Here is a 144179-nt window from a genome sequence, read left to right on the forward strand (position 1 = left end):
GTTAGACTCTCTCGTTGGAGATGGTCTTTGCCTGGCACTTGTCTGGAGCGAATGTTACTTGCCACTTATGAGCCCAAGCCTGAATGTTGTCCAGGTCTTGCTGCATGCGGGCTCGGACTGCTTCATTATCTGAGGGGTTGCGAATGGAACTGAACACTGTGCAATCATTAGCGAACATCCCCATTTCTGACCTTATGATGGAGGGAAGGTCATTGATGAAGCAGCTGAAGATGGTTGGGACTAGGACACTGCCCTGAGGAACTCCTGCAGCAATGCCCTGGGGCTGAGATGATTGGCCTCAAACAACCACTACCATCTTCCTTTGTGCTAGGTATGACTCCAGCCACTGGAGAGTTTTTCCCCTGATTCCCATTGACTTCAATTTTACTAGGGCTCCTTGGTGCCACACTCGGTCAAAGGCTGCCTTGATGTTAAGGGCAGTCATTCTCACCTCACCTCTGGAATTCAGCTCTTTTGTCCATGTTTGGACCAAGGCTGTAATGAGGTCTGGAGCCGAGTGGTCCTGGCAGAACCCAAACTGAGCATTGGTGAGCAGGTTATTGGTAAGTAAGTGCCGCTTGATAGCACTGTCGACGACACCTTCCATCACTTTGCTGATGATTGAGAGTAGACTGATGGGGCGGTAATTGGACAGATTGGATTTGTCCTGCTTTTTGTGGACAGGACATACCTGGGCAATTTTCCACATTGTCGGGTAGATGCCAGTGTTGTAGCTGTACTGGAACAGCTTGGCTAGAGGCGCAGCTAGTTCTGGAGCAGAAGTCTTCAGCACTACAGCCGGGACGTTGTCGGGGCCCATAGCCTTTGCTGTATCCAGTGCACTCAGCTGTTTTTTGATATCACGTGGAGTGAATCGAATTGGCCGAAGACTGGCTTCCGTGATGGTGGGGATATCGGGAGCAGGCCAAGATGGATCATCCACTCGGCACTTCTGGCTGAAGATGGTTGCAAACGCTTCAGCCTTGTTTTTTGCACTCACGTGCTGGACTCCACCATCATTGAGGATGGGGTTGTTTGCAGAGCCTCCTCCTCCCGTTAGTTGTTTAATTGTCCACCACCATTCACGACTGGATGTGGCAGGACTGCAGAGCTTTGATCTGAACCGTTGGTTGTGGAATCGCTTAGTCCTGACTGTTGCATGTTGCTTCCGCTGTTTAGCATGCATGTAGTCCTGTGTTGTAGCTTCACCAGGTTGGCACCTCATTTTTAGGTACGCCTGATGCTGCTCCTGGCGTGCTCTTCTACACTCCTCATTGAACCAGGGTTGATCCCCTGGCTTGTTGGTAATGGTAGAGTGAGGAATATGCCGGGGTTACATGAGGTTACAGATTGCGGTGGAATACAATTCTGCTGCTGCTGATGGCCCACAGTGCCTCGTGGATGCCCAGTTTTGAGCTGCTAGATCTGTTCTGAATCTATCCCATTTAGCACGGTGGTAGTGCCACACAACACGTTGGATGGTGTCCTCAGTGCGAAGAAGGGACTTCATCTCCACGAGGACTGTGCGGTGGTCACTCCTACCAATACTGTCATGGACAGATGCATTTGCGACAGGTAGATTGGTGAGGACGAGGTCAAGTAAGTTTTTCCCTCGTGTTGGTTCGCTCACCACCTGCCGCAGGCTCAGTCTGGCAGCTATGTCCTTCAGGACTCGGCTAGCTCGGTCAGTAGTGGTGCTACCGAGCCACTCTTGGTGATGGACGTTGAAGTCCCCCACCCAGAATACATTCTGTGCCCTTGCTACCCTCAGTGCTTCCTCCAAGTGGTGTTCAACATGGAGGAGGACTGATTCATCAGCCGAGGGAGGGCAGTCGGTGGTAATCAGCAGGAGGTTTCCTTGCCCATGTTTCACCTGATGCCATGAGATTTCATGGGGTCTAGAGTCAATGTTGAGGACTCCCAGGGCCACTCCCTCCTGACAGTATATCACTGTACCGCCACCTCTGGTCGGTCTGTCCTGCTGGTGGGACAGAACATACCCAGGGATGGTGATGGAAGAGTCTGGGATATTGGCTGAAAGGTATGATTCTGTGAGTATGGCTATGTCAGGCTGTTGCTTGACTAGTCTGTGGGGCAGGTCTCCCAATTTTGGCACAAGTCCCCAGATGTTAGGGAGGAAGATTTTGCAGGGTCGACTGGGCTTGGTTTGCCTTTGTCGTGTCCATGTGCCGGGTGGTCTGTCCGGTTTTATTCTTATTGTGACTTTTCGTGGCGAGATTTTACAACTGAGTGGCTTGCTGGGCCATTTCAGTGTGTAATTAAGAATCAACCACATTGCTGTGGGTCTGGAGTCACATATAGGCCAGACCAGGTAAGGACGGCAGGTTTCCTTCCCTAAAGGGCATTAGTAAACCAGATGGGTTTCATAGCCACCATTACCAATACTCGTATTTTAATTCCAGATTTTTATTTAATTAATTGAATTTAAATTCCCCAGCTGCCGTGGCAGGATTTGAACTCATGACTCTGGATTACTAATCCAGTAACATAACCACTATGCTACCGTACTCAATATATATTATATATATATATATATATGCATCTCATGTTATTTATATGTTTTATCTTAGTACCCCTTTAACCCCTATTATTTCTTTATTTAATATTTATGCATACCAGATTCTTATTTAATACATTTTCGGATCCCTTTATTGTTACTATTCCCTACTAAGTTTATTTTGTCCCCGTAGAAACTTGTCCTAAATACTTAAACTAAATGCTTATCATAAATACTTACTTGTTTATTAGTTCGTAATACTTTATTTTTAGAATAGAATCACTAGAAGTCTAGATTATAATTCATAATTATAATTAGATTGAGTTTGATTTCAAATCAGTTAATATTTAATTAATTTCTCTGACTATTACTTAATTATTTCTTCAATTATTTACCCTTTTTAAAGATAGTTATTTCTCAATCAATGTGCTGATTGATGTGATGTTAAACCAAGGCCCCATCTCCCTGCTCAGGTGGACGTTAAAGATACTATGGCACTATTTGAAGAAAAGTGGAGTTCTCCTGGTGTCAATTGAAGCTTTCAAGACTGAGAACAATAAATGTTTGTTGTGTAAGGATATCAAGGGACATGGGTCAAAGGCGGGTAAATAGGGTTGAGGTACATATCAGCCATGATCTAATTCAATGACAGAACAGGCTCAAGGGACAGAATGGCCTGCTCCTATTTCTATGTTTCTATGTCCTGGCCAACATTTATCCCTCAAATGACATCACCTAAACAGTTTAATTGATCATTTATCTCATTGTTGTTTGTGGGCTCTTACTGTGTGCAAATTGGCTGCCACTTTTCCCTACATTCTAACAGTGACTACACTTCAAAAATAATTAATTGACTCTGAATTATTTTGGGAAGTCCTGAAGTCGTGAATGGCGCTATATAAATGCAAGTTCTTTCATTTTTTTTATTTAAAGAAAACTTAATAATCTCCAGCTAAAAGCTTTTTTTCACTTGTTAAGTTTGTAATTATTTCAGGCACTGCATGTCATGAAAAATACATTTTGATCTTATGCTACACATAGGAACACAGGAACCTAGGAACAGGAGTAGGCCATTTAGCCCCTCGAGCCTGTTCCACCATTCAATGAAATCATGGCTGATATGTGAGCAAATTCCATATGCCCGCCCAAGCATCCCTTTTGGTTAACAAAAATCTATCAATCTCAGATTTTAAATTAACAACTGAGCTAGCATCAACTGCCATTTGCGGAAGAGAGTTCCAAATTTCTACCACCCTTTGTGTGTAGAAATGTTTCCTAACTTCACTCCTGAAAGTCCTGGCTCTAATTTTTAGGCTATGTCCCCTAGTCCTAGACTCTCCAACCTGCGGAAACAGTTTCTCTCTATCTACCCCATCAGTTCCCCTTAATATCTTGAAAATTCAATTAAATCACCCCTTAATCTTCTAAATTCCAGGGAATACAACCCTAGTTTGTGTAATCTCTCCTCGTAATTTAACCCTTAGAATCGAGGTATCATTCTAGTAAATCTACATTACACTCCATCCAAGGCCAATACATCCTTCCTAAGGTGCGGTGCCCAGAACTGAACACAGTACTCCAGGTGTGGTCTAACCAGAGTTTTGTATAGCTGTAGCATAACTTCTACCCTCTTGTATTCTAGTCCTCTAGATATAAAGGCCAGCATTCCATTAGTTTTTTTGATTATTTTCTGTACCTGTCCATGACATTTCAATGATCTATGTACATGGACCCATAAGTCTCTTTGGACCTCCACTGTTTCGAGCTTTTCAGTATCTAGAACTACTCTGATCTATCCTTTTTAGGTCCAAAGTGGATGACTTCACACTTGCCTACGTTGAAATCCATTAGCCACAGTTTTGCCCATTCACTTAATCTATTAATATCTCTGTAATTTTATGCTTCCATCTACACTGCTTACAATGCTGCCTATCTTTGTGTCATCGGCAAACTTGGATAGGTGACTCTCTATCCCATCATCTAAGTCATTAATAAATACAGTGAATAGTTGAGGCCCCAACACAGATCTCTGTGGGGCACCACTAGTCACACCCTGCCAATTTGAGTACCTGCCCATTATCCCTACTCTCTGCTCTCTGTCTCCTGCCGCTCAGCCAATTTTCTAACCAGGTCAATAATTTGCCCTCATTTTCCATGAGCGTCAACTTTAGCTAACAGTCTCTTATGAGGGACTTTGCCGAATGCTTCCTGAAGTCCATGTAAACAACATCCATAGACATTCCCCTACTTTAGTCACCTCTTCAAAAAATTCAATCAGGTTCGTCAGGCATGACTACCTTTTACAAATTCATACTGGCTCTCTCTGATCAGCTGAAAATTTTCAAGGTGTTCAGTCACTCTATCCTTAATTAGTAATTTCCTGACAATAGATGTTAGGCTAACTGGTCTGTAATTCCCTGGTTTCCCTCTCTCACCATTCTTAAATAGCGGAGTGACATGTGCAATTTTCCAATCTAAAGGAACAGTTCATGAATTGAGAGAACTTTGGAAGATTATAGTTCAGGCAACTGTAATGTTCTCACCTACTTCCTTTAAACCCTGGGATAGAAACCATTTGGTACTGGGGATTTGTAATTCTTTAGTGCCACAATTTTCTTCATTACTGTTAATTTGCTTACGTTAATTATGGTGAGACCCTGTCCCTGGTTCAAAATTCATTTCCTTGGGATGTCCAGCATGCTATCCTCTTCCTCTACTGTAAATACTAACACAAAGTAATTATTTAACATGTCTGCCATTTCCTTACTTTCATTTACAATATCACCATTATCAGTTTTTAAGGGGTCCACATTGCTCTTGACCACCCTCTATTTCCTAATATAATTGTAAAAAATTTTTGTGTTGATTTTGATATCCCTTGCAAGTTTTTTTCATACTCCCTTTTTGTAGCTCTTACTATCTTTTGTCATCCTTTGCTGTTCTTTGTATCTCTCACAGTCTCCAGGATCTGTGGTACTTTTTGCATTCTTTTTCTTTGAGTTTTATGTTGTCCCTTACCTCTTTTGTTGTCCATGACATTTTTTTTGGCAAGTAGAGTTCTTGCTCCTTAGGGTTTAAACTGGTTCTGTGTCACGTTAAATTCTTTTTTGAACACCTCCCAGTGATCTTCTGTCATTTTACCCATTAACAGATTTGCCCAGTTTACTGTGGACAGTCTCTGTCTCATCCCGTTGAAGTCGGCCTTACCTAAATTTAGAATCTTAGTAGCTGTTATGGGTTTCTCCCTTTCAAACACGACGTTGAACTTGATCATATTATGATCGCTATTAGATAAATGTTCACGTACCATTAACTAAATCTGGCTTGTTACTCATTATTAAATCTAATATGGCCTGCCCCCTTGTTGGTTCTAGGACATATTGTTGCAGAAAGCTGTCCTGAACACACTCAAGAAATTCGTTACCTTTTTGATATAAGCTTGTCTGTTTATCCCAATCTATATGAAAGTTAAAATCCCCCATGAAAACCACTCTGCTTTTGCTACATGCTTGTCTAATCTCTGCATTTATACATTCTGCCACTTCACAGCTGCTACCAGGGGGCTCAAACACAATCCCCACTGCAGTCTTAAATCCTTTTCTTTTTCTTAATTCTACCCATAAAGTCTCCACTGCCTGCTTACGTCTTGTTATATCCTTTCTTATCATTGAAGTCATTTCATTCTTAATCACTAACTCCTCCCCCTCTACCAGTTTCCCTATCCTTCCTGTAGACCTTATAACCTGGTATATTCATTTCCCAGTCCTGACCATCTTGCAGCCATGTCTCAGTAATGGCTACCATGTCGTACCCTCTAAGTTGAATTTTTGCCTGTAATTCATTCAATTTGTTCCTTATACTCCGTCTGTTTGTATAAAGAATGCTTATTTGGGTCACACACCCATGCTTGTCCTTTTGCTCCAATGTTTTTTCTCTCACATTTCTTATTTCTCTCTCCTGATTTAATTACTTTTAGTTTTCCCTTTGCTAGTAGTGTTTAAAGCATAATTTCTGATTATTGCTCTACTCTCTTCGTTTTCATTTGTTTTAGAATTATTACTTATACTACTTTTTCCACCTGAACCCTCCCCCCATTTATTATTTAAAATCCCTGTGACCGCCCTATTTATCCTTTCCACTAGGACCCTGGTCCCGGCCGGGTTCAGGTGAGCCCGTCCCAACAGTACCGTTCCTTCCTGTCCCAATACTGGTCCCAGTGTCCCATGCAATGGAACCTCTCTTTTCCACACCACTCCTTCAGCCACGTGTTCACCTCCCTAATCTGCTTATCCCTATGCCAATTTGCACGTGGCTCCAGTAATAATCCAGAGATTATAACCTTTGAGCTTCTGTTTTTTAATTTAGCTCTTAGCTCTTGGTACTCTCTGAACAGGACCTCTTGCCTACTCTTTCCTATGTTGTTGGTCCCAACATGGACCACAATGACAGGATCCTCCTCCTATCTCTCCATTGTGCTCTAGGCTGAATCTTTGAGAGCTGGAGTGGTATTTTTATGTAATTTGTATCTTTTTTGCATTATACCCTGTGCTGGAATAGCCAATATTAGGAACATCATATGAAAAATTGTGGATGATTTTTCTGTCTATGGTGATTATCCTCCTTTTTTTTTATTCGTTCATGGGATGTGACGTCACTGGCGAGGCTGGCATTTATTGCCCATCCCTAATTGCCCTTGTGAAGGTGGTGGTGAGCTGCCTTCTTGAACCGCTGCAGTCCGTGTGGTGAAGGTTCTCCTACAGTGCTGTTAGGAAGGGAGTTCCAGGATTTTGACCCAGCGACAATGAAGGAACGGCGGTATATTTCCAAGTCGGGACGGTGTGTGACTTGGAGGGGAACGTGCAGGTGTGTTGTTCCCATGTGCCTGCTGCCCTTGTCCTTCTAGGTGGTAGAGGTCGCGGGTTTGGGAGGTGCTGTCGAAGAAGCCTTGGCGAGTTGCTGCAGTACATCCTGTGGATGGTGCACACTGCAGCCACAGTGCGCCGGTGGCGAAGGGAGTGAATGTTTAGGGTGGTGGATGGGGTGCCAATCAAGCGGGCTGCTTTGTCCTGGATGGTGTCGAGCTTCTTGAGTGTTGTTGGAGCTGCACTCATCCAGGCAAGTGGAGAGCATCCCATCACACTCCTGACTTGTGCCTTGTAGATGTTGGAAAGGCTTTGGGGAGTCAGGAGGTGAGTCACTCGCCGCAGAATACCCAGCCTCTGACCTGCTCTTGTAGCCACAGTATTTATATGGCTGGTCCAGTTAAGTTTCTGGTCAATGGTGACCCCCAGGATGTTGATGGTGGGGGATTCAGCGATGGTAATGCTGTTGAATGTCAAGGGGAAGTGGTTAGACTCTCTCTTGTTGGAGATGGTCATTGCCTGGCACGAATGTTACTTGCCACTTATCAGCCCAAGCCTGGATGTTGTCCAGGTCTTGCTGCATGCGGGCTCGGACTGCTTCATTATTTGAGGGGTGCGAATGGAACTGAACACTGTGCAATCATCAGGGAACATCCCCATTTCTGACCTTATGATGGAGGGAAGGTCATTGATGAAGCAGCTGAGGATAGTTGGGCCTAGGACACTGCCCTGAGGAACTCCAGCAGCAATGTCCTGGGGCTGTGATGATTGGCCTCCAACAACCACTGCCATCTTCCTTTGTGCTAGGTATGACTCCAGCCACTGGAAAGTTTTCCCCCTGCTTCCCATTGACTTCAATTTTACAAGGGCTCCTTGGTACCACACTCAGTCAAATGCTGCCTTGATGTCAAGGGCAGTCACTCTCACCTCACCTCTGGAATTCAGCTCTTTTGTCCATGTTTGGACCAAGGCTGTAATGAGGTATGGAACTGAGTGGCCCTGGCGGAACCCAAACTGGAGCCTCCTTGGAGGAAGAGAGATAAACAGGCTGTTTTTGGGGTCAAGTTAACTCAAAGGTGACATTCGAGGTGATGGAAGATTGGAATCAAGTTGATTCTCTGTGGTCGGCTCAGTAATTTGATTTCTGAGCCAGGCAGGTCTATTATGTTAAAGTTGCTATTGCTGTTTGACCAGCCAGCCTGGCTCCTTGGTGAGATGTGAAAAGGTACACCTGTCAACTGGGGCTAGGAGTCTTCCCACTTAGTTCTTTATAAGCATGCACATCAGTGCTATAATGGCTCAGGTAGTCCTAGTTGGAAAAACAGTGGAAAGCTTACCAGTGTTCAGTGCTGGATATATTAATACCTCTGTGGACACTTTTCCCAACCTGTGTGCTAAAGTTCTCTGTTTAGGTAAGTGGGGTGCGTTGATGCAGAGAAAGAAAGTACACTCCATATTATATTACAACAGTGACTACACTTTAAAAATTCTTCATTGGCTGTAAAACACTTTTTCTTTCACATTGGGCAAACAGACACTCCACTCAAGTGGATTTCGCATAAGAATACTACACTGTTGGAGGTGCCATCTTTTGGAGGAGACGTTACACTGAGGCCCTATCTGCCCTCTTTTGTGGTCGTAAAAGATCCTCAGGACACTATTTTGAAGAAAAGCATAGGAGTTCTCCCTGGTCAATATTTATCCTTCAACCAACACCTAAAAACAGATTATCTGGTCATTATCATATTGCTGTGTGTTGGACCTTGCCATGCACAAATTGGCTGCCAGGTTTCTTGCATTACAACAGTGATGACACTTCCAAAGTACTTAATTGGCTGTAAAGCACTTTGGGACGTCCTAAGGTTGTCAAAGGTGCTACATAAATGCAAGTCTTTTTTCTTTGATTCAGAGATACCTAAACATATTGATTGGTATTGCCTGAGCCTCAGCTGTCTACAATCTATATCAAAGGCTTAGACAAGGGGACAGAGTGTAATATATCCAAGTTTGCTGATGATACAAAGCTAGGTGGGAAAGCAACCTGTGAGGAGGATGTAAAGGGATATAGAGAGGTTAAGTGAGTGGGTAAAAAGGTAGCAGATGGAGTATAGTGTGGGGAAATGTGAAATTATCTACTTTGGTAGTAAGAATAGAAAAGCAGAATATTTTTTAAAAGGTGAGAGACTAAGAAATAACTGTTGGTAGTCAGAGGGATTTGGGGGGTGTGGGGTTCTTGTACACACATCATGGAAAGTTAACATTACAGGTACAGCAAGCAATTAGGAAGGCAACTGGTATGTTGGCTTTATTGCAAGGGGGGTTGGAGTATAAAAAAAAGAGGCCTTGCTGTAATTATATAGGGCTCTGGTGAGACCAAACCTGAAGTACTATGTACAGTTTTAGTCTGCTTACCTAAGGAAGGATATACTATATGAATTCCAGGGATGAGAGGGTTGTCCTATGAGGAGAGATTGAATAGAATGGGCCTATATTCTCTGGTGTTAGAAGAATGAGAGGTGATCTCATTGAAATGTATAAAATTCTTAGAGGGTTTGACAGGGTCAATGCTGAGAGGCTGTTTCCCCTGGCTGGAGTGTCTAGTTCTAGAGGTCATAGTGTCAAGATAAGGGAACAAGATGAGGAAAAATGTCCTCAGAGAGTTGTGAATCTTTGGAATTCTCTACCCCAGAGGGCTGTGGATGCTGAGTCATTGAATGTATTCGAGACTGGGATCGATGAATATTTGGACACTAAGGGACACGTGGATGATCAGGAGAGAAAAAAAAAGTTTTATGTGACATTATGCATTGCAGCAATAACAGCACCTTTTTTTAAAAAAAAAATCAAGTATTTCAAATCTAATCCTAACCCTAATAACACATTTAAAAGTTCTGTTAATATTACTTTTTTTTAAAGAAAAAACTAGGGAAAAGAAAGAGTCATTCAGAAAATGAAGGCTGGAAAAAATGAAAGCAATCCAGTTGGCGTAGGGACGATGAAGAGGCGTGGTTCCGGCGGGCGCTAGGACCGCACGGAGGACGGACGGACGGACGGGGTGACTGACTGGCGGGTGGGCGAGAAGTCGGAAGAGAAGGAAGTGAATGTTGAGCAGCGAGCCCGGGAGGAGGCGATGCACAATCCATCCATCCATCAATCAGAGCGGGCGTGTGCACACAGCAGCAGCAGCAAGCAGCGGCGGGAGCAGGAGGCAGAGGGACAACTTCCTCACAACCAGCAGTTGTTATAAACAGTATTGAAACCGGAGAGCATGTCAGTGCTGGCGCTACAGGAATATGAATTCGAGAGACAGTTCAACGAGAGAGAAGCCATTCAATGGATGCAGGAAAACTGGTGAGCGATGCTTTTATGTAAGACCGCCTGCAGAAAAGATTTTTTTTTTTTTGCATTTTGCATTCTCCACCCCCCCCCCCCATTGTGGTATTTCTAGATAACGCTAGAGCTGTTTTTTAATGTATTTTTTTACATTTTAAAAACGGTGCATGTGCTGCTAATTTTACCCCATCCCCATCCCCATCGTTTTCCCCTTCCCTTCTAATGCAAGGGGGCCACCTACTACTGCAGAGTACGAGAAGGACTTGTGTCGGCTACTTCATCGTCTTGGGTTTCATCAGTTATTTTTCCAGCTTTCTGGATCTCTTCCCATCCTTTCATGCACAGCCAGGCAGTTGTATCAGGGTTTCCACCCACATCGGATCATTCCGGCTACCTTGTGTTTAGATAATAAAAGGCCAGGTCTTCTTGAAACGAGCCTTCGTTCGGCAGTGTTTTTATTAGTCCAAATCTGACGGAGCGTTCTTGTTCCACTGTACAAAATTGAAGAAAATCCTTCAGCAGACATTGAAACACGTGCAGACAGCCCGGCGCGAACCGCCCCCTACCTGCTGAAGCAGGCAGTCACGTCAGATCCATTTTATGCAGGAACGGTGCAAAAATGAATCAAATGCATTATTTTTATATTAAACAGATGCAATTAAGTAATCGACACTTAAATGTTTGTAATAGGTCGGCGAGTCTATTAGAAATATTGACTTTCCATGTGTCAGTCGAGTATTTGTATCCAAAGTGTTTGTGTGGAGGGATGTAGACTTATTAATTGAAATATCAAACCCACTGCTGATGGTGTTGGGCTTATGTCTAAGTTCTTCACTTCTGTACCCAATGTGAACTGTTCATTTGTGCTTTTGTTCCAGATATACATTTCACGATTGATCCAGTTTATATGAACTGCATCCCAGTCCCAAAGAAAGGGTTCCACTAGCTGAGGCAGCAAAAATTACTTAATACTATGATGTAAAATTTCAGTCTGCTTGATGAGCAGTGCCAACATGTTCGAAGAGTTGTAGATAACCTTTTATCTATTAATTTTATATTTATGTAAAGTGTAACTGCATTGCAGACTAGTTCCACTGAAATTGGTGTTAAGCAATTTTCTAGTGTAATGGATTATGTCTAGGTATAAATATGACCCTGTTGGCAAAATCATCTAAGCAAAATTGTTTCCACAGCATTATGATATTACTATGCCTGTTTGCTGGGAGGTAGAACACACATTTGTTTCCCTTTGTATACTGTAGATGCATGATGTTTTATAATAAAAGTGAAGCTTATGGCTTCAGAAGCAGAGCCTTCCCCCTCCACGCCTCACCTGAATTCTGCATTTATGTTTCTTCCCCACAGACTTTAAAAGGGGCACTGTCCTCATTAGGGTGACTGTTTGGGAAAGTGTTTCTATTTATAAATTAAACACACATGCATAAATTGTATTGATGCATCATAGTGTGATTTGAAAATCATGTAAAATGGCTCCTCCTCCCTCTAACAAGATAGATTGCTTAACACTCTTTCACAAAAACAGCAGCCTTCTAAGTATGGAGAGTTTTCATGTGTGGCCATTCATTAATCTGTGCATGTTTATCTTTTTGTGCAGTATCATCAATTGCTTGCATAAGTAAACTGAGTTTAGAGCAAGAAGCTGCCAATTTTGTCTGAATTTTGCTTTGCAAGCAGAATAAAATCATGTTTGGTTGCATAATAGCCTCTGACCAGCAGGAACCACCATGTCTTTGAATAATACTTGCCCCTGGTATGTGTAAAAAGATATTGCTAACAATGTAGGTGAGAGTTGGAATGGTTTAAGTATGAAGTGGTGTAGGAGAGAACTTAGCATGCATTAGGGGAGGTTTGGAAGATGCTGCCATCTGACGTGACTAGGATCAGCTGTTTTTTCTTCCTCCTAGTTTATGGGAGTAGACATTATTTCTGCTGCCATACAAGTCCTGAGAGAGAATTATTTAAAAAAAATGATAGGTCTGTCCCAAATCAAATACAAGATAGCAAAATTAATGAAGACACCACCCATCAGTTTCGTAATCTCATGATTATGATTCAGACCCAGACAGTGACGTGAAGGTCAGGTTCTGTGTTTGCTTTGCAACCTGATGCTAACCTGTAATAAACTCAGTTACTGCAGTGATTATGACTGTTAAGCTATTATTCCTTTGTGAAAACCGTGATCTCGGCATATGATTGTAACATTCTCCTGAATGATAAAGGGGGATAATATGACCATGAATTGTTTTTAGCCTGTGTGAGGAAAGTGGTTTCTGTTGTACACCAGTGCTTTCCTAGCACTTTAATCTTTCCTGCACTTGTCGCATTCACTGAATACAAACCTGTTGTTCCTGTGCCATGCCTGAAACTATAGCTGCAGTGAATTCTAGGGGATCTTTTGTTCATGAAAAACACCTTAGTTTAAGATTTTTTTAAAAATCCGTAGCTGAGTGCTTTTGAAATTAGCAACCAAAACTTGGAACTAAGCATGTCCCTGTACTCGCTGACCTATGTTAGTTCCCGGTCTACCAATGCCTCAAATTTAAAATTCTCATCCTTTTGTTCAACTCCCTCTATGGCCTTGCCCCTCCCTATCTCCATAACTTCCTCCAGCCCTACCACCCTCCAACAACTCTCGTGTTCCTCCAACTCCGGCTGCTTGTTCATCCCTGACTTCCTTTGCCCACCATTGGCGGCCATGCCTTTAGCTGTCTAAGCACTAGAAGCCCCTCCCTAAACCTCTGCCTCTTTCTCCTTTTAAGATGCTCCTTAAAACCTATCTCTTTGACCAAGCTTTTGGTCACCTGTCTTAATTTCTCCTTCTTTGGCTCGGTGTCAATTTTTGTCTGGTTACACTCCTGTGAAGCGCCTTGGGACGTTTTACTATGTTAAAGGAGCTATATGAATGCAAGTTGTTGTAATAGAATCTGACACTGTAATTATCTACTTCATGTACGTCACTGGTGTCGTACAGGGAAGAATACTTCATCTTTTGTGGTTGCCTATAGTTTAGAATATATGTGAAAGTATACAGCATTTAACCTATTTGTTCATAAAGTTGAACTATTCAATGTTGCTGTGTGACTAGGGATAGTTGTAGCAGTAGTTTTAAAAGAACAGCTGTAGCATTCAATCATGAGAAATGTATGTGTGAGGCTAAAACATCCTTGGATATTTTGAAATTAATGAGGAGTAAGAAAGTAACCCAGTAAACTTGAACAATTTTTTTGTGGGTAAACCAGTAGTCAGTGACCAGTTAAAAGACTAACGTTATTTAATATAAATAAACATTTTAATTAAAGCATTCCTATGTGCTTTTTTTTAAGCCAGGCTTTTTATGGTGAAACATGACTAATATAGATAGGATTGACTGAAACAAAAATAAATGCAGCCACTTATTAAAGGGGAGAAATTCTACATGAAAGCAAAGTTCTAGGTTAATTTGTTTTGCAATCCTTTCATTTTATAGCTCTGTCACAGCCATGTGCTTTAAGCACTTAGTGTTACCCAGTTTAACAGAGATCGGCTGACCAATACTGATTATCTTATGATGTCTTCTGACAGAAAACTGGCCAATCAAAAAGCAGAAGGCCTGTTCTGACTGCTCCAAGCTCATCTGCATGAGGTTACATCACATGATCCTCGTCTGATTCCGACAGTTAAATGCCATGTAGTTGTGTACATAAAAGTTTCTGCAGATTGTCTCCCCACAGTTTTACTTGCCTCCAGGTTAACTGCTTCAGTACTGAATGGACTGAGAAACGTCTTTTTAAACTAATTTCTGAAAGGCTAACATTATATAAATGTCACGTGTACAAATGTAAGTAAAGTAATAAAACTACCATGTGATCTGGAAAATTCTAATTATAGCTTTAGTATTTTCCTAATGGTAGAAAAGTAGAGCCATGAGGGATAACTTTACTAGCATTCGCAGTGCGGAAACTTGTCTGCTGGGAATATGAACTTGTAAAATTACCCTTGGTTGTCACCGTCCACACAGCACGCTTTGTTATAGATAAACAATTGTCGGCCATAATTTACTGTGGCACTGCATCTAACGTCATTTTCCGTTAGTTAGACTTGCCCCTTGCACGTTTAGGTTTTAAAATTTTTTTGCGTGGCAAGTTGCTGAAAATGCAAGTTGATAACATCGCAGCAAGGGAAACTGCATCTGGGACCTGAATGAACAGGGCAAGCAACTGTGTATCTCCTTAATCAGATTGGAGGATTGTGAAATAGCGCAAGGACTGAGAAGGAAGTGTAAATTAGAGCGGGTGAATTCAATGTCAAATCAGGTACAGAAAGAGAGAAGCAGAAAGATTGGATTAAGAGGGAGAGAAAAAAGAGACAAAGGAAAAGTAAAAATAACATTTTAAATTTTACATTTTTTAAAATCTCCAACAACAATTGAAATCTGAAGGAATGAGAGTTTACCCTTTGTAATAGTTCATTTTCAGTGCTAGAGGTTGATTGGCACTAATTAACTCATCACATCGTTAAAACGGTATTTAGACTTGAAATGATGAGACTTAACTTTGTGGTGAGTTTAGTTCGTATCAAATACAGCAACTTCACACATTCAATGCGTTTCAATGGTGAGACAGACAGCGAAATGCCGTTTTTGCGAAACTGACAGCAACTTTTGGATTTTTGAGTTTAATCGGGCATCTGCAGCTCACCTGAAGTTGCTGTACCATTTGCGCATAAATAACGGCAAGCGCCATTAGCCTCACTATTAATTTGACAGCAGAATCTGGCCCCTTAAATTTTGAGTGCTTCTGAAGTGCTACATTCCAACCTGCAAAGTTCTTGAGCCAAACAACAATTAAACTCTGAATAACCTCGGGCTATGTTTACCTATAACAATTAGTCTGGCCTTGCATATACACTAGCAGCACTCTCGTGGCATTGCCCACAGTCGGGGGGGATTTACAACTGCTGTCCTGCCTGAAAACCGGGTGACCAGCCATTGAAAATTTTGGGGGGGAAGAGGAGAACACGCTTGCCCCATTAATGCCCAGTGCTAGACTGATGCAATTTTCAGACTAGCCTGTAAATGGGTGAGCATTGCACCAGCCTGGAACAGGTGGGTGGCTGCTGAAATGTGCAAATCAGGGTCCTAAGCTGGTTGGAGGACCCTGATGGCAATTCGATGCAAATGGGTGGAGCAGCTGCGCACAATCCTACCAGTTGTTGAGCGACCTAACCAATAAAAACTACATCTGCGGTAAGTGTCTGCAGCTCGAGGAACTTCAGCTCCAAGTTGAGCGAGAGTCCGAGCTGCAGACATTGCGATGCATCAGGGAGGGAGAAAGTTACCTGGACGCTTTGATCCAGGAGGCAGTCACGCCCCTTAGACTAAATACTGTAGAAATGGCACGTGGTCAGGGTCAGGAGGGTGTGACCGTGAGTGAGGCAGGTACGGGGATTTTTTCTTGATTTTTTATTCGTTCACGGGATGTGGGCATCGCTGGCGAGGCCAGCATTTATTGCCCATCCCTAATTGCCCTTGAGAAGGCGGTGGTGAGCCGCCTTCTTGAACCGCTGCAGTCCGTGTGGTGACGGTTCTCCCACAGTGCTGTTAGGAAGGGAGTTCCAGGATTTTGACCCAGCGACGATGAAGGAACGGCGATATATTTCCAAGTCGGGATGGTGTGTGACTTGGAGGGGAACGTGCAGGTGGTGCTGTTCCCATGCACCTGCTGCACTTGTCCTTCTAGATGGTAGAGGTCATGGGTTTGAGAGGTGCTGTCGAAGAAGCCTTGGCGAGTTGCTGTAGTGCATCCTGTGGATGGTACACACTGCAGCCACAGTGCGCCGGTGGTGAAGGGAGTGAATGTTTAGGGTGGTGGATGAGGTGCTAATCAAGCGGGCTGCTTTATCTTGGATGGTGTCGAGCTTCTTGAGTGTTGTTGGAGCTGCACTCATCCAGGCAATTGGAGAGTATTCCATCACACTCCTGACTTGTGCCTTGTAGATGGTGGAAAGGCTTTGGGGCGTCAGGAGGTGAGTCACTTGCCACAGAATACCCAGCCTCTGACCTGCTCTTGTAGCCACAGTATTTATATGGCTGGTCCAGTTAAGTTTCTGGTCAATGGTGACCCCCAGGATGTTGCTGCTGGGGGATTCGGCGGTGGTAATGCCGTTGAATGTCAAGGGGAGGTGGTTAGACTCTCTCTTGTTGGAGATGGTCATTGCCTGGCACTTGTCTGGCGCGAATGTTACTTGCCACTTATGAGCCCAAGCCTGGATGTTGTCCAGGTCTTGCTGCATGCGGGCTCGGACTGCTTCATTATTTGAGGGGTTGCGAATGGAACTGAACACTGTGCAGTCATCAGCGAACATCCCCATTTCTGACCTTTATGATGGAGGGAAGGTCATTGATGAAGCAGCTGAAGATGGTTGGGCCTCGGACACTGCCCTGAGGAACTCCTGCAGCAATGCCCTGGGGCTGAGATGATTGGCCTCCAACAACCACTACCATCTTCCTTTGTGCTAGGCATGACTCCAGCCACTGGAGAGTATTCCCCCTGATTCCCATTGACTTCAATTTTACTCTGGCTCCTTGGTGCCACACTCGGTCAAATGCTGCCTTGATGTCAAGGGCAGTCACTCTCACCTCACCTCTGGAATTCAGCTCTTTTCTCCATGTTTGGACCAAGGCTGTAATGAGGTCTGGAGCCAAGTGGTCCTGGCGGAACCCAAACTGAGCATCGGTGAGCAGGTTATTGGTAAGTGCCGCTTGATAGCACTGTCGACGACACCTTCCATCACTTTGCTGATGATTGGGAGTAGACTGATGGGGCGGTAATTGGCCGGATTGGATTTGTCCTGCTTTTTGTGGACAGGACATACCTGGGCAATTTTCCACATTGTCGGGTAGATGCCAGTGTTGTAGCTGTACTGGAACAGTTTGGCTAGAGGCGCAGCTAGTTCTGGAGCACAAGTCTTCAGCACTACAGCTGGGATGTTGTCGGGGCCCATAGCCTTTGGGGATCCAGGAGGTAGTATTGCAGGAGCCTCAGGCTCTGCACTTGTCCAATAGATACGAGGCTCTTGCAGCCCTTGTGGACGAGTGCAGGGACTGAAGGGAGGATGAGCAAACTGGCCACGGCACCGTGGTTCAGGGGGCCATTCAAGTGAGGGGAGTAAAAAGAAATATGGTTGTAGTAGGCGACAGTATAGTTCGAGGAATAGATACTGTTCTCTGCAGCCAAGAGCGAGAGTCCCGAAGGCTGTGTTGCCTACCCGGTGCCAGGGTTAAGGACATCTCCTCAGGGCTGGAGAGAAACTTGCAGTGGGAGAGGGAGGATCCAGTTGTCGTAGTCCACGTAGGTACCAACGACATAGGTAAGACCAAGAAATAGGTTCTGCTGAGAGAGTTTGAGCAGCTAGGGAGTAAATTAAAAGTCAGAACCACAAAGGTTATAATCTCTGGAATATTACCTGAGCCATGAGCAAATTGGCACAGGGTAAATCAGATCAGAGAGAAGAATGCATGACTCAAAGATTAGTGTGGGAGAAATGGGTTTTGATTCATGGGGCACTGGCACCAGTACTGGGGAAAGAGGGAGCTGTTCTGTTGGGACGGGCTTCACCTGAACCCTGCTGGGACCAGTGTTCTGGCAAACCGAATAACTAGGGCGATAGAGAAGGCTTTAAACTAAAAGGGGGGAGGGTGTGGTAGAAGGGCTCAGGTGGTGCAAAGTTTAGATTGATAGAGAAAAGACAAGGAAGTAAGTCAGGAAAGTGACTGGGGTAAGGATAACCAGATTGTGTCAGGAAGGGACAGAGTGTACAAACAAAAGAGTGCACTAGCAAATGGGGCCGGGGTAGGAAAGAATGGTAAAAAGACAAAATTAAAGGTTCTTTATCTGAATGCGCGCAGCATTTGTAATAAGATAGATGAATTGACAGCACAAATAGGTATGATCTCGTGGCCATTACAGAGACGTGGTTGCAAGGTGACCAAGCTTGGGAGCTAAATATTCAGGGTTATTTACCTTTTTTCCTATTCTTCCGAAACGTTAAAGGGGTGGGGTAGCTCTGTTAATAAAGGATGAAATTGGTATAATAGTGAGAAATGATCTTGGCTCAGAAGATCAAGATGTCGAATCAGTTGGGTGGAGGTAAGAAATAGCAAGGGAAAGACATCACTGGTCAGCGTAGTATATAGACCCCCTAACAGTAGCTAGCTACACTGTAGGGTGAAATATAAATCAGGAAATAAGGGGGGCTTGTAAAAAAGGTAATGCAATAATCGTGGGCAATTTTAACTCTCTCATAGATTGGACAAATCAAATTGGCAAAAATAACCCTGAGGAAGAGTTCATAGAGTGTATTAGGGACTGTTTCTTAGACCAGTACGTCGGGGAACCAACCAGGGAACAGGCCATTTTGGATCTGGTAATGGGTAACGAAACAGGATTAACTAATGATCTCAAAGTAAAGGATCCCTTGGGAAGCAGTGACCAAAACATGTTAGAATTTCACATTCAGTTTGAGAGCGAGGGTCTTGGGTCTGAAACTACTGTATTAAACTTAAATGAGAGCAATTATAAAGGAATGAGGGTGGAATTGGCTAAAGTGGACTGGGTAAACAGATTAGATGGTATGATGGTGGATAAGCAGTGGCAAACATTTAAAAAGATATTTTATGACTTGCAACAAAAATATATCCGTGAGGAGGAAAGACTACAAAAAGGGTGAACCAACCATGGCTAACTAAGGAAGTAAAGGATGGTATCAGGTTAAAGGAAAAAGCATACAACATTGCAAAGATTACTGGTAAGCCCAAAGATTGGGAAAACTTTAAAAACCAGCAAAGGATGACTAAAAGAATAATAGAGGGAGAAAATAAATTGAGAGTAAACTAGCAAGAAATATAAAAACTGACAGTAAAAGCTTCTACAAGTGTATATAAAAAGGGTAGCTAAAGTAAACTTTGGTCCCTTAGAGGCTGAGACTGGGGAAATAATAATGGAAAACAAGGAAATGGCAGAGGAATTGAACAGGAATTTTGTATTTGTCTTCACAGTAGAAGACACTAATAACATACCAATAATAGAAAATCAAGGGGCAAAGGGGAGGGAGGGAGGAACTAAAAACAATCACTGTCACTAGAGAAATACTATTAGGTAAACTAATGGGTCTAAAGGCTGACGAGTGCCCTGGACCTGATGGCTTGCATCCGAGGGTCTTGAAGGAAGTGGCTGCAGAGATAGTGGATGCATTGGTTGTAATCTTCCAGAATTCACTAGATTTTGGAAAGGTCCCAGTGGATTGGAAAACCGCAAACGTAACACCCCTATTCAAGAAGCAAGAGAGACAGAAAGCAGTAACTATAGACCAGTTAACCTAACATCTGTCATTGGCAAAATGCTAGAATCCATTATTAAGGAAGTAATAGGATATTTGGAGACTCATAATACAATCAAGGACAGTCAGCATGGTTTTATGAAGGGGAAATCATGTCTGACAAATTTATTAGTTCCTTGAGGAAGTAACGGGCAGGGTGGATAAAGGGGAACCAATGGATGCAGTATATTTGGATTTCCAAAAGGCATTCGATAAGGTGCCACATAAAAGATTACTGCATGAGCTCATGGTGTTGGGGGTAATATACTGGCATGGATAGAGGATTGGCTAACTAACAGAAAACAAAGAGTCGGGATAAAAGGGTCACTTTCAAAATGGCAATCTGTAACTAGTGGGATGCCGCAGGGATCAGTGCTGGGGCCTTAACTATTTACAATATATATCAGTGACTTGGATGAAGGAACAGGGAGTGTCTTGTGGCCAAATTTGCAGATGATACAAAGATAGGTGGAAAAGCAAGTTGCGAGGAGGACACAAAGTGTCTGCAAAGGGATATTGACAGGTTAAGCGAATGGGCAAAAGTTTGGCAGATGGAATATAATGTGGGAAAATGTGAAGTCATCAAGAGGAAAAATAAAAAAGCAAAATATTATTTGAATGGAGAAATATTACAAAATGCTGCAGTACAGAGGGATCTGGGTGTCCTTGCACATGAAACACAAAGTCAACATACAGGTGCAGCAGGTAATCCGGAAGGCAAACTGAATATTGGCCTTTTTCTAGGGGGATGGAGTATAAAAGCAGGGAAGTCATGCTACAACTGTACAACTGCTGGTGAGACCACACCTGGAGTACTGTGTACAGTTCTGGTGCCCTTATTTAAGGAAGGACATACTTGCATTGGAGGCAGTTCAGAGAAGGTTCACTAGGTTGATTCCGTGTATGGAAGGGTTGTCTTATGAGGAAAGATTGAGCAGGTTGGGTCTATACTCATTGGAGTTTAGAAGAATGAGAGGAGATCTTATTGAAACATAAAAGATTCAGAGGGGAATCGATAGGGTAGATGCTGAGAGGATGTTACCCCTGATGGGGGAATCTAAAACTAGGGGGCATAGTCTCAGAATAAGGGGTCGTCCATTTAAGACGGAAATGAGGAATTTCTTCTCCCAGAGGGTCGTGAATCTTTGGAATTTTTTTACCCCAAAAAGCTGTGGAAGCTGAGTCATTGAATACATTCAAGGCTGAGTTACACAAATTTTTGATCAGCAAGGGAGTCAAAGGATATGGGGAAAGTGGAGTTGAGGTAAAAATCAGATCAGCCATGATCTCATTAAATGGCGGAGCAGGCTCGAGGTCCGATTGGCCTACTCCTGCTCCTATCTCTTATGGTCTTATCAGTGGTCTTTAAAGTGACTGGAGGCCGCTCAATAAAACAGCCCTGGAAACTTTTTTTTTGTGAGCCCAGGAGGAGACTGTTCGAGGGTCCCGTTCCCCTGCCCGATCTGCCGGCTGGCTCAATATGGCAACAGGCCAATTTCCCACCCTCCTAGAACTGGAGTTGCAGCAGAGCACCCGTGCCTCGGAATGCTAATGAGGATTGGGCCTCGCTGCGATCAATGGGCAGGCTGCTCTGCTGACTTTGTGCTTGTTTTGGGCGCTGCTCGAAAATTGCCCCACTGTTCTCTAACAACGGGGTGTTCCCAATCAAGTGTTGCAGGAAATAAGGGAGAAGCTTATATGCACTATATGGAAGATTTAAAAAATATTAGGTATTTTATTTTGAAGTCCAGCATGTGTCCATTACACTCCAGATGATTTTTAAAAAAGATTGCTTTATATCTTTAATAAAGAAAGCCAGTTATTGACTGGAGTCCAAAGTTATAAACAGTTATAATTCTTGAGCACTGCTGTTAATGGGACGGGCCAGGCTGGCAGCTAATCATCACAGCCATGTTTTTTTTAATTCTTTCATGGGATGTGGGCGTCGCTGGCGAGGCCGGCATTTATTGCCCATCCCTAATTGCCCTTGAGAAGGTGGTGGTGAGCCGCCGCCTTGAACCCCTGCAGTCCATGTGGTGAAGGTTCTCCCACAGTGCGTTTAGGAAGGGAGTTCCAGGATTTTGACCCAGCGACAATGAAGGAACGGCGATATATTTCCAAGTCGGGATGCTGTGTGACTTGGAGGGGAACGTGCAGGTGGTGTTGTTCCCATGTGCCTGCTGCTCTTGTTCCTTCTAGGTGGTAGAGGTTTGGGAGGTGCTGTCGAAGAAGCCTTGGCGAGTTGCTGCAGTGCATCCTGTGGATGGTGCACACTGCAGCCACAGTGCGCCGGTGGCGAAGGGAGTGAATGTTTAGGGTGGTGGATGGGGTACCAATCAAGCGGGCTGCTTTGTCCTGGATGGTGTTGAGCTTCTTGAGTGTTGTTGGAACTGCACTCATCCAGGCAAGTGGAGAGTATTCCATCACACTCCTGACTTGTGCCTTGTAGATGGTGGAAAGGCTTTGGGGAGTCAGGAGGTGAGTCACTCACCACAGAATACCCAACCTCTGACATGCTGTTGTAGCCACAGTGTTGATATGGCTGGTCCAGTTAAGTTTCTGGTCAATGGTGACACCCCAGGATGTTGATGATGGGGGATTCGGTGATGCTAATGCCATTGAATGTCAAGGGGAGGTGGTTAGACTCTCTTGTTGGAGATGGTCCTTGTCTGGCGCGAATGTTACTTGCCACTTATCAGCCCAAGCTTGGGTGTTGTCCAGATCTTGCCCCATTTCTAACCTTATGATGGAGGGAAGGTCATTGATGAAGCAGCTGAAGATGCTTGGGCTGAGATGATTGGCCTCCAACAACCACTTCGAGGATATAACGTATAGGGTGGATAAAGGGGAACCAGTGGACATAGTGTATTTAGACTTCCAGAAGGCATTCGACAAGGTGCCACATAAAAGATTATTACTTAAGATAAAAAATCACGGGATTGGGGGTAATATTCTGGCATGGGTGGAGGATTGGTTATCGAACAGGAAGCAGAGAGTTGGGATAAATGGTTCATTTTCGGACTGGCAACCAGTAACCAGTGGTGTTCCACAGGGGTCGGTGCTGGGTCCCCAACTCTTTACAATCTATATTAACGATTTGGAGGAGGGGACCGAGTGCAACATATCAAAATTTGCAGATGATACAAAGATGGGAGGGAAAGTAGAGAGTGAGGAGGACATAAAAAACCTGCAAGGGGATATAGACAGGCTGGGTGAGTGGGCGGAGATTTGGCAGATGCAATATGATATTGGAAAATGTGAGGTTATGCACTTTGGCAGGAAAAATCAGAGAGCAAGTTATTTTCTTAATGGCGAGAGACTGGAAAGTACTGCAGTACAAAGGGATCTGGGGGTCCTAGTGCAAGAAAATCAAAAAGTTGGTATGCAGGTGCAGCAGGTGATCAAGAAAGCCAACGGAATGTTGGCTTTTATTGCTAGGGGGATAGAATATAAAAACAAGGAGGTATTGCTGCAGTTATATAAGGTATTGGTGAGACCGCACCTGGAATACTGCATACAGTTTTGGTCTCCATACTTAAGAAAAGACATACTTGCTCTCGAGGCAGTACAAAGAAGGTTCACTCGGTTAATCCCGGGGATGAGGGGGCGGACATATGAGGAGAGGTTGAGTAGATTGGGTCTCTACTCATTGGAGTTCAGAAGAATGAGAGGCGATCTTATTGAAACATATAAGATTGTGAAGGGTCTTGATCGGGTGGATGCAGTAAGGATGTTCCCAAAGATGGGTGAAACTAGAACTAGGGGGCATAATCTTAGAATAAGGGGCTGCTCTTTCAAAACTGAGATGAGGAGAAACGTCTTCACTCAGAGGGTGGTAGGTCTGTGGAATTTGCTGCCCCAGGAAGCTGTGGAAGCTACATCATTAGATAAATTTAAAACAGAAATAGACAGTTTCCTAGAAGTAAAGGGAATTAGGGGTTATGGGGAGCGGGCAGGAAATTGGACATGAAGCTGAGTTCGGATCGGTCAATGCCCTGTGGGTGGCGGAGAGGGCCCAGGGGCTATGTGGCCGGGTCCTGCTCCGACTTCTTGTGTTCTTTAGATTTGTGGTTGGGATCAGATCAGCCATGATCTTATTGAATGGCGGAGCAGGCTCGAGGGGCCGATTGGCCTACTCCTGCTCCAATTTCTTATGTTCTTATGTTCTTATGTACCATCTTCCTTTGTGCTAGGTATGACTCCAGCCATTGGAGAGTTTTCCCCCTGATTCCCATCGACTTCAATTTTACTAGGGCTCCTTGGTGCCACACTGTCAAATGCTGCCTTGATGTCAAGGGCAGTCACTCTCACCTCTGGAATTCAGCTCTTTTGTCCATGTTTGGACCAAGGCTGTAATAAGGTCTGGAGCCGAGTGGTCCTGGCGGAACCCAAACTGAGCATCGGTGAGCAGGTTATTGGTGAGTAAGTGCCGCTTGATAGCATTGTCGACGACAACTTCCATCACTTTGCTGATGATTGAGAGTAGACTGATGGGGTGGTAATTGGCCGGATTGGATTTGTCCTGCTTTTTGTGGACAGGACATACCTGGGCAATTTTCCACATTGTTGGGTAGATGCCAGTGTTGTAGCTGTACTGGAACAGCTTGGCTAGAGGCACGGCTAGTTCTGGAGCAGAAGTCTTCAGCACTACAGCCGAGATGTTGTCAGGGCCCATAGCCTTTGCTGTATCCAGTGCACTCAGCTGTTTCTTGATATCACGTGGAGTGAATCGAATTGGCTGAAGACTGGCTTCTGTGATGATGGGGATGTCGGGAGGAGGCTGAGATGGATCGTCCACTCGGCACTTCTGGCTGAAGATGGTTGCAAACGCTTCAACCTTGTCTTTTGCACTCACGTGCTGGACTCTGCCATCATTGAGGATGGGGATGTTTGCAGAGCCCCCCTCCTCCCGTTAGTTGTTTAATTGTCCACCACCATTCATGACTGGATGTGGCAGGACTGCAGCGCTTTGATCTGATCCGTTGGTTGTGGAATCGCTTAGCTCTGTCTATAGCATGTTGCTTCCGCTGTTTAGCATGCATGTAGTCCTGAGTTGTAGCTTCACCAGGTTGGCACCTCATTTTTAGGTACGCCTGGTGCTGCTCCTGGCATGCTCTTCTACACCACTCATTGAACCAGGGTTGATCCCCTGGCTTGTTGGTAATGGTAGAGTGAGGAATATGCCGGGCCATGAGGTTACAGATTGTGCTGGAATACAATTCTGCTGCTGTTGGCCCACAGATGCCCAGTTTTGAACTGCTAGATCTGTTCTGAATCTATCCTATTTAGCATGGTGATTGTGCCACACAACACGTTGGATGGTGTCCTCAGTGCGAAGACGGGACTTCTTCTCCACGAGGATTGTGTGGTGGTCACTCCTACCAGTACTGTCATGGACAGATGCATTTGCGACAGGTAGATTGGTGAGGACGAGGTCAAGTAAGTTTTTCTCTCATGTTGGTTCGCTCACCACCTGCCGCAGGCCCAGTCTGGCACTTATGTCCTTCAGGACTCAGCCAGCTCAGTCGGTCGTGGTGCTACCAAGCCACTCTTGATGGACATTGAAGTCCCCCACCCAGAGTACATTCTGTGCCCTTCCTACCCTCAGTGCTTCCTCCAAGTGGTGTTCAACATGGAGGAGGACGGTACGTGGTAATCAGCCCGAGGTTTCTTTGCCCATGTTTGACCTGATGCCATGAGATTTCATGGGGTCCAGAGTCAATGTTGAGGACTCCCCTCCTGTCTGTATATCACTATACTGCCACCTCTGTTCAGTCTGTCCTGCTGGAGGGACAGGACACACCCAGGGATGGTGATGGAAGAGTCTGGGACGTTGGCTGAAAGATACGATTCTGTGAGTATGGCTATGTCAGGCTGTTGCTTGACTAGCCTGTGGGTCAGCTCTCCCAATTTTGGCACAAATGAATCCAAAACAGAATTAGCTACAGCCACATACCCAACAGTAAATACTTTAATTCTTCTTCTGTCATCTTTTTTCCATAACCTGCCTTTTTCTAAAAGTGGTAATTCTTCCCAGGGTTAGGGCACCCTGTACCTCTTCCCCAAGTGGCCATCTTCATAAGAACATAAGAAATTGGAGCAGGAGTAGGCCAATCGGCCCCTCGAGCCTGCTCCGCCATTCAATAAGATCATGGCTGATCTGATCCCAACCACAAATCTAAAGAACACAAGAAGTCGGAGCAGGACCCGGCCACATAGCCCCTGGGCCCTCTCCGCCACCCACAGGGCATTGACCGATCCGAACTCAGCTTCATGTCCAATTTCCTGCCCGCTCCCCATAACCCCTAATTCCCTTTACTTCTAGGAAACTGTCTATTTCTGTTTTAAATTTATCTAATGATGTAGCTTCCACAGCTTCCTGGGGCAGCAAATTCCACAGACCTACCACCCTCTGAGTGAAGAAGTTTCTCCTCATCTCAGTTTTGAAAGAGCAGCCCCTTATTCTAAGATTATGCCCCCTAGTTCTAGTTTCACCCATCTTTGGGAACATCCTTACTGCATCCACCCGATCAAGACCCTTCACAATCTTATATGTTTCAATAAGATCGCCTCTCATTCTTCTGAACTCCAATGAGTAGAGACCCAATCTACTCAACCTCTCCTCATATGTCCGCCCCCTCATCCCCGGGATTAACCGAGTGAACCTTCTTTGTACTGCCTCGAGAGCAAGTATGTCTTTTCTTAAGTATGGAGACCAAAACTGTATGCAGTATTCCAGGTGCGGTCTCACCAATACCTTATATAACTGCAGCAATACCTCCTTGTTTTTATATTCTATCCCCCTAGCAATAAAAGCCAACATTCCGTTGGCTTTCTTGATCACCTGCTGCACCTGCATACCAACTTTTTGATTTTCTTGCACTAGGACCCCCAGATCCCTTTGTACTGCAGTACTTTCCAGTCTCTCGCCATTAAGAAAATAACTTGCTCTCTGATTTTTCCTGCCAAAGTGCATAACCTCACATTTTCCAATATTATATTGCATCTGCCAAATCTCCGCCCACTCACCCAGCCTGTCTATATCCCCTTGCAGGTTTTTTATGTCCTCCTCACTCTCTACTTTCCCTCCCATCTTTGTATCATCTGCAAATTTTGATATGTTGCACTCGGTCCCCTCCTCCAAATCGTTAATATAGATTGTAAAGAGTTGGGGACCCAGCACCGACCCCTGTGGAACACCACTGGTTACTGGTTGCCAGTCCGAAAATGAACCATTTATCCCAACTCTCTGCTTCCTGTTCGATAACCAATCCTCCACCCATGCCAGAATATTACCCCCAATCCTGTGATTTTTTATCTTAAGTAATAATCTTTTATGTGGCACCTTGTCGAATGCCTTCTGGAAGTCTAAATACACTATGTCCACTGGTTCCCCTTTATCCACCCTATACGTTATATCCTCGAAGAACTCAAGCAAATTTGTCAGACATGACTTCCCCTTCATGTTTGAGCCTGGATCGTGGGTGTTGGGAAATTGTTCTGTTGTTTTGAGCCAATTATGTCCTCAACTGTGCTCTTTCAGAAAGGGTTGCTAGATTGTATTGAACAAAAACCCTGACCGAGAAAGAGGTGCAAGAAGACAGTAACGGGAAAATATGAGCATAGACAAACAGAAGACGGGTGAGAGGGTGGAGTGGGGGAAGGAGTAATAGAGCAAAAAAGAAAGGCAGAGTAACCGGTAAAGGTTAGGAGTAGCAGAGAAAAGCACAAAGGAAAGGAGAGAATGAGACAAACAGGATAGACAAAATAGACATATAAGCCATAGCAATGTTGGAAGTCGTCTTATACCCCCAAATCTTCACTGTCTAGTCGAAACAAAACACTCCTGCCTCAAGTCCAACACCATCCCCAAATGTGGCTGCCCTGGTGGGAAAAATACAGTCCTCGGGAGACAATTGTAAGACCTTGATGAAAAGCAAACCATTGATAGGTCAGTCCAAGTAACATATAAGGAACATCATGATCCATACCCCAAGCTACCCATAAGCAGTGCCATGATACGTCCAGTAGTTCTAAATGCTTTTGTAGTTTTTCACATTTATTCCATAAACATAATTTATGCATTAAATCACAGTTTTAAAAAAAGCTGAGAAATTGTATATCACATTTTTATTACTGTGTATATGCATGAATTGGAGTTTGATATGAATTTGAGTTCTCTTCAGTGATACAAAGCCAAGGGTACATAGAAAGAGAACGTGTACAACTTCTAGTGTGGTATTAGCTATTGAAACTTCTGGTGCAGTCAGTGCACCCTGTGCCATAATCATTGTTTTCTTTAGATTAATGGTTGGTCCAAATTCATCACTAGCTAGCGAAAAGCTATTGCAAAGTTTGTAAGCTCAGCTTCACTGTGCGACAAACAATTCATCGTCGGTGAAAAGAAGTTTATTGACAGATGTTTAATTTTACTTTTTGCTCTTGGGTGTGCAAAGTTAGTTTTACATCTAATCTTGTATGGAGTAATACAGCTTCAGCACTGGATGAGACAGCATGATCAAGCAGCGAGAGAAGAATATAACCAGAGTGTTGGTTCCAAAACTCATCCCTGTTTGACACCACTATGGATTTCAAAACTGTCAGATTGATTACCATCATACTGGATTGTAGTCTTCGCACCATCATGGAAGGATCAAATCAGACTGAGTTGAACTTGGGAGCAATCAACTCTCTCCAGCAATTGGAAATGTCCCTTTCTGCTCATCAGGTCAAAAGCCATGTAAAGAGGCTTTCCCTGCCCATGACACTTTTTTTTCTTGCATTTACCTTGGTGCAAAGACCATGTCAATCATTGATCTACCAGTACGGAAGCCGCATTTACTCTCTGGATAAACATGTTCAGCATGTACTTGCAATCTTTTAAGAATGACCTGTGCGACTGCCTTCCCAGCAACACTAAGGAGAGTAATTCCCTTATTGTTGCAATCGCCCCGATCTCCTTTGTTTTTGTGCAATGGGATGATATTGGCCACCTTCATGTCTTGTGGTATTTAAGCACAATCTGTCCATCTTGCTTTGGTACTTCAGCTGGAGTTTCATCTTTTCTTGCACCCCTTCCTGATGCGAGAGAGGTGATTGCCTTTTCAAGCTCATTTATAGATATACTTTATGGATAACCATCAGTCTCTCCTCTAATTTCACTGCCCTCCTGTCCTCCCTTAACCTCTTCCAGCATATAAACTCTCCTACCAATTTTCATGGTTACTCCTTCAATCTTTCGGTTTCATCTAGCCTCTCTACTATCTTGGTCTTAATCACAGAAAAGGCCATCTCCGACCACTTCATTCACCACCCACATCCCCCTACCCTCTTTCAACCCCACTTCCTCCGCCCCTCGGAAAACAGCATAGTTTTGTTTGCTCTCCAGGATTATCCTGGAGAGCAAACAAAACCCCTGGCTCCATGTTTGAATTTCTCCAAACAGGTTTATACCCCTGCCACAACACTGAAACAGCACTTGTCCAAGTCACATAGGACTGGGTTGCCCGTGCTTCAAGGGCCGGATAGCTTGGTTTTGGGGGTGGGGGTGGGGGGGTGTTCTGTCTGAACAACTTGATACAAGAACAGAAAACATGTTTAGTAAGTCAACAAGCACAGAAATCTAGTGACGTTCTGGACCCTATGGAATCCACTTGCAGTCACTAAAGTGTCCTGAGACCTTAGTTTGAAATGCTATGCTCTGTGAAAGGTGGCAAGGTAAACTGGTATTTTGCATTGTGATTAAATATGCAGACCAAGCACTGTGAAGGAAGCCATCAGGATATTGAGTTGAGGTTCACATCAGAACTACAATTCTGAAGATGCCCAGCAATTGTAATTCTACTAGTGATTGAAATACAAATGATTGACCAATAAATGAGGAACGCTGAAGCCAAGCACAGTGCGTGGGTGAATTGATAAAAGCCTGAGAATGGACAGAAAGGATGTCGGTTAGCTCATGCGAGCTCAAAAGTAATTTTTAAAAGGTCAATTTGGAGAATGCCAACTGAACAATGATAGGCAAGGCTAAAAGAATGTCAGTCTTGGAATATAAAAAGGGGAAAAATTGTAAGACAGATAAGTAATCTAAAAATGGCTCCAACCGTTATACGATAAAATTACTTTTTTCAATTGTGGTACTGCACCTTGTATAAAAACTACTTACGAACTGAACAGTTAGTTTTCAACGTGTGCTTTTCAGAAATAGTATGAATTAATGGGGCTGGCGGGGAAATGTTTTTTTTCTCTCCTGCCCATTTTCTCCCCAGCTCTTGAGTCCTTGCTTTGGTATGGGCCCAAAGGCTTTGATCTCCATCATATACTTCACTGAAGTGGCTGATCTTCATGTGTGTACCTAAAGCTGGGCTTAACAGCCATGGAGTCTGATCCACTCTTCATCTGACATCCACACATGAGCACTGAATAGCAAAGGGAGTAAGAACTGTAGACAATTGTCTCCTCCCCAAACCAGGAACGTATGGTTAATGTGGGAAATGGAAATGTCGCACTGATGCAGCAGGGAATGCTATTCTGAGGTTAGGGGCTGGAACATTTTGTTAAGGTAGAAAAGAGGGAGCTCGGCTTCTGGCCTTACTGTGCTTACTTGGGATTACTTGATGCTGAAACCAGGGCCCCGATATTTGTGGGGGGAGGGAACAGAGGCGCCTGTCAGTGGCCGGGAAATAAGGAGAAGACAGAGGTCCTAACGAATTTGACGGTGGGGTGGGGTGGGGAAGAGAAAGAGATCAGATCGCCGGGGAGAGACAAAAGAGATCAGATTGCCGGGGGTGCGGGGTGGTCTGAAGATCGTGAGGGGAGGGATTGGATCGCGAGGAGGGGGGTGGGGGGGGGTCTGAATATCGCGGCAGGTTTGCTTAAGGGGCTGGGGGGAAGCGCTACTGCTCCTCCTGGCCCACAAACAGTGCTGGAAAAGTACTTGCCTGCTGGATCGGGGAATTTTTGCCTCCCTTTAGCTGCCAGGCTTCCTGAACCCCAGGAAATCCCAGCTGGAGGCATTAATTCCAAATGGCTGACAAAATCAGAGGCATGCAGCCTCATTAACATATTATAATTACTGATCCGCCTCTCGAGGGCGTTACTCACCCAACCCGCCCCGGTTAAACTGGAAGTAGACGCATTGGAGTCGGGTTTCCCATTTTTAACAATTTATCACCGCCACTTTCCCAACTGTTCTCGGGGAGTTAAAATCACCCCCTGGTGTTTCAAAATGGAAATTCTCTAGCATTAACATCCCTTGTCGTAATGAGCACAAAATTCACACAAACAGAAAACAATTTAAAAACTCCTGGCCAGCAGTTCCACAGGAGCTGTAAAATTTTATTAATAGAGCAGATTGAGAAAGTGGCTTATGGGAATTTTTATCTTGCTTTCCCCTTCCTCCCCAGCAATTTTTTTTTATAAATGCCTTCCCTTGTTTGAATCATGGTGATATATAATTTTGTAATAAAACTTTCAAAGCTCAATGGAGTTGTGGATGCTTCCATAACTACTATAAATATATTGCCTGTCCTCCCATCAGCAACCTTATGTCACTCCTCATATCATTACTCACCAATAGCCTACTCAGTGATGCTCCGTTTGCCTTCTGCCAGGACCACTCTGCTCCAGACCTCATTACAGTCTTGTTCCAAAAATGGATAAGAACCGAATTCCAGAGATGAGGTGAGAGTGACTGCCCTTGATATCAAGGCAAGATTCGACAGAGTATGGCACCAAGGAGTCTAAGTAAAACTGAAGTCGGGGGAAAATGCTTCAGTGGCTGGAGTCATACCTGGCACAAAGGAAGATGGTTGTGATTTTTGGAAGCCAGTCATCTCAGCCCCAGGACATCGCTGCAGGAGTTCCTCAGGGCAGTGTCTTAGGCCAAACCATCTTCAGTTGCTTCATCAACGACCTTCCCTCCATCATAAGGTCAGAAATGGGGATGTTTGCTGATTGCACAGTGTTTAGTTCCATTCGCAAATCCTCAGATAATGAAGCAGTCTGTGCTCACATGCAGCAAGACCTGGACAACGTTCAGGCTTGGGCTGATAAGTGGCAAGTAACATTCGTGCCACACAAGTGCCAGGCAATGACCATCTCCAATAAGAGAGCTTAATCACCTCCCCATGACATTCATCGAATCCCCCACCATCAACACCCTAGGTGTCACCATTGACCAGAAACTCTACTAGAGCAGGTCAGAGGCTGGATATTCTGTGGCGAGTGGCTCACTTCTTGACTCCCCAAACCTGTGACCTCCACCACCTGCAAAGGCGCAAGTCAGGAGTGATGAAATACTTTCCATTTGCTTGGATGGGTGCAACTGCAACAACATGAAGCTCAACACCATCCAGGACAAAGCAGTCCGCTTGATCAGCAGCTCAACCACCATCTTAAACATTCATTCCCACCACCACTGGCATATCGTGGCTGCAGTGTGTACTGACTACAGGATGTACTGCAGCAACTCTTAGACAGCACCTCCCAAATCTGCGACCTCTACCACCCCTAGAAGGGCAAGGGCAGTAGGTGTATGGGAACACCATCACTTCCAACTTCCCCTCCAAGTCACACACCATCCTGACTTGGACATATATCTTTGTTGCTTAATCGTCACCGGGTCAAAATCCTGGAACTCCCCACCTAACAGCGCTGTGGGAGTACCATCACCACATGGACTGCAGCGGTTCAAGAAAGCAGCCCACCACCACCTTTTCCAAGGCAACTGAGAGGAAGGGCAATAAATGCTGGCCTTGTGAGTGGCACTCATATCCCAAGAATGAATAAGACAAATGTGGTTTACTTTGACCTTAAATAGGTTGAGAGGAAGCTGTGCTGTAAGTACAGTAACTAAATGTTAAATTTATGAAGAATTTTGATCGAGTAAATAAGGAGATACTGTTTCCACTGGCAGGAGGATCAGTAACCAGAGAAGACAGATTTAAGATAATTGGCAAAAGAACTAGAGCGGAGATGAGAAGAATTTTTTTTGCGCAGCAAGTTATGATCTGGAATGCACTGCATGAAAGGGTGGTGGAAGCAGATTCAGTAGTAACTTTCAAAAGGGAATTGGGTATATACTCGAAAAGGAAAAATTTGCAGGACTATGAGGAATGAGCAGAAGAGTGGGACCAATTGGATAGCTCTTCAAAGAGCCGGCACAGGCACAATGGGCCAAATGACGGTTTCCTGTGCTGTATGATTCTTTGTTGATGTTTGATCACAAACTGGAGAAGAGTAGCTGGTCATAGTAGTTCTAACATGATCCATAATGCAATGATGACAAATTATCAGCAATTGCTTTTCAAACTTGCACTCAAATTTAATAAGGCAGCCTCGTGCTCTCTACTGAAGAACAGTGTTATGGCTGATGACATCAATTCTCATTGTCCTGTGCTCGCTCTCAGGTATTGTATTTCAGAAGATGAGAACTGCGTTGTAGGGTTTGAGAAGCACATTTAATTCCTCTATCTTCAGCTGCAATCTCTGGAGGAATTTAATGGATGGTTGGCAAGTAGCAGTTGAGTTCATATTGTCAGCAAAGCTTAGTGCATTTGTTTGTCAGGGTAATGACATTTGGCTAGTATAGTAACTGCTGGTTAGCTTTTATTATGGTTTAGTGAGTTTGCTATTTCAACAATTATGAGTCATGTAGACCCACTAATGCAACACACAATTAAAAAGAACTTTACGGGGCGAGTTTTTACACTACCACCAATCTGCCTCTTCCTCCCTACCCCTTTAGTGGAAGCAATGTTTGCATATAAGGATTTCTCCAAGTGTAAAACAGGTCTTCTGTCCAATTTTAATTACCCCCTTGCCCATAAGTTTGGTTACAAGTTGGAATTTGAAATCCAATATCAACTATCTGTGCCCTTGGGTTAGAAAGGGGAAAATGAGACAGGGTTTCCCCTCATGATTGTTGTCTACCACCCCTTGGTGGAAGTGCATATGTATATGTCGGATGAAGACCTGATGGCACTTTTCTGGGCTTAGATATGGATTGGCTAGTTGGGTAAAGTATGAAAGGAAGGTCATAGTATCATAGTAGGTACAGCACAGGAGGAAGCCATTTGGCTCATGGTGCCTGTGCCGGCTCTTTGAAAGAGCTATCCAATTAGTCCCATTCCCCTGCTCTTTCCCCATAGCCCTGTAATTTTATTTTCCCCCTTCAAGTAGTTATCTAATTCCCTTTTGAAAGTTCCTATTGAATCTGCTTTCACCACCCTTTCAGGCAGTCCACACCAGATCATTACAACTCGCTGCGTTTATATATAAAAAAATGTTTCTTAATGTCACCTCTGGCTCTTTTGCCGATCACCTTAAATCTGTGTCCTCTGATTACTGATCCTTCTGCCACTGGAAACAGTTTCTCCTTATTTACTTTATCAGAACTGTTCATGATTTTGAACACCTCTCTCAAATTTCCCCTTAACCTTCTCTGTTCTAAGGAGAACAACCCCAGCTTCTCCAATCTCTCCACATAACTGAAGTCCCTCGTTCTTGGTACCATTCTAGTAAATCTCTTCTGCACCCTCTCAAGCCTTGACATCCTTCCTAAAATGTGGTGCCCAGATTTGAACACAATACTCCAGTTGAGGCCTAACCAATGTTTTATATAGGTTTAGCATAACTTCCTTAGTTTTGCACTCTATACCTGTATCAATAAAGCCAAGGATCCAAAATGCCTTTTTAACAACCTTCTCAACTTCTTCTGCAACCTTCAAAGATTTGTGTACGTACACCCCAGGTGTCTCTGTTCCTGCATCCCCTTTAAAATTGAACCATTTAGTTTATATTGCCTCTCCTCATTCTTCCTACCAAAATGTATCACTTCACGCTTCTGTGTTAAATTTCATCTGCCATGTGTCTGCCCATTTCACCAGTCTGTCTATGTTCTCCTGAAGTCTGTTATTATCCTCCACATTGTTTACCACATTTCCGAGTTTCGTATCATTTGCAAACTTTGAAATTATACCCTTTATACCCAAGTCCAGGTCATTAATACATATCAAGAAGAACAGTGGTCCTAATACTTAATCCTAAGGAACACCATTGTACACTTCCCTTTAGTCTGGAAAACAACCTCTACATTCTGCTTTCTGTCCCCTAGCCAATTTTGTATCCACGCTGCCACTGTCCCTTTAATCCCATGGGCTTTAATTTTGCTAATATGTCTATTATGTGGTACTCTATCAAATGCCTTTTGCAAGTCCATATACGCAACATCAACTGCACTACCCACATCAACTGCACTACCCTCATCGCCCCCCTCCGTTACTTCATCAAAGAAGTTAGTCAAACACAATTTGCCATTAACAAATCCATGCTGACTTTCATTTATTAGCCCGTACTTTTCCAAGTGCCAATTAATTTTGTCCCGGATTATTGTGTCTCAAAGCTTCCCCACTACCGACGTTAGGCTGACTGACCTATAATTGCCAAGTTTATTCCCTGCCCCTTTTTTGAACACTGGTGTAACACTTGCAATCCTCCAGTCCTCCGGCACCATCCCCATATCTGAGGAGGATTGGAAGATTTTGGTCAGAGCCTCCACAATTTCTGCCCATACTTCCCTCAGTAATCCAGGATGCATCCCATCTAGACCAGGTGACTTTTCTACTTTGAGAACTGGCTATCTTTTAAGTACCTCCTTTATCTATTTTTACTGATCTAGTATCACTGCTACCTCTTTTACTTCTCTAGTGAAGACGGATGCCAAGTGTTCACTTAGTATCTCAGCCATGCCCTCTGCCTCCACAAGAAGGTCTCCCTTTTTGTCCCTAATCCGTCCCACCCTTTCTTTGACTACCCTTTTCCTATTTATATGTTTCATAAAAGACTTTTGGATTCCATTTTATGTTGGGTTGCCACCCATGGAAGCAGCAACGATTCAGTATTTTAAGCGGAGGAACTGGGGTGGGGAGTAAATTGAGACCGTTCAAATTGTACCTGATCCATTGGGAGGAGTCGACTTCATGAGTCATGTAACATTTTATTGTTGCATAATTCTTGTTTGTTCAAGTTGATTGGATCCTGAGAACAGATTACAGCCTTGAATTTACTCCTAATCAGTGATCATATTTGTTTTATATGGTATTTTTTAAAAAATTCAATATTTGTGCCAGCAGTGGTGGCCATGTCATGCAATGACCTTGATACAGAATGACTAGTGATTGTGGCATCATTACTTCAGACTTTTTTTAATGGTTTCATGGCCACTGTGGTGCACTTCCAGTAGAGAGTGGATGGTTTACCTCGTTATGAGCTTCTACCTTCAAACTTTCTCTTAAGAAACCATGGTATGAGGAAAGGCCATTCCATCCATCAAACCAGTTTCATGCACAAACCCTGCACCATAATATCATATTGTGAATTCCATCAACACATTTAATCTTTGGACCATCTCTTGCCGTATTGACTGAAGAGATTAAAGCAGATTGTGTGCCTTTTAGGTTGTGTTTGTGGCAGATTTGCTATGCTAAGGATTAGGCCTACAATTTAAAACTAGCAACAACAAAAGATACTACACTTGTTGATGGATCTGTACCAAGCTCAGTATCTTGAAACATTTGTTGCAATGTTTCTTCTCGCCCGCAGTGTGATCCCTTTTTCCTGGGTAGTGTGTGATCCAGGGATAAATACAATAGACTCATTGTTCTACTTGTTACTGTACTTGACCTTGAGGTGTGGAGAGATGCAAAAACCAGTTAGTATTAGGTACAATACAATCATCTCTCGCGTGCTCTTTCTTTCCTCCCGCCCTCATCTCTCTGGCGCTCTATTTAGAGTGTATTTTCTCTCTACGAGTACAATAAGCTGTCTGACAGTTATGAGATTACTGTCAATTTTCAGGTGACAAGATTAAATATTACGAGACCTCTGAATTAAGCATTAAACTGGAGGCTGTTGCTTGTCATAGGTACCCTTGCCAGTATTAATCTGAAATTTCTTTATCACTCATTGTATTGTACTTAAGGGGTGCTTCAAGATTCACATTTGCTGACTTCCTTATCCAGGTTAATTTTAGAATATATTTCTTTCACGGCCTTCAAAGGGCTGAACTTTGATGTCTCCATGTTAAAGGCAGTGTCCAAATATATAATTTCTAGGAAACCAAATGTCTTCGGTTTAGAGATCGAATGATTTTTCCATACTGTTGCCTTCTTCCCATTAACGATGTTGGAGGCATTTAGGAACAGGAATAGGCCATTCAGCCCATCGTGCCTGCTCTGTCATTCAATTAAATCATGGATGATCTTGCCTACTATTTTTGAAACTGTGCTTGGAGAAATGATTCTCTAAAATTCGAACCTTGGGACAGTAAGAGACTTGGGGGTCGATTTTAGGATGGCCAAACATTCGTGGCGGGGGGGGGGGGCTTTGAAAATTTGGGATTCCCAGGGGGGGGTCCAGAGCCCGGCTCCAACCCGCCCACTTCCGGGTTCCCCAATGACACGCTTAGATGCGTGCGCAGCCCCCGCATGTGGGACTCCCACCGGCAATTAAAGCCGGCGGGATCCCAATTAAACCAATTATTTTGATACTTCAGGCCATTAGCAGACCTGATTTGGAGGATATTTTAGGAGGGGTGGGATTTTCATCCAAACTGAGCGTGTTTCCTGTACTGGGGGAAACACTCCCTGTTGAAATAGACATATTGCAGCCACCAGCCTGTAGGAGTGGCAAAGGTCCATTTGACAGGTTGGGGGTCGGGGGGAGGGAGTCCCTCACTCATTGCAGGAGGCCACTCGATCACTTTGGACAAAGTTTGGCCTCCACCACTCTCCTCCTAACACAAAAAATCACCAACTTGCAACCTCAACCCCGGTGTGCAGACACATTTACCTACCTTGCGGATCCGTTCAAACGTACATCTTCCAGATGGGGGCCACCATAGCTGCAGTCATGACCTCCTCGGAGGACGAACAGCCTCGCCGGCCACGCCGTCCCCCTCTGACACGTGGAGTTCCGCAACACAGTGCTGTGACACATCCACCTGTACAGCAGGAGGGAGGGCAACCATAGAGAGATGCGTCGCAGAAGGCACTACCCTCGCCACAGGGTCTACAGACAGAGGCTCAGCTTCCTGGACCCCTCTGAGGAGCAGTGCACACGGAGGCTCAGAGTCACTGGACATGTAGTCGTGGACATTTGCAGCCTCCTTGATGCCGAGCTGCTCCCGGCTGGCCCGAGCACCATCTTCTTACCTGTCGCTGTCAAAGTCACCACTGCCCTCAACAACTATTCCCCCGGATCCTTCCAGGGTGCCACCAGGGACGTCGCCGGCGTCTCTCAGTCGTCTGCACAAAAGAGCCCTGCAAATACACCTACACCCACTCTGCAGTGACACAATGGGTGGCATCAGGTGTGGGTCTTCATGGTGATCCTCAGGAAAGGGAATTATTGCACAAGCCAAACAAGAATTGCAAAGACATGGCAGTAGTGGTGATACCAAATTTTAATGTGCTTTGCAAAACAAACGAAAGTAAATTTAAAAAAACATGACATTTTGTCTTGCACCCTTGTGCATCCCCTTTGTGCTCACAAAACCTTCGCCGTACGTTTACGGGAACCCCTACGTGGTGCTACCCCTGTGGCTTCAGCAGAGGTAGTGGCAGGTTGCTCTTGTCCATGCCCTGACCAATGAGATGCTTTGCGCAGACGCCGTCTGGGTTTTGGTGCCTGTGAGGACCCCTCCAAAGACTGTTCCACCTGCACCTGTGCAGGGGCAGACTCGAGTACCTGGAGAGGAGGCAGCATTGTGGGTACTGGTTGAGAGGGGGGCAGCGGTGAGACGTGGAAGCGCTTTGAGTGGCGTCCCCACTTCCATGTCCCCTTTCGCCATCATACCTCCCCTAGGCCTTCTGGCATCTCTTCTCCTATCAAGGCAAAACACAGAGAGGCGTGATTGAGTGATGGTTGCATAGTGACCCGCTGCATGCATTGTTGTGGGTGAGGGTGACCGTGAGGGAGATGCATGGGAGGGTGCGTGTGAGACATAGCCATGCGATTGTATGAGGATTGGATTGTGTGGTAGTGTTCGAATGGGAACTGGGGCGGTGAGTAAGTGCAGGCAAGGTGAGGATGATGGTTGAGTGGATGTGAGGAGTGATGCGAGAGCATTGTGGTGGCATTAATGTGGAAGACGGAGTGTGGGAGAATGTGTAAGTATACTCATTTTGGCTGACCTGGTTAGGTCATTAAAGCGCTTCCTGCACTGGACCCAGGTTCGGGAGATGTTACTGCTGCTGGTGACCTCCTCTGCCACCTCGAGCCAGACCTTCTTGGTGGCAGAGGTAGGCCACTTCCTCCCATCCGCTGGGAAAAACGTTCCCTCCTCCTCCTGATCCCATTGAGCAGCACCTGGAGTGAGGCGTCTGAGAACCTTTGAGCAGCCTTGCCTCTGGGCTGCTCCATGCTGCCAATTTGGTTGTTTGCTGCAGGAGGAGCATGGGAGGACAGCCCCTTTAAATAGAGCTCCTCCTGCTGTGACAGCCTGTGATGCGGGTGCGCAGTGCGCCCGCTGCGCAGGTCTGCAACGGGAAACCCGGAAGCACGCATAAGTGCCTTCAATTAGGCTGCGATCGCGCGCCCAGTCGACCCCCCCGCCGGCTGCCAACCCTCCTAATGTCGGGCCCTTGGATTCTTTCTCTGCTCACTGAATAGTCCACCGCTTCTAACCAAACAAATTGGATTACCCAATGCCGCTGTAGCTTATGAAAAGCATATCTGGTTCATTTCAGTATCTGCAATACAAATCCAGCATTTTGAAGAAAATAATGGCCTGGAATTTATTTGCTCGCAAGAACGGATGGCGCCCTTCACTCATTAGGCTTAAACCTGCTCACAAATGATCCATGGGCTTTAGTGTGGGAACTTCCTGAAATTGTGAGCTGCAAAAAGTGCAGCATCCACTCCTGGACATCTATGAGCTGTGTGAACAGGGAAAGGATATCTCTGCCCTCTCAACCAATCAGATTAAAGCATCCTTGACAAGCGGCACCAAGTCAGAACCAGGAAGTGCAAGCCAGAACGGTAAATTCAATGCAAAATCAGCTAGAGAAAACAAAATAGAGGATGGGGAATATTGAATTAAGAGACAGAAATAAAAAGTTTTTAAAAAAAATTAAAATTTTTCATATCTCCAACAATTAAAATCAGAAAGAATGAGACTCCACATTTTTAAAAGTTAATTTTCAGTGTCAGAGAGGTTGGCATAAAAATTGCTTAAAGAATGATGAGCTCAACAGCACTTACCATTGTTAGTGGCGAAATCAAGGAGCAAGTTCCAGCGTTTGCACATGTGCAGTGTAACACAGAAATCTGGAACTTTCTCCTCCTGGGTTCGCCGGCGATATGTCAGCTTCAAATTAAAGGGATTTCGCTGGCTGCAATCAGTGGACCAGCACAGATTGCTCATCTGCCCAGTTGGAAAGTAACTAATATCGCTACAAAACAGGAACATTTAAAAATACCAGGTCTAAACTAAGTTTTAACAGCGTGGTAATACTTAATACTGCCAAACTACTCAAAATTAACTCCTAAAAATGTGGAGTCTCATTACACCTTATTTTAATAGTTTTTGGTCATTAAAAATGTTTTTAACTTTCCCCTTCTGTCTCTCTTTAATTCGATTTTTTTTCTTACCCTCTTTTCACTGTCAGTAACTTTTTAAAAATGATTTTAGTGTTGTATTCTTCACTTCCTGGATTTCACAGCTTGAAGAAAATATTGCAGCTTGTCAAAAATGCTGTGATCTGATTGGTTGAGGGAGAGAGTGATCCTCTCACTTCTCCCGTAGGTCCTAGCTTCGCTGGAGCTAACGCTGGGCTCTTCTCCACTTCCTACTAGAGGAAGCGCACCCAGTAAGTTAATGGGTTAGTATAAATCTATGGAGCACTGTTGGTTCACTGCTCCGAGCAACTTCTGGGCTGTTGTTTGGCAGTCATTAAGATTTACCACACCGTTAAGTTAGTATAGACCTTTTAATAAAAAAAGAGTGTACCTTTTTGTGTGTCGATTAGTTCATTTCCAGCTGGGCAGGAGAGCAATTTCACGCTGGTCCAGTCATTTCATCGGCGAGCTGTCCTTCCCACGCAGCTTTTAAACGTGCAGGGAATCTCGTAGAGCAACTTCTGGATTTGCGCGTTTGACTGCACATGCGCACTGGCCAGAAGTTCCTCTTCCATTTGCCCTTAAAGCCGAACAGCGCTCACCATTATTTGGTACTTTTGGAGTAAATTCCAGGCCAATATCTACGTATCGAATAGTTTTGATTGTATAAATCTTAATCTATGACGCTGGGCAGCACTGTGAGGATCCTGCCATACTGTTCAGTTCTGTATTCCTCATTAAATGAATTTCACTTCCAGGCTGTCTGAGAACCATTCAGACCTACGTCTTTTAAAGGAGTCCAAAAATATATGACACAAATTGGAGGAAAGAAAGTACAAGCTATTGTTAGATTTTTCTATAAAGGTTCTAACTCTGTCTTTCCTCCAATTTATGTTGTTAATTTTTAATTCTTTTGAAAGCGTAGTGTAAATATTTGAAAACTTGGATTCCTACACATGTCAATAGGTTGCTTCCAATTCCATGAGCTCCCATTTTTGTTAACCGTCTCTTAAGTGGCACCTTATCGAATGCCTTCGAGAAGTCCATATAAATAACGTCCATAGACACTCCCTTATGTACCATGTTCGTTACCTCCTCAAAAGATTTCAGTAGGTTCGTTAGACATGACTTGCCCGTTACACATCCATGCTGGCTCTCACTGATCAACTCATATTTGTCCAAGTGCTCAGTCACTCTGTCCCTACTAACAGATTCTAGTAACATGTCCCTGTGTTAGGAGCACCATGCTAATATTTAAATGAGCTACCTTGCATGACAGCACGAGATCAGGCACTGCATGTGCCTGCATTGAACTGAATTAAAGAGCACTAATTCTGCCACCACTATACTGGGAAGGCATTATTGGCTTTGTGGAGAGCATGGGAAGCAAATAGTTAATATGTAGCCAGCAATTCATTTTGATTAACTTTCTCATTGAGCAATAGACATAATGCCCTTCCGGCAAATGGGATCCTCCTTTATTTGTTTAGTCATTTTGTCAAAGTTCATTTATGCTAGCATGTTTAAGTCTTGAGCAGTAGAAATCACCTGATAAGTTAGACTGTTAGGCTTTCAGCTAACTGTGGTTTGTTTCTGTTTGTGAACAAAACAAAACGTATTTAGGGAATAGGTTTCTGATTAGACTTCTGTTACTTTGTAACTTTGCTTTATGATTGGCCCTGTAAAGGGGAGGCATCCATATCGTGTGCATAAAAGCGTTCCTTACATTTCTGTCTCCACCTACGCGTCCGTTCCAATAATGAGAATCAGCTGTTCCACTACCATTATTAAAAAATCTGGGCTGAAAATGGTCTCCATCTTGAAATAATCTGAAATCAGGCAGTTTGTTCCTCTAGAGACAATACTGACAGAGTACAGAGTCCGTTGTATAGATTTGATCCAGATTTTATACAGGGTACTGAAATGGTGAATGCATGTCAGGTGTCGACTGTTTAGTAAGTGGGATCTGACTGAGTAATGTGTGAGAATGAAGTTTCAACTGTTATGATGTCCAGTCTGCTTATGGGGAAAATGACTGGGTGTGATATTTATCTCAATGCTTCCTTTTTGTGCCATGGGCATAAAGGGAAATGAATACAAACAAATGTTGGCACTTAAGAGTGGATCAGTACATTGTAATAAAGATGGGATGAACCATTGTTGCTTATTGAGGTGATGCAGCCCACATTAAAATCCACCCTCATGTTTTCATAGGAACTGTGCTCAGGACCATAATGATGTGCAGTGCGCCATCACCCTGCACGATAATTCTTGATTATCTGTTGTACATGAGCACCGGCCCACACAGTGGACTATCGCTGAGAGCTTGTACAATGGGAGACAGAATTTTCTGTGCTGCTACTGCTACTCAAAGACCTGCAGCAGTCATTTAAATTGAAGTTTCCATTGTACAGCAAAAAAATACTTGTGCACAAAACTGAGCGCCTGGCCAAGTGATGGAGCAGTGCACCAGAGGAACACTTCACTTCACAGATATACCAATAGAGGTGCTGCTGCAGGAAGTGTGTTAAAGGGTTGCCCTGTTTAGCACTCTAGGGGGACCTTTTTCTTCAATCAGTGTATCATGCCTATGGATGGCAAGAGCATATGCTATTTGTACCACCCAGAGGACATAGTGCAAATGAAGAAGTTGGCAGGGTTGGAAAAAGCTGTTAAGATGTGGGTACCCAACATTTCCCCATACCAAGTAAATTGGCAAAGTATGATGCCACAGAGTATTTCTTCTCAACCTGATGCACAGTGAATGCTTTCCCATGCAAAACACTTATTTAAAAAAAAAACTCATGGTATTTGCTTACCATGCATTGCCAAAATAAAGAAGGGCATACATTCTAGTTGCAATTATAACTGGAACTGTGGCCACACTAACATCTTGAAAAGACTCCACACAAAAATTAATTTTCCACATAGATACGTCCATCCTGGGGGATTTAGGTAGTGAGCGTGAGGAGGAGATACTGGCAGAGGAGCAAGTGGTGGGGGTTGCTTGGAGGAGTAGGAAGCTGCTGCCCAGAGAGGCAACTCATCCTTCCTCAGCTGCACAGCTCAGGGATTTGGACCTCTTGGGGCCTGCTCGTTAAAGAAGGTTGTTGTCTGAGCATGATCGTCTACTGAAGCTGTCCAAAAGTAGGCGTGGCTAGGAGTGTGCTGTTGTACAAAAAATATTCTGTAGGTTACAATCCAGCAATTTTATGAGCATCTGCAGTGGAGACCACAGTCTCTCTGGTCCCAGATACTCAGTTTGCTGCTATAATCAACAGCCTTGGGTTCCAACTGATGACTGGTTCTTTTGTTGGACATGCTGTTGAAGTGGATAGAGTCATGACAGGGCTTCACTGACTGGACATGCAGAGGGAGTGCCCAGCAGCATAGATGAAGTAGGCACTGATGAGGCTGCTGTCAAGGTTAAACCACATCTACCTCGTCCCTTCCCAACCCCTCAGCTCAAATTTCAGCAGATGTGTCAAATACTGAGCAGGCAGTCAGCCACAGCAGCAGTGGATCTGGTAGAATCAGTTGTAGGGCCATCTCATGATCAGACACAGGATTATCTCAACTTCAAAGTACTTACACTGAGACCCAGCAGCCAGTCAGTTCAATTACTCTTTTCACAGGGGAAGCACTTGGAAGAAGTAGTAGAACAGGATTCATAAGGTGTGCACCACATACTAAAACCAAGGGGAAGCACTTGGGCAAGATACAGCCAACTCAGGTATGCGTACTGTAAATAGGGAAGTCAGTTGGTTGGACTTGAAGCTTGTCCAGCGGTTTACTGCTGATGGTGCTAAATAAGTGCTTTTGTCTTCAAATAACAGCGCCACAGAGGATTACCTCAAGATGAAAGCATTGTGATTGTTCCCAGGAGCAACAACAACAACTTGTATTTATATAGGGTCTTTAACATAGTAAAGGTCCCAAGGGCTTCACAGGAGCATTATCAAACAAAAATTGACACCAAAAGAAGGAGACATTAGGATGGGTGGAGGTTGGTTTTAAGCAGCATCTTAAAGGAGGAGAGAGAATTTAGGGAGGGAATTCCAGAGCTTAGGGCCTAGACGGCTGAAGGCATGGCTGCCAATGGTGGGGTGAAGGAAGTAGGGGATGGACAAGAGGCCAGAGTTGGAGGAACGCAAAGATCTTGGACGGCTGGAGGAGGTTACAGAGATGGGAAGGGGCGAGGCCATGGGGGGATTTGAACACTAGGATGCGAATTTTAAAATCGCGGCGTTGGTGGATCGGGAGCCAATGTAGGTCAGCTAGCACAGAGGTGATGGATGAAAGAGACTTGGTGCAAGTTAGAATTCAGCCAGCAGAGTTTTGGATGAGCTCAAGTTTACAGAGGGTGGAAGATGGGAGGCCGGTCAGGAGAGCATTGGAATAGTCGAGTCTGGGGGTAACAAAAGCATAGATTGGGTTTTCAGCAGCAGGGGTGGGAGCTAGCCAGACGTTGACCTACTAGTCACTGATTATCTATGATGATGGAGTGAAAGTCCTTTCTATTCACATAAGCCTGGCGCGTCCACACTTTTTTTCTTCGTGGGCCACATATTGAGTATCGTGGAGCCCCATTTAAAGTTTAAATTCATATTCCCACTAATTTCTATATACCTCAAGATCTTGGTACTCTGATTTGGGATTTACTCCCTAAATCTCCGGGATAAACGAGCAAATAAGGTATATAAGTGCAAATCGGACTGCCTCCCAGCTACAGCTGAGTCTGCAAAGTGAGTTCTCTGTAGCTGTGCCTGAACAGTTCCTTGTGTTATGGCAACTGTGGGCAGTCCACCTCTGGTGCAATTGGCTATCCATATGCGCCATCTTTTTTAGGTTTCTTTCTCTGTCAACAAGTGGGAGAGGAGCACTAAAGTAATTCCAATTGCTTTAAACAGAAAATAAACAGAAAATTCCAGCAGATGCTGGAAATCTGAAACAAAAACAGAAAATGCTGTAAAACACTCAGCACATCCGGCTCCGTCTGTGGAAAGAACAGTTGTGGACCCTTTGTGAGAACTGCACTTCCGACAAAGGGTACAGAGCGGAAACATGAACTCGTCAGTTCTCTCCACAGATGCTGACTTACCTGCTAAGTCTTTCAAGTGTTTTCTGTTTTTGTTACTCATTATTTTACAGTAATCATAAATAGAGCTACATAGCTTTCAGGAAACGCTCCCTAAGAGGTTCCAACATAACTGACCTTTATCGCACATCGTAAATGGATGAACTAAAAGCACTGTGCACACCATCAAAAACAGGATTTCACATGCAGCCTCATTATGCAAATCTTTGCATAAAACAAAGCAATTGTGTGACAGATCATTTATTCTGTGTGAGTTTACTAACTCGTAATTTCCCAGTCATTTCATGCCAACAAAACACTCCCTGTGCGTCGACAAATAGGCTTTTGATGTGTGTTTACAAAGCAGCGCCCAAAAGAATTATTCTTTCCTGGTCATATCTGTGGCTTCTCGGGCCATTTTAATTGGTCAGTTTATGTTTTGTTGATTGGTAGTGTTACGGCCAGGAGAAAGTTTATTTGGCTTGGGACAGGCGAAAGGGAAACAGCTGTTGGAATTTATATTTTGCTAGGCAAACTGGTTCTGGTGTGATGCAATGAGTGAAAGTGAGTGCATAGAACTAGAGAAGTTGCAAGTGTGTTGTCTTGAATTAAACATAGCATAACCTCCTTTAATGTTCCAGTCATAGGATAGTTCATTTTTGAGATTTTAATAATTTTGTAGTTTGAGGATTGCTCACTTGTTCTATAATGGTAGCTTAATGTTGTTGAAAACATCTGATGTGATCCTTTTGATCCATGGAATGCAGACAGTCATCAGCTGCCATTGAAGGAAAGAGACTGACAGCAGAGAAAGATAGCAATTAGGTCAGAAAGAAGCTGAAAAGAAACCAGATCAGGAGGAATCAGGAACATAGGAACAGGAGTAGGCCATTCAGCCCCTCGTGCCTGCTCCGCCAATTGATAAGATCGTGGCTGATCTGTGATCTAACTCCATTTACCTGCCTTTGGCAAGGCAGGTGTGGAGAAAGTAGGAAGGTAAATGAGTAACGAGGAAGCTGGAGAATAAAAAAGCTGAGCAATGGAGAAACAAACTTTGAGGAAAAGTAAAATGAATGAGAACAAGAATGGCCAGAAGTGCACAGTTTTTGCTAATGACTTTTTAGCTTTGCTGTAGGTTTGGTGGTAGTGATTATTTAATAACTAGTGTTTTGGTTTGTTCTCCTGTGGTTGTGCAGCAGATTGGTGCATGAATACCTATTAATGATCTTGTGGGGCATTCGAGGCATGAAAGCAGTGTGGCGAAAGGTGATATTATAGTGTTATTGCATTTCTCAAAAGGCTACAATGTGTGCAGTAAAAATGTTCCAACTTTTTTAAACCCATTGACAGCATTAAGTACTTGCAGGTCAAGTACCTGGGGTAAATGCAGAATAATATTGTTTACAATACCCCCTCCCTCCTGCACAATGGCTCGTTACTCCAACCTCAGGACAGCAATCCATATTTCACTATTAAGATTTCCATATCCCACATCAAAGCATAGATTTTCAGATTGGTGCTATTTTACTGCTGGTGTTAACCTTTTTATTTGAATGCCAATTGGAAAATCTAGGCTCAACGTTAGCTGATGTGGGAAACTTCCAAAACTCTTCTTTTCTGGGCGAAAGAATCGTGGGTCAAATCTCATATAAGCACTTGAGCACTGAATCTAGGTTGATACCCAAGTACAGTACTGATGGAGGTGCCGTCCTTTGGCTGAAATGTTAAACTATGGTCCTGTCTGCCTGTTGAGGTGGATGTTAATGATTCTGTGGTACTTTTTGCAGAGGAGCAAGGAATTCTCTGGAGGAGTGATTCATGGATCCAGCGCTCCCCACTAAGAGCGCCAGATTGTGGAATCAGCTCCCAGATGTTCTGGCTAACATGCCTTCCTCGACCAACACCAGTGTCAAAACGTTAATCATCTCAACGCTGTTTGTCACGTCTTGTTGTGTGCAAAATGGCTAGCATCTTTGCCTACATAAGTCACTGCACTCCAAAAACCGGTTCATTGTGCGTAGCCCTTTGAGATGTTTTGAAGATGTGATAGGCGCTATATAAATGCAAACACTTTCTTTTCTACCAATCATCTTTGAGACCAGTCTGCAAAAGTTGGCATTTCCTTTTCAGTAAGTTTTAACTATAGGATTTTGGGATCATACAAAACTTTGTTGTACAGTGTACTGTGTGTAGTGCCTTATGCTGATTACAGGGCCAATGTCTAGAGTGTTTGTATTACATGTGTCGATTATGTGGTGCTGTGCATTGGGAGAGCAGGTGTGCAGTGAGCCCTAGGGGATTGCAGAATTGAGGGAGCAGTCCCTATGCCCATTTTCTATTGGGCTGAAGATCTGCTGCAGTTTGTGGCAGACTAATTTTACCCATTTCATGCATTGGCCTCATTTAAAGCCTCAGATTTGATTCATATGAACGCCTAGCACAGTTCTGCAGGACTTGCTGAGTTTGCTCTTTTTAAAAAAACTGTGCCCTATAACCATCTCCAGTGCCGTAACCCTCTGAGATCTCTGCGCTCCTCCAATTCTGGCCTCTTGCGCACCCCTGACTTTCATTGTCAGCTGTGCCTTCACTGCCTAGGCCTTTAGCTCTGGAATTCCCTTCTTCCTCTCCTTTTTAAGACACTCCTTAAAACCTGCCTCTTTGACCAAGCTTTTGATCACCTGTCCTAATATCGCCTTCTTTGGCTCAGTGTCAAATTTTGTTTGATAAAGCTCCTGTGAAGCGGCTTAGGACGTTTTACTATGTTAAAGGCGCTATATAAATGCAAGTTGTTGTTGTTGTGCTTCCATTGGGAATGAAAGCAAGGGAAGCTCCATGAGTGAAGCAGTTCCTACATTACCATAAATGTTGTACGTATTTTTATTTTCCAAATGATCTCAGTACCCTTAGCACAGTGAACATTTTTTCCACATTTCTGAATTTATGGTATCTGCTTTTTTTGCTCCTTAAGGTAAGCTGCCCAATGTAACCACGCTGGTGCATTTTCCAAAGTAGAGAGGTTACTGGCTACCATGTGCCCAACTTTGCTGTCAGTAATTGAGATGCATTGTAAAAGCTATAAGGCTGTATGAAGGTTTGGTAAGCAGTAAATGTGGAACTGGTTGACTGACAACATTTTGTGCAACCTTAGTCCATCCACCTGGTACAAGGCATCCGCCTTGATTCCGTGGTAGCACTGTGGTGTAAGCCTCACTCCAGTGACTTGAGCGCATAGTCTAGGTTGACACTTCGGTGCAGTACTGAGGGAGTGCTGTCTTTCGGACCGAGGCCTCATCTGCCTGTTCAGGTGTACGTGTAAGATCCCTCTGCAGTATTCAAAGAGGAGCAGAGGAGTTCTCCCGGGGTCCTGGCCAAAATGTATTCCTTTTCCTTTAGTTGATACTGTTTGGCAGCCTTAGCATGCAGGTTCCTTTTTAAGTACATCACCTTTCCCTCATCTGTTCCCTGGTCCTGCAGGTACGAAACACAGCATTTAGCCTGGCTGCCACCTGATGCTAGGTATGATGCAATGCTGTCTTGTGAGGAAGGTGCCCTGGAGTGCCAACTGGGACAAATCTTTCTCTTATCCACTTCTTGCAGCAACACCTCCTCTCCGCCAGCTATCAAATTGAAAGAAAGAACTTGCATTTCTTTAGTGTCTTTCATGACCCCATGACATCCCAATGCGCTTTACAGCCAACGAATACTTTTGAAGTGCAGTCACTGTTGTAATGTAGGTAAACTTGGCAGCAGTTTGCGCACAGCAAAGTCCCACAAACAGCAATGTGATGATCAGATAATCTGTGTTAGTGTTGGTTGAAGGACTCCCCTGCTCTTCTTCAAATAGTGCTACGGGATCTTTTACATCCACCTGAGAGGGCACATAGGACCTCAGTTTAACATCCCATCCAAAAGACAGCACCTCTAAGAGTGCAGCAGTCTTTCAGTACTGCACTGAGGTGTCAGGCTAGATTATGTGCTCATGTTTCTGGAGTGGGACTTGAACCCACAACTTTCTGACTCCGAGGTGAAAGTGCTACCACTGAGCCACAGCTAACACTCGAGTAATGGGCATGATGCGGAGATGCCGGTGATGGACTGGGGTGGACAAATGTACGGAGTCGTACAACACCAGGTTATAATCCAACAGCTTTATTTGAAATCACAAGCTTTCGGCGCTTTCCTCCTTCGAAGGAGCAAAGCTCCGAAAGCTTGTGATTTGAAATAAAGCTGTTGGACTATAACCTGGTGTTGTACGACTCCGTACATCGAGTAATGGGAGTTAGGGTGCTGCACTACTCCGCCATTTGCCCATAGACACTTTTGTGTCTGTACATTGGGTTTGTTTTCCTTTACTTTTAGCCTGCCATTTATTTCACCCCATACAACCTTTTGGAAAGGCTGACAAATATTTAAAAACTAATTTCAGCCTTTCTGAAGGCTAGAACAATTCCGCCCCCCTCCCCTCCCCTCCCCTGTTTACCTAAGTTTTCCCAGCAGTCTTAAAAGTAGTCTAACCTTGCCATGTTTGTTGAGGGCTGCTCGACTGTGCTGGATATCCCGCCTGCAGTATATTTATGCGCTCTACATCTGGGCCAGTGTGAGCAGGCTGCATGTTCAAATGATTTAAATGGCTTAACCTCATAAACTTGAAGGAGGTCAATTCCCACGGTATTTGTGCACTGTATGAGTGGTCTTCTGGTCCATGTATCAGGACCTTTGAGTGAAATTCTTGCCAGTAGTTTTAGCAAAAATGTCAGCGCAAGTTACTTTTTTGCAAACTCTATTGATTTGAGAGGGGTGGCGGGTAGGGAGGGGAGGAGAGAGAATCTCACTATGTTGCCCCACCCTGTAGTATATTTTTAATATAAGTACTTAATACAGGGAAACAAACCTTCCAAATTACAGAAATGCAAGAGCAAGTTTGACTTGGAGTGAACCTTTTATTCACATTCTTTTCTGTGGCACAGTAAAAGCAAATTGTGCAGGTATTTTTTTTCAGATGCATTCCAATTCACACCCACTTTAATAAACAAGCTCTTTACCAATCCTTCTGTGGCTGTCTCATTCCCTAATTTTACAATTTGCTTCATTATAATGTCGCAATAAAGAATGGAAAACATACATGGTGAGTTGTATTATGTCAGTAATTGTTTACTGCTTGCCTTGTGCTAAAAACAATTGCATACGCAGTAAAAATCTGGATTTATATGTGCATGTTTGAGCTCACTGTTGCCATTAAGGCAGTTCACTGATTTTTATATATAAAGTAAAAAAAAATTCAATGTTTTAAAAGTTAACTTTTTTTTAATATTACCTATACCCCTCACTATGTTTCAGCTTGGGGTATTTTGTTGCTCTAATAATCAGTGCTAGCTAGGGTGCCCAGAAGATCCAGCTAAAATTCTTAAATCAGTGATCTGATTAAAATATTTGCCAAGGATTTTACAATGCCTCGATAGCCAGTCACAGTATTCATACGTATTTCACTGTTCTTTTGAGATGTGCTTTTAATGTATTTATCACAAGTTCCAAAATTCCAAATCACTTGGCAAATTAAAAGATTTGTTTGTTTTGAAAAATTAACCTTTTTCTTGCTACGGTTTTAGGTGAATAGCTAAAGTGTGAAGTATTCTTTCCATTAACTTAACACCCTGTTGTTTCCAACTTGGGAATCTTTTCACTCTTTGTATGAGTCGCTTGGGTAATACCATCTCTTTGTTTTCTTGTTCCTCACACCATCCATGCTGAGAGGGCAGGTAGCTTTCTCCCACACGTGCACTGATGCTGTAAACTTATCACCAGGAGGGTTATATGAATGCCCTGATTATGAAAAGTGAAAAATATGCTGATCAGTTAGCTCTGTGGAAACTGCTGGATGACAAAGCTTACTGCTATTGTTCTTCCAAGTTGGAGACTGAAAATGTCATATCTTTATGGAGTTGCAGGGAGAAGGCTAAAAATCATATTTCTCTGACCTGATTGAAGAGGTCTTAATGTTTGTTGGGAAACTGAATAGGAAACATACTTTATGGATGAGAAGTGGTTTCAATACAATGTAATGCCCTCTTTGAACAGGAGTCTACTGTGAAGAATATTTCACGTTTTTTTATATAAAAAACAAGGCCCACAGGTTCTGACCCTTTTTCCATCTGTTTATTAAATGGAAGGATGTCCTAACCACAGGTCTGTCCTTGGTTCTGGTAGGGGTGTTTACGGTCACTTTGAAATGTATACTTCTGACTTCCATCAGGTGCTGATAACAATATTTATTTTTATACTCACTTCTCTAGGTGGCAACAGTTCCCTCCCATTGAACAAATGATGTCTGTTGGTGTTAAATGAAGCCTGATGTCTTAGGGTGTGGAATACAAACCTACTTAGTGATTAAAGTTACAGTCCCCACCACTTATAGCAGGCACGTTGATGCTGACACAATTTGCCCGCTTTACGCATTGGTCGGTTTAAAGGGGTTGTGCTATTACTGTTGAACAAGACTGTAGCAAATCACTATTGAAGCTATAACCCAGACCATTTAGAGGGCAATAAGTACACATGGTAATTGGACCTTAATGAGATGCTATTTACTTACTGGACATGTCTGTTATTGTAGTAAGTGCTGTAACCTGACATCAGGTAGAGGTGATTAAATATACAACGGAATTGCACCTTAATGAGGTGCGAACTACTGAGTAAACATCTGCCTTTCCGAAATAGAGTGCTTAACCTGCTATAAGCGGAAACTTTGCAATTGACTATAATGGAAATGGGAAAATGGCTAGCGCTTTTGACCAATTTTAAATAATTGCCTGATTTAAACATGGGCGATTTCAGTGGTGGGGACTTATTTAATCCTTGTAATTGTCACATGCAGCATGCAAAATATGACTAATTGTTAAAGAATGGAAGAATTATTAGGAGTAAATATCTTATTCAAGAACTGTACACAAAATGGAGTTCAGTGCAAAAAGCTAAGGATAACTGGAACTTGCTGGCAAATGCCAACACTAAGTATTTTAGATAAAAATATATTCATCTCATGGTGCACATAATCCCCCATACCACTGAATTCCTGATATAAGTCTGGTCACTATGGGGAGGCATCAAGTAAAGCCAGGTGCTTTCCCATGAGGGGATCTTGAGAATCATTCTCCCCTACCCCATAGTCTTGTAAACATACTCGCAGTTACTTCACATTGGTGTTGACAGTGGCATGGAAGTGGATTATGCATGACGTTGAGGGAGAGTTATCCTCGAGGGGTGGGGGGAGGAAGCATTTCATTAAGAAATTATTCTTGTTGAGGCTGTTTACTTCTATATTGCACCCTGTGACATCAGTTTCCAATGTGTATTCAGAAAACTGCGGTCAGTTGGACTCAGCAAAACTGAGATTCAGGAATGAGGACTTCAGAATAATTCTTTTTTAATTGTTTATATTTACCTGAGCGATAATGTGGATATGGGGAATTTCAAGAACAGTACCCTTTGTTTCCAGACTTATTTGTGTTCACTGGTCTCCCTTTGTTAGTCTCCCTGTCTCCAGAATGTCCACCTCAAGACTTCACTGAGGTCACTAACAGTCACTTCCCACCCTCTAATAGTGTTTCCTTGCTTTCTTTCACTGGAGAGTGAGGAAAGAGAAGGAAACTGCACTTCATCTAAACACCAGCGACATCTGTAGTCAAACCGACTTTGAACAGAAATCGAGGAACCTTGCAAGTCTGCAGAGTACCAAAAGTGAGAGAGGCAGGCTTCAAGGGGCATAAGGATCATATTATGAATGGTCACCTCAAGTGCTCAGCATATTGCCTGCAAGGAGCTAACAGGTTGAGAGCAGAACTCTGGTTTGGATTTGCTTCCTTGTGAGAAATGCATAAAGTGTGGAAAAAGACAGGGATTAGAAAAATTGGTAATCTGATATAGGATCAAGTTTTCACTTTTTCTAGGAATTACATAAGAGCTATATATTGACACGGTGACAGCATATTCAGTTCTTGCAAATTGCGAAAGTGGTCTGACGTACTGTAGAAAGGGAATATGTGGAAGTGCAGCTGCAAAATCAATTTTGAATGATTGCAGTATGTAAAACAAGCCAATCTCCATGAGCTTTTCACAGTTGATGGGCAATATGAAGGGTTTGATCAGGGTGGTATCAGAAGCTTGGGAAAATGACTTAGAATCACAGATGCCCAAAAGAATGGCAGCACTCCTGGGATAGGGCACATTACAGGTCCTTGTTAGTCTCCAGTTAATTCAAGTTGCAATATTGTATTGAACTTATTTCTATTTGAGGTTGAACTGGGCCAGTATCTTGTCAAATAGTGAGTGGAGATGATGAAGCAGATCTGCATATTTTGTAATGCTAGTAATAAATTCATGTACTTTTAAAAAAAAATCTCCTGGCAGATTTCTTCTCTATTAACATGGAGTAATTCATTGGCTAGAATGTGTAATAAGTCAGTGACTGGAGGAGTTACATGATATAACCTACATTGCAAATGAAATACAAAGAGTTTGTCAGGGTTCTGTTCTGTAATGTCAGCTCCAAGTTTGGATACATCCACTTACACTAACCAGAACGTATGGAACAGCAAAAGCAGTAAAGTTGGAAAATTATCTGTTTAGAATTGAGATTGAAGATTATCGAAGTATAGACAGAGATGATAAAACGCCCCATGGAACACAATGATTCTGTGCTTCTGGGACCGTGGACGTACAATCTGTGGAAACCAACTGTCTAAATTTGAGTAATGGAGGCGTAATTGAAAATAAATATTGAGCTTTTGCTCCAGTATCTTAGGAGGCCGACAGAAATGTTGCAGAGAGCTTGTAGGAGTGGTTTTATTCCCTTTTGCAAATCTATAATTTGAACTTCCGTTTTGAGTGTAACACCAGATATTGGATCGAAGGATCTGAAACAAATCATGTGATTTGAAGTGACATTACACCATATAATCTGAACTGCAGTGGTAATGGGTTGTATTTTATTGCATGGGACTAGCATAACCTGCTTGTATTGTATATAAGAAATGGCGATTGTGGCCTATGGCATTGGTGTTCCAACTTCCCCCATTCTTTCTCCCCCCTCCCCCTTACTGAGTCTATTCAGTAGGTTCAGACTACAGGATAAGAAATATTCTATAATAGATTTAACTTTTTAGTTTGGCAAGCCTAATTTCTTTCTCCCCTGCAGCACCTCCTTCAAAGAGTTGGTGTCCTGAAAATTACTTGTTAAAAGTTTTTTTTTTCTTTTTTTTCCTACCCTCAGTCACCTTGTGCCACCTCTTGCCCATTCAAGGAGATGGACCTGGTCCCATATATCTGCCAGTGCCATTTCATGACTGGTTGCTAAAAATTGTGAAAGAGCAGCCAAATATTACTGAGCCTCCGACTTATTTTCACCAACATATTGCTCAAAGTAATTCATTTTATAAATCTATAAAAGGCAAAGTTTATACATTTCTGGCATTTAGCCACTGGATGTCACTAGTGCAGCAGCACTTTCGATGTTAAATTAATCTTTATTCCCCAAGCATAGGATGTGCCTTTTAGTCATTCTGTAATCTTTTGATTTTCTTCCTTTTTGTCCCTCCACATTTGTATGACATGACCTTGAACAAGACCAGTTTAGAGTAAGAGTTCTGTTAGATGGCACAGTGTGATTCATTGGCAAGAAGGCCACTGTATCAGTTTCATTAAGTCTGCCCTGATAGACTTTCATTTGAGTGTTGTGGTTATTGACAAGTGAAGCACAAAGCTAGAAATGTAAACTATGCTCCAGTGACAACAACAGCAGCAACTGCTTGTGCGTGGCGTTGTATTAATTAAAATGCCAAGTGGATGACTGCTGTGCTGCTGCTATGTACCTGTGCACGTGTTTTTAATGTTGTTAGCTGGCAATATGCCTTTTGGATGGGGAAAGGAGAAAAGTAGGTTGAGAGGAAAAGAAAATCACCATTCCTCCCTCACCCTAATTCTCAGAGGTGGCACAGGCAGGATGGGCCGAATGGCCACCTCCTGTGCAGTACCTACTATAATACTATGATGTCACTATCCTGCCCAAAATGCTCCCATAACATATTCTAGGTTTTAAGGTGATTTGTACTTATTGAAGATGGTAGTGTACATGCTCATGGGCAGATTAACACACATTTGTTTGAATTTTTTTTTAAATACACCTTTGGTGTGAAGTTGTGTCTGACCTTGTCTATTGCTTGTTATATTGCCATCTATACACAACTGCATTTTGTGGGCAGGGAGCAAGAGGAGTTTTTATATCAAAAATGGATTGCTGCAACTATAACCACAAATGTTAGCAGATCTAATTGTTACGCTATATGGAATTGTACTTGTAGAAAAATCTGTATATCAATTTGATTAAATGCAAAACCTGTCATTATGCCACCTGTAAGAGATCTGTATTTATGTCAGGGTAGGGATAATTGATAAAATCTGATGGAGAAGAAATGGGATGTAGCTGTCAGATGTGCCACATAAATAGCACCGTATGGACCAGTGGTTGGTATTAGACTGAATATCTACCGATTCCATTAGTTACAATACAAAACTGTATCTTTTACAAACAAAGAAACAACATTTTCACTGCCCCATTAAGGAGTATGGAGAAGAGGCAGTGATCCTGCCACTACACTAGACAAGATGTATGAAAATCTGAAATGGTGATATAAATGTTTTCTTTAATTAGTAAAATGGATTTGAAGGAATACTTCAACATAAGGCCCTATAGAGGAATTATCATCAAGTATTGGTAGAAAAGCTATCCTGTTCCATGGTTAGTTTATTTTTAAAAGTTTTGCGGTCAGAGGTGGGAATATGGGTCTGTAGGTGAAATCTGCAGCAAGCGAGGAAACAGCTACCAGAGACCATGCCTATCAGCTATTGGCTGCATGACAGCTTAATCTGCCAGGGAATGGCAACCAGGACGTTGGTAGATGAGTGGCTGAACTAATCAGTGTCTTTGACTATCACAGCATGGACCCTGATTTTTTTTTTCTTTTGACCTCAAAAATCTAAAGGAAAAGCCTTTCAGTTAACATCACAGGACGTACTTTTATTACCAGTATGGGTTTTGGTATGGCTATTCCACTAATCATTGTGTTCATATAATGTCTACCTGGTGAATCATCTGTCATTGCCTTCTCTTTGTAACCTGCTAAAGTTATGTTTGTGGCTGTCCAGGTTTCTCTCCAATTATTCCATCTGCTGTGGTTTATTGGGATAATTTTCCAGCTCAATGCTTCCGCTGATGGTGCATATTGGAAATTCAGGTGTGTGCAACGTTTGTAAAATCATGAGCAGTGCGTACCCGGATTTCCAATATACATTCTTGGTAGGCAAGGCTCCCCACCTGGAGCATGAAGTTGGAAAATTGCCCCTTTATAGATCATCTTCTAAATCTTTCATTAACTCAAGAACTAACAGCACATTTGATATCATAGTAGGGTACAGCACAGGAGGAGATCATTCCACCTATTGTGCCTGTGCTGGCTCTTTGAAAGAGCTATCCAATTAGTTCCATAGTCCTGTAAATTTTTTTCCCTTCAAATATTTATCCAATTCCCTTTTGAAAATTACTATTGAATCTGCTTCCACTACCCTTTCAGGCAGTGCATTCCAAATCATTACAAATTGCTCTGTTTAAAAAAAAATGTTTCCTCATGTCACTTCTGGCTATTTTGCTGATCGCCTTAAGTTTGTGTCCTCTGGTTATTGACCCTTCTACCACTGGAGACAGTTTCTCCTTATTTACTCCATCAAAACCAGTCATGATTTTGAACACCTCCTATGAAATCTCTCCTTAACCTCTGTTCGAAGGAGAACAACCCCAACTCCTCCAGTCTCTCCATATAACTGAAGTCCTTCTAGTAAATCTCTTCAGCACCCTCTCTAAGGCCTTGACATCCTTCCTAAAGTGTGATGCCCAGAATTGAACACAGTACTCCAATTCTACTGCTCTTCATTATCAGCGAGCTCCTCCACTGATCATCCAACCCTATCCATTCTTTTGTTGATGATTCCACTCTACATTCATCGTCCTTTAGATCCATGCTTTAAGTGTATACAACTTCTTGTCTAGTGTAGTGGCAGGATCACTGCATCTTCTCCATATTCCTTAATGGTGCAATGAAAATGTTTGTAAAAGATAGTGTTTTTTTTTAGTCTCTAGTCTAACCAACTGGTGCAATTGCATGTGATGGTTCTACCCTCCTTCTTTGTCAATCAACAATCATTATCTCCTTTAATCTCAACTGGAACTCCACAAATTCTTCATTGCTAAAGCTGCTCCCAAGAAGCTCATTATCTTCTTTCATGCCAAAGATTTATTTTCCTCTCAACATCTCCTGACTCTCTCAAAGCATTAGTCCACTGTTGTCGTATCTATCTCACACTCCAGGATAGGATGCAAGAAAAAGTTTGTTGTCTGATAGGTGACCTTGCTGTTGTTCTCTAGCCTTCAAGCTCTCACTCCTCCTTTGCATACTTTCTTGTTTCTCTCATCAATGCTACTGTAGTCAGTGATCCTTAGAAGTAACTTTGGTTTCTTCTAAGTTCCAAATACACAGGCTTACCTGCTCTTCCTACTCCATATATCGTCACCAAGTGAGTATTTGTTAAGAAGTAGATCGGGGAGAGCAGTGGGTAGTTGAGGAAAGTAGTGAAGATTTGATTAGGTATTCAAGGGGCAGTGAGTAGTCAAGGGGAGTAAAAAATATTGGAGTCAGATGAGAGAACTTGGGTTGGTGGCTAGGTTTAATGATTAATTGGGGAGGAAGTAGTTGGTATTTGGGATAAGGTAGTGAGTAGATGAGGGGTGGTTATTGGCTGGTGGGCAGTTGAGGCAAGCAGTGTTGACGGTAGGGGGAGTTGGCACTTGGAAGTGAATACTTGGGAGCTAGGTAATGGACATTGGGGAGTAATGGGTACTTGAGGGTGGGTGCGCAGAATATTTTTGCTCTCACACTTCCAAACCATTAAGAGATGTACCCTTCTAATTACTGTTCAGCCTGTTACTCTCATGGATCAAACTCTACTAATGCATAATGGGAATTGCACCATTCCCCTGAAGTTGAGTGTTTTGGGTCAAAATATTAACTTCAAGCACAGGTTTTTGAGAGAGACTGAAACCTTTGACTAAAAACATTAATGAAGCTACTCAAACATGCAAAATAAGTTTAATCATATGTTGCAAAAGATTTCTTGTTTTTTATGTGGGAAAAAAATCAATGTATTTTAAGCCTGTAGTTGGGAGGCAGACAGAAACATTTTCAGAAAGCCTTTTAAGCAATTTGGTTCCCAATCTCCTTTCTAACTAATTTACATTTGACTGAATTACAATAAATAATTTCAAATTGCAATGAATAAATTTGCACAGCAGTCAATCAGGTGGAAGAAGTTTGCATGTAAGCCAAAAGAATTTGGAAATAGGAAATTTGTCTATAATTAGCAGATGCCTAGTGTGACACAGGAAGTCTGAAGTATGTTGGAGACTATGTGCAGATGTATCCTTTTTATAATATTGCTTGATCTCCCATGGTGTTGCTCATGTGAAGTGAGAGAATAGAGTGTTTTATGTATGCAGGATCCAGCACGAAACAGAAAAAACTCAACAGGAAAACCATTTTTAAAAAAAATATAAGGGTTAATTTAGCAACCCTGTACTCCCATGGTGAAGCCGTGCTCCCTGCAAGCGAGGATGACTGCTGGGATCGTGAAATTAGCCCTGTAATTTTAAAAATGTATGAGTTATTTTGTTTGAAATGTGGATTTCTGACATCCATCCATCTAAATCACTTCTCATTCCCTGGTTTCCGAACTTGGTTGCTTAGCTGTGACATGATGTCTGGCTGGTGTGTTTACATAGGTGGCTGAAGCCTATATGACGGGTGACAGCCTCGCCTGTCAAGGTGTGAAGCGGAGTTTAGGTATCATTTCAAGCTTGGTGTAGGTTTGAAAATAAAAAGAAATAGATATATTCTGCCCGTTAACTTGCTGGGCAGCAGAAGTGCCAGCTTTGCTTTCCCTGATGCCATTCTTGGCAAGACATTTCAAGTAGAAGCGCGAGCTCTCTGTCTCTCGCTTTGTATTGGTCTGTTTTTCTCTCTCGATCTCTGAGGGGTCAGGGTGTCAGAGGGATCGAGCCGGTGGGGAAGGGATCTGGCCGTGGGTGTAGTCTGGCTTTCGGGGGTGGTGGATCACATGATGGCAGCAGAAAGCAACATAAAATGGGTGGCGCTTTACTCCTTGCCCAACATCTGCTACCAGCAAGCAATCTATAATGGACAACTTTCACTGCTGTATGTTTCTGAAGCAAATTCCTTTTGTGGCAAAGAAGCTTTTAACTAGTGAATAGAATCATAGAAAGGTTACAGCATGGAAGGAGGCCATTCGGCCCATTGAGTCCACGCCGGCTATATGCAAGAGCAATCCAGCTAGTCCCACTCCCCCAGCTCTATCCCTGTAGCCCTGCAAATTTTTTCTTTTCAAGTACTTATCCAGTTCCCTTTTGAAGGCCATGATTGAACCTGCCTCCACCAACCCCTCGGGCAGTGTGTTCCAGATCCTAACTACTCGTTGTGTAAAAATGTTTTTTCTCATGTCACCTTTGATTCTTTTGCCATTCACCTTAAATCTATGTCCTCTGGTTCTTGACCCTTCTGCCAATGGGAACAGTTTCTCTCTATCTACTCTGTCTAGACCCTTCATGATTTTGAATAGCTCTATCAAATCTCCTCGCAACCATCTCTGTTCCAAGGAGAACAATCCCAGCTTCTTCAGTCTTTCCACGTAACTAAAGTTCCTCATCCCTGGAATCGTTCTAGTAAATCTCTTCTGCGCCCTCTCTTAGGCCTCCAAAGGATCATCATGACGATCATATTTTTGTACTCTATGCCTCCATTTATAAAGCCCAGGATCCCGTATTTTTTTTTAACCGCTTTCTCAACCTGCCCTGCCACCTTCAACAATTTGTGCACATATACCCCCAGATCTCTCTGTTCCTGTTCCCCTTTTAGAATTGGGCCCTCTAGTTTATATAGCCTCTCCTCGTTCTTCCTACCGAAATGTTAAATTTCCTCTGCCACGTGTCCGCCCATACCACCAGCCTGTCTATATCCTCTTGAAGTCTATCACTATCTTCCTCACTGTTTACTACCCTTCCAAGTTTTGTGTCATCTGCAAATTTTGAAATTGTGGCCTGTACATCCAAGTCATTAATACACTGACCCTTGAGGAACGCCACTGCACACCTCCCTCCAGTCTGAAAAACAACCGTTCACCACTACTCTTTCTTTCCTGTCCCTTAGCCAATTCTGTACCCATGTTGCTACTGCCCCCTTTATTCCATGGGCTGCAATCTTGATAATAAGCCTACCGTGCGGCACTTTATCAAACGCCTTTTGAAAGTCTATATATACCACGTCAACTGCATTACCCTCATCTACCCTCTCTCTTCCCTCATCAAAAAACTATCAGGTTAGTTGAACACGATTTGCCTTTAACAAATCTGTGCTGGCTTTCCCTAATCAATCCACCCTTGTCCAAGTGACTGTTAATTCTGTCCCGGATTATTGTTTCTAAAAGTTTCCCCACCACTGAGGTTAAACCGACTGGCCTATGGTTGCTGGGTTTATCCTTACGCCATTTTTTGAACAAGGGTGTAACATTTGCAATTCTCCAGTCCTCTGGCACCACCCCTGTATCTGTGGATGTTTGGAAGATTACGGCCAGTATCTCTGCAATTTCCATCCTTCCTTCAGCAGCCTAGGATGCATCCCATCTGGATCGGGTGATTTATCTGCTTTAAGTACAGCCAGCCTTTCTAGTACCTCCTTTATCAATTTTTAGCCCATCCAGTATCTCAACTATATCGTCCTTTATTGATACTCTGGCAGCATCTTCTTCCTTGGTAAAGACAGATGAAAAGTACTCATTTAGTACCTCGGCCATGCCCTCTTCCTCCGTGACTAGATCTCCTTTATGGTCCCTAATCGGCCCCACCCCTCCTCTTACTACCAGTTTACTGTTTACATGCCTGCAGAAGACTTTTGGATTCCCTTTTATGTTGGCCGCCAGTCTATTCTCATACTCTTTCTTTGCCCCTCTTATTTTCTTTTTCACTTCCCCTCTGAAATTTCTATATTTAGCCTGGTTCTTACTTGTGTTATCAACCTGACATTTGTCATACGCCCCATTTTTCTGTTTCATCTTACTCACTATCTCTTGTCATCCAGGGAGCTCTAGCTTTAGTTGCCCTACCTTTCTGCCTTGTGGGACTGTGCCTAGACTGTACCCAAATCATCTCCACTTTAAAGGCCGCCCACTGTTCAAATACAGTTTTGCCTGCCAATCTTGATTCCAATTTACCTGGGCCAGATCTGTTCTCATCCCATTGAAATTGGCCCTCCTCCAATTAAGTATTTTTACTTTAGAGTGGTCTGTGTCCTTTTCCATAGCTATTCTAAACCTTATGATGCTATGATCGCTGCTCCCTAGATGCTCCCCCACTGACACTTACTCCACTTGGCCCATCTCGTTCCCTAGAACCTGGAATTCTGGAAATCTTAACCAAACTGATTAGTTACGATACCATTATCTCTAAGCAGTTTGCTTTATGTTTCTGAATTGGCTGTTCGTTTTATTGTTTAGATTTCTTTTGTGCCTCACTGTTGATGACTTGCATGTGCCTTTATATCTATAGTTATTTGACCTTTTTTTGAATCCATCTTTTCTATTATGCTTTCCCAACAGTGGACTGTGTGAAAGAAAAAATAAGAACCTGTCCCAAAGTGCTTTAAAACCAATGAGTTCCTTTTTGAATTGCAGTCACTGTTGGCAAACACAGCAGCCAGTTTGCACTCAACAAAGTCCCACAAACAGCAAACAAATGAGTGACCAGATAACTTGTTTTTGATGGTTGTTTGAGGGAGTAATGTTGGCTGGGACACCAAGGGAGGTCCCTGCTCTTTGAATACTGCCGTAGGGCCTTTTTACACCCACATGAGCAGGCAGGTTTGGGGTGGGGGTGGGGGGGGGGGGGGGGAGAGAGAAGGCCCTCATTTTAACATTTAATGTAAAAGATGGGAGATGCAGCGCTCTCAATTGTGCACTGAAGTGTCATCCTGGATTATGTGCTAAAGTCTGTACTGGAGCTTGAAGCCATGACCGTCTGATTTTGAGGTGAGAATGCCAGCAACGGAACCAAGCTGAAAGTGTAGTGATGCATGTATACTTTTATATATATTTTTTTTTAAAAAAGCCTTGTATTTGTATTTCAGTATTAACAAAGCCTAATAACCTGCACTGTGGCCAAAAGAATTGTTTTTGTTTGGAGCATGATGTATGGCTGAATTCACAAGCATTTGTTAAATTTACATGCATTTCCAGCATTCCTTTGTGTCAGGGCACTGGGGAGATGGTTGGTTCTCAGAGTGAAGGACAGATAGAGGAGGCCCATCCTCTTTGGGCAAGGAGCAGAGATTGCAGTTACTTAACGGAAAACATCTTTTGAAATAAATATATAAATATAAAAGTCTTAGTGCATGGATTCCCCCTTTTTTCAATTTTAAAAAAGACACATTTTCACTAAATTTATGATTTACTGCATATAGATTTTTGAGTAAAATAATGACCATTCACCAAGATTTAAAATTAAATGAAAGGTGTTGCAAAAACCACAAAAGTTAGTGGAGGGATGTTCCTGGTACTGAGTGGCACTCGCAGGGAGCGCTAGTCTGGAAACTGTGGGTTCACAGTACCTGATTTTCTGCCTATTTAAATTAATTCCAGATTGGGGGTACCTGATATGGAATCAACCTTGTATGTTTTATAAACTTTCTGGAAAAGTTTCAGTTGGAATGATAGAGATTACTCCTCTAATGCAGGGTTTGCAGAGTGTAGGCACACAAACCAATGATTTAGTTCTGAAGCCAAACGATTGTCTTGCAAGCAAATATGTAGAATTTGGAGACTGGCTCTTGTAATTCCAGGTTTTAAAACTTTTAAACAAACCATGGGGAGCATCACAGCTAAGCCTGTTCCTGTCTTCACCCGACATTCCCACATGTAATTCTAGTAGGGATCACTGGATAGGAATCAGGGTGGAAAGCCTGAGTTTCCATTCCCCCAATTCAAGCACACTGAAGCCAATTGTAGCACCTCTACCACCACTCCGGCTCAGATCTGCTGACTCTGTACAGTCCAGAGATTGAATGCGGGGCTTACCTGCTCCACTCAGCGTCTCAATCAGCTGAGCAATTGAGTTTTTATTAGATATTAGGGGGAGACGGTACTTGATATTGAATATATTATCCTCCTCCTAAGAAAAAACAAATATTCCCCTTTCTACTCGTTTCGATGGTTGGGATGTGTATCTTGATTTTAATCATGCAGAAAGCTCCCAACAGTTTACACAACTAAATTCATCCCTAGTTTGACGTGACCTTGTGCATGTCTGAGTTTTAAAATAGCCCTCTCAAAGCAGGCTTCGAAATTACTTCTTTGCCTAGTGAGCTGACAATTCAATTAACAACAAAAGGCTACATGGAGAATCTTTAGTCAGGGATGTCGCAGTGCAAGTAACTTCATCGCTGGTTTGGTTTTGACTCAAAGCTTGTTGCACCATCCTTTCTTGGTGCTGTGCTGTGGTACTATATAGGGATAGTTGGATAGCACATTTTGCAAGAGTTGCTTTAGCAGGTTTGGCAACTCACGCTGGTGTTCCTTATGTGTTGCAACAGAGGTAGCAAATTAGAGCAGAATATATACATCTACAAAACTATTATTAGAGATTTGGATACATTGTAGTACACACAGGAACAGCTCATTTGGCTCATCAGGTCTGTGTCAGTATCTCTCTTCATGCACCACCGAGTCTAGTTCCATTCTTCTGCTCGCTCCCCATAAACCTTCAATGTTCCCCTTTTTTAAGCATTAATTCCCTTTTAAAAGAATGTATGGACTCTGCTTCAACCATAGTTTGTAGCAGAGAATCCCACATTCTAATCGCCATCTGTAAGGATTTTTTTCTAACTGCCCTTGAATATTTGGGATTATTTTAATTTGTACCCAATTGTTACCATCTAGCTGGCCAGTGGAAATGATTGTTCACTCTTCAATTTTCAGACTACTGGACCGGCTACACTTTGTTCCAATGCAGTAGATCAGTGGTATCTAAAATAGATTGTTATGAGGTGTTGTTTCAAGTAAGGTGAAAATTGTATGGAGAACTTTTAAACTATTTATTATAAACCTTTGGAAAGAAGAAAGATTTGTTCATTCAGCCGTTTGTATTTGCCTGCTTCAGAGGAATACAAACTTGTTTCCAACACATGGACAATAATTTTCAGAACAGTTTTAAGAAAATTGTTTCTCTAAATATTTATTACACACTTTTTAATTAAAATGACTGCATGATTCCTTGTGACTTGTGTGTGTCTTGAACAACCAGTGTTCAGCAATGCAATATGTTATTAATGGAAGAATGACAGTTGGGTTACAAGGTATGGCTAAGTAAGACCACAGTGTATAATTAAAGTGGAAATGAACCACTTAAACCGATAATGAAGTCACTGGAATTAATAAGGATAATGTCCGTTTCCAGTTGCTTTGGAAACAGCTTTGAATTGAAGTATTATCCAAGTGAAAGCTGAACAGCATCAGAGTCCAAATTTTTACCTTGTGTTGTAAAAATAAAAAATCTCATGGGGACAGCAGAAGACACGTGGATCTTGATTTTAGCTCGTGTCACAGCAAACATGGTAACCAAAATTCTTGAATAAATAACAACCCACGCCTGTGTTAAAACAAATTCTATGATGAGCATTTTTTTTTACATGATAGTTTCTTACTTTCACAAACAGTAAATTGGGCAGGAAAAAGCTTGGCTTTGAAAGTATATACAAAGACACACAAATAAAACATTTTAAATAACTAGTCTATTTGGCAACTGTATCCACTTCATTAATTTTGTGTTGAATTGTTTTGCATACTTGCCATACACTACCAGCCAAAACAAACTTGAGTTTGCTCTTGGCTGTATTTCTGGCTGCCAGTTGAAGTCACAAAATATAAATGTTACAAGCAAAGAAGCAAAGTTGAGTTCTTATGACTCGGCATTGTTTGTCGCTCCCAGTTGCTACAGACAGTTGATGTCCATTAAAATCTATAAAACTGCTCGCGAGTCCAGTATTATCCTGGAATGCAAAGATAACCCCTGGCTTTTCTCCACTACCAAACGTCTCCTTAAACTCCTCTCTGCTGCCCCCTCTACTCTACCCTCCCCTCCAACAGCAAATGCGAGGAGCTCATGGACTTCACCTCCTGCGCTCATGGACTTCACCTCCTGCGCTCTAATCTCCATTCCCACTGAACTACTGACCACCTAACTTCATTTCCTGACCCTCATGCTAGCTGATATTGTAAACTGTTTCTTCTCAGGTACTGTCCCCCTCCCTTTCAAGTCTGCTGTCATCACCTCCCTCAAAAAAAATCCTTCAAAATTACCACCCTATTTCCAACCTCCCTTTCCTCTCAAGTCCTTGAACATCTCACCTCCCCAATCTGTGGTCATCTTTCCCACAATTTAACTCTCCAATCAGCTTTCCGCCCTGCCACAGCACTGAAACCGCCCTAATCAGTCACAAATGACATCTCATATGACTGGTAAACTATCCCTGCTCATCCTTCTTGACCTGTCTGCAGCCTTTGACACAGTTGACCACACCATCCTACTCCAACGCCTTTCCTCCATTGTCCAGCTGAGTGGGACTGCCCACTCCTGGCTGCACTCCTTCCTATCCAGTCATAACCAGAGAATCTCCTGCAATGAGTTCTCTTCCCGCTCTCGCAGTTACCTTTGGAGTCCCCGTAAGATCTATCCTTGGGACCTACTATTCTCATCAACCTACTATTTCTCATCAACATGCTGCCCCTTGGCGACATCATCCAAAAACACAATGTCAGGTTCCACATGTGTGCTGATGACACTCAACTCTATCTCCACCACCTCCCTCGATTGCTCCACTGCCTTTTGTGTAGTCAGACTGCTTGTCCTACATCCAGTCCTGGATGAGCTAAAATTTCCTCCAATTGAAACATTAGGAAGACACAAGGTCCCTTCCCTAGCTACCAATTCCATCCCCCTCCCTGGCCTCTGTCTCAGGCTGAACCAGACTGTTCACAACCTCAGCGTCCTATTTGACCCTGAGCTGAGCTTCCGACCCCATATCCCCTCTATCACAAAAACTGCCTACATCTGCCTCTGTAATATCACCAGTCTCCGCTCCTGTCTCAGCCAGTCTTCTGCTTAAACCCTCATCCATGTTTTTGTTACCTCCAGACTCTACTTCCAATGCTCTCCTGGCTGGCCTCCCATCTTCCATAAACTTAAGCTCATCCAAAACTATGCTACACGAATCCTAACTCATACCAAGTCCCATTCACCCATCACCCCTGTGCTTGCTGACCCACATTGGCTCCCATTCCAGCAATACCTTGATTTTAAAATTCTCATCCTTGTGTTCAAATCCCTCATGGCCTTGCTGTTTCCAATCTCTGTAAATCTCCTCCAGCGCTACACCTTCCAAAAACTCTGTGTTCTTCCAATTCTGGCCGCCTGTACATCCCCCACTTCCTTCGCCCCACCATTGGCGGCCGTGCTTTCAGCCCTTTAGGCCCCAAGCTCTGGAATTCCCTCCCCAAACTTCTCTGCCTCTCTGGCTTTCTTTTAAGATGTCCTTAAAACCTTCCTCTTTGACCAAGCTTTTACCTACCTGTTCTAATGTCTCCATCTTTGGCTCAGTGTCAATTAGTGTCTGATTCTGCTCCTGTGAAGCACGTTGGGATGTTTTACTATGTTAAATGCAAGTTATTGTTTGTGTGTACTAATTGATAACTTAGCCCTCATTTGAAATCTCTTCAGAGGTGCTTCTAAATTCATCCTAGTCTTCAAATTTTTGTAAATCCTTGAGTCAGATCTTAAGTCTCACCCTTTTATAACTTGAAACATTAGGAAGACACAAGGTCCCTTCCCTAGCTACCATTGGCAGGGACACTGAGGGAAAAGCTCTCAAATCTGCCTGCAAAGCAAAGTGCCAGTTTTTCCCTTCTGGTGATGGTTATTTTGTTGACAGTGTTTGATAATCTGTGTTTCTCTGCCTTTATTTTTTTCACTAATGCTTCTGTTTGCTGCTGTTGCTTCTGTTATCTAAAGCTTTTCTTGTCTTTAAATCAAAAGCAAAATACTGCGGATGCTGGAAATCTGAAATAAAAACAGAAAATACTGGAAAAGCTTGGCAAGTAAGGCAGCATCTGTGGAGAAAGAGACAGAGTTAGCATTTCAGGTCAAAGACCTTTCGTCAGAACTGGAAGAGTTAAAGTTTTTAAGCAAGTACAGAGCCAGGGAAAGAGGTGGAGGGAGGGGAGGAAAGAACAAAAGTGAAGGTCTGTGATAGGGTAAAGAGCAGGAGTGATTAAATGACAAAAGGGATGATGGTGCAAGGCAAGGAAGGTGGTAATGGGACAGGTTAAGACACAAAAGGTTGGCCTAGAGGATCTGTAAGTGGCAACATCAGAACCATAACCAGCACCTGCAGTCCAACAAAAAAAATGGGAGCAGTGGTTATGGTCTGCAATTATTGAAATCAATGTTGAGTCCGGAAGGTTGTAAAGTGCCTAAACAACAGATTGAGGTGCTGTTCCTCGAGCTTCCGTTGAGCTTCACTGGAACAGTGTAAGAGGCTGAGGACTGAGGGTTCGGAGTGGGAAGGGGAATTAAAATAGCAAGCGACCGGAAGGTCAGGGTCACGCTTGCGGACAGAGTGGAGGTGTTCAGCAAAACGATCACTCAGTCTGCGTTTGGCCTCCCCAATTTGGAGGAGACCGCACAATGAGCAGTGAATACAGTATACTAAATTGAAAGAAGTACAAGTAAATCGCTGTTTCACCTGGAAGGAGTGTTTGGGGCCCTGGACGGTGGGAAGGGAGGAGGTGAAAGGGCAGGTGTTGCATCTCCTGCGCTCGCATGGGAAGGTTCCTTGGGGAGGTGAGCAGGTGTTGGGGTGATGGACCAGGGTGTCGCAGAGGGAGCAGTCCCTTCGAAATGCTGGGAGGGGAGGGGAAGATCACGCTGGAGGTGGCGGAGGATAATACGTTGAATGTGGAGGTTGGTGGGGTGGAAAGTGAGGACAAGGGGGACCCTATCTTGGTTCTGGGAGGGAGGGGAGGGGAAGGGGTGAGGGCAGATGTGCAGGAAATAGGACGGACGTGGTCGAGGTTAAATGTAAGTGGGTTAATATTTTTCCCAGGCAGAAGTTTTAAACTTGCCTCAGGGATTTAACTAAAGGATAATTGTTAGCCTAGAGTACACAAACCTTTGGATTAGTAAACTTGGAACCTACTGATTTCTTGAATGTAATTTGTTGCATCACTGGCTGTCCACTAATGTAAGGAAGTAACAGTTCAAATGGTGTGAAAGCAGTATGGAGAAGCAAATGTGTTATTACATCAACACCTCTGCTATCTGGAAAACTATTGCTGTTTCAGCATCCTTATCAACCCCCCAGAAAAATCAAAAGGAGACTGGTAAGGTTGTGGACTGTTGCTGTAATAATGGGCAGGAGCTTTCGGGAGCAGGGCATCTCACGGCATGCCCGGTTAGTTAGATTTTTACTGCACCCTTCAGCTCAAAGATTTTTTTGCCCTGGAAGTGCGAGCTGATAACAGCACAGCAAGGACACCTGGGGCCTTGGTGAACGATGGGACCAACAGTGTAACTCTTTTAACCAATGAGATTTAAAGATTGAGAAACAAACCTAGGTGGGACTGAGAAGGAGGGTGAATTTAGTGTCAAATCAGGTACTGGAAGAGAAATAAAGAGATGGAAAGAAAGATTGGATTGAGAGAGAAAAAATGTGACAAAGAAAAAAGAATTTTTTTTTAAAAATTGACATTTTTGAAATCTCCAAAAATTCACTACCTGAAGGCATGAGACCACACTTTTAATTGTTCATTTTCTGGGTCAGACAGGTTGATTGGAAGTCATTAATAATTATCACATCGTTAAAAGGGTACTTGTGCTATTAATTACTAGACTTAACTTTCTGTGTTGAGTTTATTGGGCAGTTAATGTGCAAATGCAACAACTTCATGAAACTCATGGAGAGGTTAAGTGCGAGATGCCTTTTTGCGAAGCTAATGGCGGAGCGGCACAAATCGACCAGCAACTTGTGACGATGCGCAATTCATGGGGCATTTCTTCCTCACCACAAGTTGCTGGCCAATTTGCACATTAATAACGGTTGTGCATTGTTCGCGCCATTATTTTTTCAGCAAATTCCGGCCCGTTGCCTTGTAGATCCTTCAACGTCTTCTGTTCACAAGTAAAGATCAATTCAGCGGAGTGTTTTGTTTTAACAGTATGAAAGTTGTTGGTGACCACATATATAACATTGAGTCTTTGCTATAGCTTGCACTTCCTTTAAACGCTTATTTGCTGTAACAGTTTCTTGTCACACTTTTTCCATCAGGTCTGTCTACTTCAATTAAAAACTTATTTATTACACATCCCTCTGAGTTCTCCCAGTTCTCAATAGAAACATAGAAAATAGGAGCAAGAGCAGGCCATTCGGCCCTTCGAGCCTGCTCCGCCATTCAATATGATCATGGCTGATCCTCTCTCTCAATACCATCTTCCCGCACTCTCCCCATACCCCTTGATGTCTTTTATGTCTAGAAATCTATCTAGCTCCTTCTTAATATATTCAGTGATCTGGCCTCCACAGCCTTCTGTGGTAGAGAATTCCACAGGTTCACTGCCCTGAGTGAAAACATTTCTCCTCATCTCAGTCCTAAATGTCCTACCCCGTATCCTGAGACTGTGACCCCTCGTTCTGGACCCCCCAGCCAGGGGAAACATCCTCCCTACATCCAGTCTGTCGAGCCCTGTCAGAATTTTATATGTTTCAATGAGATCCCCTCTCATTCTTCTAAACTCGAGTTTAGAATATGCGTATTTAAGGTCGGGGTTGCTTTTCCCATTGTGCCACCCTCTGAAAATCGGGTCTCTTGCCTGATGCTCCCTCCTGCTGCCTCTCCCCATTCTCCACTTGCCTCCTATCTCTGTCTTCTGCCTGTTCTCCCCACCCCAGCCTTGAGCACTGGTCACACTTTTCCCTAGCGCTGCACCCTGCTCACACCTACAAAAGCCCCATTGCTGCATTCCTAGCTGTGACCCAGGTAGTAAAAGTGCAGGAAGCAATTTAAAGCTGGTTTCTGAGTCATGGGCAAGAACATGGGAGCTGGAATGGGTGACCACCAATTGATTATCCCAGGAGTCATGTGTTTGTTCTTTGAAACAAATAGTGTACTTGAAGTTGGCAAATACAGCATAGGAATAATTTTACAAAGTTGTGCTCCTGATGAGATGCCTTGCCCACTGGGAGACCATATTGGGAATTCATTCGTGCTCTCCACACCACTTTCCATCTAACAATTTTAAACAACCAAGACCTGGTGTTGGAAAACCACTTTTAAAAAGTCCCAGGAGGGGATTGATAAAAACTTACAGCCTTCATTCTCCTGCATCTTGAATTCTCCTGGATCTTTTGACCATCCCAGTACTCCCACACCCCATAAATTCCACTTATCCTGCTTCTAAATCCTGGGACTCCTTCTTCCCCCCCACCCCCCCCCCCCCACCTCCTCCTATAGACACAGACCACAGCATCTCCTCCTAATAGCCACCAATGCTCCCAAATCCCAGTACCTGCCCAGTGCTCCCAAACCATACCATCCATTGCTGCCAAGCCTCAAAAGCCAACCTTGAATCCCCACAACTCCCCTCCCACTATTAGAACCCCCTGAGATTACCCTCCCATTTGTCCTACATGCAACAGCCCTTTCCCCAATGCTCCCATACCCCAGCACCTCTTTCATCTCTTCCACTCTCCTTACACAGTACTCCAAAACTCCCTTCTCGCTTCTCCCAAACGCCAGGTCCTTGAGAATAATCACACAATTTGCCTAACACTCCCATAAAACTTTGTAATAAAAACAGAATTTCACTTATTGAATCACTGCAAGTCGGTAGCCCTGATATACTGTATAGTTGGTAACATAAAACAGCTCTCCCTGAGCGTATCCATGGTAGATCTGAGAAACATTTATACTTTAGTTGGCCAGCACAAATAAAGGGAATAAACCATGCCACTTGGCATTGTTTGAATTTTCATGGTAGGGGTGTACATATTGCAGATCTGGATTTGATCACCAGGAGCACTTTGTTTCTTTCAGGATCTCTACTGGTTTTCCAGAGGAGTCTAACACATAGAAACTTTTAAGATCCTTCAGTTTATACTTTCTGTTTACTTCACTTTATACAGCCACAAACAGTTGAGTTAACCTAAATGCGCTATCTTTAAGGACGCCCTTCACAAATGCTACAGTAACACATAACGTGGACCAGTATGTTCACATTCTGTCTCTTAGCCTAATGGGCCTCACTAAAATGTATTTCTGTGCCTGCCCCCAGTTGTGTAGTTAGCAAAAAATGTTAGATTGCATGGAGGTTGATGGGTTGTGCCTTGAGATTCTTTTCCTCTTGCACTGATGTGGTGCCCCAGCTTCAACACCCTTCACCTATCTTTGATTGTAATGCAATGTCCTTCACAATTCTTATGGTTAAAGGATGTGATTAGCCTCCAGAATCTCACTGTGTATTAGCAGAAAACTTGACAGCTGACATGAAGACTTTAATGTCCTGGTAAGAGAATTATATTTGGCAGTAAATGACAGAACTGAAGTGATTCTTTTAAGTGGAATATAGATACGTCAAATCAGATAACATCTCTAACTTGGGTTTTATTGACTTTACACTTAATATTACTACCATCACGAATTGTGTTGACATTAGCAAGTACAACATCTTAAGGAAGCTCAGGCTGCAAGACCATAATATTACAAAGAATCAAAGCTCAAACTCTGATTCAGCTGTATTGGGCAGTCACAGCCTGAACAATCAGGAATGTAAAAAATTCATTGTGGCTTTCATATTGTATCTGGAATAACCTCAATTTAAATCCTGTCCTTCCATTACCTTGTTTAGTAGATTATTCCAAAAAAACACTTTGAGTAAAGAAGTTTTTCCTGATACAGCAGCTGTTTTTGATTATCCTTTTACTAATTTCCATTATTTGCCATGGTCCTACTTTCTTAACATACTTCAAAGTAGTATCTGGATTTACCTGATCTCTTGATGTTCCCATGGAGAACCCTCTGGGTGACTAGGTAGGCCAACTGCTCAGTTTCCTACTGTTCATTGTGTAAAAAGAAAGAAGGAAAAACATTTTTATATAGCGCCTTTCACGATCTCAGGCTGTTCCAAAGCGCTTTATAGCCAATGAAGTACCGTTGAAGTGTAGTCACTATTGTAATATAGGGAATGCGGCAGCCAATTTGCACACAGCAAGCTCCCACAAACAGCAACGTGATAATGACCAGATAATCTGTTTGTGATGTTGGTTGAAAGATAAATATTCAGGCCTGGACATGGATGACCCTCCCTGCTCTTCTTCGAAATAGTGCCATGGGATATTTTACGTCTGCCTGAAAGTGTTTAACGTCACTGGATTGTTAAACTGGATTTTGTGCTCAAGTCTCTGGAGTGGGACTTGAACCAACAACCTTTTGAGTCATTGGCGAGAGTGCTATCACTGAGCCACGGCTAGTGTAATGTGGTGCCAAGCGACCCTCTCCTCATTGCCCCTGTGGATCTGTTGGCATCATTGGATCTATTGGATGTCTGACTTGTCTTCCCCTGTAATTATATCATGGATTTTCATTTCATTTGTTTCATGCCACCTTATTTTACCATTTTTACTGTGTGTATTTAATAGTAACTGTACTGTTGCACCTGTAAAGGCCCTAAGCTCTGGAATGCCCTCGCTAAACCTCTCTGCCTTTCTCTCCTCCTTTTACGCTTCTTAAAGCAAGTGGTTAGGATCTGGAATGCACTGCCCGAGGCAGTGGTGGAGGCAGATTCAATCATGGCCTTCAAAAGGGAACTGGATTAGTACTTGAAAAGAAAAAATTTGCAGTGCTACGGGGAAAGGACGGGGGAGTGGGACTAGCTGGATTGCTCTTGCATAGAGCCGACGCGGACTCGATGAGCCGAATGGCCTCCTTCCATGCTGTGACCTTTCTATGATTCTAATCATCTTTGACCAAGCTTTTGCTCACCTGTCCTAATATCTCCCTATGTGGCTCCGTATCAAATTTTGTTTGATAATCGCTGCTGTGAAGCGCCTTGGGACTTTTTACTACGTTAAAAGTGCTATGTAAATACAAGTTGTCCAATACCATATAATACTGATGATGTCGCTGTTTTAGACCATTTATGCTTGTATTTTATTTATATCATCAAATCCTAAATAAAGTGCTTCAAAAGATAGGTAATGTGCAGAATAAAATTTTATGGGTAGAATGAGTTCTGGAACTTTTGTAATTCTTTGTAAACTAGGATTTACATGTTTAAAAACTTTCAGAACCAGGATTTACATTGTGTAAACACTTTCAGTCTGAGGAAAAATAAGCATTTGCCTTTTTTATTGTTGTTCTGCATGGTGGCATAAATGTTATAGCAAACACTTGAGGGAGAAATGAGCCTAGTTTCTGTGAGGTGCAGGGCTCTACGTTAACCATTGTAGACAGGAAATATGATTCATCTCTGCTAAATTGAGTTGCACTGAGCTGTTGCTTGAGGTTAACAAATGCAAGGTATGTTTGTGCTTATTCTAACATGATATACTCGTGTTTTGAAATTCTAGTTTTAGATCAGTGGGTAAAATAACTGGCATGTAATCACAACCAATCTGAACTGTGGTATGTGTATGGAGGTTGTTGTCTGAGTGCTTTACTCATTCATGTATTTAGAATCTGCTTTTTCTTTTTCAAATGCATAAAAGCTGGTTTAGTGTTTAAGTGATATTAAAGTACAGTGCATTTGATATAAAGCCTTGGAACCTGGCCTGTAACTTGGAAGTTTAAAAAAAGCATTTGGACAAATCAAGCTGACAAAAATATTCACTTAATTGTATTAGGACATTGCCTTGGACTGCTTACCGTACTTTGCCCAATTAAAGAAAAATTACCATTCTTTATGGGTTTTTTTTGAGTTGAGTGGTTTAATGAGTTGTTTTTCCCCTTTTTTAAGTGTCATTTTACAGGAGAAATCCAAAGATGTACTGTAAAATATATAGCCTATTTTTACCCCTTATGTTTAATCTAACATTGTGAGAGATTTGTTAGTCTTAGTTTAAAATGGCAGAGCTATTATGTGAAGAATGGAGTACTGTATTTCAAAATACGATACTTCAAAATGACTTAGGCAATACTGTTTAGATTAGGTTGCGGGACTAGAGAATAGAGCCTGGGTTTTATTTCTTAACATTATCGGTCGATCATGAATCAAAGTAAATGTCACTTATATAAGATTTTGGAATAATAAACATATTAGATGTTGTGAATCATTCTTTTTCATTTCTAATAGTGTAGTAGGCACTATACAATTCAATTAGGAGGGTAAAATGTATCTTGCATTTTATTCACTTGCCAGTTACTTTAGTGAATACATTTTTCATATTTGAAAAGAAGTGCATTATTGCCAAAATGCAATTTTTGTATAAAAAGTGTTATGTGGGGAGAAAAGGTAAGGTGATGAGATGTCTTATAATGGTTTTATATTAATGCGAGCTGCAAATAATTTGTGTTCTATCCAAGATCATAAACCTTTTAAAGTCTTCATCTTCCCTCCCATCTTCCACCCTCCATAAACTTGAGCTCATCCAAAACTCTGCTCATATCCTAACTCGCACCAAGTTCCGTTCTACCATCACCCCTGTGCTCGCTGACCTACGTTGGTTTCCGGTCCAGCAATGCCTCAAATTTAAAATTCCCAACCTTGTGTTCAAATCCCTCCATGGCCTTGCCCCTCCCTATCTCTGTAACTTCCTCCAGCCCTACAACCCTGGGAGAACTCTGCGTTCCTCCCATTCTGGCCTCTTGCGCAACCTTGATTTCCATCGCCCTACCATTGGCGGCTGTGCATCAGCTGTCTAGGCCCCAAGCACTGGAGTTCCCTCCCTAAACCCCTCTACGCCTCTCCTTTTAAGGCACTTCTTAAAACCTGCCTCGTCACCTCCTAATATCTCCTTGTATAGACCGATGTCAAATTTTATGTGATAACACTCCTGTGAAGTGTCTTGGGATGATTTACTACGTTAAAGATGCTATATAAATGCAGGTCGTTGTTCAAAAGATTTGCTGATTTAAGACAATTCTGGCTTCCTCTAATATTCAACTCCTATAAGACTCAACATGCTTTTTATAACTCGCTTTTGCATACATTTTGTGAATAATATAAATACAATTGTGCATGATGTACTACATCTAGTATTTCATTTGCTTGCATTTTAAATTCCTAGTGTTCCTCGAAAAAGCTACTTACCTTACTGGAAGTAGTTCCTATTGTGGATCTTGGATTGCTTTTGAAAATGTAATAAGAATTTTAAACTATCTAATTTCTAGCCCGTAAGTGAGTGGATCTGGGGGAGAGTGGGCTGTGAGACCATTGGATTTCTACCCTTCATTGTTTGGGCTCACCAAGTGCTGTGAGATCAGTGTCTCAAGAATTCTGTGTTGTACGTTTTTATTTGTATGTTTCTGTCTTTGTTGATTTATATTTATGTTGTTTATGTTGCTGTATACTACTTTTAAAAAAGACATTTTCTGCACTGACTGCAGTTTTCACTTTGGGTAGCTGACACTACAGTCTACTCTTAATGCAAAGTTGCTGAATTCAAATTATTGGATAATTAAATTTAGTTTTAAAAAAAAATTGGTTATCAGGAGTGTACAGTTTCTTTTGAAAGTTAATTCAGGGATCCTTGAGAATATGTTGATATTTGCAGACAAAAAAAAGTTTAAATGCTGCTGTTTCAGCCCTGCATATTCTCATAACTTGCACTGGCACTAATGGAGTTGTTTTTTGTTACTATTTTTAGGAAGAAGTCTTTCTTGTATTCAGCTCTATATGCTGCATTTATATTCGGTGGTCGACACTTGATGAAACAACGAGCGAAGTTTGAGCTGAGGAAACCCTTGGTGCTGTGGTCACTGAGCCTTGCACTGTTCAGGTAAGTATCACTTCCTTTCCTCTGGTTTAATGACGTGAAAAGAGCATGGTATTTCCCATCCATACTGCACGCTTGGTTGGTGAGAATTAAAATCATCTCTAAATTCATTAACCAATAGATCATGAAGTAGCAACAATTGTAGCCCAGTCTTTTTTTAATGTATTGGAGTTTTTGATATTTGCAGTTGTTTTCCTGTTTGACTTTATCTTACCATTTGTATTAGCCTCAATTTTTTCCTGTATTGATTTTGTTGTCAGGGGCTGAAACTACTTTTTAAAAAAAAGTTATATGATATTTGATAGTCAAGTTATGTTATAATGTTCTGTACAAGTAACAATATTAAGCAACTTATTTCTGAAGAGTCTTACAAAGTATTTACTAATCACAAAGTAAATTTTAGTCGACATGTCCTTGTTGCCCTGTTTAAGTGACCTGGTTTAGTTCATATAAAAAGAAAGGTTTAGGTAGGTAACTGTAGTCAAGCAAATTTTTCCATAATTTTTTAATGCATTTTAATTAATGGTAATTAATTCTGTTTTGTATGTTGAACTGTTTTAATCAGGGCATCTGCTTTAAAAACTTAATCGGGTACATTTCTGTAATAAGCCCCTCTCCTTTCAGAAGTTTTGTTTAGCATTAGAATTGAAGGATTTGGAATGATCTCTGTCCCAAAATAGATGTCTTAAAATGTATAGTGTCCATGATCAGAGCGTTTAATTGCGCACTTTTCGGTGTATTTGTACTTCTAGCTGCTAGAAATTGTTTTTGCCAGCTGTTGATGCTTCAGCATTGCAGCTTTCCTTCATTTCAGGAAGGCCAGTTCATAAAAGATGAGGGACAAAAAATGGCTCACATCCTTCTCAAAATGACACCAATTTATTTTAAAGATTTGTAAGTTCTTTATTTGTGACATAATGCTTACTTTAAAAACAATGTTCTTGTTATAGAATATCCTATCAATTTTTCTTAAAAATCTTCTCTCATCAATACTATCATTGAACTAAGTGATCCAGATTACCATCTCAGATCACCCAAAGTGGTTTGCTCAGTTTGTGGCAGTTTCCAAACACTGCTGGTAAAAACATGCACTACTTGCCACAACACAATAATGATGTCTCCCATGGTGATGTCATTACATTGAACTGATAGCACAATAAATAATTACTACTTATACTGTTCCACAATGATCATTACTACCCAATAGGGGTAATTTTCTACTTTTGCACTCTTGACACAAAGCAACACTTACTGGAATTTCAGATGCAGAGGATAGTGCACCTGTTAATGGAGTTCATCCAATTTTTTGGCCATTAAAATTAACGGATGCAAAATCAGGTAGGCTGTGCAGCTCTGATGTATATTCCTGCATGTAATTCCTTTGAGCCGAGAGTGTAAATGCAGAAAAGTTTACTGCAGAGAGGCTACCTGTCCACTAGACGGAGCTTGAGCCATTCCTTCTTGAAAGGATGGCATAATACTACAGACACCACTTTGAGACAAAGAGATCAAGTTATTCTGCTCACTGTTACATTCTCTGGCTGTGGAAGATGGTCTGCTCGTGAGTATCCAAATGACATTTAACTTGATGCCAATAAACAGCAGGCAGGACAGTTGGTTCTCTGGCTTAAAACAAAAAGGGGGAAAATGAAGTTTAAAAAGCTCAGTTATAAAACTTTTTAGATGATATTATGACTACCTACTCCTGCCAGGAAGACACTGAATCAAGAAATGAAAGGCTCACTGGTTTGCATACATAGAAACAGGGCAGAAGAGGAATTTATTGGCATATGTCAGTATAAGTGTGGGATTCAAAAGTGAGACTTTTATAGTTGTAAATCCAGTGCTCTAATGTTGTGGCTATTATTCTGCCCCTGACCCTCCCTGCAGTGTTTTTCTTTTGAAAATATAGTTGGGTACAATTTTAGTTAAATGAAGCACTAGTGACAGTTATTAGTTAGCATATTGCTGCTATTGGTTATATTAAATGAATGCCCTGCCTACTTTAGGCTTAAAGCTATAACTGAAGCATTCCTGTTATTGTATGTATTCTTTCAAATCACATATAGGTTATTCTTTTGTGCTTTTGATAAAACCTTTTTGCCACATACCAATCAAAGTAAAGTGATTTTAATTTTGTACAATACTTTTGCACTTCTGTACACTTACAGCATCTGCTTCATATTTCTTCATTCCACAAACCGTAGGAATACTGCACTGCTCGATAGGCTCTGGGAAAATGTGTCAAAAAAGATGCATCAAAATGTCATGATGTAGTTGATGGGCGGTTTCTCCCATGGTCTCCGACATTGTACAAACCCCCAGATCCTGTGCCATTGCATCAGTTAATTTTTCCACAGCTAAAGGTTCATTATCGCAAACTTATAGTGATGAAGGGTCCAATGTGAGGACCAATGTGTTCCATCTCTCAGTTAGATTAATCAAAGTATCAAATATTCTGTTAATTTATCTAGCCTGTCAAGGTTTTCATGTTTTCTCTTTTAGGTTTCTGAAAAGACTTAAGATGTTGACATGTGTCAGCCCTGGTTGGAGAACCTCCAGATATTGGGCCAGAATTTGCTGGCGAGTTAAAAGTGCACGCCGTTATGTAAACAATCCAGCAATTTGTGGCGAGGAAGAGATACCCTGTGAGTTGCGAATCACCACAAATTGCTGGACGATTATTCTGCTTCGCCGTTAGCCTCGCAAAAATGGGATCTCTCCGTCACTCTCCCCATGAGTTTCAATAAATTGCTGGATTTGTGCCGTAAATACGAATGAAACTCGCTACAGAAAGTTAGGGCTGGTATTTCATGATGTAAGGACCCTTTTAATGATTAGATTTATGTTCTTGCGATGCCACTCCACCTCTGAGGTCCAGAAAGGGAATAATTGAAACGGGAGTCTCACTCCTGCAGGTAGTAAATTATTCTTAGAGGTTTATTAAATTTTAAATTTTTTCTTCTTGCAGTTCCTTTCTGTCTCTTTTTCTCACACTTAATCCAATCTTTCTTTCCCTTTTTTATTTCTCTTTCTGTAATCAGTTTGACTTTAATTCACCCTATTCCCTTCTCTGTTGTTCACTCTGTTTCTTTCTCTATCCTTAAATTTAATTGGTTAAGGAGATAGACTGTTGGTCCTATTCACCAAGGTCCCAGATGCCCCGTTGACCTTGCTGCACTGTTATCAGCTCGCACTTCCAGCAACTTGCAGCACAAAAAAATTGCGAGCTGAAAGGTGAGGAAAAACCCAACTCATGGGGCACGCTGTGGCAAATTCTGGCCCGATATCAGGCTAAAATATCACATCAAAATATACCAATCTGGGCTTTATATGAAAACTTTACAGGAGAAAGAAAAGCTGTGCTTCTTCATTCCTGTGGTAGTGTGTGCAACCAATTCTATGTTTCCTAGACAGCAATGCAGAGCAAATAAAGCAGGCAGAAACAAGTGAAACCTTTAACATGCAAGGGACTATAGTACAAATTGGAATTTTACATTCATGACAGTGTCCCCTGGCTGGGCTTTGATTGATATGCCATTCAGCAATGACTACTGCAATACATCACCTGCATCAAAACAGTCTAAGTACCTCCATATTTGGATCAACTCATGTGCACCAATACCTATTTAAAGCTTTAAATATTGTGCAAAAAGAAAAATGATTTACGATCACTGACCTTCAAGATCTTTATATAACATGCTCATCACCTAAACATTTGCCTCAGGTTCACAAAACACACCGTTAGGGAATGACTACATGGTGTTGCCTGCGTTATTCAAAACAAAATGGAAGAGCAGAGTAAGCATAAGAAATCCAAACAAGGTTATTCAGCACCATTAGATGATGAGCAAGAAGGACCATTCTACACTCAATGCAAGAGTTCAACACAACTAAATAGCACTGAGACTGTTTGCACTAAATGGAGACGTTGTTGGCAACAATTTTTGACAAATTCCATGTAAATGAAGAGCAGAGTATTCCCGAACCCTCTAAAGAGCTAACTCACTTCCCTTGCCTGTCCTCCCTTTGCAACCTACTCCAGTCCTTCATCGCAGCCTGTCCCCTCCACTCTTCCAACTCTAGTCTGTTGTGTGTGAGGTGAGCATAATACAACCTCTCTTTGACCATCTGTCAGCTGTGATGTGAGACGGCGGTGCTCTGTTTGGAGATGCTCTTGGAGCACCTCTTGTCTGTGTCTTTAGCAAGTCACTGTCATCGCAGTTTTCCTTCAATCACTTTTCTTTCAAGTTTACTTAACTTAGCACATATTGTGACTTTTTATGATCACTGTTATGCAATACTTAGTGCTTCGTCACTTATGCTGTTGACACTTTATATTCTTCAGCTCTCTTTCAACTTCCTAAGACCTTCTAAAGTTCGTTAGACCTTCATCCTGAAAGGCTATGTGAACCATCTTCTGAAAACCTTCAACCTTTCCCCTCCAACCTCCTGCTTTGAGCGATTTGGAGTCTGACCGTAAATACGTAAACATAACCATATGGAAAATTCCATTTCAGGTGACCTAACCAATCAAAGGCCTGCTTTGATTATGTAGATTCCTTTAAAGTATCACTCCAGTACATGTCTGAGAAAGCTATCAGCTTGGGGGAATTTCAGCAAGGTGTTATGCTATGCTGATGGGAGTCAAGAAGACTCATTACACAATGCTCACAGTCATATGATAGTCTAGTTCCTTGTTTTTATTCAAGACCACTTGACCCAAAGGAGAAAAGTCCTTCTTTGGTCGACACCATCTGCTGCTGGGTGCAATAAATCGCTGTTTTGTTGGAACAGTGAAATAACATAAGGGAATTAACCCCTTTGGTTTAAGGTGCTATTTTTTTTTTAAAAAGCAAATTGTTTTTGTATTTACTAAATATTACAGCTTAGATTTAACTGTAGCATATGACGAGCCTTTAACATATGAATTCTGATGCTTGGTGTTTAATTAGGGGCCTGCTCCCTCCTAAATCTGTACAACTTTGGCGTGCTCATGGAGTGTGGGTCAGAGAATCTGGCAACAATGTTGTAGCAGAGTGTCCAACCTGTGCTTCCTTTGAAAACACCTCTCTGCTGGGAGTGCAGAATCATCTTTACCTGCCCACCAGCATTTTGATTGATATTTCTCTAAAATGTTTGTTTCCCCTAAGCCACTGCTCGAACTATTTTGGCTTTTGGACATTTTAAAGCAGTTCCAGCAGTGGGAGTTATGACTTTGGGTCATTCCAAGAGCTGCTCTCGAGTGCAGGACCTTAGGAAACCATGAGACTGGGTGGGAGAGCAGAATAACCAGCAGATTGTGTGGTTTCTTGGGTTTCCAAAGCTCCAGAGCAGCTGCTAGGCCGGGGTGTCAAACACGCGCATTCGTGAGTCGGATCTGGCCCTCGGTGTCCTGCGCTTTGTGTTACGGGGTCTCGATAGGGTAGATGCTGAGAGGATGTTACCCCTGATGGGGGAATCTAAAACTAGGGGGCATATTCTCAGAATAAGGGGTCGCCCGTTTAAGACGGAAATGAGGAGGAATTTCTTCTCCCAGAGGGTCGTGAATCTTTAGAATTCTTTACCCCAAAAAGCTGTGGAGGCTGAGTCATTGAATACATTCAAGGCTGAGTTAGACAAATTTTTGATCAGCAAGGGAGTCGAAGGATATGGGGAAAGGGCGGGAAAGTGGAGTTGAGGTAAAAATCAGACTAGCCATGATCTCATTAAATGGCAGAGCAGGCTCAAGGGGCCGAATGACCTACTTCTGCTCCTATCTCTTATGGTCTTACCATGTGTCCGGAAATGGGACATGAATGGCCCAGGCAATGCTTCTCACAGCCCAGGAGAACTGTGGCTGTTAAACTTTGCGCTCCCCCGCGCAAACACAAAGCGCCAGCATTCATTTAGGAGGAGCAAATGGGGAACAAGCTGATGGAGAGGATTTTTCATTATGCTCAGGGAGCATCACAAGCTCCAATACAAGGAGGAAATGCAGGAGGGCCGGGTACGGCCGGTAGCAACCCATAGTGTGGAGTTGGGAGGAGCATTTCTGCTCCTCCATGCTGGATAGAAGAGGAAGTAAAAACAAAACTTTCCCTACCATTTCTTCAGCATTTCTTTAAGGACCACTGTTTAGGCTGCTGTAGAACAGGGAAAAAATGGTCAGAGCTTGCATGGCGCATGCTCCACCTAATTTTTCACACATTTGGCAAAAGATCCTGACACAGGCGCAGGACCCTTCTTTACATATTTAAATTGATCCAATGCTGATTTCAGGCAGCCGCCAGGGATGCCTAAAAACAGCGAGGACCAATATGGCAGTGGCCATGCCACCGGTGCAGGACCTCGCGCCCAGAAATTGGTATACGTTAAACCTGTTTTACGGCCAAGAAACGGGTGAGACACATACCAATTTCTATCCCAGTGTGTCCAAGTAATTGTTGCTGAACATGACCCATGCCAAGTGCCAGAATGTCGGATCAGGCCCACCGTGTAAATTGAGTTTGACACCCCTGTTCTAGGCTGATGCTAAGTCACAGCCTCTTCTGTTTTCTATAGTCACTCTGGGACACTCCCCATTGGAGAGAGACTCAACTCCAGGGTTTCCATATGGATGGTAAAATTGATGTTTTTTAAAAAAAATCGATCAAAATAGTGAACACATTTATAGAGGTCATTTTCCGACTTTATACTCCCAATGGAGCATGTCAGAAATTTGAGCAAATACTTTTCTTTATAAAATGGGGTAATACTTTGCAGAAAAAGAACTCCTTTCTTACTTCCTTTTAATTTAACCATATTTTTTCCTAACTTTTTAAAATATCATTGTAGACTGCAATCTGTGATTTATTTTTCTCTACACTTATTTTAAAGTTCTATTTGACGTGTGGAAAAATGGATGTGTCGTCATTCCTTTTTTATTTCTATTTTTTTTGGCCTTAAAATCAACAGATCCCCTTATTCTCATGATGTAGATTTCATGGCCAGAAATCAACTAAAACTCCTTGCAGCATTGTGTGACTACATTATTCAGTGTCAGTTCAGAATTGGTACACAACTGTACTAAATACAGCCTACAGTTAAAAGGAAGAAAGATAGTCCTTTCAGATACGGTTTCAATAGCTTCTACAGTAAAAAGTAAAACACTTCAGACACTGACCCTGTATCCATGCTTAACTGTGGGTAGGTTGCGATCTGACTTGACTCTGTATTTGGTTCTTGTAAACTACTCTTTGTGTAGTATGATTTACTTTGCCTTTGGGGCCCTATATGCAGTCTTCCGAGTTTGTGAGTCAGAAGACCCAAATCTGTACAGTGTAAGAACATTCATTGTCACGGCACTACTGATCAGTTGAGTATCCCTTTACCAAGTTGTAAGACACTGAACTAGCCAAAAAATTCCAGAAATGTATAATCTGGAGCAGAATGCATCTGTTTTCTATGACTACTGTTTTTTTATGTGTTGGTTTTCAGTGCGTTAGAAAAGTTTTCATAAGTCTCCAGCATATATTTCCACATTACACTTAACATTTTTAGAAATATTGGAATGTAACTTTTCCGCACTTCCCTCTCAGCTATTGGTTATCACTCAGTAAATACATCATAGCCTGAATTCTTCAGTACAAAGTGTCTTGATATGTTGCTAGTAAAAAGATGGACCCAAGAAGAATTAATACCATGCCTGTGAACTTGAAAGTATAGGTTACAAAAATAATGGATTCCTGGGAGTGATTTCAAGTCTACTCCCATCCAAGTTCAGTGGCAGTTGTAAACAGCTTGAGTTTTGCTCCTGAGGTTTATGATTTTACCTACCTCCCTCAATGAGATTTCTGTAATGTAATTGCCCCAGGATTCCATTATTCTCTCTCCAGTGGTATGTGGATGTAGCTAATTGTTATGAGAGTGCTTTCTCTTGACGTTAATGTGCATGCCACATCTGCTTCCAACAATGTGTCTGTATTGTAGAGCACAGGAGGAAGTTTCAAGAAAGCACTTGTACATGGAGCTAAGTACTTGTGTTTTTCAGTATAAAATTATATTTATTTTGCTCTGGAAGCATAACATAGTAAAAGGTTGAGGTTATATATATTACGTGCAATCTATGAATTACTGACAAATGGCATCCTGGGCTTCATTTTCCATGTGACCTCACAGAAACAACATCAAGTCGTCTTGAAGCAAATTCTGGTGTGAAGTACATAGTACAAAAAACAGTGCTCATAGAAAGTGACTGTCTTTAGTACTAAATAAATTCCTTCATTGGCACATTTACTTTAAAGCAGACACATCTTCCCCGTACACTAGTGGGTATGTAAGCTCACTTTAAGAAATGAGCTCCTCAACACAGCAGTAATACAGCAGCAACAATCAATAGCAATTGTCCATGTTAGTGCGAGTATTCATGTTCTGCACATATTATAGCAGTAAAGTATCAAGAGATATGGAGCAAAGGCAGGTCAATGATGTTGAGGTTAGAACAGCGATGATCTAATTGAAAGCTCGAGGGGCTGAATATATCTCTGTATATAATCTGTGTATCTCTGTCTATGTATTGAATATGATGTCCACCAAACCTTCAACTGTTACGATTTTTCAGCAATGTTTTTATGTCAACATTTATCGTGTAAACTGTCTGTAAACATTTATAATAGAAATGCTTCAAAATCAATTTGTATGTAAACAGTTAGTTGCCTGTCATGGTGCATTTGTAGGCTTCCCACTACTGGAAGCATTGTGGCATGAGTCACCCAGCTCTACCTACCATTTTGTTTCTACCTCCCCATTTTTTTCTTGCATAGAAACTCTTCGTAAATTTCTTCCCATTTCCTTGTTTTTTGCACAGTAAATCTTTTTATAAATTTGTTGCCAGCTCTGCTTTTTAAAAAATAATTTGATATGTTCCCCCTCCTGACTTCCCGTGGGCACATGAGCCCTAGCAACCTGCTGCTTTCTTATGCAGGATAGGTATCCCATAGTACTTCCTGCCACTGCTTCTGGCCTCGCTGACTGAGAATGCTGCACCTCCAGGATTCCAGCAGCCACTTTGTGTGGCCATTGTATCCTCTGCCGCTTTCTTCTGCAGCACAGATGTCCCTTGTAGCTTCCTATGCTACTTGAGGCCTAATTCAGTATCCTCTGCTTCTTGGATTCTTGCGGCCTCTTCTGGTCCAGAGCCTTGCTGTCCCGTGCTACTTTCTTATCTGCTTCACAGGTGTGAATGATCCTTTGCATTTCAGGCCTCTACTGCATAGGTATAAACAATCCTTTTAATCTCCCTATAAATTTAATTTTGCCTGCCTAAATTTTTAACACAGAAACAACCCCTTTTCCTGTATTACCTTTCCAAAAAGATTTATGAAATTCATAACAATTTATTGCTAATCCAAACAATATTGACTGTAAACAATTCTCTACTGGCCAGGCTGGTTTTTATTTCAATAAACCTGCTGATGTTTTCTCCCACATTTCTCCTCTTCCACAAATCATTGATATAGTTTGTCTAGTCAACTAAATAAACTAATACATTATTCAACTGTACATAATTCAGTGATGCACTTCAGCCAATACTCAGGTTTACAGTCCAATGAACATTTGTTTTTATTTAAAAACATTTCCTCCACACCTCCATCCAATCAAAAATATCCTTCTAATATTTTTTCTTATTCTGTAGCTTCTTAAACATCAACACACTTAAATACACCACATATTTCTCATAAATATATGAACAGTTTGACAACCAAACACTGCTTTTGAATTAATAACTAATTTAAAACTCTTCCGTATAATATGCACTTTCCCTTTCTCACTCTTCCTACTTGCGTGCTTGTGCGAGCACTGAAGTGAATATTCAGCCTCAAAAATATCCCAACTACTATCACCACCAAATAAGGATGGAAGGTGTAAATGAAAGTAAATCGCAGGACAGTAAAGGTCCAGCTCTCAATGTTAGTCCTGGTACTCTCACTGTCAGTGAGCCAGGACTCAGAATCTGACTGCCAGCAAGCCAACACTTCACCCCTCCCATCAGCCAAACTCTTTCTCTGACCGCCACCAAGCCTGGACCCCTATCAGGCCCGTCTTGATGGGCGATACTATGGACTCTTACAGTCATGCATAAGTTATCCAATTTGTCCATGTAATTCAGTCACTTCTCTCTGCCCACTGTGTGTATGCTTCAACTGTTGCTGCAGCCCTGATCTGCTGGGCCCCCTCCTTCTGATTGTTGGCTACTTCTTGATCCTGTTCTGCTTTCCCCTTCCTTCATATCCCTTTTTTTTGGTTTCTGTTATCAACAGTTCCTATATTTTTAATCTACCGCATCGTGCTCCAACTCACTGCTAATCCTTCACTGACCACCTTTCTTACTGCTAGCCTAGGATTGAGTAATTCCTCCACAGGCCCACAGTTTCCCTCTGCTCTACACCACGCGTCTTCTGCCATAACCACCGCATTTCGTTTTGCAAGCTCTCCCAAAGCAGCAGACTGCGCTATTGCATTTCCCTATAAACGAAAGACTTGCATTTGTATAGCGCCTTTCACAACCTCGATGTCCCAAAGTGCTTTATAGCCAATGAAGTATTTTTGAAGTGTAGTCACCGTTGTAATGTAGGAACTTTGCGCACAGCAAGGTCCCACAAACAACAATGTAATAATGACCAGATAATCTGTGTGATGTTGGTTGAGGGATAAATATTGGCCAGGACACCGGGACAACTCCCCTGCTCATCTTCAAATTAGTGCCATGGGATATTTTACCTCCAGCTAAGAGGGCAGATGAGGCCTCGGTTTAATGTTTCATCTGAAAGACGGCACCTCCAGTAGTGCAGCTCTCCCTCAGTACTGCACGGAAGTGTCAGTCTAGAATTTGTGCTCAAGTCCCTGGAGTGGGACTTGAATCTGCAACCTTCTGTCTCAGAGGCAAGAGTGCCGCCACAGCTGACACTTAGTGGACCCCCATCATGTCACACTATCTTAATGCAAATCCCTCCCACAGCCTTCCCTGGGAGTTGACCTCTCCAACCTCACCCCCGTCCTCCTCTCTACTGACCCCAACCCCCGTCCACTCAACCCAAACAGCTAGATGGGTTTGATATTACCTATCCAAACCCTCATTCTGGATTAACATCCTGGGCCATACAGAAACTTAGCTCACAAACATTGACTCCTTCCCCGTACTGAGACTACACAGCCTGGACACATGTTCCGCTGTGGTGGTGACTTAGCTCTCTTTGCCACGTTCCCTGTTCTGTCTCCTTACTTCTGATGCCTTATTCTCCTTTGAGAACCTTGGTCTCTACCACCCTCCTTCCTCTTCTTCAAAGTCCTTCTTGTTTATCACCCTCCCAAGTTCTCCAGATGAAATCTCCTATTTGCTTAGGCTCAATACAGTCTGACTGCTCTCCCTCTCTCCAATTTCCTGGCCTCATGATCTTGCACATCAACACTCCACCCAGGGCCGCCTACTCGACAGTGACCAGTCAATATATGTAACATGAGGCCAGCTTTCGCATTAATGGTGACAACAACCAGCTGTATCTCTGTCACCACCCTTGACTCCATGGCCGCCATTGTGCACAAGTTTAATCTGTGTATGAATAAGAACTTTCTTCAAAGCCTTACCACTGCATAGCACCAGTGCATCTTGCCATTGGGTAACTGGTTTTGTTTTAAGAGCAAGAATCAAGAAAGCTTGATCTTTTCACCATTCACCCAGATAAGCCTGTTACGGATGCTAAAATTGTTCCACAAACATCTTTCATCTAAGCATGTTTGGGCCATAGAGTTTATAGTTCATCTTTCAGTGATAAGTCTCTGCTTGATACTATACCATTATACTTACTACTGAGCGAGGGTCACAGTCACAATCCCAAGCAGTGATTATCTTTTGAACCATCGCTCCTTCCCAACAGAGAGAAAAAGATAGACCGAGTAATTACAGGCCAGTCAGTCTAACCTCGGCTGTGGGCAAATTATTGGAATCAATTCTGAGGGACAGAATAAACCGTCACTTAGAAAAGACAGTCAGCATGGATTTGTTATGGGAAGGTCATGTCTTACTAACTTGATTGAATTTTTTGAGGAGGTAACAAGGAGGGTCGATGAGGGTAACGCATTCGATGTAATGTGCATTGGATTTTAGCAAGGCTTTTGACAAGGTCCCACATGGCAGACTGGTCAAAAAAGTAAAAGCCCATCAGATAATTAAAGGTGAAATTACTAAATATCTAGATGAACAGAAAATAATTAGAAGCAGTCAGCACAGATTTCAGGAAAGAAGATCATGCTTGACAAACCTGATATTACATGAGAAGATGTCAAATATGTTAGACAGGGAAAATGCAGTGAATGTGGCATATATGGACTTTCAGAAAGCCTTTGACAAACTACCACATGGAACGCTATTGGAGAAGACGAAGGGATATGGAATTACGGGGAGGATAGAAAATTGGATTTAAAAACTGGTTTAAAAAGGAGCAAGTAGAGCAGGAGAAGAGGGTGGTTTGACAAAATAGTTGGAAGTGGGTGGCGATGTCCCACATGGTTCTGTCTTGGGACCTCTTATATCCAAATCATTGATTGACACAGTAATTATATGATTAGAGGGAGTGCTGTTCACATTTGCAGACAATACTAAAACAGGAGGCATAACAAATATTCTGAGGACAAAACAAAACTGCAAGAGGATACTGATTATATGGTGGAATGGGCAAAAAAGTGGCAGATGGAATTCAAAGTGAGAAAATGTGAGGTGGTACATTTTGGTTTAAAAATTAATTATACTTTGAATGGAGACAGGCTGGGTGATATGGAGAAGCAGAGGGATTTTGGAGTTCAGGTTTACAAGGTATTAAAAACAACACCAAGTGGATACGGCTATTAAAAATAGCTAATGAAATACTTGGTTTCATGGCCGCAGGTATAGAATATAACAGTTGAGATATAATGGTGAATCTATATAAAACCATAATAAGACCACTGTTGGTGTCCAGTTTTAGGCTCCACAGTATAGGAAGGATCTTGAGGCAATTGAGAGGGTGCAGCGCAGATTCACCAATGTGAGAAAATACGAAGGAAGACTTGACAAATTGGGGCTGTTTTTATTTGAACAGAGGAGATTGCAGAGTATTTTGATAAAGATGCTTAAAATTATGGAGGGATGGGACAGAGTAAAATAGAAACAGATTGGACTCGATTTTCGCACCCCTGAGCGAGTGCGTTCGTGGCGGGGGGGCTCCGAAAATCGGGGATTCCCGGGGCGGGTCCGGAGCCTGGCTCCAACCCGCCCACTTCCGGGTTCCCCAGTGACGCGCTTAGATGCGCGCGCAGCCCCCACATGTGGGACTCCCGCCGGCTTTAAGTAATGAATTAGGTACTTCAGGTCATTTACAGACCTGATTGACCTGGTATTTTAGGAGGGGTGGGAGTTTCAAGTCAACTGGGACTGTTTCCCGTACTGGGGGAAACACTCCCAGTTGAAATGGATGTGTTGCAGCCATCAGCCTGTGGCAGCTGCAAAGGTCCATTTGACAGGGGTGGGGGCGGTGGGGGGACCCTCACCCATTGCAGGAGGCCACTCTGTCACTTTGGACAAAGTTTGGCCTCCACCACCCTCCTCCTAACAACAAAATTCACCAACTTGCACACTTACCCCGGTGTCCAGACACATGTACCTACCTTGCGGACCCCTTCAAATGTACATCTTCCGGATGGGGGCCGCCGTAGCTGCAGTCATGACCTCCTCGGAGGACGAACAGCATCACCAGCCTCGCCGTCCACCTCTGACACGTGGAGCTCCACAACACAGTGCTGTGACACATCCACCTGTACAGCAGGAGGGAGGGAAACCGCAGAGAGAGATGTGTCACAGAAAGCACTACCCTCGCCACAGGGTCTACAGACCGAGGCTCAGCTTCCTGGACCTCTCTGAGCAGCAGTGCACACGGAGGCTCAGGGTCACTCGACATGTAGTCGTGGACATCTGCAGCCTCCTTCATGCCGAGCTGCTCCCGGCTGGCCCGAGCACCATCTTCTTACCTGTTGCTCTCAAAGTCACCACTGCCCTCAACAACTTCTCCTTCGAATCCTTCCAGGGTGCCACTGGGGACATCGCCATCTCCCAGTCGTCTGCACAAAAGAGCCCTACAAATACACGTACACCCACTCTGCAGTGACACAATGAGTGGCATCAGTTGTGGGTCTTCATAGTGATCCTCAGGAAAGGGCATTATTGCACAAACCAGACAAGATTCGCAAAGATGTGGCAGTAGTGGTGACGATATAATATGTAATATGAGTTGATCAGACATTAAATATAAGTAAAAACCATGATAAACCCTCAACACCCTTGTGCATCCCCTTCATGCTCATGACACGTTTGCCTTACACTTCCTACTGCACATATGTGATGCATGCCCTGTGGCTGCAGCACAGGTAGTGGCAGGTTGAGTGAGGCTGACCGTGAAAGAGATGCATGAGAGGGTGAGTATGAGATAGAGCCATTAGATTGTATGAGGATTGGGTTGAGTGGTAGTGGCGGGAGGAGTACTGGCGAGGTGAGTAAGTGCAGGTAAGATGAGGATGAGCTTTGAGTGGGTGTGAGGAGTGATGTGACAGGGTAGTGTTGGCAGTGTAGAAGGAGATGTGGGGTGGGGGCGGTGATGTGGCAGATGGAGTGTAGGGGAAAGAGTAAGTGTACTCACTTCGGCTGATGTACTTAGGTCATTGAAGCGCCTCCTGCACTGTATGTACGTGCGTGATATGTTGGTGGTGCTGGTGACCTCCTCTGCCATCTTGAGCCAGGCCTTCTTGGTGGCAGAGGCAGGCCGCTTCCTCCTGCCCACCGGGGAGAAGATCTCTGTCCTCCCCCTTTCCCCCTGGGCTGCTTCATGTTGTAATTTTGCCTATTTTCTGCAGCATCAGTCAGTGGAGTACTGCCCCTTTAAATAGGGCTCCTCCAGCTGACAGCCTATGCTGCACATGCGCAGTCCGCCCGCTGCGCAGCTTTCCAGCGCGAAACCCGGAAGCAAAGGTAAGTACCTTCAATTAACCCACGCGCCCAGTCGACCCCCCCCGCTGCCAGCCCGCCGCCCTCCTAATATCGGGCACATTGTTTCCAGTGATTGAGGCCCAGAAGAAGGGGACATAGATATAGGAAAGGGCTTGCATTTACATAGCACCTTTCACAACCTTAGGACATCCCAGTGTTTTTAAAGCCAATGAAGTACTTTTGAGGTATAGTCACTGTTGTAATGACTTGGTACACAGCAAGGTCCCACAAACAGCAATGACCAGATAATCTCTTTTTAGTGATGTTGGTTGAGGGATGAATATTGACCAGGACACTGGTAGAACTTCCCTGCTGTTCATATAGTGCCGTAGGGTCTTTTATGTCCCCCTGAGACCAGACAGGGCCTCGGTTTGACATTTCATCCAAAAGACAGCAGCTCCACCAGTGCTGCGCTCCCTCAGTACTGCACTGGAGTGTCAGCCTAGATTATGTGCTAAAGTCTCAGAAGTGGGACTTGACTTTCTGACTCAGGCGAGACTGCTACCACTGAGCCAAGGCTGACACCTTGATATAGGATTATAATGCAAAGAGATTTAGGTCAGAGAGCAAGAAAGATTTTTTGCAAGGAGAGTTGTGAGGCTGTGGAATGCACTACTCGAGTTAGTGATTGAAGCAGAGGCCAAGTCAACATTTAATAATAGGTTAGATAGCTGGATAAATAGAGAGATGGGAACAAAGCAGCCACATAGGATTAGGACTACTGCTCATGTGAAGGATAAACACCAACACAGACTGGGTGGGTTAAACGGCCTGTTTGCGTGTTGTTATTTCTATGTAATTCAATGTATTTTGTTTCAGATCAGTGTGTGAATTGAAAACAAAACAGGTCTAACCCCTGGGAGACTGATGTCCCTGCACCTGCTAGCAGTCTAAAGGCGAATGCTTGCCACTATTTCCTTTCTCTTACCCACAGTCCTCTGAGCCAAGAAATAACATTTAACATTAATTGCATCAAGTGTCATTGAAATATTGTTTTTAAATGGTTTGCCTGATTGGTCAAGTGCCAGCAATTACTGCTACTGAAATCACATGAATTGTGAATTAGTGCAATGGTGCTGCTTTAATTAGGTTTTTTTTATCCTCTGTGTAAAAATTGTGCCTTCTGTCTAATGTGCCCATCTTAGAAGTAGCAAAGCAATAAATATTTTGTTGTTTGCTAATCATTGGACTGAAGGTTTGATCGTCATCCAAAGGGACTTATTTGCATAGTGATTTCATTGACTGACTTGGTTTTACATTGTGAAAAGGAAGAATTATCCATGGACTAAGCTGTTGGTCTTTTTTTTAATCTCTAGTTTATATCTTAACTATCATATTTTACATTCCACTGAAGGGAAAGGGTTTTGTGTATGGAAATATTTCAATCTTATTAGAATTAACATGGCTCTACTCTAGTTTTTTTTCGTAAATAATCCAAGCTCCCTGTGAAAGGTGCTATTTATCTTTATTTTTGTTCCTGATGTTTTAATTTGCTGTATCCATTTACATTAGACCAATTTTAAATATTAAAGGAAAAAGTCACCATTAATTTTTTAGTCTAACAAAGTTCACTCAATTCATTTATTAGCTTGAATATTTTAAGATCGCCGCAATAATCAAACTTTTAAACTCATCATTTGTCTGTTTATTGTTTTGCAATTTGTGTTCATTAGCCCATAAGGCAAGTAGATACATGATGGCTTTTGTTCCCCTAGCAACAAAGTCAGATCTGAAATGAAACAAATTGGGCATATACTTTAGAATCCAGACTAGGAGCTCCATGAAGGTTAAACATCATCTTTTCTGATAATTAGCATATTTTATAGCCTATAGATTCAGTTTTTTGAAGCTCAGTAAATCTGGAGCAGAAGGAAAAACAACCATTGTCTTTGCCAGCATTATACAGCATGGGAGAAGTTGCTTGAATGCAGCCAGACAGGATTTACAGCATCAGTGAAAGCGCCCACACAAAATAAATTGTGGTGCTTTTCTCATTGTGTACTAGTTGCTTCTGAGCATTTTAGGAATTCTCATTACATTCAGTGGCAAATTGTCTGGTTGGTTGTGGCATGAATTTATTGGACAGAGGTCAATAGATTCCACTTAAGTGCATTGTATTTTCAACAGACAATAATTAAGTATAGTTCTGTTGTATATGAAAGGGAGATTATTCTGTAGGTGTACTGAAAAAGATACATTTATGTAGGTCCTCACCTGAAAAGCATGTCTAATTTTTATGAGGTACACTAATGCACAGTATTTAGCACTAAGACAGCACACAATTTGTTTCAACATACAGGAAAGTAGAGTAATATGATAGGTTGACAAGAGATGTAAGAATTGCCTAACATTTGCATGATGGTTTGTTTATCAAAGCTGTTTTCTCCCTGTCTAGCTGTACTTAAATTTTGCCTGAAAATAGTTTTTTTTAAATAATTTTAAATCTTTTACGTGCTGTATCAGGGCTTGAATTTACAGTTCAAAAAAGTAATCCCACTGCCCTCACAGAAAACTTTTGTGGAAGGCTAAACATGCATTGGCACAAGTAGATTCAAATTTTTGGAACAAAAAAAATCTGCAATTACAACATTTTTCTGCAGCTAAGTAATAAATTTGTCGATTATTTGGCCATTACTGCTTAATTGATATGGTGGTTAATGCCATTGTGATAAATTCCACCCCTGTGACTATTATAGTGTATTTATAGTACCACACAGATTTTTATATATAAATAAGTAATATTGCAAGGATACCACTGTACAGTAATATGCTGTTACCTTGCTTCTAGAATCCCAGCTGATGTGTCTCTCAAAACAGACTGCTGGGGTAAGCAGTTCATTTTGATGCTATAAATACTTAGCTAGAATCTATAAATGCTTAAATTAACAGCGACAGCCCAATGCATGTTTTAGGCTTATTTGTCTTAGGCTTATTAGCGTTATTTTTCTTAAACCATCTCTCTCTCTCATAACCCATAACTAGATGTAACCATTTGAAAATAAAAATATCACTTGACATTTCTTCACTATAATTTAGTTCAAGTTTATTGACTCAACATCTTTTTTTAAAATAAAGACCAGATTTTTTTGTTGTTGTTGTTGCACAGTATAGTTCCTGCTTCTCTTTAATAGCATGTGGATACACAGGTGGAAGTGCTGCTGTAGTTCTTAGTGACTGCTGTGCATAGCTGGTATGTATCATCTGAGTACAGGTCATTCAACGGAAGTGTGTGCAATTCACATTCTGTATTTCCAGCAACCCTTGCTTTTTTTTAAAATAAAGCACACATCATACAATATAGTATAAATATTATAAATTTCTATGTCATTAAGAACAAACATGCAAAAAGAACAGGAAAAGACCAGCTGGTCCATCAAGCCTGTCTCATCCCACTATGGTGCAACCTACATGCGCCACAAATCCATCATAAAGTAAAAAGCCCTAGTTCTATAAGCCTGTCCTGATAACTAAGGGCCCTTAAACTAGGTATCAATTGTGTGGTCCTCCTCTGAACTTTTTCTAGGGCCTTGATAGCTCACACCATGTCAGGAGACCAAACTGAGTGCCATATTTTGGATGCAGCTGGACTAAAGCCTTGTACAAAGGAAAGGATTGTACATCTAGTTTTATATTTAATTGTCCTAGCTGTACATCCTAAACCCTATTCACTTTTGCAACAGCCTCGTTGTGTGGTCGTGGACCTTTGATGATTAATATTTTACCAGCTTTCGGAGATTTTCTCCTTCCTCCGAAAGCTTGTGAATTTAAAATAAAATTGCTGGACTATAACTTGGTGTTGTAAAATTGTTTACAATTGTCAACCCCAGTCCATCACCGGCATCTCCACATCATAATATTTTACCAGTTACTTTAATACGTTTGATCTTATCGAAACAAAAAGTACCCACTTTATTTTCCTATGGAGGATGCCAAAGCAAATGAAATGAAACAAACTGTTTAAGATGGTGCTGCACTGAGTCAGTCTGTGGCTCTTGTTTGGGGAGGAGGGTGCAGCGAGTTGGGTGAACTATGATTGGCAAGCATCTGTTTCCTTACTTCAACTTTACTTTAGATTTCAGCTTTTGTAACTTTTCCCATGCGTAGCTAGCTGCATGCAGTTGTATTCCAGATAAAAACCAGGATGCTGAAAACTTGCATCTTATGACTGTGTCCAACAATAGGGCAAGTTAGGCAGTGTAGGAGTTGTGGACCTGCCAGGTTTCTGAACACATTGTGTTGCGATTGTTGGCCAAGATGCATCAAACACCAATGTGCTACTATTTCCCTTCTTTCACAAAAAAGGTGTTCAAATGTTAGTGCTGGACTTGCTGATTACATCCTTTGGGTGACTTTCATAATGAAATTTGTGAATTTTATACATCTTTTTTAAAATGTAGCACATAACTGCACATTCAACCACAGACTAACACATGGTTTAGAATTGCAACAATCAGAGAGGTTTGGGATGTTTTTATTGAGAATGTAAAATCAAGAGACTGCAAGGCTTGGCATAAGAACATAAGAAATAGGAGCAGGAGTAGGCCATACGGCCCCTCGAGCCTGATCAGCCATTCAATAATTCTACTCAACTCCACTTTCCTGACTTATCCCCATATCCCTCGATTCCCTTCGTGTCCAAATATCCATCGATCTGTCTTGAATATACTCAACGACTGAGCATCCACAGCCCTCTGGGGTAGAGAATTCCAAAGATTCACAACCCTCTGTGTAAAGAAATTTTTCATCATATCAGTCCTAAATGGCCGACCCTTATCTTGAGACTATGACCCCTTGTTCCAGACTCTGCAGCCAGGGGAAACAGCCTCTCAGCATCTACCCTGTCAATGCCTCTAAGAATTTTATTCAATGAGATCACCTCTCCTTCTAAACTCCAGAGAATATAGGCCCATTCTATTCAACCTCTCCTCATAGAACAACCCTCTCATCCCAGGAATCAAACTAGTGAACATTCGTTGCACCACCTCCTACGGCTTCCTTAGGTAAGGAGACCAAAATTGTACACCGTACTCCAGGCGTGGTCTCACCAGAGCCCTATATAATTGTAGCAAGATCTCCTTACTGTTATACTCCAACACCCATGCAATAAAGGCTAACATACCATTTGCCTTCCTAATTGCTTGCTATACCTGCATGTTAACTTTCTGTGATTCATGCACAAAGACACCCAAATCACTGCGACTACCAACATTTCTTAATCTCCCACGTTTTAAAAAATATTGTGCTTTTCTATTCTTACCAAAGTGGATAATTTTGCATTTCCCCACATTATACTCCTTCTGTCACCTTCTCGCCCACTCACTTAACCTGTCTATATCCCTTTGCAGTCTCTTTGCGTCCTCCTCACAGCTTACTCTCCCGTCTAGCTTTGTATTGTTGGCAAACTTGAATACATTACTCTCGGTCCCCTCATCTAAGTCATTGATGTATGTTGTAAACACCTGAGGCCCAAGCACTGATCCTTGCAGCATCCCACTAATTACAACCTGCCAACCCAAAAATGACCTGTTTATTCTTATTTTCTGTTTCCTGTCTGTAAACCAATCTTCAATCCATGCTAATATATTACCCCCAATCCCATGAGCCTAGTCTTGTGTAACGACCTCTTCTGTGGCACCTTATCGAATGTATTGCTTGTATTCTGAGACTAAAGATGTTTTTGAATGTCTAGGATAATGTGCAGTAAAATTCTTCTATCCGTACCTGTAAGAATAGAAAAGCCAAATCAATGAACCAACTTGTGAGCAACCCAGTCACCTTAATTCATGCGGTTCTTGAATCTGTGGACTTTCAGGAAGTTTCAAAACGATTTCAGAGTCTCTCTTTCTGAGGTAGCTAACTGATGTGCATTAGTGTCTCTTGCTTAATTTCACGTGGTATGGAAGCCAATTTACACAGGACCCACCAAAGTCAAAAAATCTGCACATTTATTATACAGAAACATTATAAAATGTAGTTGCTGTAAGATTTTTTTCTGTTTGTTTGATAATGGTTCATTTGCATAGTTTTGAAGAAAAATATGGTTGCCAAAGCTAAATATCTTCATTATTGTAATATTGTGCCACATAATTTTGTCCTTTCTTTCCACAAAGTATTATTGGTGCTGTCCGAACCGGAGCATACATGGTATACATCCTGACGACCAGCGGCTTGAAGCAATCGGTATGTGACCAAGGCTTCTACAATGGCCCGATCAGTAAATTCTGGGCATACGCATTTGTGTTGAGCAAGGCACCTGAGCTAGGTGAGTATGGAAGAAAGTTTGTGTTTTTGCTGCATGCTCTGGACTAATTGTGTGGTGAAAATCATGTTTATAGAAATAGTGTCACTGGGACGCTGCCACTGGACCAGTCTAACATTATTCAAACACTTGTTTTGTTCTCACTCTATTAAAGGCATTCTTGTGTTCATCATAGAACAATGAAAAAAAGAAAAAGACTCATTGTGGACCAGGCGAAATAGGAATAACTTGGCTTTATTCCAGTTTCTGGGTGAAAGCTATTATAAACAATATTATGATTGCAACTACATCATTCACTGCATTATCCCAGACTGCTCAAACCATCTAGAACTGCTGCTGCCTGGTCCTGTTCGGTTGCATTGTTCTTTCCAAACTTGGAACTGCCTATCTGCTGCCTCGCCCCACCTCAATCCCTGAAAGGATGCTGTTCAAAGATTTAAATTTTGCTGCAACAGCATTCAACCTGCTTGGAAAAGTTTGCACTTTATTTCGTGAAGCAATTTTTTTTTTTGCTTTAATATCCTTGATTTACCTGCTCAATAACATCTCTTTTAAATATATTTATAAATAAGGCCAATGGTGTAAGAAAGGTCATGGCCTGAGATGTGGAATTCCAGGACTGGAGTTCTCCCAACCCCCAGACCAGTCATACTGGTCTTTCAATTGCAGATGTTGCACCCGCCTTGGGGGTGTTCATGCTGATTGATGTTTAGCAATTGCAGGGATGGGGCATCTCTCTAAAATTGCTTGGAGAGGGGAGGAGGCATTTGAGGGGAGGATTTTTCCATAGGATCAATTTATGTCAGATAGGGCACTTTGCTGTAGTGGACGTCTACATATGACCATTTACATTGTTTTGGCCACTTTTTCCAAAAGTTTAAAATCTGACTTTAACCTTTCACCACAGATTGAAAGATTAGCATTTTATAAACATTTGCCTTTATATTGGACTGCTGCACTTCAGGAACAAGTTACACAGATTGGTCCAGAGAGACTGTGGTAAGGGCAAACAGATTCCTGGACTACCATCCAATGGCCTTTGTAATGGAGATGGAGGATGATGTTCAACTAATACTATGTGATGGGATTTTTTTACATTTATAAGCATTGATCACAACCCCACCTACAGGTGTAATAGGTACTGCAGTTAAAAGTTGGCACTTCTAAAATTGGTTTTCCCATTGACAAAGCATGACCATGCCTTTACAGTGCATTTTGCAGTGGAATGTTGCTACCTGCTCGGCAAATTTAATATCTGATGCCTTTATTTGTTTATTGTAACTATAACTTGAGTGTTCCTTTGCTGATTTGACCTGCTTTTAGTTACTTTTATTACTATGGCTCTGCTCCAGCCAAAAGGACATTCAGGCCTGTATTTTCCATTGCTGGACACCCACTCTTGCGATGTAAACTGGGTGGCTGGTATTAGAAAAATGGATAGGAGTTCCTTCCTGCTGGATTGCCCACCCCGGCATAGTTTCTAGTGGGTATAAGAAAAAAGAAAATACTTGTATTTATATAGTGCCTTTCACAGCCTCAGGATGTCCCAAAGAACTTTACAGCCAATGAAGTACTTTTGAAGTGTAATCACTATTGTAGGGAAACACGACAGTCAATTTGCGCACAGCAAGGTCCCATAAGCAGCAATGAAATAATTGATCAGATCATCTATTTTAGTGATGTTGGTTGAGGGATAAATATTAGCCAGGATACTGGGGATAACTCCCCTACTCTTGAAATAGTGCAATGGGATTCTTTATGGCCACCTGAGAGGGCAGATGGGGCCTCGGTTTAATGTCTTATCCAAAAGATAGCACCTCCTCTATACTGCACTGGAGTGGGACTTGATCCCATAACCTTCTGACTCAGAGACGATAGTGCTGCCACTGAGCCACAGCTGACGTTGTAGGCTCCCGCAAAATTGGAAGTTACTGCCTCAAACAGATGGGTGCTTCATTTAAATATATGTTTGGCAGCATGTCTGTCCTACATGCCCATTGTTGGAGTAAGCAGAGCGTCAAGTCTGAAGAACATCCAATTGAAATGAGCATCCAGGGTTTCGAGGAATTGGCTGTGGAGTAGGTGGCTTAAAGAGCCACGGTAATTAACTTTAATCCTTCATATTTCAATAAATTTTTGTTTTTCAATTTTTTTTTCTGCTGGCATGTTAAGTTTTCATGAATCTTTGCGTTAATTATTTTTTAAAATTTCCCCATTACTATTTTTGGTTTAAAAATCTCCCTACTACCCATTTGACATGCTTTGTGGAAGAAAGGGGGACATTCAGAGGGATCGCAGGCTGCACAAAAGATGCTCTGTGCTCACCTGCCAGTACCAGCTCCACAGACATAAGTGAATAGTCCTCACATTAGCAGTCAATTTGTTCATGCTGGAGGCTCTTTCCAAAGGAAGCTAGGACAGCAGAATCGATGGCTTCACTAAGTTAAGTGAATATATTACGCAGCGAGTAGTTATGATCTGGAATGCACTGCCAGGATGGGTGGTGGAGGCAGATTCAATCGTGGCTTTCAAAAGGGAACTGGATAAGTACTTGAAAGGAAAAAAAATTGCAGGGCTACGAGGATAGGGTGGGGGAGTGGGACTAGCTGGATTGCTCTTGCATAGAGCTGGCACAGACACGATGGACTGAATGGCCTCCTTCTGTGCTGTAACCTTTCTATGATTCTATCTGAGTAACCATGATGTTTGATGCTACCTTGGAAGTATCCCTATCATAATATGTTATGCTTCCAGTTGCCCTGCATGGAAATTGGCACACCACGTTGCCAGTGTGATCAAATGTAAGCCTAATTTGCTGCACCCAAGGTGCCACCAACCATTTTTTTCAGGCCTGGCACACCGACCTGGCAATGACCTACCTTCTCTGGGTCAGTAGTGAACCAGATGCAGAGCCATGCCACCTGCTGCAAGGATACCTCCAGTTACAATGCAGCATGTGGCTGGCATATCCATTGATGGTATGGGCCATCTGTGGCCTGAAATTTGGCTCCATTTGCTTGCAGGCATGCCATACTGCTGACCCATGAGAATGATGGTATTGAGTGGCAGAAATGACCACCAAGCTCAAAACCACCTTCACTTGAGCTGACATCAAATGGGATTAAGCGCTGGGTTGCTTCCCTCATTTGCCTGCAGACTCATGTCTACACCTTGGGAGTCCTTTTCCTTAATTTTTGTCTGTCATTTATTAAGCCTTTGACCCTTCGGCCTTGGCAAAGGTTGCTAATGTTGAGAAGCCTTTTAAAACTCTCCTCCAGCTTTCAGAATTTTGGTCATCCTATTGTGACACTCCTGTCTCTTCAAATTTCACTGACATCCATTTTTTTGCTTCCAACACCTGTCCAAATCCGCATCAGAAGTTTTGCTAGTGAGCTGACCTAAGAAAATTTTGTACAAACAGTGCACGTCCATTTGAGTCTGTTTATAGCCATTCAGTTCCAAACTATGGTAATAAAGGAAAATCTAGGCTTCAGACTCAAACTGGCTTTACAGAGATTCATTCTGGCAAGCACAGGGGCATTGGTATCACCCTTCCAAGTTGTGTTCTAAATTTGCTGTCTTTTACAGGAGTTTGCACAGTTAATTTTATTGGAACAAAATATAAAAGCTCTGGAATACTTTTGTAAACCCACTTTTGTTTTCTGCTTGTTCGCATGCAGATTCACCCTTCACAGCAAATAATGAAACTGCCCTTACTTGCCTTTTTGTCTATCTGTTTATTTTTCTCTCTCTCGCTCTCCTCTACATTCATTTTCACCTTTTCTTTTTGAGTGTCATCAATTAAAACTATGATGGCCTATACATGGACTGAAGAAAATAACAAAAACAAATTTGTTATAAAGATAATGCAGATAAGCAGAGCCTATGGTCCGGAAATGGGTGGAAAAGGGCCATTGATTAGTTAGCACCAGATAAACCTTCCACACTACACTTTTTTTCTTTGAATTTGCTAATAAGCAAAACAGGTATTAAGAAAACTAAATACATCTATGGAAATATTTCCTACCATGAACTGCTGTGTCCCACTTTCCCAACAACTCCTGTCCCTCTGCCCTCCACATTCCTGGTTACCCATTAAGCCCCCTCCTCCATGTCCTGCTATATTTGGCTCCTACACTTCACACTCCACTGGCTTTTAGTATTCAGGACCCTGGTGCTTTTCTAAAATCTGTTCTTATTGCTACTACCTAATTGGTAGATTTAGATTTAGATTTTTATTCACCAATGGTGGAACAGTGCTGAGAACAGCCCTTTCTAAATCTCCAGGCTGGCAAAGCATTTCTGCAGGACAAACCATTTGAATAGAAGTAACCAGCAATCCATAGAGGAAAGCAGATTAGAAGCATCGGAAAATGAAACTCCCCGTTTGGGAATTTGTGTTCGAGTGTGTAGAAGAGGCACATCTGCCCATTAGTCCCCTGCCAGCTGTGGGTTAGACACATGCGCAACTGGATCCTGCATTGATGTAAAAAGAAAAATGAAATCTAGCAAGGACAGTGCTCTCTTTGGATGTGGTTCTGTTTCTTTCCTTTTTGGATGCATTGATGGCGATGTTCATGGGTCCCATTTGTTGAAATAATTGTGCACTGCGTTTAATGAGAAAACATGTGATTTATGGAAATGCATGCAGTTTTGCTTCTGTTTTTGCAGCTGTGCACATGGTGTTGAAAGTTCAACCAACTGTTCATCAGCTACAATAGCTTTTCATTCAGGGCCAAAAAAAGCCTAGACTCCTGTACATTTTCACAGTAATGAAAAGACTGGAGTGCCGTGGTGTTTTTCTCTTTTTTAAAAAAAAATTTTAGGATTCTTTCCCATTTTTAATCGTTTCATTAATCTGTCAAGGGGCAGAACAATGTAGTAACTTTTAAACCATTATTCTCTGGCAAAAAGGGATTCAAGGAAATGGAGAGGTTTCAGGAATATGCTGTGAAGTTAGATAGGTCTCTGAAAAACAGACAGGATTGCTGATCCTAATTATCTTCCCCTGTTCCTAAAGTTTCTGTGCTTTTATATTATTTTCATGGGTTTTAGTTATTGGGGGGGGGCAGTGGAAAAACTTGCTGTTTTTAGATGTCCTTTGAGCTGCTCTAATTCGCATTCAGACTCAGTTAGCAAGTTCTGTTTGTCTTTATTTTTATTCGTTCATGGGATGTGGGCATCGCATGCAAGGCCAGCATTTATTACCCATCCCTAATTGCCCTTGAGAAGGTGGTGGTGAGCCGCCTTCTTGAACTGCTGCTGTTCGTGTGGTGAAGGTTCTCCCACAGTGCTGTTAGGTAGGGAGTTCCAGGATTTTGACCCAGTGATGAGGAAGGAACAGTGATATATTTCCACGTCGGGATGGTGTGTGACTTGGAGGGGAGCGTGCAGGTGGTGTTGTTCCCATGTGCCTGCTGCCCTTGTCCTTCTGGGTGGTAGAGGTCGCAGGTTTGGGAGGTGCTGTCGAAGAAGCCTTGGCGAGTTGCTGTAGTGCATCCTGTGGATGGTACACACTGTAGTTATGGTGTGCTGGTGGCGAAGGGAGAGTGAGTGTTTAGGATGGTGGACAGGGTGCCAATCAAGCGGGCTGCTTTGTCCTGGATGGTGTTGAGCTTCTTGACTGTTGTTGGAGCTGCACTCATCCAGCAAGTGGAGAGTATTCCATCACACTCCTGACTTGTGCCTTGTAGATGGTGGGAAGGCTTTGAGGAGTCAGGAGGTGAGTCACTCGCCACAGAATAATGTTGTTTGAAGCAATATAAATGGCAGTCACTGCATTTGTGTCATGGCTACTATTGAAATTTTTACCACATTTGTGTATGTAGATCTTTGGGCTGAAAATGGGACATTTGCAGTTAAAAATGAAGTAAAGACGACGTCTATTGACTTTGTGAGCCTTGCTTTGTGGAGTGCTTTAGTGTTTGGTGATGTTGTTGACCCAGTGAAGTTTTGCACCTGTGGGCGACGGTTGATTAATTAGATATTGTAACATTAAGGTGATGAATGTATTGAGTGTAACAGTTTTTGATTCATCTGATACAAAGCACCTAGAGTCAGGTGGAATGTCCTCTGTTTACAACCAGGGCATGTCTCTTTTAATCTCTGCCATGCCTACATAACCTGAATTCCTTCTGTCCATTCACATGTGCATTGTGGCTGCTGCATTGAACCAAAGACTGTTTCTTCTATCTCCCTTTTTCTTTTGGGTCCTTCTCCTCTCCATCCTGTTGCCCAGTCACGCCGACTTTCATTTTCCTTAATTTCTACTGCAACCTATCACTACTCCTCTGCCTTCCTACTCCCCTATAACCATTCCAGGCTTGAATCCTTCTTGAATAAGCTCAGCTACTTTCTGTGCCTCTTTCTGTCACCAAAGGGTCCATGGAGGCACCAACCCCAACTAACCCATCCTCTTTTGGTGACCTTCCTGCCCAACGTCCCCACTGGGGTTTAACCTCCCCGACCATCTTCACATCCCATTCACCCCACCCATCACTACCCTCTTGGACTCTTGTAAACAATTTTACAACACCAAGTTATAGTCCAGCAATTTTATTTTAAATTCACAAGCTTTCGGAGGCTTCCTCTTTCCTCAGGTGAACGATGTGAAAATGAAATCCTCGAAATGAAATCGCATTTATAATTCACAGAACAATGCTTGGTGATTACAGACAGTTTTTTCAACTGCCCGTTGCCAAGGCAATCAGTGTGCAGACAGACAGGTGTTACCTGCAAGGTCTCCGAATATACAAATCACCAAAAAAAAACAACAAACAAAAAAAAACAGAGATAGAGAGGTAGAAACATAGAAAAGACAGCAACTGACCCGTTATATTAAAAACAGATAACATTTGTTCGCTGGTGGGGTAACGTGTAGCGTGACATGAACCCAAGATCCCGGTTGAGGCCGTCCTCATGGGTGCGGAACTTGGCTATCAATTTCTGCTCGACGATTTTGCGTTGTCGTGTGTCTCGAAGGCCGCCTTGGAGTACGCTTACCCGAAGGTCGGTGGATGAATGTCCATGACTGCTGAAGTGTTCCCCGACTGGGAGGGAACCCTCCAGTTTGGCGATTGTTGCGCGGTGTCCGTTCATCCGTTGTCGCAACGTCTGCATGGTCTCGCCAATGTACCATGCTCTGGGGCATCCTTTCCTGCAACGTATGAGGTAGACAACGTTGGCCGAGTCACAGGAGTATGAACCATGCACCTGGTGGGTGGTGTCCTCTCGTGTGATGGTGGTATCTGTGTCGATGATCTGGCATGTCTTGCAGAGGTTACCGTGGCAGGGTTGTGTGGTGTCGTGGACGCTGTTCTCTTGAAAGCTAGGTAATTTGCTGCGAACGATGGTCTGTTTGAGGTTGGGTGGCTGTTTAAAGGCGAGTAGTGGAGGTGTGGGGATGGCCATAGCGAGGTGTTTGTCCTCATTGATGACATGTTGAAGGCTGCGGAGAACATGGCGTAGTTTAGCCGCTCCGGGGAAGTACTGGACGACAAAGGGTACTGTGTTGGTTGCGTCCCGTGTTAGTCTCCTGAGGAGGTCTATGCGATTTTTTGCTGGAACTCTTGGACTCTGCCAGCGGATCAATCACTGCCCCTCTTCAAATTTCCCTCCAGATTCTCCACTCATTCGTTAATATGGCTTTCGTCATCCACAAACTTGCATTGGATGGTTGCATTGACATCCTGGCTTTGACAGAAACTTGGCTCACGGGTGGTGACACCTTACCCCTTACCGAAATCTCGCCGCCTGGTTATACATTTCGCCACTTGCCCCACCCAAACCACCGTGGTGGCAATGTTGCCCTTTACATCTTTGTTTCTTCCCCTTCTGGTACCTTCTCCTTTTGAGACTTGCCTTGTTTCACCCTTCACTAAAATCCTTGTTGTTTACCAACCCCGCAGCCACACTGAGTTTCTTACGGAAATGTCTTTCCTCCCTCAGCCTCTGCTCTGAGCGACTGCTCATCTGTGATTTCAATCTCCATCTCAGCCCCCTATGACCCCTCTCCTCTGAATTCACTCTCCCCTGCCAAAATCATCCACTACTCCAGGATCATCTTGGAGAGAAAAGATAACCTCTGACCTCTTCTGCACTACCTTGCACTGTCTCCTTTAATCTCTCTCCCTTGCCCCCTATATTCTTGCGTCCAAAGAATGCGAGGGGCTCACGGACTTTATTACTAATTTTGAGTTCCTCCTTTCAGCTGCCTCTACTGCTACCCCTTTTCCTCTTTTTCACCAGGCCAAACTTCCCCAGCAGCTCTCCCCAACTTTAGCTCTGAACCAATGCTTCTGGTAAGCTGACATCATAAATAGCTCCCTCACTTCATGTACTGTCCCCCTCCCTTTTAGAACTGCCATCATCAACCACTCCTTTTTAAAAAAAAAAGCCACCCTTGATCCCTATGTCCTTGCAAACTACTGTTCAATCTCCTGTTCCTCTTCAAAGTCCTTGAACGTATTGTTGCCTCCCAAATCCGCACAATCTTTGCCACAACTCCCTGTTTGAATCTCCCCCATCAGATTTCTGCCCTAAACAAAGTTACAAAGAATATCCCCTGCAACTGTGACCGTGGTGCATTATTCCTCCTCTTCTTTCTCGATCTCTCTGCAGCCTTTGACACTATCGACTACACTATCCTCTTCCAATGCCTCTCCTCCGTTATCCAGCTCAGTGGGACTGCCCTTGTTTGTTTCCACTCTTATCTATATGATTGTAGCCAGAGTATCTCCAGCTTCTCTTCTCATCTCAGCTCAGTTCTCTGGAGTCCCCCAGTGATCTATCCTTGACCCTTTCCTCTTTTCATCTACATGCTGCCCCTTGGTGACATCATCCACAGACGGGGTCAGTTTCTACATATATGCTGACTACACCCAGCTAGACCTCTCCACCACCACCTCTCAACTCCTCCACTGCCTCTGTGTTGTCAGACTTGTCCAACATCCAGTCTTGGAAGAGCCACAACTTCTGCCTACTAAACATTGGCAAGACCGAAGCCATTGTCTTTGGCCCCCACCACAAATTTTGTACCCTTGCCACCGATTTCACCCCCTTCCCCGACCCTTGTTTCATTCTGAACCAGACTGTTAGCCACCTCCTATCCAACCCTGAGCTGAGTTTCTGACCCCATGATCTTCATCAGAAAGACCGTTTACTTCCACTTCTGCAAGATTGCCCACCTCCACTCCTGTCTGAGCCCATCTGTTGCTGAAACCTTCAGACTTGACTATTCTAGTCCTCTCCTTGCCAGCCTCTAGTGCTGCATCCTCTGTAAACTTCAGCTCATCTAAAACTCTGTTACCCATATCCTATCCCGCACCTAGTCCCACTCTTTGTCTTTGTCTTTGCAGACCTACATTGGCTTCCAGTACCCCAACTCCTCAAATTTTAAATTCTCATCTTTGTGTTTAAATCCCTTCATGGCTTCTCCCCTCTCTCCCATTCTTTGTAACCTCCTCTAGCCCTACCTCCCCGACTCCCCCACCAAACTCTCTTCTTCTGACTCTGGCCTCTTTTGCATTCTCTTTCTCCCCCCAGCCTCACCGTTAGAATTCCCTCCCTAATCTATTCCGCCCTCTTCTCCTTTAAGACCTTTCTTGCAACTCTGTGAAGTGCCTTTGGATGTTCTTTCTATGTTAATGCTGCTATATAAATGCAAATTGTTGTAATTACATGTCTGTGGAAGTCAGCAGGGCAGGTTGAATAGTGCAAATGGGAAGATGGTTGAATTGTTTGGAACTTTGCATAATTACTTTTGTAAATTGAGTATCTCTGTAGAACTTTGCTTTGGTGGACAAAATGTGTGGGTAGAGTCGGTTCGATTCTACTGGTATGTGAAAGGAAGACCTTAATTTGCCAAATGGATTTTATCATTTCATACTTGGAACATAGGAACAGGAGTAGGCCATTCAGCCCCTTGACCTGTTCCGCCATTCAGTTAGATCATGGCTGATCTGCATCTTAATTCCATTTATCCACCTTGGTCCCGTAACCCTTAATACCCTTGCCTAACAAAAATCTATCAATCCCAGTTTTGAAATTTTCAAGTGACCTAGCCTCAACAGCTTTTTGGGGAAGAGCGTACCAGATTTCCACTACCCATTGTGTGAAGAAGTACTTTCTGAAACTTTGGGTCTTTTTGTTTTTGTTTGCCAAGCCCGTTTTCCTATATTTTAATCCGAACTACTTCTCAGAGTTTAAAATGTGTTGGGCTACTAGATTTCAAAATTAAAAGTCCATTTGCTCACTTTTTTTTTCACTTGGTAAATGCCATCAGGGGATGCTTGGAATCTTCGTGCAGTTTACAATGAAAGAAGGAACTTGCATTTATATAGCGTCTTTAACGACATCGGGATGTGCCAAAGAGCTTTACAGCCAATGCAGTATTTATGAAGTGTAGTCATTGTTGTAATGTAGGAAATGCAGCAGCCAATTTTGCGCACAGCAAGGTCCCACTAACAGCATTGTGATAAATGACCAGATCATCTGTTTTATTTAGTGATGTTGATTGAGGGATAAATATTGGCCTGGAGACCGGGGAGAACTCCCCTGCTGCTTTTCGAAATAGTGCCATGGGATTTTTTACATCCACCTGACAGGGCAGACGGGGACTCTGTTTAACGACTCATCCAAAAAAATGGCACCTCCGACAGTGCAGCACTCCCTCAGTACTGCACTGGAGTGTCAGCCTGGAGTGGGACTTGAGCTCGCAACCTTCTGACTCAGAGGCGAGAGTGTTACTACTGAGCCACGGCTGATCGAAGCTGATTTGTATTTGCACTCCAAGACTTGCTGCCAACTTTGGGATTGAAGTCAAGCATTTGAAGGAAATATGATTGGGACACGGGGACATGATAGGAGATGCACGAGGGGTTTCCAAGTGAGCTGCCACCGGATCACTGAATAGCTAAGTGTAATTTCTTATTCAGTGATTAATAAGTAAACAAATAAGCCTAGGAGCATTGAGCTGTGCATTTTAAGAAGCTCTAGAAATGTGTAACTGCATAAACCATTTTCAAATATGCCCAATCTAATCTGCATTTATTTATGTGAAACCTTCCCTTCAAATCCCCATTGTAAATTCTTTTTAAAAAATGCCCTCAAGATCGATGCCATTATAAAGCTAATAAGACACTTAAGTCATGCACTGTTGCTTGATGAATATTTGTGGAAAGTGTTAAACCTTTTATATAAAAAAAAATGTAATGCCCTTTTCTATGTAAGCTGCTCAGGTACCTACAGAATAACTTCTTTATGTAGATCTCAACCAAGCATTTGTGTTCCACACATGTATTGTTTTATATGTCCCTTTTTAAAGCCAACATATTTCTTATCTAGCATGATGTTAGAAAGCAGCTATTTTATTATCATAGTTATCCTATTCAATACTGATATTGTTTGTCTTCCATTCCTTCGCGCTCTCATTTTTGTCAGTTATTTTCCTTTGGTAATGGTTTTACTTAGCAGTTTGAAATCCTTTCTTTAAAGTACAGAATTTTTTTTTAAAAGAACAGCAGGCAGTAATCAATTCTAAAGTAAAAAGTGTCAGTACTTTTAACTGAGAGTATCATAATGATTGCACTTCTGCAGAAGTGAAAACTTTGAAGTGATTAGAAGTGCACGCTCAATAACTGTTTAGAAATCACCTGCTCAAAAGTGTAAATCTTGAACCACTAGTGTTTGATAGTAAATTCTAACCTATCTTAACTGAGCTGAGAAATTATGTAGAATTTTCCTGGAGTGAGTTTTTGTAATATCTTTGAACTACTGCAATATCTTTTTTAAAAAAAAAATCAACCCTCACACAATGAAATTAGCTTTTTTACAAAAGTGTTTCTGTTTGCTTTTTCAGGAGACACCATCTTCATTATACTGCGAAAGCAGAAGCTCATCTTCCTACACTGGTACCATCACATCACAGTACTGCTTTACTCCTGGTACTCTTACAAAGACATGGTGGCTGGAGGAGGCTGGTTTATGACCATGAACTATGGCGTGCACGCTGTCATGTACACCTATTACGCTTTGCGGGCTGCTGGCTTCAGAGTCTCGCGCAAGTTTGCCATGTTCATCACTATGACACAGATCACCCAGATGCTGTTGGGCTGCGTTGTTAACTATTTGGTGTATGAGTGGATGCAGCAGGGCCAGTGCCCATCCCACATGCACAACATCGTCTGGTCCTCCCTCATGTACCTCAGCTACTTTGTGCTCTTCTGCCAGTTTTTCTACGAGGCCTACTTGAGCAGCAGCACCAGGAAAGTACTGAAGGCCGACTAGATCTGGATGGTTGGAGGTAACAGCTCAGGGGCATCAGTCACATGGCACAGTGACATGTATCGAGTGCTTCAAAATGGCAGCCTGTATTCATTAGCTTGGTTTAATCCATTTGAGCTCATGACACCTCGGTGAGATCACCCTTAGAAGTTTCAAATTGTCTAAATACTGTAGTAAAAAAGGCATTCCTTTTGATGGTCACATATGTGATGCTTTGCATATTTGGACTAAAGAGTGCTGTTAAATGTCAACATGGGTGCTTCTTGATCTGAATTTTTTTTTAAACTGGGTCAACTGAGGTACAAAAAAGAGCTTAAAGGGTTAAGTCAATTAGTGTTGAATCAGAAGGTCTTCTGAAGGGCAGCTAGAAGAACCAAAAGCTTCAAGAAAAGATTAATGATTTTAAAAAAAACTTTAATTTTTTTACGTTAATCAAAAATAAACGGTTCTGCACTGATAAGATTGCTAGCAACTTCCTGACCCATGGTGTCCCTGACCATAGTAAATATAACATTCTGCCTTTAGAAATACCCACTTTTTTTAAACATGCAGTGTTGGAGAACATTTGCATATGTACCATATGGCCTCTTGAGAACTACTATTTGAACTATAAAGTTATTCTGCCTAATAGCAATGGGGGATTTAATTGAAAACAAAAACATTATTGCATTTTAGAGGTAACCAGTAAGTCTGCAGAAAAAAATCCTTAAGTTTCTGCCATTTGCCATTTAATTGTTCACATATTTCAATCCTGTGAGTTGAAATCAGATTGTGTGATATTAGTAAACTCATTAGTATGCTCATATGAAATTATTTTGTCTCTTAACCGGTGTTATCTTGTTCAAAATTTAAAAAAATTAATGGGCTAAAATAAAGGATGAAAAAATTTCATACAAATGCATTACTGATATCGCACAGTGCAGTTTCAATGCACTTTTTTAATTGCATATGGTAAATACGTAAATCTGCAGCCGTCACTCGGCCTTTAGTAAGATTTAAGGCTTATTTTCTTGGGTTTCAGTTTCTCTGTTGATTTTTACATTGAGTCACTTAAAACAGCTCGAGTACATTGGTTCCTTCACAAACCACTCCTGGATCTTCCCAGACTGTGTATTCAACTCCTCTCTAACTCAATTACTTATCTGGTTGTATGAATATCTTTGCCACTATTTCTGAAACCTTATAGCTTCTCAGTGATGTCTGTGCTATTTTCATGATATTTCATCTTTTCTTCATCCTTGTCTGTGTTTAAACACTTCTGAAATTAAGAGCGATGGGTATTTGCTATAGTACTATAACAATCTAAGCAGTTTGAATAGTTAAAATTAAGAAACTTAAAAATGAAACAAAAATGGCTAATGGGACGACAAACATATACAGAGCAGAATTTGGGTTCGATAAAGATCTTTATATAAACAAGCTGTGGGATACTTTTACAGATATTTTTACTTGTATTTTTTGATACTGTGATCTTATTGATAAATGATTAAATGTAAATAAATTCTGGGGCACAGCAGCTTTGAGATAGATTATTTAACCTTTAACCTGCTAACTACAAGATGATAACTTCATGATTTAAAAAAAACTCTACATGTAGCAGCATTTATCAGGTTAAGACACTTGTTCCTAAACACGCAAGCTTTTCCCTCTTCATGCTGTAGTGGTTTTTGGAACAGAGCCAAAGTAATGTAACCTGCTACATTGAGAACACAAATTATTTAACATTTCATGAATCCTTAATGTGTTTAAGCACAGAACATCCTCTACAGTAGAACTCTCACCCTTTTTTCATAAATTGCAATTTGTGTGAATTCTCAACTGATGCTGTAACACCTAACAATAAATATTTTAAAAATCGGTTTCTGGTAGCTTTACTTGTTTTAATTCAAGATTAATTATATATCCATGCAAGGTTATAAAAGTAGTTTGTGCTCTAATTGCTCCCGTTGCTTCATTAAAGCCTCAAGATTATAAAATAATCCCCCCTCACCCCCTGGAAAAAACTAGTTAGCAATATTGTAACCTTAAAAGAAAAATTTTGTAAACCAGTATATTAACTTGGAACATCACTATGCTTGCATGTCTAACTAAGAAAAATAAAAGCATTGAATTCTTTACTTGTTTTGGTTGGTTAGGTCAGATTTTATCCAATGGGTTATTGAGCCATACAGACTAAAATGATCCCAGGTTCAATCCCTGGGTTTTGCTGAATTCATTGATCTCAGTTGGGTCAGTACAATTTACCTTCTTGCCTCTGAGTTAGAGTAGGGAAAATCAGCCAGGCGTTTTTTCCCCTGATGTTTATGCGGTGACCCGTCCTGGAAGTGCACGTGTGTGGATGTCAGGGCCTTGAATTTCCTCCGTAATTGCGCCCAGAGACACACATAACCTGGGTGCAAACCAATTACATGGCTTAAAAGAGTGAGACATTTTGGGCATAAGTGAGTTAGGCGCATAACTACAATGTGCCCAAATCTTTTTTTACAACCGTCTATTGATCCCTCCATCCCAAACGCATTGCTGCCCATAAAATTGTCGCTGCCCCCAATTTACAGAGCCTCATACGACTTTCCTGCAATTGCAATTGCGCTTGTTTAGAGGCGTTCCAAATTAAGGACCAGATTTTCAAGAGCAGCAGGAAAGAGTCATTTTTCTGGTGTCTGCAATTTTTTGAGCATTTTTTTAAAAAAAATCCTCACTGAGACCTGCTCTGTATTTTCAATTTCTTGAATGCATTTTTATAGCATAAGTCACATTAAAAATTGAAACGCTTCCTCAGTTGCAGGTTCTAAAACGTGCTGTACCTAATGTGCATGAATGCTGGTTGAATGAGTTGAAACTTTAATTTTTATACTTAAAGAAGGACTATATGGTGTAAGTTCGGCACTTTCCTTGGGCCCCGATAGTTTACGCTGATTTACACCCATCTTTTACGTTCAGGCGCATTATAATGAGATTGGCAGGAAATGTGAGCGCAACTTGACATTGGCAGAATTGGCATCGGAATGGGTACATTTTCGGGTCTAACTTCCAGGTTGCACCCATGGAGGAAATTCTAGGCCCAGGTGAGGGCAAGACCAGGCTCGGGTGATGCCCCCAGCCATTGATTATCCTAAGAGCATTCAGTCACCGATCATTGTATGAACATTAAAAAGTGCCCATAAAACTGTATCCAGCTAGGAATCAATGCCTTTAGGGGATAAGGAAGAAAATGGGTGAGAAAAAGAAACTTTTTTTAAAAAAAGGAATTTTGGGTGAAAAAATAAATTGGTCAAAACAGTAACAATTCATTGAAACTTGAAATGAAGAAATTCAAAGTAGATTGCAGCTTCTGTGTTTCTCTGTTTAGTTCTAGTTTGTAATATTTCTAGAATGATGACGAGTTCCAGTGCTTCATTTAAAATAAAATCCAAATTTCCAGTCTTTTAGAAATTAACTCTGATTTTTTAGAATATTCAATTCACCTTCAGTACCCACTGTGAAAGGTAACCTCAGTACAATACTTACACCGCACATGTATAGAAGACATTAAACAAATAAGTACATGCTCCTCTATCACTAATGTATCTCCCAGGATCAACAAATACCTGCACCTCTAGTTTACAGCAAGCATTTGCTGTACATCCACCTTGCACTGAGATTATACACTAAGGATACATTATAAGATGAGTGACAGTTTACCCAGTGCGTACACTATAGTATATCTCAACGGTCAGCTTATTTTCAATGTTTAAGTGAGCACTAAAGTGGGTATATATAAAGGCATATATGATGTAGTATGAATTACCTGCTGATCTTAAGTTTAAGTATGAGACTGTTAAAATTATAGTTAAAACTAACTGCATCCTAAACATTGCTTCTCTTTCGCCATCTCCAGATTTCCTCTCACCTTAAGCTTTACCTTCATTTTTTTTTTAAAAAGCTGAAGGCAGTTCTGAGTTAACATTTTGATTCTGAGAGAATTACAAGGTATTTTTAAAAGCTTTGTGAAACAAGTGCTTATCTGACAGTAAAAATCCCTTGGATTGTTCATTCAAGGATAAAATACACATCTTTAGCATGCAAACATTTTCTAACAGAGAAAATGTTGAAAAGATCTTGTAACAGATAGTAAAATCTGCAGAAAAACATAAGTGACTTCCTACAAGAGACCACACACATGCAGTGGTCTTTCAGAAATACGAAGTTTCAATGACATCATCTTTTAATAGCTTCATTATAAATAAACTGAAAAGCCAAAGCTAGCAATGGCATTTTAGCCCAACAGTAAAAGGGAAATACTTTCCTTCTATTTTGTCCTTTACTAAGATACCAGATGGAATATCCTGCTCAAATGGTACAATATTTATTCTTGCTGCAATAGAATCCTATAGAACAATTTTAAAAACCATATTAGATCTTAACTAATGGGGATCACTTGCAGTTCTTAGCAAATGTTAGCAATTTTAAGAGTTTGTCACTACATCTTATTTATTTAAATTGTACAACTTAATCTGTTAAGCTTATGTTGTCTTTTGTCAATTGATTGCTTGATTCAGACTCTTCTGTTGGGTACATTTGTACTTTTGATAATGGAAAGTAAGCCTGTAAATAGCAGGACAGAAGAATGTATTACTTTTAAGGCAAATTCAGCACTGTTTACATTTTTATGTCTGTGGACATGTTTTTCCTTCTTTGAAATCTCTGCCATACAATGATCTGTCTCAGCCAACTAATCTGGTGCTCCTTTTTTACTTTGAATAAAGGATCATGTGAAGCCATACTCTTTGGGTTGGCAGATGAATTTCAGCATCACCTCTTATTTTTGTTTGCTCGTTTTCTATCTGCAGCGGGAGGTTAAACTGTAGCCCACAAAATTCACCAACAGTGGATATGGCTGCAATAAGAGTACAACTTTTCACTAAAATTGTGACAGCACAAATATCTGATGCTAAAGTTGAAAATTTGAAGCTTGTGCTTATTATACTGCAGTATGCCTGCACTTTATAATTCTGCTAGGATCCCTGTTCCACATGTGTCTATTTCACAATGTGGGAGCTTTGTTGTTGAACTTCGCTGTATTTAATATGCATTCTGTTTCTGATTGTGGAGTTAAGTGTTGTTTCCCCTAGCCACTTCTGTGCAGAGTACAGGTCTATGTACTAACCAACATATGGTAATAGAACTTCTTTCACAAGTCATGTAACTAGATTTAATATTATGAGGTTACCATTGACATTTCAACTGCTGTACTTCAACCTTTATATTGTGGTTTAGTAGTACACTTGGTTGCCTGGGGCAATAGAAATCTATGGCTGTGTGTTGGCTGAATCTATTGAACCTGGTGAAAAGTTATAAATACACACTTATCAATTTAAAATAGTAACAAATGAACATTTGAGTTTCAATAAGTTCAAATTGCACTAATGAACAGATGATAGTGAGGATATAGTAGGACACAAATGAGGTATAAAATGTAAATTATTAGCTAATGCAGTTGTCAGAACACTGCCATTTTGTAATTGGCTCCAACAGTATCTAGTTTTTTATGTGCAGCTGGCAGTTATTTTTGAATAAATTAATTCATTTTGCACTTCATTGATAAATATTATTCATCTTTAATTTAGCTCAACACATTACCAATGGCAAAATGTTTAATATAAATGATCTGATGAAACTAACCTAATGTGTATTGGATACTAAATATATCTTGAATATAGACATGTCATTTGATTAAGCTTGCTATTTATTGACGTGACGGTCTATCCCAATTTATGGGGATGTGCTGTATTTTGATTCATATCCATTCATGCTGTTTTTGATTTAATATTCAGGCTGCATGAAGGCCATTTTCACATTTATTCGTAAAACATCAATTCCAGTGACGTTTCGGAGGTGCTAATAAAAATTTCACACAAGTAAAGTCTGCAGAGCCCAGTGAATTCCTACTAATTTCCTCACAAAATATTTTAAAATGTTTTTTGTTGCAAAAAGACATTTAATTTTATGTTCATGCCTTTCCTTACAAAATATATCATAAAGTGCAAAAATGAAACCAAAAGGAGAGTCTGCAGTAAATGGTTAGGTTATCAGTTGTGTTTGGCAAGAAATATTAATCACAACTGAACTTTTTTAAGTTGGTGGGGGGGGGGGGGGGGAAGAAAATTATACCAAGTTGCGTATGGGGAACTAGTATTCTATGTTGAGATTTTTATTCTGCGAAGTCTCCAGTTTCTCATCCAATTTAACAGGCATTAAACTGATGTATTTTTATTACAGAATACATTTAAATGTAAATAGGATGCATATTTTTATTGAAAGCCAAAAACAAATGAAAGTAAGAACACCAACTTGTATTTATTATAACTCCTTTAACATAGAAAAACATTCCAAGATGCAATCAGGAAAAAAGGACAGTAAGCCAAAGGAGAAATTAAAATAAGTGACTCAAAATTTGATCAAACAAAACAGGAATGAGAACAGGCCATTCAGCCTATTGATTTCACAGACTATGTACATTGTACTGTGTCATTTATTTAATCTCCTGAAAGTTCTGCATAAATACTCCCTGACCTCCAAAGGCAATCGAGCAAAATAATCTATCCATCCCTGACTCAACCACAGCCAGCTGAAATTCTGGACTTCAGTTTATATTATATGGCCAAACATTACTTTCCAAGAATAGAAAAAGTGTATTTTGCAGTTGCTGATAAAATCTACATAGCTTGATAAATTCCTTGCAAACTCAGCACCTGCCAATTTCTATTGCCCCATCCATCACAATTAACAAACAGCATAGGTTATTTTTGGTTTTTCAATGTTCAACAAGTAATGGGTTCTCTGACATGGATTCTGTTTTGAAGGATAGCTGTGCTCTGAATCTGACTAGTTCCACTGTTGGTGTACTGCAATGAAAAATACATTTTGGAGCAGTATTGGTTTACTAAGAGTGGTAATGTTGTGGAATCCAGCTTTCATGAGTGGCTACTAGGACAGCTGATTTTCACTATTTACAGGCAGCGTCACTAGGCATTTTTGCTATTGATTCAATTTTCCCTCCATGTAAATCTCCAAAGAGAGACAGCCTCTTTGTGTACCTTTAACTTTCATTGTGATGTTTGTTTCTCCTTATAATTCTGCAGTTGAATTTCTATAAATTATTAACGTTTCAAGGATTAAAACTGTTGGTTGATCCATATAATATTTTTACATTTTGGAAATCTTGATAATTGGGCAATGATTTAAACACCAGAAGGTAAACTGAATATTGAGTATATCCCATGAAGGATGCCTAGTGTATGTAAACAATCACTAAAGGTCTTTCTGAAATGGGGAGCAAATAGACTAGATGTGTATATGAATTTACACAGTATGACGATAGTGCTTGAAAATGGTTGCTGCTGTTATAAATTTATTATTCCCACAATTGGAAGTTTTGTTCCATAAATCGCACTGAATTGGGGAGTAAAGGGCTGCTCTAACTCGCATACCTACAAACCAGAAGAAAATCCATCAATGGCAGCTGATAAATAATCACACATTGACTGTAAATAATCTCGTCACCTCCTGTGTTTCCTTTATCTTTCTTTAAGATGAATTATGATGTAAAACTAGCTTTAGCCAAACAATAAGCAATTGGCTTCCACATTTTCCTGTATGAAGCCTAATTGTTGTGTGTCTGTCAATAAATAAATATATTCTCATTTGTTTTATAGATGTTAGTGTGATCTTTTTACACTGCTGTGGGTCTAAAGGTTGTTGGTGCTTGGACCTCCCCCCACTCCACTTAGGTGTTTCTTCCCAACTGCTATGATTCTTCCTTAAGCCAGGCGACCAGCAATCTGGGTGCCCAGTTATGGGCAATGTTCTCAAACGTTAGGACTTCCCAAGGGCGCTTGCAGTAACTATTTGGTCACACGCATCTTCAGTTGAGTTGTGAACATTTCCAAAATCTGCGAAACAATTTGGGTACAACTCCTTTCCTGCAATTCAGTGTGTTCCTGCTGAACGCCTTAAGTCCTCTGTATCTCACAATCTTTCTTTGTTCTAACTCAAGTTGAGTTGTAGCGTAGAACTGCTTTAACAAAAGCAGGAAGAACTGTGAAATACTTGAAACGTTTGGGGACTTAGGTTCTCATGTGCCAATTATTCTCCTGTTTTGCTTTTTCTCTCCCACCAGCACCATTACTGTCACCACTGGATTCCCCAATGAGACTGTCCCATCTCAGCTTTTCAGAAAAGGAAGAGGAGGCCCAGTGGAGGGAGGTCAGGTAGCATCAGAAATGCTCTGTGCCGTTCCTCCCTCCCTCCCTCCTCTACCACATCTGCAGACAGAAGTGCACATACCTCACTTTGGCAATCAGTGCAGAGTTCCAATTTCTAAGGAGGCTGTTGCATAAGTACGATATGTGAACACTTGCCTAACTGTAATGTTGAATGGTTCTTTGGAAGCACTCCAGTCACAGTATGTCATGTTACTACATGAAACAGACGCCCATTGCCTGAAGGCAGCCATTGGAGCACCTACCTGGCAATGTCTGGGTCAGCAAGGACAACAGCAGCCAACATGCAGGCCCCACATAGCCAGTAACAGTACCAAGTTGGTTGAGGCCTCAAACCTGTTTCCATCTCCTTCCACACGTGCTACAGTGCTGCTCTATGGGGATAACGCTGTGGAGTAGCAAACGGGGCCACCGTTCTCGTGCAGCACCACCCCCATTGCAGCAGCCATTAATTAGGCAGTCAGGCCAAAATTAAATATTTGGCAATCATGTGCTTGCATATTTGGGTTTCCTTTCACTTCATTTAGTTTGCCCATCACTTAGCCCTCACCTCCTTCAGCCATGGTAAAGGCTGCTAGTGGTTCACAATGAGTTTTTCCCTACAGCTATTTTTGGCCTATTTTGACATTTCCCTTTTAATTATTTGCATTTTGTTAAAGTCACCTACATACAATTTTCTGTTCCCATTACTAGTCCGTTACTTTCACAGGTCTAAATCTGTACCTTGAGCTATGTATAATTATGATAATGAGTGGACCACAGAAAATTTGAGTGCAAACAGCATACACATCAGTTGAGCTTTGCACCCATTTCCAACCATTTGGGAGTAAACTGCACCTGTATCACAAAATCTAACCTATTAAGGCTGCAAACACATGTATCATGATTCATGAAATATATACTTTCCATCTTGAGAGTTGTATATAGGGAAATATGCATATAGTGCAATGTATCCAATAATAATGTGCATACAGTGTAGAAATTGTTCCTCCCAATAACTACAGTATTAGGCATTGGAAAATTTTAAATATTAAAAGTAGAGGAATATCCCAGTTCAGTGAGGATCCTGATGCTCGTGTTCTAAATATTATGAAATTAGCCTTGTGGCTATTAATAGTATGTTTGCTATTCACGGATAATTCACCATGGAGTAGGAGGAAAACTGCAGTCTTTTAGGGCTGGTTAATCAAATTTTGAGTACCTTAATTTTGTCACAAGTCCTTTAAACATTCTAGGAACTGTGAAAATGCATGAACCTTTATAACTGATTCAAGGATTACGGCGGTATCTATGTCCTTCATGCATTTTAGTGCCAATGTTGGGGAATGATATTTCCCCATGTGCTCTTTTGTTACAAGGTCACAGCAATCTTTCCGTTTTTGCTTGCCTACCATTCAGTTGTACTCCAACACCAATATACACTCTCCATGACAGCTCTGGAAGGTAAGGATGCAGGAAGCTTTCTTCTCTTGTGTAATGAAATAGTAAACCTGTTTAGAAAGAATGTTTGTTACAAATAGCACACATAGGAAATCATTCTCAGATGATGATATCAAATATGTGAAAGACACAGCAAATGCCTTCTTTAATTTAGACCCCAGAGCCCAATAGCAGCCTGTCACGTTTTTGTCCCATCTGCAGTGATAGAATGCTCTGGGCTCTGTTCACTGACTTCTGACTGCAAGCAAAATTTCCATAATTAGACTGAGACCTGGAGGGATATTCAACTATGAATTAAGATGCACAGCAGCTAAGGTTAGATCTAATGCACAGTTTGAGCAGCAAAAGATCATCTCTTTCAAATGTTCTCCCTCTCTGTACTCATTTCACTGCCTGTTGGTTGTAGGTGAAGACGTTGCTGGTTAGAGGGTCAGGAGATATTGCTTTACAGGCTGAAGAATCTGCGTTATTCAGCTCACAACAACTGCAGTTCATAGAATGTTGCCCGCAGAGCATCAAGTGTCGGTGCACTGGGGCTGTGCCAGTGTGCTACAGAGGATGCTTCGGATGGACAAGACCCCAGCTGCCCATTGGAGGACCATTTAACAGCACTGCAGTTCAAAATGGAGCTTGTGATAGCTCCAGGGACATCTGCAGCAGAGGCTACTGTCACAGAGGTGCTAGCATCAGTCCCTTATGCATGGATGCTCAGACTGTTGCCAAGGAAGCCTGGGGTGCCAAATTAGAAAGGATTGTACATCTTGCTTTGGTGGTGGAGGGGGTGGGAGGGAGGGGATAGGAGGAGGGAGGGGGTGGTGGTGGGGGGAGGGGGTGGGGGAGGAAAGAACAAAAGGGAATCTCTCTGATGGGGTGGAGGGCAAGAGTGATTAAATGACAAAAGGGATGATGGTGCAAGGCAAGGAAGGTGGTAATGGGACAGGTAAAGAAACAAAAGATTGGTCTAGAGGAGCTGTAAATGGCAACAGCAGAACCATAACCAACAGCTGAAAAACATGGGAGCAGTGGTTATGATCTGAAGTTAATCATTCCTGCCTCTATCCTATGACAGACCTTCCCTTTTGTTCTTTCCTCCCCTTTCCCTGGCTCTGTACCTGTGTAAAAACTGTTCAATCTTCAGCATCTTCCAGTTCTGACTTGCTGAGCTTCTCCAGCATTTTCTGTTTTTATTCATAGAAGATAAAGCTGTGTTTGAGGATAGCAGGATGTCCGCGCCCTCCTGCCAGCTCCCTTTAATGCCTGCACATGTTGTAGAAAGAAGGCAGGGCTAAACTACCATGCAGCAGCATAAGTTGTCCAGCCTGCAGCAGCTCCACCCCAGTGCTCAGCTATTATGAGATGAAGGTTCCTCTTGACACATAGCAGCCAGGTCTCTCACAGACTCCTGCCACTTATAGCATCTACAAGAAGCTCTATGTCAGGGTTAAGAGTTCATAATTAACACTGTGGCACCAAGGGGGAGCAGTAGGGACACACAAAATACTAATACTTTGATACTAAAAGTATGGTAGCACTAAAATTGTTGTGTCTGCAGACTTTGTTTTTGGAAAGAGGTAGAAATTGGTTTCAGCAAGAAGCGTGAATGGGAGCTCATTCAGACAGTGAGCACAGAGGAGGAGCTCCAGATAATATCTCTTTATGGTGGGAAGTGGTGGGGACATATGGACAGGACTGTTAATGCATTGGGCAAATATGGTAGTTAAGAGGGTCTCCTGTATGAGAGTCCATGACTGTCTCCTGTAGCCAGCAATGGGTTGTCCTTCACAAACTCTCCATGCTGCTGTCTTTCCCTCCTCAACATTAAGCCAGAATTCGATGGGGTATGGCACCAAGGAGCTCTAGCAAAACGGAACAATGGAGGCCAAGGGGACCCCCTCCAGTGGCTGAAGTCATACCTGACGCAAAGAAAGCTGGGCATGATTGTTCGAGACCAATCATCACCACCCCAGAACAACAGTGCAGGAGTTCCTCCATTAAAGCATTAACTTGCATTTATATAGCGCCTTTAACATAATAAAATCTCCCAAGGAGTGTTATCAAACAAAATTTGACACCCAGCCACATAAGGAGATAGTAGGACAAATGAGCAAAAGCTTGATCAATTGAGGAGACAGGGGGGGAGAGGTTTATGGAGGGAATTCCAGAGCTTCATACCTAGGCAGCTGAAGGCACAGCCGCCAATGGTGGAGCGATTAAAATCGGGGATGTGCAAGAGGCACGAATTGTGGGAGTGCAGAAATCTCGGAGGGTTGTAGGGCTGGAGGAAGTTACAGAGATAGGGAGGGGCGAGGCCATGGGGGGATTTGAAAACAAGGATGAGAATTTTAAAATTGAGGCGTTCCCAGACCGGGAGCCAATGTAGATCAGTGAGCACAGGGGTGATGGAAGAATGGGACTTGGGATACGGGCAGCAGAGTTTTGGATGAGCTCAAATTTATGGAGGGTGGAGGATGGGAGGCCAGCCAGGAGAGGATTGGACTAGTCAAGTCTAGAGGTAACAAAGGTATGTATGAGGGTTTCAGCAGCAGATGAGCTGAGGCAACGGGTGGAGACGCGCAATGTCACGGAGACGGAAGTAGGCGGTCTTGGTGATGGAGCAAATACGTGGCTGGAAGCTCATCTTAGGGTCAGATAAGACGCCAAGGTTGCAAACAACGGCCAGGGAAAGGGATGGAGTTGGTGGCTAGGGAACAGAGTTTGTGGCGGGGACCAAAGATAATGGCTTTGATCTTCTCAATGTTTAGTTGGAGGAAATTTTTGCTCATCCAGTACTGCATATCATACAAGCAGCATGACAAATCAGAGACAGCGGAGGGGCCGAGAGAGGTTATCGTGAGGTAGAGCTGGATGTCGCCAGCGTACATTTGGAACCTGACGTGTTTTTGGATGATATCGCCGAGGGGCAGTATGTAGATGAGAAATGGGATGGGGCCAAGGATTGATCCTTGGGGGACTCCAGAGGTAACAGTGCGGGAGTAGGAAGAGAAGCCATTGCAGGAGATTCTCTGGCTAGAAAAGAATGGAACCAGGCGACCGCAGTCCCACCCAGCTGGACGACAGAGGAGAGGCGTTGGAGGAGGATGGTGTGGTCAACTGTGTCAAAGGCTGAGGACAGGTCAAGAAGGATGAGGGGGGATAGTTTACCACGGTCACAGTCACATAGGATGTCATTTGTGACTTTGATAAGGGCCGTTTCAGTGCTGTGGCAGGGGCAGAAACCTGTTGGAGGGACTCAAACATGGAATTGGGTGAAGAATGGGCACGGATTTGGGAGGCGACAACATGGTCAAGGACTTTGGAGAGGAAAGGAAGGTTGGAGATGGGGTGGTAGTTTGCAAGGACAGAAGGGTCAAGGGTGGGTTTTTTGAGGAGGGGTGTGATGACAGCAGATTTGAAGGGGAGGACGACAGTACCTGAGGAGAGGGAACCGTTAACAATATTAGCTAACATGGGGGCCAGGAAGGGAAGTTGGGTGGTCAGCAGTTTAGTGGGAATAGGGTTGAGGGAACAGAAGGCCAGTACCATTATTCAAGAAGGGGAGTAGGGAAAAACCGGGGAACTACAGGCCAGTGAGCCTAACATCAGTGGTAGGAAAATTATTGGAAAAAATTCTGAAGGACAAAATTAGTCTCCACTTGGAGAAGCAAGGATTAATCAGGGATAGTCAACATGGCTTTGTCAAGGGAAGATCATGTCTGACTAATTTGATTGAATTTTTTGAGGGGGTGACTTGGCGTGTGGATGAGGGTAACGCAGTGGATGTGGTATACATGGATTTCAGTAAGGCCTTCGATAAAGTCCCCCACAGGAGACTGGTCAAGAAGGTACGAGCCCATGGAATCCAGGGTGCCTTGGCACTTTGGATACAAAACTGGCTTAGTGGCAGAAGGCAGAGGGTGATGGTCGAAGGTTGTTTTTGTGACTGGAAGCCTGTGGCCAGTGGAGTACCACAGGGATCTGTGCTGGGGCCCTTGCTGTTTGTGGTCTACATTAACGACTTGGATATGAATGTAAAAGGTATGATCAGTAAGTTCGCTGATGATACAAAAATTGGTAGGGTGGTAAATAGCGAAGAGGATAGCCTCAGTCTGCAGGACGATATAGATGGGTTGGTCAGATGGGCGGAACAGTGGCAAATGGAATTTAACCCGGAAAAGTGCGAGGTGATGCACTTTGGAGGGACTAACAAGGCAAGGGAATACACAATGAATGGGAAGACCCTAGGCAAGACAGAGGGTCAGAGGGATCTTGGTGTGCAAGTTCACAGATCCCTGAAGGCGGCGGAACAGGTAGATAAGGTGGTAAAGAAGGCATATGGGATACTTGCCTTTATTAGCCGAGGCATAGAATATAAGAGCAAGGAGGTTATGATGGAGCTGTATAAAACACTGGTTAGGCCACAGCTGGAGTACTGTGTGCAGTTCTGGTCGCCGCACTACAGGAAGGATGTGATCGCTTTGGAGAGGGTGCAGAGGAGATTCGCCAGGATGTTACCAGGGCTGGAGCGCTTCAGCTATGAAGAGAGACTGGGAAGATTGGGTTTGTTTTCCTTGGAGCAGAGGAGGCTGAGGGAGGACATGATTGAGGTGTACAAAATTATGAGGGGCATAGATAGGATGGATACTAAGGAGCTTTTTCCCTTCGTTGAGGGTTCTATAACAAGGGGGCATAGATTCAAGGTAAAAGGCGGGAGGTTTAGAGGGGATTTGAGAAAGAACTTTTTCACCCAGAGGGTGGTTGGAGTCTGGAACTCACTGCCTGAGAGGGTTGTGGAGGCAGGAACCCTCACAACATTCAAGAAGCATTTGGATGAGCACTTGAAATGCCATAGCATACAAGGCTACGGACCAAATGCTGGAATATGGGATTAGATTAGACTGGGCTCGATGGCCGGCGCGGACACGATGGGCCGAAGGGCCTCTATCCGTGCTGTATAACTCTATGACTCTATGACTCTAAGGCAGGTCTCACAGTCAAGATGAGCTTGGAGAGAGCATGAGAGGAGATAGGAGAGAAACTAGAGAAAGACGCGAGTTCAGGGCTAGGGCAGGGGGGAACCTTAGAGGAAGTTTGACTTGGTGGGCTGGGGAAGGGAGGAAAGCGGCAGAGGCAGCTGAACGGATGGTCTCAATCTTAGTGACAAAGTTGTCCATGAGGTCCTCGCACTTGTTGGAGGTGAGGGTGCAGGAGGCAGAGGAGAGGGGTTTACGATGATGGTTTGTGGTGAAGAGAAGCCGGGAGTTATCTTTGCATTCCAGGATGATCCTAGAATAGCGAGCAGTTTTGGTCAGGAATGAGCCTGTTTGCCGACAACTGTATGGTGTTCAGTTCCATTCACAACTCTTCTGCCAATGAAGCAGGCCATGTCACTCTACAGCAGGACCTGGACAACATCTAGGTTTGGGGTGACAAGTGGCAGGTAACATTCACACCACAAAAGTGGCAGATAATTACCATCTTCAATAATAAAAGGTCCTACCACTCTCTCCTACCTTCAACAGCACCACCACAATCGAGACCACCCACCATGAACCTGAGGGTTACCATTGACCAGAAGCTTAACTACCGTCCATATCGATATCGTGGCTACAAAATAAGCGCCACGGTGAGTGCCTCACCTCGTGACTCTTCAAAGCCTCTCCGCAATCTAGAAGGCTCAAGTCAGAAGTGTGATGGAATACTCACCATTCACCTGGATGGGTGCAGCTGCAACAACAGTCATGAAGCTCAACATCATCCAAGACAGAGCAGTTCACTTGATTGACGCTGCTGCCACGGGGCTGAATATCAACCTCTGCATACTGGTGCACTGTGGCTGCAGTATGTATTGTCAACAGGATTCATTGCAGTAACTCACCAAGCTTACTTTCACTGTACCTCCCAGCCCCATAACCTCTACCACTCAGAAGGACAAGAGCAGCAAGTTCATGTGAATACCCTCACACCCTTCAAGTTCCCCGCCAAGTCACACACCATCCTGACTTAGACATAAACCTTCATTCCTTCATTGTCACTCGGACAAAATCCTAGAATTAGCTACCTAAAACCTTCATGGGAGCAGCATCAGCACAAGGACTATAGCAGTTAAAGGGCCCGCCACCACCACCTTTTCAGGGCAAATAAGGAGGCCAAGAAAAATCACCGCCATCCTGAGAACAAATAAAAAAAGTATTGCATTGCTATTTATGGAACCTTGCTGTGTGCGCGTTGGCTGCTGCATTTGCCTACAAAAGAACAGAAACTACATTCCAAACATTAATTAATTGGTGGTGCCGCATTTTGAGGACATGAAAGGCATTATATAAATGCAAGTCCTTCTTTCCTTCCTTCATTCCTTACTTGCAAACACCTCTTCCACCTATACTACTTATTGTATAGAAAAGCAAAATACTGCAGATGCTGGAAATCTGAAATAAAAACAGAAAATGCTGGAAACATTCAGGCAGCATCTGTGATGAGAGAAACATAGGGTTAACATTTCAGGTCGACGACTTTTCATCAGAACTTGCTTATTGGCTAATTTGGCAAAGGGTCCGGAGTGTTATTTTATGTTTGTGGTGATACATTACTGTGCCTATATGTGCCACTGTATGATTGGGTGTCTTAACTTTCTAAGCAGCAGATTTTCTTGGGTTGAAAAATGTGGATGAAAATGCTTGTTGGACATTTTGCTCCAAAAGTACCTCAAATCTACCAAGAAAGTCTTTCTGTCCATCATCTGGAAATGACAACATCTCTCCAGATCTTTATGGCGGTCAACAATCATGTTAATGTTACACCATCTCCAAACTCTCAAATATAAATTTGGCCATCAATTTCTTGCAGGCAGGAGGTGAGAGATGTACTAATGTGTAGAATGAGTGATTTGAATTTTCCATTCTCACTTGCCTTTTGATATACTTAGCTGGAGCAGGTAAAAAATTACTGGGATCCATTCTATTAGAAATTTATACAGCTGCTTTTGAATATCTAACTGCAAAATGGCAGTGGGGTCATATCTTTAGATGTGTGCAAATGAAATCAGCTCCTCACTGGGAAAGAAATTTGACAACCATCAGCTGTCCCAACTTTAACATATTCATGAACTGAAACAAATTGGAAGGAAGCTTGTGACAAATGATTCCACAAAAGGAGTGCCAGGAGTCTGCAGGCATTTGAGGGGAACTTTGGAAATGAATCTTAATACAGAAATCTGATCAAGCAGATGGCAGCACACATGTAGTACATATTAGCAATGCTTGGTTACACCTTATGCGTAGCTGAATTTCAAATTGAGCCTTCAATTGTCTGTCAAGGATGAGGGTAAATGACTGATGATATGTGCTCCAAATTACAATTATAGAATGGTAACATTTAGGAATATTGGTTGTCCAAATGTCAATTTTGATCCCCTTTCACAATCACAAGGGGAATTCCTTTTCTCCCCTAGTTTGACAGGAAAAGCTAAATATAACAAAAAGCCAAGTCAGAATGGAAAATCCACATCACGTATATTACACTGCAGGGCATCTGGGACCAAAAGGCATAATTAGTAACCTTTAATATTTGCCTGTAATCTTACATTTTGACAACTGGAGGGGATTGTTCATTGACATTATGTGTTATTTCATGCTACATCTATACTAACGTAAATTCTACCATTTGTACTTTTCTCAATGATTTTGTATGTTGCATAATAATTTTTAAAATTATATATACATATAAAAATACCTGACGTTGACAGGTGATTACCATCAGAGAAATAAAACTCACAACATAAGTAAGCTACCTTTGGCTAACCTTCAATTGATAACAAACGCGGCATACGGCACACACACCCATCCATTTATCTAAATGAAGTCTTGCATATGGTGCACACTTCCTATTGTTGACCGGAGGTCACCGGTTACGGTTATTTGCTTAGTACAAAGAGAAGAGTCAATTCTATCTTAACTCTCAATTCGCTTTATTCATGTCGTTAGACCATATACATATAGCCTATATGTCTGGTTAGATATAGACATGCAGTTTGCACCAGGTTATACAGTTTTATACCCAAACTAGGATCTAAACGCACACCCACTAGGTTTCTGACACTCCCTGAGTGATCACAGAATATAAAGGCTAATACCCAAAAAGGAGAGCTGACGCTGGCCAGGCGTTCCGTTCTCTCTCTCGACGTCGTCTCTACGTCCCTGTCGTAGGTTCTTCCACTTCCACGATGGTTGGTCTCCGGAGTCTTCATTGGCTCCACGCCCGAGATCCTTCCTTCTTATTCCGAATCTTATCTCTTCAAGCTGTGCTGTCTCTCTCCCGTTGCTTTAGGCTTGCTCGCCTAGTCTTCTCCCTCTTGGCTCTGTCCCAAGGACTTAGGTAGCATTACCTCATTACTCCTTTTCTAAATAAGGACTTGTGTCATATCACATCTTCTTTGTCTTTCATGAAACTTAGCTAATTCAAACCGGTTCCAGCCAGCTCAGGCCAGCGACTGAACTCAGGTTACTTCAGTTCAAAAGTTGCTTTTGCCTGTGCGTCAGCAGTTTGGAATAAACTCATTAGTTTCTGCATCCCCTGGCCAACACTATCCATGTTAACCTTACTTCTTATGTCACATTTTTTGAGTCACACTTTTAATGGGAACACTTTGTAACGGGAAAACCCGAGCCAAGATCTTCTGATTGGCCATGATGCCGGCCAAAATATGGCTCCACAAGACTTATGCTAGCAGCAAAGGTGCATCCCAGCCCATAATGAATTTCAAGGGTCGGGGTCATTTGAATAATTTTGGCCACCCTTGGGGAGTCTGCCTAGGGGAGGTATGGGGAATGACTGTGGCAGGCCTAAGACATCTGCTATAGGGTAGCAGGGCAAGTGAGCTTTGGACTGTCTTTAAAAGTTCAAAAAAAATTAAAATTTTCAAAATAAAAGTGCCTTAGCCCAAGCAATTGATCACCCTATGATCAGTTGCATGAGTTTTAGGCCTGTTAAAATTTAAATAGCACCCTCTCCATTGTCCGTAGCAACACTGAATGTCAGGGATGAAGAGGTCCATTGTACTCAGCATTGCTTATGGTGCAAATGACAGAAAACAAATTGGATGATATATTCCCGTCATTTGTGTAGAATCACAATATATTTGCGTTCAATTACATATAAGGGCAAATGTATATTTTATATCACCTGTCACTTCTGGTGGAAAATACGATGGATGCAAAAATGTGTGGAGACCCAGTGAAATAAGCCTCTGACTCATTTCCCGTCCGTGCTCAATAAGGCAGGGGAAGGGTGGAGGATCAAGGCCCTTATGTCAAAATTTTATAACAGGAGAATCCTATGTCAACATTTTGCTTCCACTTTGTTGGTCAATCAATGAAATCACTCAAGGTGCTTTTGAAAAAAAAATTGGCCTAGAAATTCCACGGAGGTTCTCCCGATCTCCTACCATGTCTTTGGAGGGAGACCAATAGAATCCCCAGAGAAATGATCTAAATGGTTGTTTTTAGCCGCCTGTACTGTTTGTCTGGAGGTTCTGCCAATCTCCTACCAAAGTTACAGCAAGCAATCGGGAAAACCCCCATGGAATTGCAGGACCTTTGCCTCTCTTATTTAATAGTAACTGAACCTGCTAATGCACAAATTAAGACCCTTCTTGAAACCTACCTCTTTGAGCAAGCTTTTAGTCACCCATCCTAATATCTTCTGCTCTGGCTTAGTATCAGTTTTTATTTGATTATTTTCCTTGGGATGTTTTTTCTACATTAAAAATACTATATAAATGCTTGTTGTTGTTGTTTTTGTTTGTTTGTTTGTTTGTTGTTGATGATGATGGCCTCCTCCAGCCCTACAACCCTCTGAGAACACTGTGCTCCTCCAACTCTGGCCTCTTACACATGCCCACTCCTTTTGTTGTTGTTGTTGTAGTAGAAAATCACAATTCTAATATACTTTTATAACTTCATCACTTGCCTGAAATAAATGCCCTGAGAATTTAATCTCCAGTCTCTTTCTAAGTTTTCTGTAAAGAGCAGAGAAACTCAAATCCTTTTACCTTTCAACGCTTGTTGATGCACAGATTGCAATCTTGGTAATTCTGCAAACTGCACATGCTGAAAATGTGGTTGAAAGCATTTCATCAACAAATATTCAGTCGAAGCTCAGGCTTTTGAGGCAGGCTGAAGCTTTCATGTTACAAACTTTAATGAAGGCATTAAAAACACAAAAGACATTTCAATGGACAAATTGAATCATGTTATCGCGAAATGTGTAATTTTTTGCGCATTTTAAAATTTTGTTTAAACAATTGAAAATGACAGTAACTGAGAAAAAAATGGTAGATGATAAACAATTTTCAGATGATGGTTGATAAATCTGCTCTATAGTACCACCTGCTGGCCAGAACACGGTACTACGGAGCCACAGGCTCTTCACCAGGCATCACTCGATATGAACACAATTAATATGGGAAAAAAAACCCATAGATACTGTTGACACAGGATTCCTGAATGGAAAGGAGACATGATATTCAGTTTTTAATTATATTTATAATGTTTATAATTAATGGATTTTAACTTCCCTGACTATTTTGATAAATTGTACTTCCCAGTTCTTAAAATATGTAAACATTTCAGCTAAACCCAAATTTTACAGCTATTTACAAATATAAGAAAAACAATAATTATACCTCATGCTGCATTGTTCAGCTTGTGAGATAATTGTCAAGAGATTCAGGGCAGGTTTTCTTCTGTGCATTCTGCTCAGGCAATTATTTAACTCGTAAGCGCAAAAGAGGAAAATCTGCCCCAAGTTTCTCAAAGTATTATTTTTGTCCTGAAATAAGAACATTAGCAGAATGTGATTTAATATTCTAAATATAACAGCCAGAGCTGTCACCACTGGACAAAGCTAATGTGTAAGAGTTTCAATCACAAGCCATATGACTAAGATGTCAACTCATGCCAGAAACAGAAACAAGACTAAAATTGGAAAGCTGCATTTGTCACATGCGATACAGGGAACAGCCAAGTAACGTCTTTCTTTTCTCCTTCCTTTTCTTTTTCTTTCTACAAAGTCCACCTGGCTATGAAGATCAATGAATGTTTTTTGTTACAATTGCTGCACGCAAGAGACCACAGTCCTGAGGTGGGAAGGTGGGAAATGAAAGTCTTTCACATAGGTCTCCCATTAAACATGCGAGAAGATAAACCTACTAACAACTTTCTTCCCTTCACCCAAATACTAGAGAAAAATTCAATTCTAAACAATAATGGGCCAGATTTTGCTGTAGCACGACAGCTATTGGCGTCTGCCGTTAGTTAGACTAGCCCTTGCATATATAGGTTTTTAAATTTTTTGAGTGGCAAGTTGCTGAAAGTGCGAGCTGATAATGGCTTCGTGAGGGAAACAGGGCATCTGGGACCTGAGTGAACAGGGCAAGCAACAGGGTATCTCCTTAATCAATCAGATTGAAGGATTGGGAAATAGCGCAAGGACTGAGAAGGAAGTGTAAATTAGAGTGGGTCAATTCAATGTCAAATCAGGTACAGGAAGAGAAATAGAGAGAGACAGAAAGATTGGATTAAGAGCAAGAGTGAAAAGAGACAAAGGAAAAGTAAAAAAAAAAATTTTAAGTTTGACATTTTTAAAATTTCCAACAATTAATACCTGAAGGAATGAGACTCCACACTTGTAATAGTTAATTTCCAGTGCCAGAGAGGTTGATTGGCTGTAATTTACACTTATTATATTGTTAAAAGGGTACTTACACTTGAAATGATAAGACTTAACTTTCTGTGTCAAGTTTAGGTCATATCTACGGTGCAAATACAGCAACTTCACGCCATTCAATGTATGTCAATGGTGAGGCAGACAGCGAAATGCCGTTTTCACCAAGCTACAGCAACATTTGGATATTGGCATTTAAACACACATCGGCTCCTCGCCTGAAGTTGCTGTATGATTTACGCATAAATAACGGTGAACGCCATTAGCCTCACTGTTATTTTGAGAGCAAAATACTCACCACAGCAACCGCACAGCTACCAATGAACACGAGATACAAAATAACAAACATGAACAGTCCCCGCCATGACAACAAGGGCAGGAACAGTCATTGCGTTTTTCTGTGGCTTTGAATTGCAGCAATAGCTTCAATGATTTCATTGCATAGTTCATCAAATTAGTTGACAGTTACTCTGCTTTAGATAAATCCCAAGTTTTGGACCATTTTTTAAAAATGTCCATTTGTACTTCTTCTTGGCCATGGGAAACCTTTCCCAATAAAACATGTGGACCAATGAGTCCTCGACATGTATCCTCCCTTTAGACCATAGGCGATGATGTTATATACATTAACTAATTTCCACAATCACAAGGATTATTTTTGCTTTGAAAATGCATTTAAAGAAAGTGTTCACAGAATAAACTTTTGAAACCTACATGACCCAACAATATATTAATCAGCACTCCTACTGCCTCCAGCTGCACAACCAAAGCACAGAGCATAACATCTTACATTTATCTTTTATACTTCTTTATCTAATTAGCTTTACTGTGTTCATTTCTAACTCAAGGGTACATTTTACAAATGTACTTTCTAAGCAGAAAGCCTCACCTGCTGGTGCATACTTCAAGAAATCACAGCTATGCTCCCCAAGGTTTCCCAAAATGCACTCCCACCAGGTAAGGCTTCATACCAGGAGCCTAATATATAGCAAATGATCATTTTATATAAACAGAATATACCTATGGGATATGATTTGTCCCCACTATTAACAGTAATAATTTGCCCATGATTTACCAGGGCAGCTTACTCGTGATATACACACTAGGGATCTTCATAATATAAACACTCAATTGCCAACCCTTCTTTCTTCTTTCTGGACTTGTTTAAAAGTCATGCCTTGTGCAAGAATAAAAAAGAAAATTCTGAGTTGCTTGCTAAGGAAACTTTCTAAAAAGTCTTTTGCATATATATATATATATATATATATTATTATATCTACAGTTTTGTAGTACTTCTTTAAATTGTCATATGCGTAATTCAATTAATTATATTGACCAGTTCTTGAAGTATGTCAATCAAAACATATTCAGCATTGTTACATATCCAAAAAAGTGAAGTGAATAATAATCAATGATGGACAAGTGGGAGAACAACAATTGAAGGATGACACTGCAGGTCGCCACCTTAAACCAAGTCGCCCGTTTTCAATTGTAACTTGACTAATCCTGCTCATTCAATATTGCCATTTTGTTAGAACTTTTCAATGGAGATTATTTTTAGGCACTTCCTACATGTCCATTGGCTCCAGTGGCATTTGAAGCATCACAGTGAAGTGAAAAAAAGTGTATGATCATTTTATTAGTTCTGCCCAAATCACTGTTGAACTCATTTAATGTAACTGGTTATGAAAATTCAACAGCAGAGTTACCAAACACAATTCCACGTTGCTACCTTCAACATCACTGAACTCCCAGAAACAGTCTACAATCGATAGTTGAACTAGAATGACCAATGATTTATCCTTTATTGAAAGTGAAAGATATCTGTGTAGCCAGTCAAAGAAGTCAAAAGTGTTCCTCAGCATATTTAAATTATGAATAATGGACATCATTCAAAATTGAAATTTGTTGAAGAACATTTTTGCTTGAGGTTATAATCCAGTTGAGGTATTTCAATTACATCACTGAGAGCGAGGCTAGCATGTTTTCTGAATGTTATCTGAATCCTCGAATCGGATTATAGTTTATCAGACTATACTTTTTATCTTTGTCCTCAGTAGCTCTTTGTGTGTCTTTATTTATTTATATATATATACACGCACACAAACACCAGAGTTCAAATCCCCAATTTCCCTGAGGGAAAGAAGTTTTTAAAGGTAAAGAAAAAAATAATTTGGGATTGCAATTCATTTTCAGTTAAGGGATTATTATCTCAAATGATTAAAATTAAATAACTAGTTTATCAATTTTAAAAGTTTCTTCTCCAGTTATAACTAGCTAAGAGAAACCAGTAAATCTTGAAACTTATTTCCCTTTCTTTGTTTTCTAAAATCATTTAATAGCAAATCAGGAATTCAAACTTTCAAGATACCCAAGATCAAAAGCTAGAGGACAGGTACAAAGAGCAATCAAAAAGGCTAATGGAATGTTGGTCTTTATCTCAAGGGGTCTGGAATAAAAAGAAGGTTATGCTTTAGTTGTACAGAGTCTTGGTCAGACCCCATCTGGTGCACTGTGTTCAGTTCTGGGCACCGATCCTCAGGAAGGGATACAGTGCAGATTCATCCGAATGATAACAGACCTTAAAGGGTTCAATTATGAGGACAGGTTGCATAAGCTTGTTTAAAATGATAAAAGGATTCAATAGGGTGCATACAGAGAAACTATTCCCTTTGGTGAGGGAATCCAGAACAAGGGGGCATAATCTTACAATTAGAGCCAGGCTATTTAGGAGTGAAATCAAGAAGCATTTCTTCACACAAATCTGGAACTCTTCCCTAACAAGGCTGTGGATGCTGGTTCAACTGAAACTTTCAAGACTGAGATCGATTGATTTTTGTTAGGTAAGGGTATGAAGTGATATGGAGCAAAGGCGGGTAAACGGAGTGGAGGTGCAGATCAGCCATGATCTAATTGAATGGCGGAACAAGCTCAAGATGCTAAATGGCCTCCTCCTGCTTCTATGTTCCTATGTTTGGAACCTCTATTTACCATTAGTAGAACAGAAAATTTGCACCCTCCATCTTTTTGCTGCTGCTCTCTTTTGCTGCCTAGGCATCTCTCACTCTCTCTTCTATATGGCACTTTAATATTGATAATGTGCCAGCAGTGGCAGGAGCACGGTACTCACCTTTTATCTGATGAAAATAGCTCTAATCCTAGGAATGTGCTTGATTTGAAAGACCAACTGAGCTAACAACATTTTTTTAAACAAATGGAGCTGTGTTTACTTTTAGGCATCCATTCAAATGGGTGACATTTAATTTTTTTTTACAAAAAATGTCTTTTTTGTTGAATTCTCAGCAGTTTATTTTCACATATATTTTATATGCAGTGATTGTATATTTGGATTACATGGTGCTCTATTGTCCAGTTAAAATTTCAATAAACTTAATCTTTGATATCATTGTGTTTAGAGTGTGTTATGGCCCTGTTCGTTTACACCCTAGTGACAAAAGTGCCCTTTGCCCTTATAATTCTGAGTGTCTGATTCAGGTACTGCAGTTACCAACCTCATATAAATTGATACAATTTTTTAAAAGATTATAAACCTATCAACTCTGAAGTGACGGTGTTCTACAACTAACTGGACTGCACCATTATTAATGGGGCAGATTTTGCAGCCAAATTAACAGTGGGGCTAATTGCGTTCGCTGTTATGTACGCATAAATGGTATAGCAACTTCAGGCGAGGGGCAGATATGCGGTTGAATGCAAATATCCCAAAGTTGTTGTCTGAGTTGCGCTTGCTCTGCCATTAGCTTCGTGAAAACTGCATCTCGCTGTCTGCCTCACCATTGAAATGCATTTATTGTTGTGAGGTTGCTGTATTTACACGGTAGATACAAACTAAACCTGCCGCAGATATTTAGGGCTAGTGATTCAAGAGTAAGTACCATTTTAACAACGTCATAAGTGGTAATTACTGCCAATCAACCTCTCTGGCACCGAAACTTAAATACTATAAGTGTGGAGTCTCATACCTTCTGGTTGTGAATTGTTTTAGGAGATTTTAAAAAGTCGAATTTTAAATTTTAAATTTTTTTTCTTACTTTTCCTTTCTGTCTATTTTTTTCTCCTACTCTCTTAATCCAATCTTTTTGCCCCTCTCTTTATTTCTCTTTCTGTACCCGATTTGACATTGAATTCACCCTCTTTAATTCACCCTCCTTCTCAGTCCTTCCTCTGTTTATTTCCCAATCTTTAAATCTGATTGATTAAGGAGATCCACAGTTGCTTGCCCTGTTCACTCAGGTCCCAGATGCCCTGTTTCCCTCACTACGTCATTATCAGCTCGTACTTTCAGCAACTTAGTGGGCAAAAATCTTTTGAGCTGAAGTGTGCAGGGGCAAGTCTAACTAACGGCAGACACCGTTAGATGCCCTGCTACAGCAAGATCTGGCCCAAAATAAAATTTAAAATTTCACCTAGATTACTCCTGCAGCACTGGCAGTAGAGGGAGTAACATTTGGAAGGAGTGTGTATAATCTATTATTTTTAAATGTAAGATGATATTTTAAGAAAATAAGAGTGAAATATGCAGAAAGAAATAATTTTGCAGTACTGTATTTTCATTCTTGAAAGAGATTCATAATTGACAAACTCCCTTCAAAATACCAATGAACAAGAAATACACAAGATAAAATGTAACTGTATAGTAAAATACAATATTTATCATTGACTCCTTCCCTTTGTGTGGAGCATATTCAATATAAACAGCTCCCATTCTTTGATTAGCATATAACCTATTGCTTTACCCCAAAAGGTATTGGGCCAGAAATTGCTCCGAGTGGCGAACCAGCAGTGCTCGCCACTCATTAGATTTAAATTCACCTACTAAGTTACCGTGTTCTTTTTGGCTGCAACTTCCTTGAACCGCAAGTTCAAAAAACTTCAGCGTTGTTTCCCGGGCTGTGTGAGTGGTGAAAGGATCTCTAAGGCTCCTCAACAATCAGCTTGAAGCAAGCCATGCTGTGAGAACCAGGAAGTGCAGTTCATAGATAAACAGCACAGACTAAAAACAAGGAAGTGCCCGATAAGGCTAGTAAATGTATTGTAAAATGACATAAAGAGAGCATAAGATTAAAAGACTGAAATAAAAGAGACAGAAGGAAAAAGTTTATTAAAAATTAGAAAATTTTAAATTTTTATTTATTTTTTAATTGTCCAAGAACTATTAAAATCAGGAGTAATGAGACTCCGCATTTTTAAAAGTTAATTTTTAGTTGTTTGGCAGTCATTAAGATTTACCATGCCATTAAAAGCTAATTTAGACCTGATATAACTGAGTGTACCTGTTTTATGGCAAGATTAGTTAGTTTCCAGCTGGGCAGCAGAGCAAGTTGGCGCTGGTCCATTGATTCCATTGATTGTAGCAAGTGAGGTCTCTTTAACGCAAAGCATTCAGATTATCGGTGAACCAGGAAGAGCAAGTTCTGGGTTTCTGCGTTTGACTGCGCATGTGAGGTCGCCGGAACTTGCTCTGCGATTTCGCCACTAATAACGGTGAGCGCTGTTAGGCTCACCGTTATTTTAAAAGCAATTTCCAGCCCATTGAAACTGTAACATCACAGCACAATTCCACCAAGTTATGTCCGACAATAATTAGATCACTTCTGAGCCCAGCAAAACTTTCTGTGAAAGGAACCAGCTTGAACATCCAAGATGGAAAGATAGAGCAGGAGGTAAGAGAGGAGGGGGAGTTGCGTTCTTGATTAGGGAGAACATCACGGCAGTAGTGAGAGGAGATATATCCGAGGGTTTGCCCACTGAGTCTATATGGGTAGAACTGAAAAATAAGAAGGGAGAGATCACTTTGATAGGATTGTACTACAGACCCCCAAATAGTCAACGGGAAATTGAGGAGCAAATATGTAAGGAGATTACAGACAGCTGCAAGAAAAATAGGGTGGTAATAGTAGGGGACTTTAACTTTCCCAACATTGACTGGGACAGCCATAGCATTAGGGGCTTGGATGGAGAGAAATTTGTTGAGTGTATTCAGGAGGAATTTCTCATTCAGTATGTGGATGGCCCGACTAGAAAGGGGGCAAAACTTGACCTCCTCTTGGGAAATAAGGAAGGGCAGGTGACAGAAGTGTTAGTGAGGGATCACTTTGGGACCAGTGATCATAATTCCATTAGTTTTAAGATAGCTATGGAGAAGGATAGGTCTGGCCCAAAAGTTAAAATTCTAAATTGGGGAAAGGCCAATTTTGATGGTATTAGACAGGAACTTTCAGAAGTTGATTGGGAGAGTCTGTTGGCAGGCAAAGGGACATCTGGTAAGTGGGAGGCCTTCAAAAGTGTGTTAACCAGGGTTCAGGGTAAGCACATTCCTTATAAAGTGAAGGGCAAGGCTGGTAGAAGTAGGGAACCTTGGATGACTCGGGAGATTGAGGCCTTAGTCAAAAAGAAGAAGGAGGCATATGACATGCATAGACAGCTGGGATCAAGTAGATCCCTTGAAGAGTATAGAGATTGCCGGAGTAGAGTTAAGAGAGAAATCAGGAGGGCAAAAAGGGGACATGAGATTGCTTTGGCAGATAAGGCAAAGGAGAATCCAAAGAGCTTCCACAAGTACATAAAGGGCAAAAGAGTAACTAGGGAGAGAGTAGGGCCTCTTAAGGATCAACAAGGTCATCTATGTGCGGAACCACAAGAGATGGGTGAGATCCTGAATGAATATTTCACATCGGTATTTACGGTTGAGAAAGGCATGGATGTTAGGGAACTTGGGGAAATAAATAGTGATGTCTTGAGGAGTGTACATATTACAGAGAGGGAGGTGCTGGAAGTCTTAACGCGCATCAAGGTAGATAAATCTCCGGGACCTGATGAAATGTATCCCAGGACGTTATGGGAGGTTAGGGAGGAAATTGCGGGTCCCCTAGCAGAGATATTTGAATCATCGACAGCTACAGGTGAGGTGCCTGAAGATTGGAGGGTAGCAAATGTTGTGCCTTAGTTTAAGAAGGGCGACAGGGAAAAGCCTGGGAACTACAGACCGGTGAGGCTGACATCTGTAGTGGGTAAGTTGTTAGAGGGTATTCTGAGAGACAGGATCTACAGGCATTTGGAGAGGCAGGGACTGATTAGGAACAGTCAGCATGGTTTTGTGAGAGGAAAATCATGTCTCACGAATTTGATTGAGTTTTTTGATGAGGGCTGTGCAGTAGACGTGGTCTACATGGACTTTAGCAAAGCCTTTGACAAGGTACCACATGGTAGGTTGTTACGTAAGGTTAAATCTCACGGGATCCAAGGTGAGGTAGCTAATTGGATACAAAATTGGATTGACGACAGAAGACAGAGGGTGGTTGTAGAGGGTTGTTTTTCAAACTGGAGGCCTGTGACCAGCGGTGTGCCTCAGGGATCGGTGCTGGGTCCGCTGTTAATTGTTATTTATATTAATGATTTGGATGAGAATTTAGGAGGAATGGTTAGTAAGTTTGCAGATGACACCAAGATTGGTGGCATTGTGGACAGTGAAGAAGGTTATCTAGGATTGCAACGGGATCTTGATAAATTGGGCCAGTGGGCCGATGAATGGCAGATGGAGTTTAATTTAGATAAATGTGAGGTGATGCATTTTGGTAGATCGAATCAGACCAGGACCTACTCCGTTAATGGTAGGGCGTTGGGGAGAGTTATAGAACAAAGAGATCTAGGAGTACAGGTTCATAGCTCCTTGAAAGTGGAGTCACAGGTGGATAGGGTGGTGAAGAAGGCATTCAGCATGCTTGGTTTCATTGGACAGAACATTGAATACAGGAGTTGGGATGTCTTGTTGAAGTTGTACAAGACATTAGTAAGGCCACACTTGGAATACTGTGTACAGTTCTGGTCACCCTATTATAGAAAGGATATTATTAAACTAGAAAAAGTGCAGAAAAGATTTACTAGCATGCTACCGGGACTTGATGGTTTGACTTATAGGGAGAGGTTAGATAGACTGAGACTTTCTCCCTGGAGAGTAGGAGGTTAAGGGGTGATCTTATAGAAGTCTATAAAATAATGAGGGGCATAGATAAGGTAGATAGTCAAAATCTTTTCCCAAAGGTAGGGGAGTCTATAACGAGGGGGCATAGATTTAAGGTGAGAGGGGAGAGATACAAAAGGGTCCAGAGGGGCAATTTTTTCACTCAAAGGGTGGTGATTGTCTGGAACGAGCTGCCAGAGGCAGTAGTAGAGGCGGGTACAATTTTGTCTTTTAAAAAGCATTTGGACAGTTACATGGGTAAGATGGGTATAGAGGGATATGGGCCAAGTGCAGGCAATTGGGACTAGCTTAGTGGTATAAACTGGGCAACATGGACATGTTGGGCCGAAGGGCCTGTTTCCATGTTGTAAACTTCTATGATTCTATGATTCTATGGAGTGACCTCCCCAAACAATTTTAGTATCCTGGATTGTGGATGACCAAAATTTCTGACCACTGGTACGAGTTCTGAATTCCAGACACCAGAAGATAGCCTACTCCAAACATGCCTATTGGCCAGGATGGTACCATTCAATTCAATTAAACGTAGAGAAGATGTTTCCATTTGCGGGGCTGTCCAAAACTCGGGGTCATAAATATAAGATAGCCATTAATAAATCCAATAAGGAATTCAGAAGGAACTTCTTTAACCAGAGTGTGGTTTAATAATTAGATGGCCATCCAGCAGGGTAGGAAGAGGCAGCCAATGCAGGAAACCTCCGGGAGTATGGCACTGTTAAATCGGCTTTCAGTACTGAATACCGGTGAGGGTGACGATGCCTCAGGGGAGTACAGTCTAGAGCACATCCTCGGCACCATGGGGAAAATGACTGTGCAGCGGGGTACAGCGAAGTGCAGAAATGCACGGATTGTGGTAAATAAGGTTGGTGAGCTGCAGGCACAACCAGCCGCATGGGACTATGATATAGTGGCAATAACGGAGTCCTGGCTCAAACAAGGGGAGGATTGGGCATTTAATATTCCTGGCTACAATGTATTCAGGAAAGATAGGGAAGAAAAAAAAGGAGGGGCGTGGTAGTATTGATTAAATATACAGCACTAGAAAGGGATGATGTAGTTGAGGGTTTAAGGACAGAATCTATTTGGTTAGAATTAAGGAACTAAAAGAGGAGCTATTAAGCTGCTGGGTGTATACTATTGGCCACCATAAAATGGGAAGGAGTTAGAGGAGCAAATTTTCAGGCAAATTGTAGAAAGATGCAAGAACTATCGAGTAGTGATGATGGGGGACTTCAATTATCCTAATATAGACTGGGAAAATAATGGTGTAAAGGGCAAACAGATGGAGGAAATCCTGAAATGTGTACAAGAGAATTTTCTTAATCAGTGTGTTTCCAGCCCAACTTGGAAGGAGGCAGTGCTGGATCTAGTTCTGGGGAATGAAGTGAGGCAAATGGATCATGTTTCAGTGGGGGAGCAGTTGAGAAACAGTGATTACAATATCATAAGGTTTAGAGTAGTTATGGAAAAGGACAAGGAAAAATCAAATGTAAAAATACTCAACTGGAGGAAGGCTAATTTCAGTGAGCTGGAAAGGGATCTGGCCCAGGTGAATTAGAATCAAAGATTGACAAGTAAAACAGTAAATGAGCAAGACATAAGGCATCCTTGGCTTTATAAATTGAGGTATAGAGTACAAGAGCAAGGAAGTTATGCTAAACCTTTATAAAACACTGGTTAGGCCTCAGCTGGTGTATTGTGTTCAATTCTGGGCACCACACTTTAGAAAGGATGTCAAGGCCTTTGAGAGGGTACAGAGGAGATTTACTAGAATGATAGCAGGGATGAAAATCCTCAGTTACCTGGAGAGACTGGAGAAACTAGGATTGTTCTCCTTAGAGAAGAGAATGTTAATGGGAGATTTGATAAAGGTGTTCAAAATCATGATGAGTTTAGATGGTGTAAATAAGAAGAAACTGTTTCCAGTGGCAGAAGTGTCAGTAACCAGAGGACACAGATTTAAGGTAATTGGCAAAAGAACCAAAGGCGACATGAGGACAAAAGATTTTATGCAGTGAGTTGTTATGATCTGCATTGCACTACCTGAAAGGTTGGTGGAAGCAGATTCAATAATAACTTTCAAAAGGGAGTTATATAAATACTTGAAGTGGAAAAAATTGCAGGGCCATGGGGAAAGAGCAGGGGGGTGGGAGTAATTGGATAGCTCTTTCAAAGAGCCGACACTGGCATGATGGGCTGAATGGCCTCCTTCAGTGCTGTATCATTCTATGATTCTATGGTTAGAATATGGAACTTTCCACCACGTGGAGTAGATGAAGCGAATAGCATAGATGCATTTAAGGTGACTTTAGATAACAACATGAGGTAGAAAGGAATAGAAGGATATGCTGATAGGGTTAGATGAAGTAGGGTGGGAGGAGACTCATATGGAGCTTAAACACCAGCATAGACCAGTTGGGCTGAATGGCCTGTTTCGGTGCTGTAAATTCTAAGTAATTCATTCTAAATGAAATGAGTAAGACAAAAGTTCAGTATCTGCTATCAGTTGAGGAGATGAGATGAAGACAGTCAGGCCATTTGTCAATATACACAGAGCGACTACTGGATTAGCATTTGATTGTGTCCAATATTGCAATTTCAATTACCTCATTGTTAATGGCACCATCAAATCAATTTATTTAGCTTTTTTTTGAATCAGTAGGTTTTATCTTCCAAAAACGTTTCTATCTACATTTCTGTCTAGTTTGTACAATTGCACCGCAGTAGTTCAGTTCAGAAGTATCTTTAGGATGATGCTCAACTTCATGGCTGTCTACATAATAAAATATGATAACTGCAATTATTAAAATAAAATCCTCTAAAGTTAATTTCAAATATTTAAATTTTAAAAATATTAGACATTCATTTACAAAAGTAATGTGTAATGCACATTCTGTAAAATATCTGTGCATATCAATAGAGTGGGGGGGTATTAAGCCATATAATCCAGGTCAACACTTATGTGCAGTACTGAGAGAGTGCTGCTTTGTTGGAGGCACTATCATTCTGATGAGACATTAAACTGAGGCCATGGGGTAACTTTCAATTCTGGTGGGGGTGTAAAACTGCCGTTATTGGATCGATTGCCCGTTATACACCCGATTTTCCTTTCATCGAAGTCGGGCAGGGTGCAGAATGGGCGGCTTATCCGATACCGTTCTTTTTCTGCCCCCTCTGAAGTTGAAAGTCTGCCATGTCTGCTTGTCCTGGTGATTGAAGTGGATTTAAAGATCCCATGACATTATTTGAAGATCAGGGAGTCCATCCTGCATCCTGGACAACATTCCTCCCTCGACCAATACCATCAAAAACAGATTCACTGCTCATTCACCTGATTTGTTATTGGCGGGACCTACCTGTGCACAAAGCACGTCACTGCTCACATGACGGCAGTGACTGCACTTCATAAAGTAGCTCTTTTGTTGTGAAGCACTTGGGAAATGTCATGAGGACACGATAAGGTGCTGCATAAATGCAACCTCCTTTTTCATGCAACTATTTTGAGATGATTTAACATATCCTGTTACTATCAGAACAAAAAAGATAGTTGCTGTACATGGCTATCAGTGTTGTTACTTACACATCTGTGAAATATGGTTTGTGGCACTAACTGAGGCAAAGAAAGGCTTTTTATAAATGGTTTCTGGATGTAAATTAAGTCCAGTGTCTTAACATCTAATTTTCACTTCTCGTGGCTGGTTTGTATAATTTTCCAGTGTGATAACACTGAACACATTATTTGCTAGTTTAATGCTAAAACCGCAAAACTAGGTGACATAACACATTATAAAAAAGTAGGCACTAAATTAGACAAAGAAAAATATGAACTGAAATCAATATGTTGTTTTCATGTAGTTTACCAATTTTAAGGGATTTAAAATAATCCGCATTTGAGCTCTTTGATTTGGGGTAAAAAGATTCATCAGCAGACATTTTTCAATTTCCCAAAAATATTTGTCCCATGATATCTTTGCTAGTACAAAATTATTGGTCTGAATATTTGGCTTCCTTAGAATTTTCTCTGAGTCAGGTAATAATTTAAGGTAAGTTTGAAGTAGGAATTGCCTCCAAGTGGCCCAACAAATGAGATAACACATGTAAATAGGAACATTTTGAGATTTCCAATGTTTCCAGCATTAATGCAAAAGGCACTCCAATGTATTCATGTTAAATAGTATAATAGAATCATAGAAAAGTTACAGC

At 42.0% G+C, this 144179-nt stretch overlaps 1 protein-coding gene across 1 annotated transcript; it reads left to right on the forward strand.

Annotated features, from left to right (window-relative positions):
* Positions 1-10442: 10442 nt before the first annotated feature.
* elovl6 (ELOVL fatty acid elongase 6) lies at positions 10443-115338 on the forward strand. The gene is made up of 4 exons (XM_067991020.1): positions 10443-10731; positions 76855-76986; positions 98125-98276; positions 110131-115338. Exons 1-4 carry the CDS (start codon positions 10649-10651, stop codon positions 110556-110558), a joined length of 795 nt encoding a protein of 264 aa, XP_067847121.1. The 5' UTR covers positions 10443-10648; the 3' UTR covers positions 110559-115338.
* The last annotated feature ends 28841 nt before the right edge of the window (positions 115339-144179 follow it).

This window comes from Heptranchias perlo, chromosome 1, assembly GCF_035084215.1.
Source record: "Heptranchias perlo isolate sHepPer1 chromosome 1, sHepPer1.hap1, whole genome shotgun sequence".
Lineage (NCBI taxonomy): Eukaryota > Metazoa > Chordata > Chondrichthyes > Hexanchiformes > Hexanchidae > Heptranchias > Heptranchias perlo.

Excerpts from the sequence above, each read along its gene's own strand:
- elovl6 (XM_067991020.1), top strand. The coding sequence starts at position 10,649 with ATGTCAGTGCTGGCGCTACAGGAATATGAATTCGAGAGACAGTTCAAC. Across the intron at positions 76,987-98,124 it reads CTGAGCCTTGCACTGTTCAG|TATTATTGGTGCTGTCCGAA; the intron begins GTAAGTATCACT and ends CTTTCCACAAAG. Across the intron at positions 98,277-110,130 it reads GAGCAAGGCACCTGAGCTAG|GAGACACCATCTTCATTATA; the intron begins GTGAGTATGGAA and ends TTGCTTTTTCAG.